Source organism: Tamandua tetradactyla, chromosome 11 (assembly GCF_023851605.1).
Source record: "Tamandua tetradactyla isolate mTamTet1 chromosome 11, mTamTet1.pri, whole genome shotgun sequence".
Classification (NCBI taxonomy): domain Eukaryota; kingdom Metazoa; phylum Chordata; class Mammalia; order Pilosa; family Myrmecophagidae; genus Tamandua; species Tamandua tetradactyla.
Window position 1 is genome coordinate 26,582,944 of NC_135337.1, and position 144,179 is coordinate 26,727,122.

The following is a 144,179-nucleotide window of genomic DNA, read 5'->3' on the forward strand; positions in this document are numbered from 1 at the left end:
GATGCAGTTGTTTTGCAAATGATAATAATGGAGATTAAGAAAACCAGAAATGGCCTGAGGAACAAAACATGATGGCTAGTACATTATAGAAGTGGTAGAACATGAAAGACACATATTTGATAACTTTCTCTCTCTCACACATGCCACATTTTATTTTAGATAATTATACAAGTAACACAATATTACAGTTTCCTTGAAAAGATCATCTTTGGTCCTCCTTCTTTTCCTGGCAATGACTAGAGAAAGAAGGGGATGAGGGGGACATACCTTACATCATTTCCAAGACACAGCTGATCATATGATCCCCATTTTACAAAGGGAAAGGAACTGTTAAACAATTTGCCTACATTGGGAAGACAATTTTTGGCTAGTTCCAATTTGGTTCTTAATTCAGATGAAGAGATAGATCTTTTGGTAAACCAATAAGAATGAAAAGAGGAAAAAAATCCAACTGTATCATATTAAACAGAAATTTGTTTGGCCAAAAAGGTTGCAGATAGGGAGAGAGGGGGAAGATGTTATTTTGTCTTTTCTGATTTTTGTCCATTTAAAAAATATTTTATATTTGGCCAAGTGTCATCTTTTTCCTTCATTATATTTTGTATCACAAATTGAAGTTTTCTAACATTAATAAAAAATAAACAGCCAAAACAATAAAAAAGGAATAGATCCCCAGCACACAAATAATTTATAGATCTTTTTTTAAGAAAAATATTTACAATTTGAGAAATCAATAAAAATTTAGGGTTTTCATTTTCATGAAAGAATATTTTTGAAACAAAACAGTATATAAGATTTTGAGCTAAGAGTCAACAGTTTTATAAGAGACGCATTTGTTATTTTAGTAATTGATTTGTCCTAACATTTTCAAGGACATGTCAAGAATTAGACTTGGCATCAGTAAATCATGTTATGATAATCACAACTGCCAAACTAACTTCATAGTCCATGTTAATTCCAAAGTGGAAAACATTATTATAAGACACATAGTATAGCTCTTACCTCTATTAAATGGGTGGGTTGAAAATCAGTCATAACCAAAGATATCTGAGTTAATATATATTGTACTTAATTCCTTTTACACAACCAAAATTTTTAATACGTGGGATATGGCAAACTTCCTGATGTGTCTATAGTTAAATACATGAGGACACACATGATAAAAGTAGCAATACACAGTGAACTTAACTGTCAGAGAATGCTAAATTGAAATTCATATTAAAAAATAAATATAGACTTCCGGAGAAGATGGCGGCTTAGTAAGACGCGCGGGTCTTAGTTCCTTCTCCAGAAAAGCAACTAAAGAAACAGAAACAATACGAAACAGCTCCCGGAGTCACGACAGAGACCAAAAAGACAGCGTACCCCATTCTGGAACAGCTGACGGGCAGGGAGAATCTGCTGCGGTGAGCTACCCGAGGGGCGCGCGTTTTCCCGGCCGGGGCGGCTGGCGACTGGGGTCCCCTCCACGCACGTGGCTCCCCGGTCTGACTGGGAACGTTGGATAGCGGGGCCCTCCCGTCACGCTTGGCGTTTCGGGCCAGCTGGGCAATTAGGACCGGCACTCCCCCAAGCCAGGGCGGCCGGCGACACCCCCCGCCCTCCACGCGCGGTTTCCCGGGCCGACTGCCGTGCAGACAGACGAGCGCCACGAGCGCCACCTACTGGGCAGGAAAAAAAAAAAACAGAGCCCAGAGATTTCACAGAAAAACCTTTCAACCAGCCGGGTCCCACACCCAGGGAAATCTGATCAAATGCCCAGACACCAGCAGAAAATAATGGATGACGCTCGGAAAATTGAAGATATGGCCCAGTCAAAGGAACAAACCAATAGTTCAAATGAGATACAGGAGCTGAGACAACTAATGCTGAATATACGAACAGAAATGGAAAAATTCTTCAAAAACCAAATCAATAAATTGAGGGAGGACATGAAGAAGACATGGGCTGAACAAAAAGAAGAAATAGAAAATCTGAAAAAACAAATCACAGAACGTATGGGAGTGAAGGACAAAGAAGAAAAAATGGAACAAACAATGGATACCTACAATGGTAGATCTAAAGAGACAGAAGCTACAATTAGTGAACTGGAGGATGGAATATCTGAATTCCAAAAAGAAACAGAAACTATCAAGAAAAGAATGGAAAAACTTGAGCAGGGGATCAGGGAACTGAATGACAATATGAAGCGCACAAATATACGTGTTATGGGTGTCCCAGAAGGAGAAGAGAAGGGAAAAGGAGGAGAAAAACTAATGGAAGAAATTATCACTGAAAATTTCCCAACTCTTATGAAAGACCTAAATTTACAGATCCAAGAAGTGCAGCGCACCCCAAAGAGAATAGACCCAAATAGGCGTTCTCCAAGACACTTACTAGTTAGAATGTCAGAGGTCAAAGAGAAAGAGAGGATCTTGAAAGCAGCAAGAGAAAAACAATCTGTCACATACAAGGGAAACCCAATAAGATTATGTGTAGATTTCTCAGCAGAAACCATGGAAGCTAGAAGACAGTGGGATGATATATTTAAATTACTAAAAGAGAAAAACTGCCAACCAAGACTCCTATATCCAGCAAAATTGTCCTTCAAAAATGAAGGAGAAATTAAAACATTTATAGACAAAAAGTCACTGAGAGAATTTGTGACCAAGAGACCAGCTCTGCAAGAAATACTAAAGGGAGCATTAGAGTCAGATACAAAAAGACAGAAGAGAGAGGTATGGAGTAAAGTGTAGAAAGAAGGAAAATCAGATATGATATATATAATACAAAAGCCAAAATGGTAGAGGAAAATATTATCCAAACAGTAATAATACTAAAAGTTAATGGACTGAATTTCCCAATCAAAAGACATAGAATGGCAGAATGGATTACGACCCAGCAATACCACTGCTAGGTATCTACTCAAGGGACTTAAGGGCAAAGACACAGACGGACATTTGCACACCAGTGTTTATAGCAGCATTATCTACAATTGCAAAGAGATGGAAACAGCCAAAATGTTCATCAACAGACGAGTGGCTAAACAAACTGTGGCATATACCTACGATGGAATATTATGCAGCTTTAAGACAGACTAAACTTATGAAGCATGTAATAACATGGATGGACCTAGAGAACATTATGCTGAGTGAGTCTAGCCCAAAACTAAAGGACAAATACTGTAAGGTCCCACTGATGTGAACCGACATTTGAGAATCAGCTTGGAATATATCATTGGTAACAGAGACCAGCAGGAGTTAGAAACAGGGTAAGATAATGGGCAATTGGAGCTGAAGGGATACAGACTGTGCAACAGGACTAGATACAAAAACTCAAAAATGGACAGCACAATAATACCTAAGTGTAATGTAACTATGTTGGAACACTGAATGAAGCTGCACCTGAAATATGGTTTTTTGTTTGTTTGTTTGTATCTTTTGTTTTTGTTTTTTTCTTTTTCCTTTATATATATATATATATATATATATTAGTAGTATTATTATTTTAATTCTCTTCTCTATATTAACATTCTATATTTTTTTCTGCTGTTTTGCTAGTTCTTTTCCTAAATCGATGCAAATGTACTAAGAAATGATGATCATACATCTATGTGATGATACTAAGAATTACTGAGTGCATTTGTAGAATGGAATGATTTCTAAATGTTGTGTTAATTTCTTTTCTTTTTTTTGATTAATAAAAAAATTAAAAAAAAAATAAATAAATAAATATAATAGGCAATGCAATCTGTGACTGACTGATGGGCATTTCTCAGGAGGTATAAATTTGAACCCCAGATTTTAGGTAGTATTTTAGCAATAACTGATTTCATATGATAAAATAGGCTTCTTGAGATTTTGCTCAAACATAAGCGAAATTTCTAGCAGCTTCACATAAATGAAATTTCTAGCAGCTTCTTACAGCAAGAAGACAATTTTAAAACAGTGCTTCTTGAAATTATAATCATGTTTGTGGATTTCAGACAGAGCTCAAATTCAAAATGCCCCAAGGGGGCGGGCCGCGGTGGCTCAGCGGGCAAAGTGCTTGCCTGCTATGCCGGAGGACCTCGGTTCGATTCCCGGCCCCAGCCCATGTAACGAAAACGGAGAAACAAAATACAATAAAACAAGAAAATGTTTAAAAGATGTTTCCCTTTCTTCCTCTCTTCCTTCCTTCTATCCTTCCTTCCTTCTCTCTGTCTTTCCTTTAAAAAAAAAAAAAAAATGCCCCAAGGTCATGATTATATCTTTTCCTTTAAAATAATTTTAAAGAATAAATGAGAAGCTGAAAGCTGTAACCTATATATTGTCTAGTGGCATAATATATATTTAAAAATATAACACCTTGGGAAAAACATAGTGCTAAGTAAAGCCAATGCAAAGTTTTAAAATATTCTATAAATCAGATTAATAATATCAGCCAAGCATTGATTGTGAGAAGTCAATAGTTGTGAAAAATATACAGTTATTGGCCTTTAATTACCGACTGACAAAGTCTGGGGTTACTAAGGATGTGAAATGCTTATTACAGATTTGTTAGTTATACAGATATATATTAAGGCCTGGCACTGAAATGACAAACTGAACCATAGAAAAGAGATTTTGAAGCAATTACTAATCAGGAAAAATTCTAATACATCAATCAGCATTAAGGTTGCTCTTCATCAGCTAGATTCATGGTCTTGCAAATTATTTACATTTTTAAATGGCTCACCTGGCTTAGCAATGATATTCAAATAATTTCCATAATGTTGCCTGACAAGGACATTTTAGAAAATTGCTAATTTAACTCTGAGACTTTAAAGGAACAAGGAGAAAGAAAAAAAAAAGATGGAGGAAAAAAATCACACTAAGTCAGATAGAGGAAAATATAAAGAAAAAAAAAAGGCCAAATCTAAAGAAATAAAATTTTATTAAGTATCTACAAATACAGATTCAGCCCGTCTATAGAGTATATGTTGCTCGAACAAATTGGAGTTCGGTCCAATACTCATAACCATGCAGTGAGCTGAGGTTGAAAGGGGTTTATTGTAAAGGAGGGAGAGGGAAGAGGAAGGGGGGAGAGGGAAAGAGATAGGGGGAGGGGGAAGTAGAAGGAGGTAGGGGGAAAGGGTAAAAGAACACTTTCTTCAAGAGCCTGAAGAAAATGTTCACCTGCGTTGTGCTGAGTTTTTCCTTTTATACTGTGAAGTTCGCCGACCCTTATTGGTCCAGAATTCTGCATCTGGTGACTGGTCCGATTGCCGTTGGCTCGTATTTTTGCTTTCTTCTTTTTTCTGCCTGTCCTGACCTGTTTGCTCCTTATTGATGGAGCCATTTACACGGGTCCTTCTTTGATGTGGTTTCTTGCCCTGGGTAGCGTTTGGCAAGAGGCAACAGGAGTTGTGGCAAGAAGGAAGGGGGATGAAAGGGTCACAATCAGTAGACCTGCGGCTGATGCTGCAGGGGGAAAGAGGGGGCTGAGGCCTGAATTCTGTGCCCTGTGACCTGTCATATGTGTAGATAGAAAATTGTGTAATTTCTCTCTGATAGTATATTCATGAGTCATTTATGTTACTACAGAAAAAGCATTGATATTCTAAGCCCTTTTTCAACATTTGGTGAAAACGATACTTAGGCCAATGTGTATTTTTTGGCCCTTCTGAATAGCATATATTTAAGTTTCAAAGCAGAACAAAAGTATCAATAGATCATTAACATTACTTAAAAAAACAGACAAACAGAAAACCCAGCAACTTTTCTGTTCTCTATAAGTCTATAAGGTGAAATTGTGTCTGGAGTTATATAGAAAGTTCCGCAGAGCATTCAAATTTTTCCCTGTGGTGGAATTTCATTATATTATGCACCTTACCAGATATTACTTTCTAAATTATTCTCCATGCTGAACTGAACAGGGTACATAAGCAAAGAAAGAAAAGTGCTTTAAAGAGGGATAAAAGTTCTTAAGCAAATGCCCATTCATGTTGAAAGTACCATTTTCCTTTGATGGGCTCTTACAGGAGTACAAAATTTGACTTGATCCTAGCCCTCAATGAACAGTCTTCACAGACAGAGAAATAAATTAAAATACAAGTTTCTACCTATTTTTTATGGGTGCTCTTATCCAATCCCATTGCTTAAAAACTGCTATCTATATGGATATGACCAAGGACTCATTTCTCTACTCTTTCCTGTGCTTCCTATATGTTTTTACAACCTAAGTGGTTGTTTAACAGTTCTTTAAACTGATGTATAATTTGCTATCTTCTACTCTCTAAAATTATGCTCCAAGGGCTACCTCTTTTCATAATACAAATAATGGCTTAACTCTCAGATCAGCAACTCTTTCTTCTCTTTTACATCTTCTCAGTTAATTAGTCCTCAAGCCTGTCTCTGGTATATTTCTCAAATTCTCTCCATTCCCACTGCCTGAGTTATATAAAACATTATCTTTTTATTTTCTTCATAGCATTATCGTTTGCTGCACTGTTTCCCAACTGACTTAGAATCTTTAGAATCTCTTCACTCGATCCATCCTCATCATTCCTATCAGTTACCTTCCTAATACAAATCTGATCATGTAATGTCCTTTTTAAAATATTCACAATTTTCTTTCTAAAGGAATAAAATCCTTAGCCTGACAGATTTATCACCTTTTTCAATTTAATCTGTTACCACTCCTTATTTCCTATGTTCCCTCAATACTGAAATATTCACTTGAGTTCATTGTAATATCTTTCTATAACTCTGTGCTTCTACAAATACCTTTCCCTGTACCTAAGGTGCCCTTTGCCCTTTATCCATTTCTCCTTCTGGCAAATGTCTTCTTACCATTCAATACTCTAATCAACGCCTCTTCCTCTGTGGCATTGTCATTTCCATGTGCTCTCATATCAATTCATATATACATATATAAAATATGTATTTTTAATATATATATATATATATACATACACAACCCATAATCATTATGATATGGTTGTCTTATGCTGTCTTTTCTTTAAAGACTGTGGATCATTTTTAGCAGTTTTTGTGGACTTAACAGATTTAGCAAGTGCAGTGATAGACATGAACAGAGTTTGATAGTGGGGCACTCATTACCAAGTCTAGACTTAGAAATCATGAAAAGCTTCCAGTAACACAATTCAATCTTAGGGGGTAAGGATGAATTATCAGGCTAGGAAAGAGGGCAGTAAGAAGAATGTTCCACTTAGGACAAACACACAAAAAGTGAAGTTTACTTCAGTGGTCTATAAGCATTTGCTAGTGGTAAAATTGGAAATATGTATATATAGGCTAAGGGAAATAGAAAATGGAATTGATCTTGCTCCTTTAATTAAAAAATGTTGCTAAGGACTCAAATGAGCCGAGCTAATTTGCAAGGATGTAATATTTTGTTCAATTGCACTTAGCAATTCAAGCAAAGAATATCGATTTTGATACTTATCTTGGTTGAGATTTGTTGGACAGGTGAGGCATAAGTATTCAGGTACAATAGAAGTGAACATTTCAGTGAAAGAGTAGTTCAGATGATCAGTTCTTCATTCTAGGCTAAACAGAAGGGAGGAATCAAGAAACCTATGCCATGTTTTAAAAGTCATGTAGATTGGGACTGAGAAATTCAAAGCTGTAATTCATGAATCTAATAGGTACTTACTAGATGCCAAAATATAGTTTTAGGTGCAGAAAAAAAAAAAGGATAAAAATCCCCAAGATATTTGTTGAAGTTCAAATTTTCAAAGGTAAAGCAGTTCTGGAAGATACAAAGAGCCAGATGGTGCCACATGAATGGAATATGGAACTGTAGGTTGCCGAGGTTTAGGGACACAAGAGACTAGGGAATGTATTTCCTAAGTCATGAACATGGAAAGGACATCAACCAGGACAGTGTCAACACTTGGGGAGATTAATAAAAAAGCCAGATGTAAAACGTCTTCAATGAACATGATAAAGGACAGAAAATGAGGTTGCTAGATTGTAGAGATGAAAATGGATCAAAAGAGGACATAGTCAGATGCAAAGCTTCAATATAGTAATAATTTTTACTTGAGAGCGGAGGATGGTGAAGAGCCCCAATTGAGAGAAAAGAGCATATTCTAACTTTTGTTCCTGTGGGATACATATAAAATGAGAAGAGCCAGGCTTTAATTAAGACAAAGTGGAAAAGGCATTCAATGAACAGAGGATATAGAAGACTGTTTACTACAGAGTAAAGGAGGAGTGAGGGTTCTAGAGGCCCAGTGAAAATTTCAGGGAAAAAGAGCCGCAATGGGAAGTTGGTTGAGAGAAAGCACAGAAAAGTATGGGAGTGAATGTTCAGAGCAATTTACATTTTGGGCAGTGATCAGAGTGGACTTAGCTGAATCATGTTATAAAGAGTGTAGTGCAGCTGCTGAGTACAGATTCTAGAGACAGACTATTAGAATTCCAGCTTTAACACATGTAGAATGTTAGGCTTTAGAAACTACATAAAACACTTCACACAGGCCTTTCCACTTTGCAATTCTTAAGTATTAGTTCTTATTAATGTAGTAAAGCCAAAGAAGTATTGGTAGTTGGATGGAGCTAATTGGTGGAAGCCTGTTTCATAAGCTGGTGTTCAGAATCCCTGGGAAATCGGAGGTCTGATCTGTAGATGTTGAAGCCAGCATAGAATTAGGTCCCTGGTGGAAATTGTGGGCTGTATGTTGAGAATTCAGAGTGGGCCAAAGTATCACTGCATTGAAGTGAAAAAAGACATATTGGGTGATCAGAGAGAGGCACAGGGGCCAGCAAATGTGCAGGTCATCAGTGGCTTAGTTCTTACAGACAATGGCTCTCAGATTTTCACATTCATTAAAATCATCAAGAAGTCTTGTTAAAAAATAGATTTCTGAGTCTTGCTCCCCCCCGAATCATAGTTTCTAATTCAGCAGATCTAGTATAAAACCCGAGAATTTGTATTTATACTAAGTTCCCAAGTGATGCTGATGGTACCAGTCCATGGACCTCATACTTAGAGAACACTAATTTAGACTGTAATTTACAGCTGCATCCCAGGCATCTGAGGTTGCTAATAAAAGATCTATTTAGTGAATTAAGTGGTAAATGAAATAGTACAGAGAGAAATCCATGTATTCTCTAGACATCAAGGAAGGCTTTACAGAGGATGTGAGATTTAATGTTGAGGCTTGAAGGCTGTATAGACGTTAGTTATAAGAGAAAAGGCTGAGGTAGAAGAGAAACACAAGCAAAAACTTAACTCCAGCCTAGTGAAGCAGAGGCCTATTAATTATTTCATACATACATACCTACATACAAACATTCCTCTTAGGCAAAGGACATATTTGAGAATTTGAGGTACCTGCCCAATTTAAAGACTCAAAAACAAAAAAACATCACTGGAAACCCAAGCCTAGCTTTGTGCTTATTTATGTCATCCCTTGACTCTGAACCTGACTCAGAGCCTGTAGTAGGTGAGGCAATGAGACACAAGAGAAAGAATAAATGTGTCAAAAGTATGCATATTGGTGGAAGTATATGATAAAGTGTTAACACTAAATGTCTACAGGCTAATAAAAATATTTTAAAAATTTTTTTAAGTCTAAGGGCTGAGATGATTATATATATTAGGAGTATTAGTGGTTATAACATGGGCTCTGGCTATGCCATTTACTGTGGTAGTATCGTCTATTGAGCCTCATTTTCCTCTAGTATGGGAACATCTATCTTATACCATTGCATAGAAATTAAATAAACAAACATCTATATAAGTTTAGTATATGCAAATCTTAATAGAAAATATTGTTTAGTTATAGCTTTTACTCACTACAGGACCATAGCTATAAATACACATTTACTGAATATTAGCTGTGCACTTTCCTATTGCCACTGCTCCAATATGTGTTTTCTGAAGCTTTGCTAAACTCCTATCATCTGAAAAAGGAAAACAGATGTTTGCATGCTCATCAAATAGGAGAAAGGTGAAGGACAGTTGGAAGTTCTTTCTATTCAGTGCATTTAGATTTTATGAAAAAAAAATGTAAAATGTTTACATCCAAAGGACAGAAGTTAAAATTGTTTAAGGAATACAAGTTATATAAATGAGAGATCAAGACCAAGAAAGAGAAGACTCAAGAATCTTCTTCTTTTGAAGGACTACAACATGGATGGTTGGCTTCTAGTGTTGGTTGAATATATAAATTGGAGGAGTATCCAATTTATATATTCAACCAATAGTATCCAATTTTGCACTGTGAATCTTACAAATCTAGATTAGGTTTATATGCAGGGGCACCTTAATGAATTAGGGTCATGTCTTCATCACAGCAAATGAAACAGTATAAATTTAGGTTCTTATGCTGAACCTGTTTTTCAATAAATTATCAAATAGCCATTATTTGCTCCTTAGAAAACAGTTTCTTTTTGAAGTAAGGCAGAGTAAAAAAGTTTCACCATGACTCCTGACACCTATGCATGAAAAGTTGATTGTTGCGTGTAGTCTAAGAGGAGAAGGCCACACCTAACCAGGCTGGCTTTCTTTCAGAAGTCTTATTAAATGTTGTATGATTTTGGTGCTTTCTTTTGTCATTTTATAATCTAAAAACCACAAAACAGAATAATTTCCTATCATTTGTCACAACTTATCTAGAAGGAATCACTCTCTTCAACTGTCCAAACTAAACAAAACAGAAGACAACATTCGAATTCATCTGGTAAAAACAAATTGAAAAGTTTTGCATACATGTGCCTGTGTATATTGTTGTGTATAGATTCAGCATTTAGTGAAAACTGTAAAATGGCAAATGGAAATAAAATTTGGACTAATTTTACCATTTATTTTGCATTTATGAGTTGAGTTAGAACAAAATGGTCTAAAGTTTATGCAGTAAATATATTAACTACAGAATGAACAACAGATCTTCAATCTGCCTAGATAGGTCAAACAATAATAATTATAATTACCTACTTCTGTTCAACAACTCATTTAAAGTATGTGTCAAAAATCTGATGGCGTTTTGGAGTTATTAACCTGGATTTGACCTAAATATCCATATGCCATCCCGTTGAATGGTTAATAAAATGGAGAAAAGACTTGAGGAGAGAGAAAATGCTATCAGTAAAAAAGTGGTAGAGTCCTAGGTAAGTACAGCAATACATTGATCAGAAACAAAGCAAATACTAACAAGTATTCTTTGAAATTCTATTTATTATAAAATCCAGTATTCCTACACACTAGTTAATTGATTTCAAATAATTCTCATTAAACTTAAATGAGTTTTGTATACAAAATAAGCTGAGATGGATAGAAAATTGAGAGACACAGAAGTGGCAAATTATGAATTTGCAATGTTTTACTTGGCTTTGTGTGTGTTCATAAAATCAAGATATACTGCATGCATAATTTTACTTGAATTATCCAAAAAAACAAATTATGGTTAATGGGTACTTTCATCCTTTTTGTAAGTCATACTTAAATTTACTATGTAGCTTGAAAATTTTTTAAATGGTTAGGCACTTTTTATAAAGGGGTCTTAGTGCATCTACATTTTTTATTAAAAAATTTAACATTTCAACTAAAAAATTTCTATTATTACTCACAGAAGTGATTCTGTTTTTTCAAACCAAAACAGCAGCCTGAACATAGGATGAACCAATAGCCCCAAGAGGACCGTGAAACACAATCTAAAATGGCCCACAATGCACTCTGAAATTTCACTTTAACTTAAAACTTTGTTTTATATTCCTCTAATGATATATCTGTTTGTTTTAATGGAAGAATAGTTTAAATTGCCATTAAAAATGCCAAAAGCGCAGCATTTTTCACAGCTTATATGCTTACCAAATAGTAGTTACAGAAGCAAGGTGATGGGGTTTAATTATCAGAGGATAATTTAGCCTTATTGAACAGGGTCTTTCTTTTAATGATATTCAACAAAACTCAGAAGTCTTCATTTTTACATTTTAAAAGAATTTAGTATCAACTTTAGTTTGAGGTATTTAGGCGAATAGGTTTAAATAATTCTTCGGTGATTTAAAATTAGAAATAAAAAACATATAAAAATATCAGTTCAAAAGGGTTACTTTAATGAACATGATAGATTTAACAGTCTTGTCACACCAAACATGTCTCCTCTCCTAAATTCATTCTACAAAATGGAGCCAGGAAAGATATCTAAATAATTCTCTACTGATGTCGGGATTGAGTCCAAATGCCTTAGCATGGCCTATAATTTGACCACTTTCTACCGCAACTCATTTCTCTATTTCTTCCTTGGTCAGAAATTATGACCAAGCCATGGTGAACCTGTAGTTTTTCCAAGGTACTCTTATCTTGATTCTGGTCTTTTATTTCTACAAACTATTCGTTTTTTAAGAGATCACCTTCTCCTACCTCCCTCCAGTTCAGCTAAACTCCTAAATATTACTTTCAAGACTTCTTTCTGAAGTCAACTAAAGGTCAACTTTACCATAATAGCATCCACTACTTTCTCCATAAAACGAATCAAACTATGCAATTGCTGGTTTTCTTATCTCATACCAGACTGAAAGTTCCATGATCGGAAGGAACTGTTTTAGTTGTTGTTTTATTAACAGCATCTAACCTGGCACATGGCACGCAATAAATATTTGTTGAACAAAAGAATGAATGGATTCCCAAGAAGTTAAAGATGTTTTAGATGATAAAGTCTAAAAACTATTTATAATATTGATTTATGTTTCCAGTTGGCAGCAATTCTTATTTTTAGGGCTAGTATTTTATTTTAAAGTATACTAGCTGTCTTACACAATATGCAAAACTGAAATCTACATCTGTTCTGGTGCTCTCATAGCTAATTTTATAAACACATATACATATTATTCAATTACTTTAAAAGCACAAAAATGGAAGTCAAGGGAATAAATTTATCACAAATTATTTACACTGGGCTATTTGCTGTAGTGCAGAGAGCTTGGACTTTGATATCAAGAAAGAACCCCATTCATCAAAAAAAAATTTTTTTTGTAATCAAATGACCTTAAAATTGGTTGGTTAGCCAAAAAGATAATTTTTTGTACCACTGTAGACATTCCCAACTCTCTATTTCTACAGCATTTGAACATTTTTAAAGTACTTCAATAAATTAATTTGCTTGAAACTAAAAATAATGCTTTGAGATAGAAAAGATGGCGATTATCAGTTCTATTTTACAAGGAAACAGGCTCATAAAATTAAAGTGCCTTGCCCAAGATACCATGATTTAAATGATGATGGCCAACCTAAAATAATCTCATTTTATGACATCTAATGCTGCATTTTTTCCCCCTGCTTTATGCTGTAATGTCAACTAACCCAGGAGTTCCTTGGTGTCAAAAATCACAAAATAAAAATCTAGGGCTTATGAGGAAAATAGGGTTAGGTACACAATACTCAAAAACTTCATCCATAACACAAAAAGATAACCTAATAAAAAATAGAATTTTACATTAAATGGTTAATATTTATATGTATATATATATATATACACACACACACATTACAATATATTTTAACTTGAAAAATATCTTAAGTTTGCCTGTGGGAAACTGGCATTGGAAGAACTGTAGCTAGTGAGTTATTATGAAGAGTTGGAAGGAGGCCTGTTTGAAATCAGAGGGAAAGTTGTCAACACTTGATATGGATGAGTTTGGATCCTAACCACATACAGAGAACTGAAACAGCTGATGTTTGAGGTGTAAGCGTGTATAATTTTATGTATTCTTAACAGCTGGGTGCACTTTTCTGGTCTCACCTAGTGTCGTTATTCATGATGACATCATACATAAGTAAACATGAAATTCATGTTATGCTCAAATTGTTCCCTAATATACCAAATATGTTGTAACAAACATTTTTCTTTGCAAAATAAATGCTATGAAAGAATTGATGGTACTATGGTTCTATTAGTCTTCATATTCCCAATAAACATATCAAGTGTCCAATAAACTTTAAAAAGTTTAATATTTAGGGGAAAGAAAACTTTCCATAAATGGCATAGCAAAGAAATTTCCAACAAAAAAGCAGGTGAAAAGAAACACTATGAATGGAATACAACTATTAGTTGATAAATAATCCTTACAGTAAACAGATGAGGTAGAGATCTCTATTTCAGAGTTAAAAAAAAATTAAGGCTTTTAAATTTTTAAAGGTCATTGCTACCGGGTAGCAGAATAAGGCTTGAATGGAGCTAATTGTCAATGCTCATGCTTTTTTAGTATAAAACACATTTATAATTTAATATGCCATGTACTCATTTATAATATAAAATTCCAAACTACCTCAGCTCTTTTACTTACATCCTTTAAAGACAGCAATAATTATCATAAAGTATTATAAAATATTCTTGTGAACACATGCACATAACTGTATAAATTGGACTCAGCTTTTAGAATTCCTTAAAGGAGCTGTTCAACCCTCTCCAAGTCAATAGTAAATAAATAATTCTGTGGCAAATTCCTCTCCACTGTAGTGGAGTTGAATAAATGTGATAGATACATGATTCATCTTCCTGAAGACTTCTATTGATTTGAACGACTTGGAATTGTTACAATCTCCAAAGTTAAAAAGCAAAACAAAACAACAAAAAAATGGAGGACTTTAACCTGAACAAAAAAAACCCAGAAACACCTGAATATTATATATAATGCACTTGTCATTAACCAGAAGTAAAAAGGCACACTCTAATTGGTTGATTACAGTTATAAAATCCAAGTTGCAGGAGCAAAAAATGTAACTGCAAATAAGAGAAAGATGAAAGAGAAGTGCAGAAAAGAGAAATTAACAATAAGTGATGGACAGCTAAAGCAGCAACAAGGATTAGACAGCAATGGATGTGGTAAGGAGGAAATGCTCTTAACGGTAAGACATGACAACAGAGAAAACGGCTAACCACAAGAACATTAAAAATTGTGCTAACGGTATGGGGGAATAGCCCCCAGAAGCATATTATTGTACAGATAAATCTGTATTTACAGCACAGCTCTAACTCCAGGAGAGAATATCAGAGTCCTCACTCAATACGGTTTAGGCATTTCAACTATAAGACTGTGTGTGCAATCCAATTGGAGTAGGAAAAAGGATTGGAGAAGCATTTGGTGACCAGGAAGGCTGTCTACTTAATAAAATGACCTAAAGGCATAATTTTATTATTCCACACAATAAAATGAGTCAGGGCTTATGTGAAGTTGCAGTTATTTGAAAAAAATAAGTTCACATGGAAGTGCCCTATCAGGATAAATATGATTAGTACTTAATTAAAAAATCACTTCTATTATTTGCTACTTATTAACTTGTATATTAGTTATTTATGAAGGACATCGTGTCTTCACTTCCTTTAACTGGTGCAGTACATTGGAAGACTGGATTGGAAATCCACGAACCTGTATTCTAATTACAGCTAAATCACCATAAATATTTAAACATCACCTGCCCTCCTAAGCGATACAAAGTACATTGTGACAAGTATTTATAGAACAGATTTCAGAGTCTGGTATGGGTTACTCTTCCCCAATTTTAGGTTTTTCCTTCTAGGGGCTCCAAGACACTGGAAACTGAAAGAAATACCAGTATGATTCTTTAGTCAGTCATTTGTTAAATCCTATCTTCTGTTTTAACTCCTTCTCCTTTGATCCTTCTCCCAATCTTTAGGGGTACTTAGGCAATGCCCATTCTAATGTTTTCATGTTGGAAAGGGTGTCAGTAATATGGGATAGGGAAATGGAACTAGTTGTTCTTGGAGACACTGGCCCCTGTGGGTTTCAGGACTTACCGGCCCAGGAACCCATCTGGAGGTTGTCATTTTCTAGCAATCTTAGACTGTGAAACTTTTCGGAAAACAGCACAAGGTATTCTTTAGGATTGACAGGAATGGCTTCAGTTGGGGTTTGGCAAACTATGGTAATTAGCAGTATCTAACTGAAGCTTGCATAAGAGTAGCCTCCAGAACAGTGTCTTGATTGTCTGCACTCTCTCAGCCACTGATACCTTATTTTGGGTAACTTTTATCTTTAAAACCAGAAATTAGAACTAAATATCTCGAGTCCTTTTCAGTATCTATAAAACCAGAAATCAGAATTAAATATCTAAAGTCCTTCTCAGTTTTACAATTCTTTGTTTTTAAACAATGTATCTCTTAGGGCAATTTAAAATTACTAATAAAACATAGTAATTCTCTCAGGAAAAAAGATCTTTAAGATGATTTTCATAATATTGAAAGGATGTGTTCTGCTACAGTGCTACTCAAACTTTTTTTACAAGGCCACATGCAGACCTTGTAAAAACGTAGATTCAGAAGGTCAGAGGTAGGGCTAGAAATTCTGATTTTCTATTAAGCTCTCAAGTGATACTAACTGCTGCCAATCCTTGCAGTTTGAGTAGCAAGGTTCTATGGTCTGAAGAAATGCAATACTGACAAAAAGCTAGGCTAGCCCATGAATTGTCAGATAACAGTGTTGGCTAAGAAACAAAAACACTGTTAAGGAAAATATGCCAGAAAGGTTCTTGATGAAATATGTTTGGGATTTGCATTAATATGGCAGGTGAGAAGTGTGTGGTGGAAACAAAAAAAGGTTGCAAATTGCTAACTAAAGCTGAGTGATGGGAGTTCATAATTTTACTTCTACTTTTGAATGTTTGAAATCTTTTGTAATATACTTTTTAAAATACCCGGACTCAAAAATCCTACACTACATCAACATCTGACAAGATCAAAGTACAGATGCCAAACACTGTCAATTGAAACTGAAAAAAAAACAAAGGAAGGAAAGAAAAATACCTAGAGTAAGTTACAAAAGGGTGGCTATAACATCAAACTAGAAAGGTTATGTTTATATTTAATGACCTAACATGTAACTTCAGCTTTTAAAATAGCAGCATTGTACACCTTCTATGTCTTTTAACAGAAACTTCAGAGACCTTAACTCATTTCATATTTAATGAGAAGAAATTGTTGATAAAACCTCCTTAAAATTGGTTAAATGTCATGAAGATTGGATATGGTGATTAATGATAAAGCATCCTAATCTTAGAAAATTACAGAATGTGTGCTATGGAGAACAAAACATTGTGCTAACTTGAACACCGTGAGTAAAGTACTTGCAGCACCTTTGTAACTAGGCAGAAAAACAAACGTAGGCTCCAGAATACAAAACAAATTTCCTTTGAAAAGTAACCACTGAATGGTAAAATACCAAGTTCAAGATAATGATTGACTCAGGGAATGGGAATGAGGTAGGAACTGAGATCAAGAGGAGGTACATAAAAGATTTCAGTTCAACCTGTAATGTTTTATTTCTTTTAAAAAGTCATACATAAAAATTACATATAGGGAGGGCCATGGTGGCTCAGCAGGCAGAGTTCCTGCCTGCCATGGCGGAGTCCCAGGTTTGATTTTCGGTGCCTGTCTATGCAAAAAAATTAAAAAAATAAAAAAAGAGAAAAAGGAGAAAAATTTACATATAAAGTATGAAAAATATTTGGTGACAAGAGTTGAGTGGCACATCCCTAAGTGTTTATGTTTTCCTTGTACTTTTCTATATATTTGAACATTTCATTTTGTCCTTAATGTGGGTAATCTGATACTCCTCCCAATTTCAAATTTTATACTTCCATTTAAATCCAAATCTAAATAGGATAATTCAGAGAATAAACATAATTTAGAACAAAGAACTCTAAAATTAAGATTTTTTTGGTAGTTACTGCCTGTATTCTAATAGCATTGCTTAAAATTAAGATTTTCTGCTGACTCTTCCACCAGATTTTCTAGAACAAATACCTATAGAAACCTCTGTATACTCAATTTCACTAAACAATTCTGTACCCTTTCCTTTTGAAGGAAAAAGCGTATTTTTTCAGATTTATGCTCAATTTAAAAATATTAAGGCAGCAACGGAAATTTTGCTTGAAATCCTGAGCTATTAATAAGACTATGCCTTTTCTTCCTAGAAAGGTTGTATTAGAATTACTTCCAAGTTTCATAGCAACTTTTATAACTTTACACATACAATGTCTCATTTTTAAGTAGAGTCTCTAAATATGTCTCTATATTTTATTACTGGGCTATCATATAGTTTTCCATTATCAAACAAAATACAATTAAGGCGAAATCTAAAGTCTCCTTTCATTTCGATTTGGGTTGCATTGTAAAACTGCATTGTGTTTTTTTGCTGTACCAATCTAACATTTAAAATAATTTAAGACCATTAGAAATATTTCTTTGTAGTAACAAGATAAATGTATCAGAACATTTATTGTAACTAATTGTTTACTATAGGCAAATCCGCAGCAGTCTGGAAACTGTGATATTGTAACTGTTTTTTACTTACATAATGGTTTACCAATTGCATACCATCTCTGCAGTATCTTATTTGAGTTTCACAATAGCCTTGCCAGAATAGAGCAGAATCTACTGCCTACATTATACAGATAAGGAAACCAAGGCTTCCAAAAGCAACTTATTCTTCCTGGGAACTACATGGTGATCTAAATGAAACTATATGAACAAATAAAAGCTAATTACTATAATCTGACTCTACTAGACTTCACATTAAAACTGAAGCTAAAATACCTCGTGTAAGTTAATATATTTCTAATACAATGATCTGTTACTATTTCTGACTAAGCAAGAACTTTCTTAGCTGCTTTCAAATGCTTAATAAGTTTCTAGCATTAAATGTAAACTGTATGAATTTCAAAGTAGGTACTTTGAAACACACCTCCAAAATAAATCTTAGTTAATATTAAATGTTTTGAATCTCTCAGTTATTTAAAAAAATCAAGATTATCTTACTACAAATTTGAGATCACAATGTATATTATACAATAAGGCCTTCATTAGTAAAGTTGCTGAGTCTTAAGAACGTGTCACTGTAGCTCACTGTTAAGAGGTTACGACTACGAGATTGAGACATACAGGAATAATGAAGATAATGCTGACTTTTTTAACTGAGCATTTAACAAGTAACCTGCTAAGTGCCCAAGACTGGGTTAAATTCGTTTAATATATTTAATATATTCTAGAATGTTAAAATTCATATTTGTTCACTTGGTACTCTGGAAGGACAGCTGTACAGGAGAGTCCTGTAAAACTGTACAATCTATCCATGTCCCTGTGCAGGAAACTGGTTCCTGGTTATCCCCATCAGTGACATGCTGGAAACTTTTCCCAGCTCAGCAACTAGAGCAACCCCATATCCCACAAACATCTCAAACATCTTTATCCTTCCAACCAATCCTACTCACAAAAAAAAATACTTGGAAAGGGGACAAAAGCTATTAGCATATCGTAACACCATCCAATACTGAGAAAAACTAAGCATACCCTAAACTTGCTCCTTATCCAGAGTAAATTTACTGAAAGTATCTTTCTTTAATAACTACTAATTAAGCATGGTATTGGTTTTTAAGAACTTAGGCAGATTTGATGTTGCTAGAATGCCTCTACATTACAATGCTTTTTTAAGAGAAGGAAATATGTGATATCACCTTTGCTTCCAAATCAACCTATAAACCAAATAAAAATTTTATTTACTCATTCTTCTTGTGTGTAACTGAATTATTGTATGAAGTATAATATCTTTAAATGTATTTCATTCTCTTTCATTTCCTTTTTATACTCTTTTTTTTTTATTTTTTACATGGGCAGGCACCGGGAATCGAACCCAGGTCCTCTGGCATGGAAGGCAAGCATTCTTGCCTGCTGAGCCACCGTGGTCCGCCCTCCTTTTTATACTCTTAATGCACGGAAGTTTTGCATAATTTTAAGGACAAATTGACAGAACAAATCTTAAGGAACATCTTTAATTCCGAAGTTATCTAACACCTAAAACTGTTTGGAAAAAGTGACTAGAAATATTTTAGTAATATAAATAGCACCCTAAGAAGTAACCTTTTGAAAAGTGAAAGAAATAACATTTACAATGGTAAAATGCAAATTATACTTTAAAAAATTTAAATACCAAAATGCCTATCCTTCTACCCACCCAAGGCAAAAGTATATGATATGCTACGTTCTTTCTTTCTCTCCCAATCACATCAAGTACTTTATCTTAAAACTTAAATAGTTCTCTAACATTAGTAGGGAATCTTTAGAAGACACAAAAGATGGAAGATGAAACTGCAGCAAGAGAGCATGGCAAATTCAAAAGATCTATTAGTGCATAAATCTACTGGAAAACAACAACAACAAAAGAGAAAGAATTAACAAGCTACAATAAAAGTTATGTCTGTAAAGCAGATTATAACAGGGTGGGAAATATTTCATGTGTCCTCTTGAAAAAGTTACCATGTTTGAAATTAAAAACAAAAACAAAAATAAAAACAAACCAAAAAAAACCCCAGCTGGTATATTTTCACAGCATCTAGATTTATTTATGGTATAAAGCCATAGAATTGTAATATTATTACTCCTTTCCCACCCTGGCAGAGAATAAACATGAATTCAGAAGCACAGTGGAGTGAAAACAAAGAGGAGGAGAGAGAAAAGGCAGCAGAGAAAGACAGAAAAGGTGAATACAGAGCTACAGAAGTATTTATTGAGCATGCTACAGAGGTAAGCAGAGTACACACAAAATGAAATTAAACAACCATCAAACCTCCCAACTTTGTTAGAAAATTAATTTTTAATTGTGCCGCTTTCAAACTATACTGAATTTTACATTTCTAAAGATGTAAAAACTCAACTAATAGAAAATATACATGACCATTCTGTCTACATAGTTAACAGAATCTATGAATCTTGAAACTAAGTACATCAATTTCAAAAAGTATTGGTCATTTTAACAGAATCAACAATTCAGATTGACAAGAACTGTTCAAATTAATTTGACCTGTAGATTCTGAGCCATGTTTTTATTAAAGTCAGATCTATTCCTAAATACAAAATATTTTGAAGATTTATTAAAACTGAATATTACAATGCAAGGTAAATTAAGACTAAAGGCACATAAACTTTGGTCCCACCTGTTTGTCAGTTTTAGAAAACTGCCACAAATTAACCTTCCTGCAAATTTTTGCAGTACACTTTCTTTATCTTTGAAAAATACATGCACCAGTTCCTGAACTAGCTAGACCAGTCTGCACATGCTCAGAAATCCACAACCATATTCCAAATCTTAATACAAACTAAGGATGGCAAGAGATATTTAAATGCACATAAGTCATGTCAACTTCAAAAACATCTACGAAAAATATTCAGCCACAAACAAGACATTACTTAGTGCTGACAATTATATGATACGTCCCACAAGAGTGTGTACAAAAAGGTTAAGATTCCACAATGCTTTCCACATAGGGCTCAAACTTACAGAAATCACTTTGTCATCTTAAGAAATTAATACTCTGCATCTTGTTAATTTTAACTAATGCCTACATTCATAACTGAATTTAGACCAGAATTGTGAGATACAAAAGGCCAATGTTCTTTTTTTAAAGCAATAAAGCCTACAGTAGTAAAAACTAAAAATGCTGTTTTGTTCTTTCAATATCATGTATCTTATTTATTAAATAGAAGGAAATGTGACAAGCCAATAACTAAAAATAAGTTGTTCCAAGCAGGAGAAACAAAAACTTAACCTTTTTACACACCCCTGCCTAAACATATTTTAATTCCCATGTAACAATGTGCCCTAGACAACCAATTCCTTTTTTCTAGTAAATGCGCAATAGCAACTCTAGTTTTCCTTTTTAAGGCACGTATGTCAACTAAGTTGGAAAAAAAAATTAAACTTAAATTTTAAACAGACAATAAAAATGCTTCCCTATAGAACAGATGAAATAAAGCAGTTAATAACTCTGCCTTTACATACGCCATTTCAGTTTATAACAAAGGAATGGTAACAGCGTGAAAAAAAAGGAAACAACAAAAAAAATCAAACTCTGGTCCCCACTTTTCTGAACAGTCAATAGGTGATGACACCAAACAATGTGATTCACCCCCCATCTTCATCTCCCCTTTTTTAAATTGTTGACTTGGAGAAAGATACTCTCAGATGATGGTTTTCACCAAGGTTGTAATTATGAAGATCGATCAAGGCCTGGATAGCTTCTTCCACCGTTGCCATCTGAAGAAGAGCCATTTTGTGATCTCTTCTGAAACAAAATTATGAAATTAGATACTTAATAAATATTAGGAAGGGCTTAAATACTTGCATTTTGCCCCTTCCAGAATCAAAAGTTTCTATAAACAAAAAGAATAGAAACTTCTTGATGGAAACTTTATTTCTACTGAACCATTAATTTAAAGACAAAGAAGCTTGCTTACTGAAAAAACTTAAATGCTTTCACAGTGCCCCCAGTGTTAGCAAACAGAGTTCGCAGATCCTCTTCTGCTACTGAAGGACTAGGAAAATTGGAGGGAAATAAAAAATAAAGGTTAATAATAAATTTCATATTTTTGTTTATGAAATTTATACCCTTAAATAAACTCCAGTTTAAATACTTACGGGATATTAGATAGGTGAAGTGTTGCAGAAGGAGGAAAAATATTCTGAAAATTTTTGGATCCAGGTTTCTTAAAACGATGCAATGGGGAATTACCAAAATCTTTTGTTAACCCCTGATCATCAAGTCCCTCTCGAGGTAGTTGTACAGTCTGATGTTTAGAGAGAGTAACACGAATAATCTTTCCATACATTTTTTGTCCATTAAGATGATTCATGGCTATAAAAAGAAAGGATCCTTATTTTAAAAACTGTAGTAATAAAGTCCAAAACAAAAAGAAGTCTTATTTTAACATCAACAGTTAAAAAAATCAATAAATTATTTAAAGATCTGAATTTTCATGATTTCAAAATAAATCATGAATTTACAATAGTCACTGGTGGCATGACTCAAATTATATTTTCATTTCTACTATATGAAGCCTTTGGGCAAAAAAGTCAGTTTCTTTCACAGAATGAAAATCAAGATTATCAGTATCTCTTCCTAAACAATCTTGCTGTTTCAGAAGCATTATCTCAATAAATCTTATACTTAGCAGCCCAAGAAACATGGTAGTCATCCTTAACTCTTTTTCTCCCTTGTGTTCCACATCATAAGTTCTAAGACCTGTGATACTTTCCCTAATTATTTTTCCGATTCATGTTCTCTTCATCCTTCTACCTTCTACCACCATTATTTTTTATTTGGATAATTTAATCAGTCTCTTAATTATCTTCTTGTTGGACTTTTTTCTCTGCTTTCCTCCAATCCATTCTCTACACAGCAGGTGAGTGACCTTTTTAAATTACAAATTCTAATCATGCCATCCCTGTTTAAAACGCTTAGGAATAAAGTCTAAACCTATTTGTTAACATGTTGTACACCTTTCCCAGTCATACCTTTATGTATCTCTGCTGGCTCTTTTAACAGATATTTATACTGATGATGTACAATATCAACCACTGTGCTAAGACTGGAAATAAAATACCAAGACAAGACACCATCCCAGCCCTCCCTCATGGAACTTATAATTCTAAGTACTGTACTCCATCCACTTTATGTTGCAGCTATACAAAATGTATTTCCTGAAACTTAGTGCTTAGCTTATTACTTCTAGTCCTATGTACATGCTATGACAATTTCACATCTCTTCACTTTCCCTATTATACTCATCCTTCAATGCCACTTCCCTAGGAAGGCCTTACTTCTTCATCTGATGGAAAGGTTCACAACTTCATTAAATATTCCCCATGTACTTACTACGCTATACCTCTTTTTTTTGTTTGGTTGTTTGGGATTTCATGGTCTGGGAATCGAACCCAGGACTCCCACATGGTAGGCAACATTTCTACCACTGAACTATCCTTGTATCACCCTACCCTATATCTCTCTTAAAACAATCACAATTTATTGTAATTTTCTTTACCTTTCTTCAGATTGTAAGGTACATGAAGGAAGTATTGTCTGTACCTCAGCATGTAAGATAGTACCTGAACACAAAACATTACGTGGCTACTTCTTGATGTAGATGCTGGGTTATTTATGTTTTTAACTTTCAAAGCACATATACTTTCCACCCATCTATTGTTCAGTTTCCCCACCAGTCACAAGTAAAAAGACCATTTTCCTTAAGTTATATACTATGGCTAAATTGAAAGTTTGACTGAATACAATTAAGCTGGAATAAAAGTATTACAGCAAAAAGGTAAAATCAACGTGATAGAGCAGAGAATTCAAAACAGAACCTTAAAGTGTAAAAAACATCCACATTATCATTTAGTTTTAAGTAATGACACTTAGTATTAAGTGTCATTTACTTTTAAGTTTAAAATTCTCATTAAAATAACTTGAGATATTTGGACTTTTAAAAAACTTTCCAAATACATGGATATTTTAAATGTATCTCTTTATCACTTAAACTTGCAATAGTCAGAGGACGTGATTTGTAGGATATTCTTTGAAATGAGTTGAAGCTTGCTTTATGACTTAGTATGTGATCAATCTTTGTAAATATGTGCTTATGAAAGAACAAGCTAGACATGTAACTGCTAGAGCCATAATTCTATAGATGTGTAATTTTGTTAAGGTAATTGTGTTGTATCATCTACATCTTTATTGACTTTCATTTCTTCCATAATACATCCAGAAAGACCAGCAGGAATCCCTTAATATGATAGTGGATTTACCCATTTCTCCTTATATTTCTATCAATTTATGATGTATATATTTATATACATAAAATTGTACCTTTTTGGTGAACTAAGTCTTTTATCAAAACTGTTTTAATACAGGTTCATAAGTTGTTTTTGTCCGATGTATCTTTTCAAATTCCCTTTCAGCCTTTCCAATTCTGTTTTATATTGATTTTGTAAATAGGATACAGGCAGTTTTTAAAAAATCAAATCTTTTAATCAATGAATTTACTTTTTACATTTGTAATTATTTACATATTTTGACTTGTTTCTAACATAATCTTTTATTTATATTTTCTTCCATATCATTTGCTTCACCCCCCCACACCCCCCCACCCCCGTTCTACACTGTTTTCTTCTTAGGGTGGAGAGAGGAGGTCTCTTTAGATCTCTCTTTTGTGAGACTAGCCATGCCTCACTAAAAGTGAAAGCTGTTATATACACATACTTAAAAATTGCTCAAATATCACAAATCAGAAAAAACATGATTTCCACACTTTACAGAACAATTTGATAGGCAAAATTTAGGATAAGGTCTGTTTTCAACAATAACTAAATTAAGTTTACTTTTGAGTTAGCAGGGTATATTAAATAAAAAGAGTTGGGGCATTTTTTTCAAGGAGTTCTTGAAAATATGAAGTGGAGAAACTAGATGATTACTTTACCATAAAGGGACGATTCTTAGACATTTTGTTAGGATTCATGTATTATTTTGAAAGATGAGACTCTATGAATTATATCATTCTTGATATATCTAATTTAAGAAAATACTCTATCAGTTTAGTCATGTTAGAGGATTTATTAAAGAAATATCTCAATGTTTGCAAATTTTAAAATTCTGATTTGAAATGCGTTATCACCGCAAGATTTACACTAATACCAATTACATTTAAATACAACTGTCATTATCTCTTACCAATTTTCCTTGTCTATTTCTCCCATGCTACTTCCTAAGCAAAAACACACCTGACTATATTGTAAACAATGAGTGTTTCAAAATAAAGTCCCATGAAAACGAAAAACAATGAGAACAGAGCCCCAAAACAAGGCACATTTTCTCAATAGCACTCCCTAATTTTGAGTATGTTTTGAATACATATATGTTTTAAAGGCATTGGAGGTGTGAACATTTTTTTATGAGTATTACTTTATAAGGAAGTTAAATCAAATCTATCCTAACCTAGCAGCAATAAAAATTAACAAATTACCACCACAGTCTGAAAGTTACAAATCATACTGTTATTAAGTAAAAGCTCAGTGAAACGTTCTTATAAAAATTGGTAAAAGAGCTACAAGTATAGTAAAAATTAAAATATCACATTTAAAATAGTCTTTACATAAAACAAACCAAAAAAATAGCCGGAAGAATACAGTTAATTAAATTCTACCTCAGGCAAGTGGGATGATACTGCATGTTTTCTTTATACATTGTGGGTAATGCCACTTATCCCTCACATGGTGAAGAGAAAAAAAAGAAATACCTGAGAAAACTTTAAAACATAAAGCACTATAAAATGCTATGTAAAATAAAAATAAAAATAATGGCAATGATTTCCCCAGAGTACAAAAACACACAGATGCAGATGAAGATTCATTAGGCACTTATTACATGATCAGTTTTATATATCTTTTTAAGGAAGGTATCTCCTCCAACTCCAGAAAAAATTTCATACTTGTCTGAATTGCCAAAAAGGCTGTTAAGAAGCACTGAAATTCAAACTTACTTCTGACCCCAAAGCACAAAGTTATTTCAGTACATTAGGTTGTTCATATGTGAGTCTCATTTGGATATAACTACAAAGACAAGCTATTCCTTACTTTAAAAACAGGCAAATTTCAAAATTTAACTATGTAAATTTGCATCATTATCCTTGAATCTCAAGGAACAGAATTATAAACTAGAATAGACTGACGCTTATAGTCAATCACACTGTGAATATGAACTTGTATTCTAGATTAATCTGATTTGGTGTATATAGTCAAGTAAGAAAAGTGCAATTAAAACAATTACTTATCTACATAATATTGTAAGTGTAACCTGACTAAAACAGAATTTAAGATTCCAAAAGAGATTAACAAAGGTGTCTTGGGCACAGGTTTTTACATTTTCTAAGACACTGTTGTCTCTAAAAGAGCTTTTGCATATAACTCATTCCATTAGCAGCTTTAGTCAAATAATTATAAATAACTTCAGAATTAAAATAATAGCAGTAATCAAGATTTCAAGGACTATGTGAATAGTTAGTTAACTTCTGTTACCGAGAGTACACAAGAATGAAAAACACTAAGAAAGACCTTTAATACAATGCTATAATTCTTGTGTGAAATTGTTAACATTACAATTTGGAGCCAAACTTTTTCCCACTAGATTATCACTGAGAAAGTTTCGGAACAAAACAAGAAAATACAACTATGCTCATCACGTACAACTATTCACATTAAAATATGAAAATTGCAATGACATTTTGAGCCCCAGTTATTTTTTAAAAATTATTTCTTACTGGAGTAAAGAAGCTAATTTCTATTCATGGATTTACATTATATATTTGAAATCATAATTGAGGATGTATAGATAACATACAATCTGGTCTTACCAAGTTGTGATTGGTTCCCATCAGCCATCTGTATTAGAGCACTGTCTTTCTTATTGTACAAAATCTTCACACGCTGCACATCTCCATAAACACCTTTTTTGGAGCCACAGAGAGGTAATCCAAAAACGGAATTAATTTTCAGTGCAAGTCAGCTAAAGATTATCTTTCTGACATATCAATGGAACATTCAGACATCAACATGATCATCCACTCAATCTCATCATTCTCACAAATGAATAAAGAAGATCAAGATTTTGAACAGTGAATTTTGAAAAGAATAATTTTTGATAAACCCTCAAAGCTATGTGAATGATATTAAATTAAAGACCATGCAAAATAAATCAGCATGCATTAAAACAAATTTCGTGTCTATGGAGAGTTTTAAATAGCAAAGAAAAATAGCAAAAGATTTACTATTCAACTTTAAGCCAAAGTGCTAGCTACAAATAAGAATTAAGGTGAAACAAAAATCAAATCAATAATAAAAGTATAGTGCTAACAATAACATACCGAAGAGGGTAAACAGACTTTGGGGCGTAACCATCTTTAGAAGGAGAGAAGAGCAAGCAGCGTAAGACAAGAAGAGAGAAGAGTCGAGGAAGAGCGGAGATGAACAGATCATCCATAACGAAGGGTGGTTCCCGCAGAATGGTGAGGTGGTCATGGATCATGGTTCAAGGCGGTTAATTGGGGCAAGTTGGTCCGAGGAACATTTGTTCAAGCACAGAAGCATGAACATAGGGAATGGAGACAGGGAATGAAGACAAGGACAAGGAAAATAAAGGTAAGACAGGGAAGGGAATGGGCATTTGGGAAAAGACAAGGAAAGGGAAGGTGAACACACAGGGAAAAGGATGAAATGGGGAAGGGAAACAGCAATGCAGAAGAAAAAAATAAGGAATTGGGGAACAAAAAAAAAAATAAAATATAGGTCAGTACATAGGAAATGCAGGAATTTGGTCAGAAAATGGTTGGTTTATGTACTGTACAAGAAAAACTGAGTAAAATGTAGTCATCCAAGACAAATATGGGTAAAGTACATCTACATCAAAGAGTAAATTACAGCATTTCATCTCAACATAGGGAAGGAAAGCATGCATAGGAATTGTAAACTTTGAATTTTAACTGCATAAGCATGGCTGGTTATGAAATGCAGGCGAAAGTCTTTAAAATAAAAACAAAGGCACTCTGATCCAAACATTTTAGCATGCAGAACTGTGAATGACAATACTATTAAATGATAAAATAAGCTTAATGTTCATATTAACAGAGGCCAATTAAAAATGAAACAAATATTTAAATTAGACATAATAAACTGATACACTGAGCTTCCCACATTTCATACCAGCGTTCATAGCAATCAAAATAAAATATACTAGACATAAAATGTACAACTAAAGAAAACAACTCAGCAATAGATTTCATTTAACAAGAAGGGGGGGATAAAGTTGAAAAAATATTTTTTAGAAGACAATGACTAATAACTGCAAAGAAAAAATTACTAAGAAAGACTGGAAGAGTGCCTCGTCAAGATCTTTGGAAGAACCTTCAAAGAAAAATGTATTAGAGTAGTTCACATAAAATAAGATTTAAAAAATGCAATGACACATAAGCATGGAATGAACAAGCAAATAATTAGAAAAGGCAAAGAGCAAAATTGTTTTACGGTTAAATCTGCAAATTAGATCACATTTGCCTTTGAGAACAACAACAAAAAGATAAAAAGCTGAACTATGGTACTTCACCATATTTTTCTTAGGAAAAATAGGTAGTTATAGGTTTAAATAAATAAATATATATATAGATAAAGATATAAACAGATATGACTATATAAGGAAATAAAGTATTATCTAAACAAATACATAAGATTTTATTCAGAATTAGAAACATACAGAAAATACTTCAACTAATGAATGTACATAAAAACGAAAGGCAAGTGCAAAATGAAATAAACATGAAAAACTTTCACAATGAAATGGAATTAAATAATAAGCATTAGAAAATTATTTTACTAACCTCTTCATTTAAATTGCTAACCAACAGGACTGTATTGCCACCAGCTGAGACTCCAGGCATACCCACTCGGCCAGCAGCAGCTGCAGCAGCTGCTGCAGCAGCATTTGGAATGGCCAAAGGACTCAGAGCTCCTGGAACAGCTGCAACAGGAAGCCCTAATTTTAAAATAAAGCACATTTTACGAAACACACACAAGTCCTTTACAAAAACTAATTTAAGCATGATGGCTGACCATTCCAAACGGTTCCTGAAAGTTAATTTTCGTAACATTTAGGAGAATGGTTTCTGATGCGTAGCAGAGAAAATAACTGGTTTCAATGAAACTATTAAGTATTTGAACTAAGGTACATACCTGTATTTTGTTAAAAAATTAAATACACAACAATCCATTACCTATGGAGAAGCAAGCAAAGGATAAAGAATATAATACTTGAAAGTCTGAAAAATTTACTTTCATGGTTTATAGTAAGAAGCCAAATCTAAAAAATATGATCTTCAAAATAACAGTAACTCATACTTTTTTCCACAAACTTACACTTGGAGTCATATAAATAATCACAGCTTATGAAACAAGTATTAAGTCCTTCAGCTTCTAGAGAAAAATCATTCTGAATATAATTTATTCAAATGACAAAGAAAATCTTAGCAACATCTGTTTGCCTTAATTCTACTCTCAGATAACTATAATGAATACAAGTTTCTCAAACACAACATATTCCCAGTGGAATGAGAAGACGTCACTAGATCACACAAATTTCCTCTTTCAGTATTTCCTATCCTTTGTCAGAACACTTCCTTCTCATTTCCATTGCTCTACTTTCCAGTATTACTCATAACTATCATCTTTAAGTCACTTTATCTCCAGTCATTTATTAGGAAGAATTCTCTTGTCTCAGCACTTTTCATCTACTTCTCAATTATCAATGAACTCAGATCCTTTCATCTCAAATTCTTCCAAACCAGGTTTTCTATAAATACAGGTACATCAAAAACAAACAAACAAACAAAAAGAATCATGTTTTTTATAGTTCCATGATAAAGGAAAAATAAAATAACCAACCTAAATGATGTTGACTTCATGACATACCTGGGTAGAACTGGCCCTTAGCATGGTTGTCCCATAAGTTCACGTATTATTTCTTCTCTTTCCAGCCTTCTTGTGCATGTCATAAAGATCTGCTGTTACATTTGGTTTCAGAGATCTTATTCTTTTTAATTAACCTTTTGACAGTTTTACTTATAGAAGCTATCATGTTCTTTCCTTAGCAATGTGAGGGATTTTTTAGCATTCCAATTCTTAATTCCTTTAGTTTTTGACTTAAAAATCTTTCCCTCCAATCTTTTTACTTCAGCCTTCATCCATGCTGTTGGAGTACTTTATCAGGGGAATGATGTTTCTCCTTTATGTTCTAGCTCTGGATGAGTTTATTTACAACTTTTTACCCACATCATTTTTTAAGATCCCCCTATTTTTCTTATTTCCCCATTTTTCTTTTTACCTTTTTTGGGGTGGAAAAGTTTCCCACATACACAAAAGCAGAGACACTAAAATAAGGAACCCCTATGCACAAATCACCCAAGTTCAATAGTAACTCATGACCAATTCTGTTTCATTCACTCACCTACTTATCCCACATAAGGATTTCACTTAAAAACAGAAACTTCTCATGTCTAGTATTTACTAATGTACAGTAGTCCTCAGTGCCTTTTTGGATCCACTAGTGCGGATCTTTACAATAAATTTTGTAGAGCATTACTAACTTCTCCATGTTACCTCCCAAGGCTTTCATTACACTCTATAATTTCTATAGTTGTGTCCAATTAACACTCAGTAAACATCTTGATTCAATAATTTCAAATGGGAGATACATTCCTAACTCCTAGGAATGCAGTCACAATAATTCTGCTCTTCCATATAGTCTTTGAAAGTGACACCTCTGTTTTAAGTGTTCTTCAGGACTTTCACACAGCTTTGGCTGAATGCACATGTCATTCAATTAAACTTGAACACAAAAGAATTATTTAAGAATAGTGAAAACTCCAGATTTATTCATTATATTGTCAAATCATTTCCCCTTATCCTGACTTCAATTATACTTTAACTGGTTATCTTTTGGTAGAAAAAGTATCGCAAAATTCTATTATGTTCCTTGATCTTTAATGGCATACAGGTGATGCCTAAAAACTGTAAAATGTGGCACACACACACACACACAAAATTAATACCAAACCTCAAATTCTCTTTTAATAAAAAAGACATCTTTTCTGAAATCTGTCAAATCAATCTGAAATCTGATCAGCTCTTAGCTACTAAAATAAAAAATTATATTGGCTTAATTTCTGATTTCATTTTCAATTTTAACAGGCCAGAGGTGACTGATTCTCTGGTCCCTAAGCCAGAGAAACTTAACTCTGAGATTATTTTAATTACTCATCAAAATTCACCTAAAAATTCTCCTATTACTAGCATTTTCTCTCAACCTTTTGACTCTTACCAACATCTCCAGTTTACTGAAATACTTTGTACTTACTTCTACTTCTGCTTATCCTACTAGAACTGTCTTGAAGTTTGAATGGCATAGTGAAGCAGGTCTCAAACTTTTTGATTTGAAGAGCGCTTTATACTCTTAAAAATTATTGAGGACCCCAAAGAGTGTTTGCTTTCTGAGTTCTATCTGTTGATAGTTATCATAACAGATATTAAAAGCAGGAACTTTTTTTTTTTTTTTTTTTTTTTTTTTTAATGGAAAGACAGAGAGAAGGAAGGAAGGATAGAAGGAAGGAAGGAAGGAAGAAAGGGAAACATTTTTTAAACATTTTCTTGTTTTATTGTATTCTGTTTCTCCGTTTTTGTTACATGGGCTGGGGCCGGGAATCGAACCGAGGTCCTCCGGCATAGCAGGCAAGCACTTTGCCCGCTGAGCCACCGCGGCCCAAAAGCAGGAACTTTTTAAAGCACGGTAACATACAATCATAATCCATTAGTCTTCAGAGTTATATAAATTCTACTAGTGAGAAGAATGACAGTGAAAAGGCAAATCACATTTTAGTATTATCAAGAAAACAGTTTTGATGTTATGGACATTCTGAGGATGTCTCAGGGACTCCCAAGGATCTCTGGACAACATTTTGTGAACATTGTCATATATACTTGGTATGATGCCTTATTCATATGGAGTACTCAATGCATTTATTCACTTCAGAGAAAGAAAATGCTGTAATGTACAATAGGTATATTTTTAAATGAATGCTGATACTGTAGTTGGATTATACACTACAACACTTGGAAAATTTATAGTTTTTAGTCGTTTACTACTCATCTTTTCCTGATGACATCTCCAAAAAGTTACTAATGAAATATGTATATATCACACTATTTAAATTCAAAACATCAATCTAAGTAAGTAGCTTAACACTAACACTTCATTTCTGCAGAACTGTTTCTTCTAAAATATGCCTCTATTAAAACAATATTCAATTTATACAGTTAAGCAATTTAATGAAAGAATATTTACCAAAAAAATTCAAAAGTGAAGGAAAACTTGTTCAAGAATACTTTAAATACCCAATACATAATTGCTTTTGAAATGTATCTTCCCTTGAAATCTGGATTTTACAATGGAAATAACTTAGGGGGCACAATATTATTTGGAATATCAAGGCATATTATGAAAAAATAGGAATTGAGAAAAACATTTTTAAACCTAGGCTAACATTCTTCTTTCAGTGCAGTAAACCCAAGATATTTTTTTATAAAACAAAATGCCAGAGAAATGTCATTTCATTTCTATGCAATATTATGCTTTAGTAAAAAAATGTCCACTATTTTCCTGTGGGAACAATTTGGGCTCAAAATACATGCAATTTATCTCCTTTTAGTAAGTTTACCAGAAAGCTTACCAAAAAGTGGAATGTAAATTGTGAGACTACAATCATTGTTATTAGTCTCCTCACTTTTCCATTTATTATCACCATCTAGGGTACTGTACTACTAAGTCAGGTGATCTATTTTTCTGCCAAATGATCCTTCTTCATTTTAGGCAGCTGGAGCACAGTGCAAAAGTGAAAGACAGTCACTGTCTGCCCTTCACGCCACATCATTTCTCTTCCATTATTTCCTTCCCTGAGCTGATAAAACTGAAAAGCTACTAAAACCATCTTTAGGCAATTCTAAACCACTGACGTAATCTAAGCTTTTATGGACTTTTAAAGTATCTAAGAATAGATTCCACAATTTCCCTCAGTATATTCTTCTCTTGGTAAGTACTTTGCCAATCAAGTAAAATCTCTCTAGGTTTAATCTAAATTATTTCTGCTGTCATAAAAATATAAAAACTTACAAATTAATTCATGATGCACTATTTATACCATCATAATAAATCCTGAACAAGAATTCTGTATTGTATTTTTCTTATAAAAGTTAAATCCTTGGGAGATGACTATCAGGGATAAACTGGGCCCTGACACAGTGGGGTCAACAATGCCATCCTGACCAAAAGGGGGAAAAGAAATGTAACAAAGAAGGTATCAGTGGCTGAGAATTCAAAGAAGGTCGAGGCTGCTCTGGAGGTCATTCTTACACGTTTCAGTTTAGACACTGCTACCTATTATAACTTGCCAACCCCAACCGAAACCATTCCTGCCAATCCTAAAGAATACGTACGGCATTATATGAGATTCTACAAAGATTTCATGCACTATGGTAACATTCCAAAACCTACAACTTCCAGATGGGTCCCGGGACCAGATAAGTCCTAAAATGCAGAGGGGCCAGCCTTTCCAGAACATCAACTAGTTCTATCTCCTTATCCCATATTACTGACAGCCCCTCCCAACATGAAAAAGTTAGACTGGGCATAGCCCAAATACTCCTGAAGAGTGGGAGAAAGATCAAAGGTGATGGTGGAGTTATACAGAGAAGGTCGGGTTTAACAAACGAGTATGAGTGCTGAATCATTATGCTGGTATTTTTTTTTTAGCCTCCAGTATTAGAGCAGCTAGAAGTAAAAAAAAAAAGCACAGGATTATAACTCATACCAAACTCTGAAATCTGTTCTACAACTAACTGTTGCAATGTACACTGAAATTTATTGCTTTGATGTATATCCGTTATTTAAAAAGGAAGAGTATAAGAAAAATAGGATGTAACAAATGAGTATGATTGCTAAATCATTATATTGATATTTCTGTTGGTTTCCACTGTCTTGGAGTAGCTAGAAAAAACAAATGAAAAATCGTGGAGCTGTGACCCATACCAAACTTTAAAATCTGTTCTATAACTACTTCTTAAAAGGTACATAGAAATTTATTGCTATTTTGTATATACATTTCACAATAAGTGAAAAAAAAAGTTAAATATCAGCTGTAACAAATTTAGCATTTTCCCTTTATAAAAATTATATGAAACATGTTATATACATTATATTTATTGGTCCCAGTGGATTATTTTTAGATATATATTTTAATGATTTATATCTGTAGCTAGGGCAGAAGACCTGATCAAAACAACGTGGCTTATGCATACTGAAGTTGGGGGACAAAAATGCCTACTCTACTCCGAGAATTATTATAAGAATAAAATAACGTAAAATTGCCTATAAACTGAGAAAAGGAAGGTGTCACAGGATCCTTTCCATGTGACATGATCCTAATCACCTGGGCTATCCAAATATTTTGAATGATTCAGCAATTTTATAAATATCCCAAGACAGTCCTAATACTGTATTATTCCTAACCCTCCTTCCACTGAAACTGATGGAAACACAATCACCTATGTGATGGAGACCCCAGTCCTAAATCCAGAGGCAAAAAGTGATATAAACTATATACCTCTCTCTCTTCCCCTCAGGTCATATTTTTCTGACATACAAAGGCTACTTTGCCTGTTTTATTACCTTATCACAACTGAAGAATTAAATTGTTCTTTAAAATTAATTTTAAATCATTTATAAATTTTATAAATGATTTTTAAAGTAAATTTTTAATTCTAGAACAATCTAGATTTATGGAAAAATTGCAAAGATATTACAGAGTTCCTATATGCCCTACTCACTCATTTCCCCTATTATTACCATATTACATTAAAATGATATGCTTGTTACAATCAAACTGATGCAGAAACATTAATATTAACAAAAGTCCATACTTTATATTTAGATTTCCTTAGTTTGGACTTCGTGTCCTTTTCCCATCCAGGATCCCATATCACTTCAGTTATTATGTCTCCTTAGGCTCTTGGCAGTGACAGTTCTATGATTTTTAAAGACGTAGTATCTGTTTTTTCTCCTCATTACCCATTTTAAAAACTTCTATCCAAAGTCAATTACATTATTTATTTTTCCTGTTCAAGACACCTGCTGGTTATTAATCTCACATATTACCGAACAGGGAAGTGGTGAGTGGTGAGATTCTAAAGATCTAATTTCTGAAGTATTGGATCCTGGGAGGTGGGGGTAGGGAGTGGGAGGTTGGGCTTGGGTAGGGGAACAGGACCAATTCTACATCTTATTTCCCGATTTGAAAATAAAATTCTACTTTCAACAAGAATGATATTTGCTATTTTTACATGAAATAGTCCATTACTACTCTTCCACCAACCTTCCCTTCAATTTCTATTTTGACCTCTCAAATCCATTCTGTTTTCTATCATTAGCAATTGCATTTTATTCAATCTGTTCTTTAGAGAAACTTTTTAATTAAAAGTTTGCTCTGTCTTAATGATACTTTTCTTATAATCCTCTCAAAAAATCATTTTTCTCTCTCCAAACCCTTTCCCAAAAGGAAAAGATGCATTATTCATCACTTTACCGCCCAATGTTACTCTCAAAATGCTGTCTACCGGTATCAAGTAGACTGACATCTAATATCATTGTCATCCAATCATACTATCTTCTTTCTCATCAAAATAGGCATTGGATCACTAGTATATCTTCTTTCTTTACTTAAAGACATTAAACTGCCTGATATTACTTCCTCTTCTTCTCTAAGGCCCTGTCATCATTCTGCGTGATCTTTCAAATACTCTGGGTCCTACAATTTCTCAAAAACTACTTTGATTTTAATTCTGTTGATCCATTTCAGCAACATCTCTTTGCTACATCTTAGATTTATCTTTTGCTTTTGCAATTTCTGACATTTAAATTTATTTTCCTGACTCCCTCATTCCATCTTCTTCCTCCTATTCCCACAATACCACTGAAACCACTTTGGGCTTTTATGGCGACCAGTGTCCTTTCTATTCTACCTTGGTCTAATTTGCTTTGCAGACCTAGGCCTTTTGGTCCAGCACTATGTTTGCTTGCTATTACCCATTTAATGCTCTGCAATGCCAAATTTGGATAAATCCAGTTATGTTTTCTCTAGGCTTTCATCTAGGTTTGGCAAGTAATACAGAGAAAACATACACAGCAAACTGGATTCCACAAACATTTTGTTATCCAATTTTAGCCAATTTTCTAATCCATTTTCAAAAGAGATCCAAATAACATCAACTAAACTTAAGTCCTGTATCCTACTTTAAACCTCTTTGTTAGCAAGTGTCAAATAAGATTAAAATGAGAGCTCTCAAATTTTTTCAGTAAGTTTTATAAGTTCTCCCTTCTTTGACCCATTGCTACCTTCTCCCTATCTCCATAAAGATATACTATGGTGAAAGGAAACATGGGCTGAATAGCCAATGACTTCAGTTCTGGCTGCAGCTCTGTCCCTAAATTCCTATGTGAGCTTGATAAAAATACCTTCTAGTTCTTACAAGTGTTCTGAAAAGTATCATTATTTCCAAGTCCCAACATTTCCACTGTACTTCTGATTCTATCTACTATAATCAATTGTAGGATTCATGTGAACCTTAAAATCAAATACTAATATATACTGAGTATTTTATTATATGCTAGACCTGGCGCAAAGTGCTGTGCATATATTAACACACTTAATCCTCACACTAGCCTCAGAAAAGAGAGAATATTATTATATCTGCTACAAATGTGAAAGTTAAGGCAGTGAAGCTGAGTCAGATTTTGAACTCAAGAAGGCTAGATTTGGAACTCATGCTCTTAATGATGGCTGCATACTATTCTTACTGTAAACATTTCCCCTTAGGGCCAAGCTTTATTTCTAAACTACCATCCTATTTCTCCTTCTATGGCACATTTCTTAAAAAGAATAAATACTTTATCACACTTACATTCATAATCCCTGGTAATTTAATTTACACCCACTCTCATGAATAATCTGAAATGAACAGTCACTAAATTTTAATCCTACATTTCTGATTCCTTAATCTCTAGCTTCCTTTATTTTACCTAAAATATGAACGCATAAAGTACCATTTTCAACTCTACTACTTTTGCTCACTTACACTTGGGGAATATTAGTTTTAAATACACCTCTGGCTTCTCAATTTACAGCTCCATGGAACTCCTGCCCAAAACTAAGGCTGAATTTCCCACTGTTTAGTGGACTCCTCCACAAGAATTAACCCCACGTTTAATTTTTCATAACTAATCATATCAATGTGATCCCAAGTTCTATTACTTTTACCTTCAATTTTTCCCAAATTTAAAATGCTCCTTTTCATACCAAATACATACCCCTAGTTTAAAGACTACTATAATAGCCTCCCCTATTTGGTATACACGGTCTCCATTTTCACCTTTCAAGTGAACTGCAGGGCCATAGTTGGTTTCCTAAAACTCAATTAGGTTTTCCTTTTCGTCAGGAACCCCTTTGAAAACATGATAAAAGCCCAAGTACCTAACCCTTTGTATCTAACCCAGAGTAATATCTTTTGACCCTTACATGATCCTAGCAACAAATATTTCTTCTAATATTTCTATTACATCTGTGGCCTATGATATCTCCAAAGTACTCCAAAGACTCCTCAAAGAATATAAGAACTCCAGTACAACATTCACTCTTTAGGACATCAGTGTTTTCTAAGATATTGCCCCATACTAGTTTTTTACAGCATCGATGGCTTTCATATTAACCCAAAAGCCCACGTCTCATTCATAACTGAAAGTCTGTCAGTCCTTAAACATGACATACTTAACTACATTTGCTCATACTGTTTTTTAATTAATGCTAATTATTCTTATCCAAATCAAATGGCCTTATGCCCATAAAATCCTCCCAATTCCACTTTTGATGACAAATCACTCATCTCATACTTTAATGCCACACAAACTCTATTATATATTTTAGTTAATAAATATATTATAAAATGCTTTAGTACAATGTAATGGTCTCACATTAGACCTACTCATGTTTGCTGTCTCCACCAGATTATGAGCTTTGTGAAAACAGAAACTTGGCTATTCCTTTGAGTTCTTGAAGTGCTTAGAACGGTATTAAATGACTGCTGAATAAAAATTGAATAACCTGTCAGGTATCAGAAAATAAAACTTAACATACAAAATGGATTCTGTGGCATGGGGGCCCCTTCAGTTTCTCTCCCTTGGCAGCTCCTCTGACAGGATCTGATGGGCTGGCAAGATAGATGAACACGAACATGCCGATACCCCACCTGCCAGAGGTCAGACCAGATAACCGTGAAAATGAAGTCACGGATCTGCACCAGCTTGATCTCTCCCACTCACCCCCACCCTTCTTGGTGCAGTTTTTCCTTTAAAACCACAAGCTGTCAGAAAGAAAGTTGGAGTCATTTTTTGCTAGCAGGTTTTGCTGGCTCCCACCCGCCTGCTCTCCCCTTGCTTTCATTCTGTCTGTTTCTTTCTCTCTAGCAATAAACTATTAAGCTTTAACTTGCTGTCTCATGTGGAATCCTTTAACCAATCTCTGCCTAACATATACCAGGAAGCCACTTGGTGAGGCAGATTTTTTCTAGGGATGTGTAATACTCATGGCTAGTACTAAGGTGGTAACAAAAGAAAACTAAAGAGATGAAAAAAGGGACAACAGATTCAGAGAGAGAGTTACCACTTTCAAAGTAAAATCTAAATAAAGAGGGAAAAGAGCCTATAGATACTAAAAGGAACAGAAATAAACAGCTAGGAAAAACTGTGGGGGAAAAAAATGGAAAAAAAATCTAAATGAAATTTCCTATATGAATCTATCATTTTCTTAATTTATCTTTAGAACAGTTAATGAAAATGTTTTGCATAATTTTTACCTCCTTTAAAACAGATATTTTATACTACAATCACATAAACATATATAGTCTTTTCCTACCAATTACAGGGCAACAGTAATATACTTCTTTAAATGGCTTTTATTTGTTTTAGCCACAACATCAACAACTGGTTAACAGCATTCATCTCTGGATGATAATGAATAGCCCAAGTTTATTAAATAATATGCAAAAGACAGCAATGAATAGGTATTTCTTTTAAAAAATTAAAAAAATAAAGAGAAAAATACCTATCATTATATATGTATTTTCTAAGAAAACAAATGAGTGCTGTTCACTGTTCCAATGTTAATTTACAGTAAGTCTGACTTCTAACTTGTCTCCACTAATCACTACAGGAAAAAAACTATAATCACTCAACATGATAGCAATGTTTCACAAAAGATAAATATATTTTTAATTTGTTTGTTTTTCAGGGGTGTATGGTCTGGGAATCCCAGGTCTCCCACATGGAAGGCAGGCATCTGAACCACTGAACTACCCGTGCACGCCAGATACGTTTTTTTAATAGCACATCTAACAGAATAAGAATCAAAGAGTACACGAGCACAGACTACATATACATGTATTAAGAGAACAGCTGAGGAATGTGACTGACATCCCTTAATTTAGTAAATGACACAGATACTTGAGGTTATTTTTTTCTCAGAATTAGGTAAGATAATCTATTGGTATTTATTGAGAAAATATTAATGCTTTCTGATTCTTTACTGTATAGGGATTAATGCTTTTCTTTGAGAGAAACACCCGTAAATTCTATTCTGAATTTTAATTAGCTCTATTTGGGGTCACTGGGAACAGAGAGATAAACAGATCTCACTTCTAGACTACGTCACCACATCGAACCACTTTGGAGCTACCAGAACCCAGAAATAACCTGTTTCTAAAACTCAAAGCACAAGTTGGAGAAAACTGATGCTGTACACATTCAAAAACCGGTTAAGTAGTTAACTAAAAACAAATAAAAGCTGGGCATCAAATCCTTCAACTTAAAATTAGTAAACAGATGCAAGAATATAATTAATTAATCCTTCACAAACTATATTTCAAGGTAAATAAACAAACCTAGGTGACGGAAGAAAATTCTACTCTATAAAAGGTTTCCAGCTAAAAAATGTAGAAGAAACATGTGAATAGGGGAAAGGGGGCAACACCATTTCCAACCCTTAAAGAAATAAGTTAGGGTCAGCAATCATTAGGATACATTATGAAAGAAAATAACTGAAAGAATCAAATGGTATACTATCTGAGACCATCATCAGTGTTAACAAAAAAAAAATGGGGCAATCAGATGTGCCTCCTCAGGAGGCAGGATATGAAGTACAAAGAAACCCCTACCAAAGTATTCTAAAACAAACAAACAAATGAACCTGAATAATCAAGTCTTTGGAGCCAACTTCCAGTTTACATACAAAATTCAGCAGATAGAGGAACAGGTTAGACAACACTACAGGGAACAATCAGACTTGAATGAAGGCGGTGGGACACTCTTAAAAAAGGTAAACAGAGCTTTCTTACAGGTCAATGGATGGGGTGAGGGCAAGAGCACTGTTACAGGTTAAAAGAGATTTAGGAACCTTAACAAAGAAAGGGCTTCTGGGGCCCTTTGTTAGGATCCTGTTCCAAACAAAACAACCCTTAAAATATCATTTTTGAGACAATTGGGAAAATGTGAATAGTAGTTTGTACTTTCAAGTCATCTGACTGATTAAATATAATTGGAGGCAAAGAAACAGAAAAGCTACCTCTCCACCCAGGATCTGAACTCAAACACATTTAAGTATACCCAGATGAGCAAATGTGCACAGCTCCTCAGGATCCCAGCAAGTGGTATTTATTGTGGTCTGTTCGACAATACCTGGAGTTTCCTGTTCCTTTATCCTTTATTAACAAGTCGAATGCAAATCTGTAAACCTCTCAGAATTGATATTTAAAATCTTGATGCAAACAACTACCTACTACCTTCATTTAGCTATTGTTAGTGTATCTGCCCAGTGTCTAACAGAATGCCTAGGACCTAGAAGCTATTCAATAAAAACTGACTCTTTTCTATAAGATAATACAATTTCAACAGCAAAGAGCTTAAGAATATATGTAATCACAAGTAAAGGTCATAAATCACTTACTATTATCTCACTGTGTCCTTAAAAAATAAATTGTACACCATGAAATAGGCAATACTATCACTTCTGAGCCAAATCAAGGGAATCAAAGCTTTAAAAACTAGGCTCCTACAATGATGGAGATTCTGTCAGGAAAAAGTGTTAACAAACTAAAGCATCCATTACAGTCATAATAAATGGCTATGGCCTGAGCCAGATATATTACAAAATAAGAATAAAGCAGCAGTAATGAAGTTACCAGAGTGAACTTCAAATACCAGCGTTTATGTATTGGTATCTCTCTTCAAAGATGTATAACAAATAGACAAAGCTATAGTTATACAGCCATAGTAAATAAATAATTTCTGAGGACTATTTAATTATAAGGTTTTTTCTTTTATTTTGATAGATGTAAACTAAATCCTAAGAGCTAGTTTGTTAAGAGGGCTATCCATTCATCAATCTTGGGTTCCACGTGAACAGAAACCCTGATATAAAGATAATCTAACCAATACTGAAAATCAAGAAACAATTTCCCAAACTGAATAAAAGGAAACTGCAAAATGCCATCATGTTATTAATCACTTCACCCATTTTACTTACAGAACAACATTTTCCCTTATTTTTTCTTCATCTTGACTCCATCAACTATTAGTGGCATATTTTTGCATTGCATTTGTTACAGGGTTCAAATCCATTGTAGAACAAAGTGAAATAAAATGATTAAGACAAAATGCAAATGAATAGCAAAATAAATTTAACAGAAATTCTTTTGCATTTAAATCTTTTAAGAGGCTATATACTATAGCTCTGAGAAATCCATATGCTATCTCCCATTACATACGTTTTATCTGTTAACATTTCACTGCTTCTATGCAGCACACTAAGCTACAACAATCAGAATGGCCCTGTGGAATATGCATAAGAGCTCTACTCCTTGAAAGACAGCATGGCATCAAGTCTGAAGTGTAAATATTATATTAAGTCAACATTTCTTCATCAGAGCTTTTTGTCTTTTGTCTTGGAAGAGTGGTGTGGGAGGTAAAAGAAAACAAAAAGGATATATACTTTTCATTACATTTATGAAGAAAACTTTAGCTTTTTTCCCCCAACTACATTTATATGGTTTCTTACCTGAGAAAAACAAAACTCATAAAATTGAACAGAATTTCTAAACTTCGAAAAAGGGGGGATTCATTATACTTACTTGAGTTTAACATGTACTCTCCCATTTGGCAAAAATCGAAGAAAAGTGGTAGGGCAACAAAAATCATACCTAAGAGAGATGTTTCCTTGGCAAATGCTGCAGCAATAGCTGGGTCCAATGCAGGTTGTCCATCTCCAGATGGAAGGTCAGGTCTTGTATAATCCCTACTTTTATCATTGTTGTATTTTACATTCAAATTCACAAGTTTGGAAAAATCAATCCTTAGGGTACAGCAAGCATTATATATATTCTGACCATCTAGAGCCTGTAAAAGTAAATAAAATATATCAGCAATGCTTTCAAAAATAAAACTCAACAAAGAAAACCTATACACAAAAGACATTAAGAAAGGGACCAAATTTCATATAGCTATATATATATCACTAAACAGTATCTTCCTTAAATAGAAAGTGCTCTTAAATTTTAAATACATTCAGTTAAGTACTCATGCTAATACTTTTAATTCAACAAAACTAAATAGTTTTATTGAAAAAAAAAAACTAAAAAGGGCTACAAATACAGTGAGTCCTACTACTGAAGTAGTACCACTATAGTAATAGTTTACACAATATTTTAAAGTTAATTATGTAATACTTATATTTTTGGTGGATGGCAGTACTTATACAAATTGGTATATAATCTTTTGATGCCACATGTTACGAGGTTGCCTCAAACTAAATAAGTATCTCTGTGATACATTATAGCAATAAACGTGAAACTGAGCAGAAAATCAGTATGATCCTTAGCTTCAGGTATTCAACCTGAGCAGGAATAACTTGAAAAAATTAGCAAATCTATGCCATTCCAGAAAAGTTCTGGAACAGAAGAGTATTAACTCCAGAGTTGAAAGTCTGGACTCAATTAAGTCATCCTGAGCAAGTTATTTAACCTCTCTGAGTCTCAATTTCTTAACCTGATTATAATGGCTACCATGTTTCCTCACAGAGTTATTTTGAGGATTAAATAGAAGACCACATGTGAAAGTACACCGTAAATTAAAAAAGACTATGCAAATATGACTGTCTAATTATTTTGGTTTATTCTGCTCCTATATAATCATCGTTTCTAGTCCAGTTGGATATAACCCTGGAACAAATAAGAAAACGGGAATTATACTGTTAGTTTTTCATTAAACAAATGCATTTACTATAATAATATAACAGTTCAAAAATGAAGATCATGCTTAGTTCTATAAATTATTATGCAAATCACACACATCTTCTGAAAACACACAAAAAAATCAAACCTAATGTTTACATAGACCAAGAATCGTTATGTGTGTGAAAGTAAATTCGGAACTATATTACTTTAAAAGTAGACTACATATATTTTTTATTACAAACGATGTTTAAAAGAGAATTCCTGTATTACTGTAGTACTACTACTTTAATAGCTATATGGTTGACTAAGAAAAGTAACTAGTTTGACTTAAAAATGGGAGTGTCTTGTTATGGAAAAAATAAACCTCTAAAGCGGCTTGGACATATGAAGGCTGTAATTTGTTCAAATATTCCCACACTCTGGAAATATAAAACCCTTCCCCTTAATACACAAAATTAAATTCAATGTAACTATTTATCAAGCTAAAAACTAACCTAAACAATAATTCTAGAACTTTTAATTCAAGGTCACCCATTTCAATACAGCATTGGTGAACACTCACCAAAAGGAACTACACACACACTGGGGACTGAATTACATTTGGGTTAGGCAAGAAACCTATCAGCACCAAATATTAACTCTATCTGCCAGAATTATACAGCTACTAATTTAATACCCAGCTATAAAAGCAAGCAAAGTACTAAGCAAAGACAGGTGTTCATTTATCCATGCAGCATTCCTATAAGGAAAATGTGAGCCAAGAAATAGAATCTACGTCCCCTCACAATATGAGTACTTACTTGAGTAGCATAATTTACTTTTAGGTGACTACTTCAATAACATTAAAGAGAAAAAGATATCTTGGAATTAAAGATCTGGTTTTGAGTCATAGTACCTAAATTAGTGCTAAAAGTAAAATACTGACTTACTAAGTTAACAACAACATCAGTGAAATTTCTTTGGGGCTGAAGTTTTTTTTTCAAGCCATACTGAGGTTAACTGATACTGCCAAATGCCTAAGGCAAACATGCCAGTTTTCAGAAGGCCCTCTAATAAACCTTTGACTTTTCTCCTTATAACTTAAAACAACAACAAAAACTTTATGTAGGTAGAAAGAAGATACACAAGTATATCTAAGGTGAAAGAGCTAGAAATCAGCAAATAATATTATGTAATTTAAAGTCTGTTAACAGAGGAGATGAAAACAGGAACCTAGGCGTTCTCAAGTCAACTGAAGTTAAGGGAATACAAACAAAGGTACAAAAAAAAATCAGATCAAAATAAAATACACATGCAAGAAAGAATATTTCAACAAATGTCACTTCAAGCTCAGGTATTTGCAAAATCCAAGGAAATTGTAGCACAAAATTCAGTCCTATGCTTAGCAATCAAGAATGCAGTGATATTGCTGGAGTAAAGATTTCTAATAGTTTTTACTGTTTGCAGAAAGACCTCCAAATCTATCTACTCACAGGGAAAGATAAGGGTGTAAGTAAAAACAAGAACTGTGGCTAAACTATGATAATCAAAACTTAGGTCAGTACACAAATAAATGAGCACATTGAAACTATGCATGTGGATTGAAATTACGGAAAGCCACAAGGAAACTCCTGCCCCTTTATCTTGATTATGTTTACCACTTACTTAGGTCTCTTACTTTTTTGAGATTGGTGAGAGAGAAAGATTTAACAAATGCTCAGGGAAACTTTAAACTCCAAATTCCCTAAATATATAACACCAATTTTTAGAAGCTTTGAAAAATTATCAATATCCAGAACATGACAGATATATGATCTCATGTATATGAAACAGTTAAAATATGCAAATTCATAAAGTCAGATATTAGAATACAGATTACCAAGGGTCATGTGGAGAATGGGGAGTTAATGTTTAATGGGTAGGAGTTTCTGTTTGGGGCAATGGAAAAAGTTTTGGTAATGGATGGTGGTGACAGTGGTACAACTTTGTGAATGTAATTAACACCTCTGAATTGTATAATTGAAGGTAAATAGAAATTTTAGAATGTATAGATGTTATTAGAATAAAAATTTTAAAAAAGCAAAACAAAACAACAATCTGTAGTGGTCTGATATACTCAAGAAAAACATGTTCTTGAATTTAAACCAATCCTGTGGTTATGACCCAATGAAAGCAGGACCTTTTGATGACCTTACTTCAGTTAAAATGTGGCCTGCCACAGTCAGGATAGGTCTTAATCCTATAATTAAGAAAGAGAAAAAGCCACAAAAAGCAAGAGACTGGACATCAACCGAACACAGAACAGAAAGGCGAGACCAGGAGACATGTACAATGCGCCCTGTCTGCCATGGTACAGAAAAGCCAAGGATCATAGGCAGCTGGCTCCAGAATGCCAGTCTTTGGGAAGAAAGCATCGTCTTGATGATGCCTTGATGTAGACTTTTTCTTATCCTCAAAACCATAAGCTAATTAATTCCACTGTTAAAGCCAACCCATTTCATGGTATTTGCTTCAGCAGATAGAACTATTAAAAAAAAAAAAAAAATCCAGGATGAAAAAATGGTTTTATGTCAGTAAAATAAGCCAGAACAATTATGTACCACTATAAAAGAATCCCAGACTAGTAAATCAGGTGGGCTTTTCCTAAAACATCCTAATGCCAACGGTTTGATCATAAATCTTCCTGCCGTATGAATGCAGAATTCATTAATTTAAACACTAGCAGACCTCTAAAATTAAGCGGATGCCAAAGAGAATCCTTATCCAAGAAAATGGGAAAGGATGATTTCATTAGGTCTCTTAAAGAATCTGTATAAAGCAATGAGTACTGAGTATGAAGAATGAATGGCATGATCTTACTGCTGCAAATATTTATCTCATGTTTATTTTTATTAACAATTAATGAAAAACAGTCTCCTGGAAGGACTCAATAATGAGAAACAACCCACTTATATGCTAAAATAAAATGACCACATATAAGGGTCTTCAAAAGATACAATGTCACCATCCAATGTCAACTACAGATCTTCCTAATTTTAAAAAAAATGCTCTTGGAAATCTGTTTATAATAAGATAAAAAGAGCCATTTTCTACTCATGTGTTAATAATTTCAGGGCTGCATAAAACAGCTGTTAAACTCCCCTTGTGAAAGATTACACCAGGGTCTCACTATTATGAAGTCTGTGATATTTTTATGGAGTATGTAATTCTTCTCCTCAAAAACGTAAAAGCTTGATTAGTAAGTCAAGGGAAGGCCTATTTTTTGGTCCAAAACAGTGTTTGCCAACAAACAAGATTTTGTAAAAGGTATAAGGTGCATTCTTATCTTATAAAATGTAAAGATCATGGAAAACATTTACTTTTTATTTGAAGATTATGATTACTACCATGGCTTGTGATTATGCTGACTCTGAATATTAACTCTCAATAAACATATTATCTCCTATGGGTAACGAGGTTTTCAACAGATTGGATTTCAATAACCAATGTCAGGACAAATTTAGGAGACTGTTGGATTCCTTCCACTAACCCTCACTAACAAATCTCCACTGCTTATCTGCTTTTCTTCTGAACTGCTACTCTCTTTAAAAGAAAATTCTTAATAATAATAATCATAAAATCCAATTAACAGAACATACTTGTCAAAAATGATACAGGTAGTATGCAGAAAGAGTTTGATTAGCTCTATCAATCAAAGCTGTGTTCACACAGCAGTGGTTCCTTGAGTTTCCTAATAAAATACAGACTACCACGACCCCAACTCTTTAGATTCTGATTTGGTAAATCAGAACTGCCAAATAGGAACATTTTAAAATAAGTAACCTATGTAAGAAGAATGCAGGTGGTCTCTGGAACATGCTTTGAAGAACACTATAAATTTTCCTGGCCTGCTAAATGGATTCCCAATGCTTAGTAAGAGATGTTTTGTCATCTCTCATTCATTTGAAAAACTATCACTAGAAGCAGAGAGGTAGCCATTAGAGATTTGCTTCTCAAACTCGTAATCCTTGCCTATAATTTTATATGATCGCCACCGTTTTAAGCATATAAATTTAACAAGTAAACTACAAAATTTAGAGCCAACTCATTTTATAGTATGCTGAGACATACAATGTTGTTGAAGAGTAGAGATTTACAGCCTATCAGGCATTGGGAAAGTTGTGATAGGAAAAAATTCCCTAATATTTCAAGATAAGCATGCATACTGTTATGAATGTAGTAAAGAACAAAGTAGACTTGGTACTTGCTACTTTCTAACTCATACAACAGAGAAAACAGACATTTTTAACAAACAATTGTTAACAAACAATTTATGACTTGATATATGGTGATATGAATTAAGAAAGGAAAGGATCTAATCTAGTTGAACAGTCATGGAAGACTACTCTGATAAGCAGCAGTTGGACATGAGGCGATAAGGAGGAAACAAAGTATTATTAAATGAAACAAAAAAAATACAACAGCATAATGAAGCTATTTAAGTGAGTCCCATATAGCTTTGGAGGTGTGAAGTTAACAATGGAGAGGCAAGCTGAGGACTGATTTAGAGATTTTGTAAGCCTAAGGACTGTGGACCTTATCCTTAAGAGGAAAAGTCAGTCAACTGAAGGGTATTATTAATAAGAGAAGTAATAGGACTAAGTTGAGATCATTCTCAGTACTGTGTAGATAAACAATCAGGTTAAGTCAGAGCATTACGTTTAGTCAAAAGGCAAATCCAGAGTGAAAGGATAATGTTAAAATCAGTGCTACTCAAACAGTGGTCCTTGGGCCAGCAGCCCAGGTCAATCTGCATGAAGTTAAGGAGTGTGTGCCAGAATTTAAATCAATATCAACATTAAGCATGCTGTAGCCAGAAGTGTGCGGATTTGTATTTTGGCTACATCTCTTTATACCATCACAGATCAACACTTTTAATAGCACTGACTAGGGTTGTAGCAGAAAAATTGGATACAAAAGGACGAATTCAACAGAAGCTCAGGAGCTAGAATCAATTAAAATTTGGCGATTTTAATTGAACTAGAAGGAAGAGGAATAAAGGATGACTCCATGTTTCCTGGCTTGTCAACTACATTCAAGTCAGCAACTTGCACATTACTGGCCTGAGGAACACCTGAGGTTAAGCAAGCTTCTCCCTGAGGGGAAAGAAAAGAGGAGTTGGATTGAACTGCTAGGTTTGAAGGTATCCCATGGTTCTCTAGATTCTTAGCGTGGGTCTCTTAAAAAGGTCTAGGCTAGAGAAGATGATGTGCACACTGCCAGTCACAGAAGTGTAACTGAGCTGTGACAGCTGAAGAAGTTCCCCAGGCAGAAGGGGGACGGATGTCACAAGGAAGAGACAGCCAAAGAGTTAGGATAAATCTAGATGTGAAGAGTCAGAAATCAGGAAAAAAAGAGGATATTAAGAAACAGTGTGTGGTACATAGTGTTAAATATTATCTAGACATTAGGCAAAATAAGGATTGAATGGTGGATCGCTGGTGACACTGGGAAGAGCAATTTGGATAAATGGGTACACCAAATCACACATCAGGTAGAGAAATGAGATATAAGTAAGTGTAAACAGCAAACAAAGCTTATTTAAGAAGTCTAGTTATAAAAGAGAAGGGAGAGAGAGAAAGGGTGACGGAGACAGGTGGAGGTAAGAATAAATTCATGTAACATGGGAGGGGCTTCAGCATGCTTGAAGCACTAATGAGAAGCATCCAACACAAAGAAAATTACAAGAGGGAATTACATTGTGCAATGTACATGGGAGGGAGGCGTGGACAAGACCCAGTGCATACTGGCCTTATATAAAGAAACACTGAGCCTTTTATCAGAAAATAAAGATAAGTGTGTGTATAAGCAGATTCTGTAAGAAAATCTGATGGAGGCTTCATCTGATAGCTTTTATTTTTTCTGTGAAGCACCAGGCATGGTCATAGTGGGAGTGAGGAAGGACATAGTGGAAGGGGAAATCTCTATGATAAAGCCATTGTGAAAAATGAGAGAACACAGTGACTGGACAACTTTGGAGAGAACATTCATGCAGATTAGAGGGCCTACAGACGGCTGGTGATCAAAAATTTAAACCAGTACCAAATGCTAGATTATGTGATGTTATCTATTTATACTCAAGAGCCTAGATACCAAGAAGTCTAGATTACAAGAAAATGGGGCAAGCAAGTTTAGGATACAAACTAAAAAAAGGGAACTTAAGTATTTTTTTGGTTTTTAACTCACAGATATACACTCACAATATGTACACTCATAAATATCTGTAGTTTGACTTCTTAAAGGATGCTTATTATTTGTGCATAGAAAACTGGTTAAATGAAAATTTCAAATACTTGATAAAAATATGAACAGTACTTTTATCATGATGTTAAATGTAATAAGAGATAACTTCAGGCAAAATACACATATGAATTAAAAACAATAGCCCAAATGCAGCATGATTATTAATCATATTCTACTTCACTGGTCCTTTAGATAAACAAATATTCTTCTCTGGATAAGAAGGGAACAACAAGGTATAGAAAGGAAAATACTCAACATCCAGAAAAATATGCACTATATTTAAAAATATTTGGGAGTATCAAAAATGTCAAGAGATCACAGTGGCTAGATTGTACCCTACTGATCAAACCTCAAATTGAACCACACTAACTTGGTAACCCAAAAAACACAGGTTAACTATTACCTATATTTGAAAAGGAAAACTTAGTAAGATCAGGTTATACAACCTGGGAAGCAGTCAATTGCAAGATACTGGAAAGAAAAATTATCTGAAAGGTACACCGAAAAAATATCTACCTTACAAACAGTATGCATTTATGACAAGTAACTTATCTTTTTAAATCTGAGCATCTACTTGTGAAATTGGAAAAATTCCTGTTCTTTTTACAACACAGAGCAGTGGTTAGGAAAAAAATGAATAATAGCACTTGGTAAACTATTCCAATTATGCTATTATTACTGATAGCCTTTTTGCTACCTGAAGCTATTTTTTATGCTCCCTGAATAAGATTCTGAGGATGAAAATGGAATGAAACAATAATTGAAAATAGCCTGTGCTTAATATAAGGAATCTTATTCTGGAGAAAATACTGAAGTATTAGAGGCATAATTAGTCTGAAAGTAAAAGTCAAAGGAAGAGTGAAATGAAGAACAGCAAGTAAGACAAAGGTAAGTAAAGACAGCAGGTTTAATGACTTAATACTAAAGAAATATGCAGTGAGATAACATGGCTCAGAGAAGCTAAAAAGACATAGAACAAAGGTGGATTTAAGTAAGACACAAATAGAAGATTAGGGCATTTGGAAGCAAAAACGTGGTATGCAGTTTCCAATGGTAGCCACAACATGAGAAAATTTTACTTCTTTTAATAGTCTCTTAGCATTCATATATAACAACCACAAAAAAAAAACCTAAATGTGAATAAAATGTAGACTACAAAACTATTCAGAAAACATGTCTTTTAAAACGAGATTTAAAATAAAATGTTCTGAAAATCACATGGGTGTCTTGATAGGTTAATTTATGAAATCTCACTTAAGTGAAAAAATATTTAACAATGAAATAAGTTTCTCCATCTTCCTAAAATTATATACATGGTAATTAGGAGAACACCCTAACTTGCAAGCCCTTTCAAGAAAAATTAATCTTGCTTAAATGTAATTTTTTAAAATAACATAAAGAAGATATAATTTAAATAAACTGAGGGTATATCAGAGCATTTGAACCACATCTGTATTGAGCCACATCAGCCAAACGATCTCCACTGCTAAATTAACTACCGAATCTTTTTCCCACTGGATATTATTTAAAATCTTATACTGGTGTGCATATGTAACACAATCCTGGTATCTCAAGAGTAAAAAATTTCTGTAACTAAACTGAGCAAAAATGCAAAATATAAAACATATTATAGAAGTAACTACAGGTATAATTTTTTTTATTTCTTTTTTATGACAAATTCTAACATTTTCTAATACCTCATGACACCAATTCCTACCACTCATAACAGTAGCTATTGTCTAACAGCCACTGAAAATAGCACTATCTCAAAAGATGCTTTAGACTTACTAGTTTTGCCTGTTGAGCATTTACTGGATCACCATATTGGAGCAAAGCTTGAAACTGGTTATTTTTTGTAAATGTGATTATCTTCAATACAGCACCAAACTTAGAAAATATCTGTTGAAACATTAAAATCAAAACATTATTGATATGTGTTGTTATTTCCCCAATTTGCAGATGAATGTGCAAACTAAAATGAACTTACTTGGTGAAGAACATCAAGTGTTACAGGATAGTACATATTGTCAATTATTATTCTAAGTACTGGACTCTGAGCTGGAGTAACTGCACTCTCACTAACTGTGGTGCCACTAAGAGGAGTATTTGCTGTTTGGACAGCTGTCACAGCTTGAAGAACTGCTTGTGCACGCTGAAAATTAAAAAGAAAAATTTAAGTACTCAAGAGAGAGCCATTATTTTTACTTATACTTTGCCATGCTATACTATTCATTTCTTTTTTTTTTGTATGTTGCATGGTGGGGTGACAGACATTTCATGATTTTTCCATGTGAGTATCCATTATTGCACCACCACTTGCTGAAGTTTTGTTTGTTTTGCTTGCTTGTTTGTTTTGTTGGGAAGTGCATGAACCAGAAATTCAACCTGTGTCTCCGGCATGGCAGGTGAGAATTCTACCATGCACCCTCTATTCATTTCTTTTCCAGAACACAATCAACAAATATTTCCGAGTACCTTCAATGAGGTACCGTCTGTACAAAACTCAAGCATTCTACTAGCATTTACTTCAAAACAATTATGTAGGCTTTGGGATCAACACTGAATAAGCAAAGACAGGTAGCGTAATTTATTCTTAAAAGATGTAGTTTGGCTGATCCACAAAACCAGAAAATGTTTTAAATAGAAACTTTTTAGGAAGAATAGAACGTCAATCTAACACTATTCACTCTATAAAACAGGTGCATGGTATACTCAACAAAGAGATTGTTGATTTACCCAAAATAACTACCATAAAGCTCTGTTATTACTAACACAGTCTTACACGAGAAATACTCAAGGTATAATTTTTTTTCCCATACTATTGTAATATAACTTCTGCTAGCAAAAATTTAGAACAGAAACTAATGTGTACTCTACTAAAAAACATAAAATTTTCAGATACGATTTAAGATATAAAGGGTATTTTCCATGTATGTATTTCCTAGTTTCTAATATACACATAAATCAACTATTATTTTATATATGACTAACAAAACAATGCCAATTAAACCAATACTGTAAGATACATTTTCAAGGCTGAGATTTTCAAATGTGAAAAAATATCATACAACATACAGCAATAAAGTATTTTTAGAAAATCTGTCAATCAAATTATAGGTTAAATGCTCTAGAAAAACTGCCTTTACTATTATTGTGTCTTTCCTGTTATTATTTGACAGATATCTTTCTACTATATTGGGCTCAGAAAAGCTATATGAAGGCAAATAATTATTAATAATAATGACAAATATTTTTACAAGGCTTTGTAGTTTGAAAAAGATATACCAACAGATACATAAGAATATAAACAGAGCACAGTGATGAATGAAAGGAAGGAGAGCACAAAAGCATGAGGACACCCATGAGAACAAACACAAATGGTCATCTTACTGAAACAGTATATAACCAAAGGACCATATAAGTTTTGGGACTCAAACAGACCATCTACTTATCTAATCAAACCTAATTTAAAGGCCAATTAAGTAACATTCTGACATATAAATTTATGTATTAATTGATATAATTCATTAATTCAAATACAACATTTCAAAACAAGGTAAGTACATATAACATGATAGACATCTTTACATTATGGAAAGTATATTAGTAAAGAAAATAAATAGCAATAAAAAGATTTCTAGAGCAATGTTTATCTACTCAAATCTTTGAATATATTTAACCCAAGATACATGAAGTATTTTATGTATCTAACCACAACATTAATTTAATTAATGATTACATTCTTACATATATGTACCTTAAAATATATTTATCTAATATAACAAGAATGTAAACATCACAAATTAGAAAAATTTTTATCTGCTGTTTCAAATAATGGAATATCTTTTTTTTTTTTTGCATGGGTAGGCACTAGGAATCAAACTCAGGTCACTGGCATGGCAGGCAAGAACTCTGCCTGCAGAGCTACCATGGCCCACCCTGGAATATTTTTTTAAAAATAGGAATCTATTGGTGTAATACATTTGTTACTGTTGACAAAACGAAAGAAAAAAAAATAGGAATCACAGATCATGCTGACTCAAGTGGCACAATGGATTTAAAGTGTTCTTATAACCCTGTCACCCATTTTCCTTTCCTTTACCCACCTCTCACAAATATTTTTGGTATCATTCCAGAGATATCATCTATATATACGAGCATACATGTATATTATCAACCCCCCAATTTTTTTCAGTACAATTAGTTATTTTCCACCTTCTTTTTTTAGCATAACACTTATGTTCTCCATATCAATATCATATGACTTCATATATGTTTTAATTAATGGAGCACAGTTAGCCTGCCAACCTAATTTTAATAAGTTAAAATTTAACTTATTTTAAATTTCTTGCTGAACAATCACCTATATAAAGAAGAGGACACAAATCATTAGTATACAGCTCAATTAAGTATCACAAATGAAAGAGTACCCAAGATCAATAACAGTATTATTGCGTTGGTCAAATTGCGTACTCCCACAAACACATTCTTAATCTTAATCCACATCCGCACCGTACGAACCTACTGTAAAAAGGACTTTTTGAAGGTGTTTTACTTAAAATGTGGTGAACTGAACCACAGCAAGGCTTAATTTGGATCACTAAAAATCTTTTAGAGAGATCCCTGAAATCATAAAACCAGAAAGGAGGACATTGTCATGTAAGAGGAGGCAGAAATACTAGGCAAGGAACCTAAGGACTGCTGGCAAAAAGCACCAGAGTGCTTAGTCTTCAGGGAAAATGCAAGCCTGGCCATTATCTTGATTTTGCACTTCTAGACTCAAAACCACCAGTTGGTAATTCTGTTATTTGAGCCAAAGCCACTCTGTGGTATATGCGACAGCAGCTCAGGCAAAGTAAGATAATTACCAACACATTCCAGAAAACCACACTCATGCTCTACTTCCAGTTATATAAATAGCATTCTGTAGTATGGGTTCTATTTTGGTCTGGCTTCTTTCAGTAAGTATTATTTTTTACACACATCCATGCCTTGCAAGTACCAGTAACTTGCTTATTCTTACTGCCAAATAATATTCCACTAAATCAATAGACCACAACATATTCTATTGTGGAACATCTGGATTGCTTCAGTTTTGGGATATTACATATAGCCTGTCATGAACTTTCTTGCATATCTTTTGATGCCCACATATACCCTTCAGGTATGTAATTAGGAGATTTACTAGCTAAAAAAGAATTTCCTTAACTCAGTTTTAATAAATACTGTAAGTTTTTCAAAATGGTTCTACCAATTTAATTCCCACCTTATATGTGAGAGTTCAAGTTTCACTACATCTTCACCAACACTTAGTCTTACCTGTCTTTTTAATCTAATTTAGTTTAAGTGTATGAGAGTATGTCACTGTGATTTTAACTTGCATTAACTGTCCTCAATTCAAACCTAATCCAGTCTCTGTGGATCTGGGAAAAAATGAAGATGTTTAACTATTAGTCATGTGACCTAATAGGGGTGGGAAGGCAGCACAAAGGCAAACAGGCCACAATTTTAATAAATTAAAATTCTTTTTGTGGAATAGTCCACAATAGTCCACAGCAAATGCAAAAGACTTAAATCAAGAGAAAGCAGGATAGGCTAGAAGACCTACAAGTAGTTCTGGGACTGAAGCTCAAGCAAAGAAGACAGTATCCATCTCTTCTGAATAGGGCCTTTATCCCAAGCTCAAAAAGGACATGCTGCATTGAATTAACAATAAGATCAGTGCATTTCAGAAATACACACACAAAACTTGGCTGTACTAGGGAGAAAGAATTCAGGAAGAAAATGTAAGAAAGAAAATCATTAAGAGAGTGGTATAGTTCTACTGCCAACAGGTGATGTTGTCTGAACTACTGAAGTACCAGGATGATTGCACAAAACTACACTGATAATATGGTGACTGAACTGATAGGACTAAACAATTTGCTGAAGGGTAAAAATAAAAGTCATCATTTACACACATTAATTTGCCTCTCTTCCACTATGAAACCCTATTACTTGCCTAAAGAAAGATCATCATTAGTTTAGGATAATTTTATCAAGTAGGAATACAAAAAATGAATGAAACCAAAATGGACTGAAGGCAGAGTAAAAGAGGAAACAGCTCAGATCACATGACAAGGAGGGGCTATAATGATAGCAGCCACTGAAACCCTAAAAACGTTCAGATCAGAAACTGGCAGACTCACAGGGTAAACGGGTGAAAGCCAAGGGATTAATATCAAGTCGGCTTACAGAACAAACAGCTAAAATTCTCTCTCCCTGATCCCCCACCACTCCCTATCACTCACTTTCACCATAAAACAACAAAAACCTCCCTTAAGGAAACAAAGTCTAAAGGTAGTTTTGCTGGCCCAGAATAAATGCCTCCTTTGGCATCTGGGAGATCCCAGGTTACTGTCCACCTCATTATCACTTATCCCTAACAAAAGCATCTAAGTTTAATAAAACCTAATTATCCATTTCGAAATATGAACAAAGAGGAATGAGATCCATAGACATATGAGAGAACACAGAGGAGACAGTGGGGGAAGAGATAAAGGGAGAGAAGGAAGCAGATAAAAAATAAGAGGCAATCCAGAGTATAGCAAGGCATTTAAAAAATACTTTTGTAATAAGTAACCTCAAAAAATTGTGAAGCTATAAAACATGACCAATTGCAATGCAAAAAGGAGAATTAGGGACAATTAAAGGGCTTTCAGAAATTAAAAGTATGGTTGCAAAAAGAAACTTTTTTAAAAAAGAAGGAACTTTGCATTGCTTATTCATTCTGTTTAGAATAACCCATACTGGAACAAGTAGCCTATTTCCAAACCTCTCTGAAGTACAGTAACAAATGTCACTTTGAATGGGGCTTTCACTGGTCATTCATTTATCTAAAGATTTCCCATCTTTATTTACACTTTGTTTTCACGTGAATCTTTTAAATTGAGAATGTGTTCACGAATTACTTTAATAAAAAACTTTGTAAAATAAAAAAAAATAAAAAACTTTTCAAACAAAAAAAAAAAACTAAGAGCAAATGCCATTTTAAACTAGATATAAAAATAATAGATAATGAACAATTTCTTTTGGTATATTTACTCATGAAAAATTCTTACAAGTACTATTTCTGGTTCAAAAGGAACGAAAATTATTACCAAATTAATCATCATCTTCATCATCATCATCTAACTAAAAATTTAGCTCTATTTTTCAGGCCAAAAGTTTCATAAGCTAATTTTTCATAAACTATCAAAATGATAGTTTTGAAACAGAGCTAACATCTGTGAGGAATTATTTTCTGTTAAATTTTCTATAAAACAAAGAACCAGATCCATTTTAGATTTCTTTTATGTATTTAGGTCTGAAACCATTCTTGAACTATTTTTAAAAATATATTAATTGTAAATAACTAATATCCTCTATATCACATTTTAAAGAAACCAATACATTCATTTTCAGATTATGCCCCTCAGGAAAATCATTAGCATCTTCAACAGGAATTTTTCCATAAGAAATTAAGGCCTATCAAAAGTCAAATAACCCAAGGCAATAGCATTGTATCTTAAAGTCTAAGCAGCAGAACTGCACAAACAGTTTACAGTAATAAGTCCCACCCCATAAGTGGTTTCTATATAAAAATTTTAATTTATAATAAAAAAGAATATTCTATTTCCCCAGATATTAAACTGTTATTCTAGAATTCCTTTTGAACAGAACCTTAAAAGCATTTAAAACACACTATTTAACTAAAATTCATCCAGTAATTAATAATTTACAAACATATACTCACTTGGTTTAATGTATTATCTGTCTTTAGTTCTTTGTGATTGGAGTACTGGATATAAATTGGTTGGTTACGGAGATGAGGTGTCACAGCAGAATAGTAATTAACCATAGTAATAGCTGCTTCTTCTGTTGCTAGTTCCAAAAATGCCTGAAATAAAATTAAAAAATAGCAAAAATGTTTATACTATGAATTAAATAAAATAAACTTCAGTATTCGTGTAACCTATTCAACTGATGGAAAAAAAACCAATCTCTAAAATATAACTTTGTTACATTTGGTGTTCTAACAAGCAAAATTAGAAATTCCTCACTGAAGCTTAGGTACAGAATTAAACCTTAACTCAGGAAAAAAAAACTCTCTTCTGCCTCCCACCTCTGATTCCCTTCTATCCCCCAAATACCCCCATATATTCCCCCCAATCAAAGCGAGAGAAAATAAAGTCAGTTTCTGGCATCAGAATTTTACATTTCCTCACCTTAAAAATATAGAGATTTGAAGTTATTCAAGGGACAGTATAATAGACCAAAAAAAATTTTTTTTAATTAAAAATTAAATGTCAGATGAGTGCCATTAACACTCAAGGGAATATTAAATTTTATAAATTCTTCCAAGTGATACCATTTTATATTTTAAAATAAAATTTCAATATAATTTACCAAGGTCCTCCAGCTACAGGTGTATCTATTCAGTGAAGATTCAGGATTAATGACTAATTTATTCTAATGCTATTAAAGATTTTAATGGGCTAAATCTAAAGGAAAATGCTACAACTGCCACCAATGATTTCTGATACTACAAAAAAACAGAGCCACAACAAAATATCATTTGTATGTTCCACAATTTCAGTTTCACACTGCTAGGTTAATGTCACAAGGTGACTTCAAAAGACAAGAATCTGAAAACCACGGCGACTCACGCACTCTGGCACCCTAGCATTAGTTTCTTACACAGCTACCAAGAGAAGTCTGATTAACATTCCTGTTACGTTCTTTCAGAAAACTAATCTACTATATTTTAACAGCACGTTAGTTTGGGATCTAACATTCTATAAGCTCTGAAAGAAGCATACCTGATTTTTTCCTTTCAGCATAAGGATGTTGGTCACCTTACCAAAAGGTAAACCTAAAGCAATAACTTCAGTTTCTGTCACTTCACCAGGTAATTTTCGAATATGAAGTACACGAGAAGGGGCACCATCCATTTTATCTTCTCCTTTAAATTTTTTACTATCATTACCATTGGCTGAAAGAAAAAGAAATTTTTAATTACAGTTGTTATATATGAACAGTAAAAATATAAAAATTTTCCTTATTTGTATGACAACAAAGTTTAAAAAGAACTTAAAACATAACTGATGTACCTGAATCATTTCCAAAAAATTACAAAATGGGTTTCAAAGGAAGAGAAAATCACATCCATCAATTACGAAGGAAACTAAAGTTATAAACTATTTAAGACTGCTGTTAAATAATGTTTCTGAACACTATAAAGAGTAACAAGAGATAAGCAAAAACTTTAAAACTAGTAATTTCTAAATTGCCCAACAGCTAAAGAACATAATTAGCTTGAAAATGCAATTTAATCCCCTTATTTCAAAGTAACAGAAATACAGAAAAAAATTGAAAATTTGGGTTAGCATTTAGTGAGGTTCTTGACAAGTCATTTAAATCTCTCAGGCGGGCCACGGTGGCTCAGCAGGTAAGAGTGCTTGCCTGCCATGCCTGAGGACCTGGGTTCGATTTCCGGTGCCTGCCCATGTTAAAAAAAAAAAAAAAAAATCTCTCTACACCCATTTCTTAATTTGTAAAATGAAGATAACAAGACCTATTATTAACCAAAGTCAACTGCACTTCTATTACGTAGAAAAATTATTAAGTTGATCCTTGAAAACAGTACTTAAACATAAGACCTTCGTTTTAAAAACGAAGATGGGTGAAAAACAAAACAAAGCAAAAATGAGTGAGGTTATAACTTTACCTGAGAAAATTATAAATTGTTCAACAAGGAAAAGAAGGAAAACATTGTACTGAAAATGGGATGAAAGAAGGAAATGCTATAAAAATAATTACGCAGTCAATCCACATTATTTGGTTTATCTACAATGAGCCCCTCCTAATTTGTTAATATAACCACCTAATCAATCTATTCTTTTTTTTTTTTTTTTTTTTTTGCTGTCCACACATATACTATAAAATAGTTGTGAATATGACTGCCTTATTCTCTGTTACGGATCTTTAAACATACATATTTTTAAGTCAACAAATTAGATACCTGCCAGCCTTCATTCCAGACCTTCAATAAAAATTCTTATCAAACACACCAATAGGTGATGCTTTACACAGAATTGTTTGAAGGACTTGTGGTCTATTCATTATGCCATATAAGCGGTTCTTAATATTTTGGGAAAAGGCTCAAATGTCTTTCTCATACTCTAAAATAGAAGACCCTTATACATTCAGAAATAGATGTATACTCCATTTTGCATATAACAACTCCCCAAAACATTGAACCCATAATCTGTAAAATTCTGAGACCATGTGATTTCTATGTATCTTTAAAATTCATTCACTCACTGATTTTTTTAAACATTTACTAAGTATCAAGATGTCTGGCATTATTCTAGGTTCTGGAGGTGCAGCAATGAACAAGACAAATTTAAGATTCCTGATGTTTTCTTAGTCTAGTGGTACAGGTGGACTAAGTAATAAATAAAAAAGATAAATTTCTTATAGTGATAAATGATGCTATGAAGAAAGTAAAACAGTGATTAAAAAGTGACTTAACAGAACTAGGAGAAGATTAAAAAGAACTAGGAGAGGATTAAAAAGTGACCTGAGTTGACTTAACTGAGAACTAGCTGGTATCAACTTTATTGGATGATCAGAGAAGTAATCTCTAGGACATAGTATGTGAACTCATTTGATAATTTGTCAAGTTATACTTAAGTTGTATGTTATTCTAGGAGTTGCACTCAAACTTATATACTTCAATGGCCAGAAAATGCATTTAAAATACCCCTACATTGGCTTTGTACAGAAGAGCACTTAGCTCTGGCTTCTAAGTATACTGTCATGAACATCCTACTGGTTAGCTCTTCATTACTCCAGTGATATGAAAACTACAAGCTCTCTACCCTTCTTCTCATAACTAAGATGTGTAGTACCTGATCTTATTTCAGTTTCTCCTAAATTGGTCTGTCCTTTTCCTTCTGCAAGGACATGAGAAAAAAACGTAATAAAGATACTACCTACCACTGTGCAAACAGGAGGAATAAAGGTTCCCTTTTAAATCATTTTTCGAATGTTCCCCTAAAGGCAAAAGCTTGCCTAAACTTTTAAAGAGAACAGAATAGTCTGTTTTGGATTTGTGCTGGATATTTCCTGGGCAGTGGATGGCAGGTAAAAGTAAGAGAGCAGAGTAAGTTAATCAAAGAATAAAGCAGCTGGTTTCTAGGAGAAATACAGAAAAGATACATACTGCTTTTCCTTTGCATTAATGTTTAACATTCATTGCAAGTTATCTACATGCCAGACACTTGATAATTCTAAGACTGCCATTACCATGATCCATCAGCCCCATTTACCGATAAGAGCTAGTGAGCAGCCCATGGTCAGTTACTACGTGGTAAAGACAGGAAGTCACAGGAAAAGGATTAAAACTCAGGGAGCATGCCTCTATTGCCTATGCCCTTATATCACTATCTATAGGAGGATTCCAAAGACAAATTTCACATTAAACACAATGGCCTAGAGTAGATCTGCCTTTTTTCCTAAAAAAAAAATCAAGTCACCTATCTTTCAACTATCAAAATCTATGCTTTCTTCACACTACCGGATACTCTCTATTAATAGCTTTAAAGAATGTGGCTATCAAATATTCATACCATACTGCTAAATATTAGGAAAATCTTCATATTAACTGATACCATGAGAATGTGAAATTGGGCAATAGGGACTTCCTTAATCATACAACTAAACTTATTTTCACACATTAAAAAAAAAAATCCCAGTCTGGAAATGAGGAAGAGCAAAGGAAAAAGTGTGGCTCTCAGCTTCTGAAAGCCTAGGATATCTATTACCTATCTAGAAGTAAGAAGAACTGGGCTGTCTAGGTTACTGAGTTCAGATTCTTCAGAAGATAAGGTAGAATAATAAGGATTTCTTTCAATTAATTTTCACCTTCAGTTTCCCAAAATTTTTGGTTTAGGTATATAAAACCAACAGCAATTAAAAAGATTTTTAAGAATTTATGCTCAAACTAACAAGGCATAAAATAATGCTTATACTTATGCACTTGAATTGTAGAATCTTTAATCACACCATTTCCCATATATTATTCATCCTTTTTAGCCTTTTGCTTAGGGAGGATGTTCATCTACTCATAATTAAAAAGAATTAAAATTTTTAAACTGTTTCCACTTGAATATTTTCTTCCAAACTCAAAAGATGCTTTCTTCCTCAATTCTGAAGTCAACATCTTCTATGAACAATCTATCACTTTTGTCCTCCTGACTGATCTCTGACCTCCATTGGCTTTTACCTGCAGTGTTCACATAAAAGTGTCTCACCAAGATCACAGGCACCTTGTTGAATCACCAGATCTTTCAGTAACCAAATAAGACTTCTCTTCTTTACCAAATCTCTTCATTCTCAAAGACCCCCCTAACAATTTCCAATTCTAGTTTTTTAACTCCCCTGATTCATTTGTTACCTACCTTGAACCCTCTCCTTATTCATTGCCAAATATTGTACATATACTCATTCAGCAACATTCCAATTCTGTATTTTTAACTGTGTACCAAAATGAAGCCAACATTTCAAAACTTCATACTTCTATCTGTCTGATGAAACCTAGCAACTTGGTATTTTAGACTCAAGCATTTACAAAAGCATTGGTGACTTACTTTATCAAATATGATACTGAGACGTAAAATAACTCTAAGCAGTTTTAGTTAACTTCAGGGTAAAGCACAGTTATTTGGAAGCTCCTGGCTTTAGAAAAAATAAAAATATAAAAAGAATTAAAAGAATCTAAGCTAAGAAAAATAAATGCTAGTCTCTTTGCATTCCTTTATGGGAAAACAGAAATATCAAAGAGTTAACTAAAAAAGCAGGTATATACAAATAGTATCTTCTATAATTCTACTGATTGTTAACTATAATAGCCACCACTCAAAAAAGCATTGCCAGTAAGGCTTATTGTAAAATCTAGTTATAACTCTCCACATTTCTAGGTAGCTTCATACCCTAGGATGAGCTAGATTGAGGGGAAAAATACAGAAGATAACTAGAGAAAGGCTTTCATTACCTCTATATGCAAGAGGACATGTTGCTAAAATCTTCAAAAACATTCAAACTGTTAAATGATGTGTGGGAAAGCATTATAATAACACGAAATGACATCAAATCAAAAATGCCTGTCTGTAAAAAAAAATTAAAATGAAAATTCTAAAGAATTCTGAGCAACATTACCAGAATTTACGGAATGATTTCAGTTCTTTCATATAAAACAAAATATCACACTTTCAGCAATAATGAACAAGCCCTACTATTCCAGAATGATCATCAGTACTGGCAGGAATATGTATACCTAATTTAAGTGCATATTCCATTGTCACAGCTATATAAAAAATTATAAAGGTCATCATACCTTAACAACTGTCAAGCCTCCTCTTCTCTGCCAACTAGCTATAAATTCCTTACAACAAAATCCAATTCCAATGATAGGTGGAACCATTATGATTTTGAAATATTTCATTTTATTTCTCCTCAAGGAACTAATTTATTACAAAACAGTCTTAATGTATCAATTTATCAAATATTTACTGAGATTAAGTATACAAAAGCATCAATTTTTCTCAATTCTAATATTTTTTTTTTCATAAAGCACCTTTCAATAAATGTAGAGAAAGGAACTCTGTGCAGATAAGGAAAAGGCTGTTTAGACAGATGCTATTATACCACAGTAAAATCAGAAGAAACATTTTTAAATAAAGTTATAAGTTGGAACATAGAAATGAAACCATGTTCTGTCTTTGATAATCATTTAAGTGTCTTTTTAGCACTGTCTGTAAATGTTCCTTTTTTGAGGCATCATGATCATAAAAGTATGATGTATTTCAGGCAACATAATCACTGGATTTTAAAGGTTTTCTATGCTAGTTCATAAAGTAACAGTATTCAGATTTGTTTGTTGTCTATTAAAACACTATGTAGACACTCTTCTTTCTTGAAAGGAAACAGAAAAATCTTAAAACTTGGTGTTTTCTCTGTGCATACAGGTAACATAAATTGATTACAAGTAAATTTATCCAAAAACAAGGCTTTATGGCATTTCATTCAATCTCTACAAAAAGACTGGATCCATTCTTCAGTCACAAAGTATGTTAAATACACAATCCCAAAGCAAGATAGTAACATATCTCCTTTATTCTTTCTTTTCACCAAAAAAATTATGTTTCACTTTTTCTTTAGTTAATGGTACCATCATTCATCAACTCCTCCCAAACTCCTCAAGTTCCATATACCTTACAAATTCTTCTAATTTTTTGATATCATCTCCTCCATATCCTATATCCAACACCCTAAAATTCAGGACCTCATTACAGATTGAAAAAGTTTTAACTGTCCTCCCTTTGAATAGTACTAAGCCACAACCCCTAAAGTACAAATGGAACACATATATCTCAAAAACTGTGACGTCAAGCTCCTTCGTATAACAAATCACACTTAAAAACATGTATTTTTCTCTATGCACGTCTTAGGTTTCTCCCAACAACTCTGACATGTTATACATTTTCTTTCTTTTTCAGTCAGATATGTCTCCTGTCCTTTGATCCATGCGCTGTTCAGGACTATGAAGTTTCATTTCTAAATATCTGGTAATTTTCTAGACTTCTTACTGCTTTGATTTCTAATTTAGTTCTACTATGATACCATATAAGCTTTCAATCACTTATTTTTTCTACTATGATGAAGATTCTATAAACACTTAAAAAAGGTACTCTATAAGTTATTGGGTATAGTTTTGTAACATGAATTAAGCCAAGATAACTGGCCACATTGTTCAAATCTTCTATGTATCATTATTATTACTCTTTTGTCTAACAATCCTGTCAATTACTATTAGGACTCTTAACATATCCAATCACAATTGTAGATTTCTGTTTTTCTCTAGTTTCCCCATGTTCATGTACACAGAAATTAAGGAGTATCATTTTCCTATTTTAAAATTTCCTTTTTATTGTTAGTTTTCAATATTTTGGCTTTATGTATGTAGATGTGGTTCTTCCATTATCCTACTTGGGGTTTACTGAGCTTCTTAGAACACAAACTGGTCTTTTCCTATAGTTTTTAGTTTTTGAACATTACTGCGGCTTGGGGGGAGCGGGAATCAATTCTCTCTCCACCTCTGGGGCTCAAATTACACATTTTCTGCTTGACTGTCATTGCTTGGTTGTTGCAGAGATATATTTTGTTCTCTCTGGCAGGCTGAATAATTTCTACTCATCTGTATTTATGTTCAATAACCTGTTATCTCCAAACTGATAACCCATCCACTGAGTTTTTCATTTGAATTCTGTCATTTATAGTCAGAACCTTTCTATATCATCGTCTTTAAAAGGTGCCGTTTTGTTTTGGTAGGCAATTAAATTAATGATGAATCCTTTAGCCTAGACAATGTTAGTTATTTAACTTAGTCTTATGAATGGCGTTTACTATATAAAGTGTGATTCTTTCTCATAAGCCTGGCTTCTCTGCAGTCTACAGTGAATGCTCAAGATGCTTGGCAAGATGTCCATTCAGGGTTTCCAGAAGTTCAATGACAAGTACTGCACAACCTTTGCTATCACCATTTACCTCTTCTTGCAGAGTCCTTCAAGAGTCTCCACCTAAACACATATAACTCAGCTGTTACCAAATTTCTGAATGAAGTGAATCTCCTTCGCCAAATTCTGCTCCCCTGCCATATTCCTAAACCTCTGGACAATCTTCTTTTCTCCAGGAGACGGCTGTAAAAATCCAGCTGCTTAAGCAGTCTTGAATTCCAATCTCAACCTCTTCAAGCTCAGTGAGACCTCGATGCTCTGCTTAGGCTCCACTTCCCTGTGCCAATAGTAGTACACCCCAAGGCAGAAAGTTGAGTGATCATGGGACTTACTTCATATGTTGCCCTTTTCTTTTTATGATTTTGTCCCATTTGCAAATCAATTTCAGATAGTTCTCCCATTGTTTTATAGTATCTATTCTTTGCGTTAGGGAAGGTAAGGAAGGCTGGTAGCAGTTATGCCGCCATGGTCCTACATATTAATTTTAAAGACATTTCCTTATCAATTACCATACGTACTGTTCTAAAAAAGAAAGAAACTGACAAAGCAAAGTTACAAATAGTTGAGCCTATTTGGTATATCACCAAAACCATGGCTTTGCTATTTCGCTCTGTAATCACTATACAGAAAAATCTGTAATAATGTGTTGACATGTTCATTTTCACATATGAAACACATCTTCATGACTGTACTTGATAATACCTCATAATTTTAGTTAACTGAATTACTAAGAGGTATGTGTGCATGTCAAGGTGTGTGTGTATGCCAAGGTGTATGTAAATACAAAAGCAATGTCTACTAGAAGAATATCAAAAAACTTCATAGTCTTTTATAATCCTTTTATTACCCAATATAATTAATCCCCCAAGCAAGTAATTCAGGAAAAGATACAGAAAAAAGAAACTTTTTGATTTTAGGTGAATAATGTGAAAATAGGGTTATAAGGTAAACTCACTAACAATAACAGACAAAAAATTTGACCCTCGAGTCGTAAAGCTAACTTCTAAAAATGAGTCTGTTTACACAGACAGATATTACAAACAACCAAAAACATTATTTCAACATATACAACTGAAGACTTGGAAGATGAAATAGTTCATCTTAAATTTCCACGTAGATAACAGAAAGGAAATCTATTCAAAGAATTAAAATATTGTTATAGCAAAGAAAACAAGTTGAAAGCAAAGAAAATCAACTGTGTAATCAAATGTTTTAGTTTCTATTCAGTTTGTGCTTCAGGTTCGGGGGATAAAAAATACTTAAAATCAAAATATTTTATGATATACACATGCAAAAAGTAAAAATAAAAGAAATGTACAATGGGGATGAGTGGTGCAATGGGAATAAGTGAGGGGGGCTTTTAACATGACAGAGAAAAGGTTATAAACTTTTGTAATTTCTTTTTAAAAAAACAATCAGACTTCAGAGTTTTTTGCCTACAAAAGTCACCCACTTCAGGTGGTACAGATAGAGATTCTAGAAAAATTTCCTCCAAAATGTTTGAAAATATAGCACTTAAAAATAAAGGCAGGATAAAGGAAGAGCGGGCAACGGTGGCTCAGTGGCAGAGTTCTCACCTGCCATGCCAGATATCCAGGTTCAATTCCTGGAGCCTGCCCATGCCAAAAAAGTAAAAAATAAAAATAAAGGCTATTGTTACAATAGACTGAACTTTAGATATAATATTCTGGCCCATAAAATGGCAAATAATGACACATTATTGAGAAAGGAACACTTACCTGTAACTACCATGCTGCTCATATTAGAATTTGGACTACTGAGAACACTGCCTGAGAGTAGTTCGTCAGATCCTCTCTATAAAAACAAAAACAGCACAGCATAAGAAAGCCTCAGTTAAACAATGTTCACCTGAAATCCTGTCACTCATCTGTAACTTTTTCAAACATTCACTGAAAAGCAAATGTCAAGTGTTACATTATTGGGTACAGTTAAAATTTTAATCCAAGAACAGAACCTAAAATAACAAAAATTAACTTCACCTTCCACTCTATCCTGTTTCCTTTTCCACAGGCCAACAGTATTTCCTTTCCTCCCTCCCTTCACGCTGGTCCAAAAGACAATAAAAAGGAAAAATGACTAGGTTACCTAATCAAAGACTTTGAAAAGCTACTTCAATTCTTAACTCCAAGTTTCAGAAAATTAACAGATTAATGCCATAACAATTTGACTTTCTCAGAAACATTCTGTGAATTTCCCATCCCTATAGCCCTTTATTCATCCAGGTAACTCAGAGTTTAATAGAGAGATGACAATGGCATCATCAGCATCATCAACATCATCACCCTTAAAACCAAACAATGAAGTATATATCTCAGTCGCTATGACATTGAAAACAAAGAAATATGTATGGGATGAGAAATTTCTTTCTGTCAATATAAATAGACAGCAGAATTACAATCTAAAACCCTTTTAGAGAATAAGGTTATAAATTCATATGTTCTGCAGAACTACAGTTGTTCAAACAAGTCAGTGTTATTTTAGTTGTTTTAAGTAAAAATTAAGTGAACAGGCTAATATTTAAAACTGCAAACTCAACTGTTTCAACTTTTTTAAATGTGTATTTACATGCAGGGTAGTGATATTTAAAATAGCTAAATCAATACTGATTTATACAACCAATGAGTACACATCAAAAAAAAAAAAGTATAAAGGAGCTATCAGTTTGTCAAAGCATTTCAGAAAGTCCAAAAAAATTCAAATTAGTCACAAGCTTTATATGCTGAGTTCTGTTTAAACTCATAATTAATAAGCCATATTATATTACAACAAAAATGGATATTCACAGGTCATCTCCCTTTAATGTTATAAAAACCTGGCATTCATTAACACCAAATGCTAAAAGAATTTAAAAATGAGGAAAATAAAAACTAAAAGTCATATCAATACCATATTTACATCAAGATTAATTTCTTTTCAAGATACAAAAGATTCAGCATGTCATATTAAATGTTTTTCTAAGAACATGATAAGCAGAATTTGATACTTTCAAAAGTGTAGCCCCTGAACTAGCAGCATCTGCTCTGTTATCTGGAAACCTGTTTGTACTGCATGCTTCCAGGTCTATCCCAGACCCAGTGAATAAGAAACTCTAGTGATGGGGTCTAGCAACCTGAGCTTAAACAAGACCTCCAGGCAATACTGATACATCCTCAAGTTTAAGAACAATCACGATATATTACTGACTCACTGTGCACGATAAAAAATGTTTCTCAATTTTTTTTTTAAGACATGTATGCAAAAACAGTGTAAGGAAAAGGGTGCTAAAGTTCAACACCCACTTATCAGTTATATAATTTTGGTAAACTACTTAACCACTTAGTCCCCATGGGTAAAATAGAAATACTACCTCTACTACAGCCTTCAGAGTTAAATGGAAAATGTTAACTGTGCAAAGAGTTAAATGGAAAATGTTATACTACTAGTGCTCAATATCATATTCCCAAGTGTCAACCAAGCACAGAGTCTACACTTATCTGGTGATTAAATAAATGAAAGAATGCTGTTATTAATAACTGCTACATTTTTTATGGCCTCTGTTCTTGGACCAAATAACTGAAGTCAAGTTACTTCATACATAGAAGGAATAAAATCAGCCCTTCAATAAATAAATAGAACTCCAGACCAGGTATTCTGATTAAACAATCAAACCAGAATAGAAGAGATTCTTAAAATTTTACTCAGCTGAACAAAATTCAAAATTCCTTAAAAGATCTTCTAGGGGGGACTTCCGGAGAAGATGGCGGCTTAGTAAGACGCGCGGATCTTAGTTTCTTCCCCAGGACAGCTACTACGGGAGTAGAAACGATACAGAAAGCGCCCAAAGCCACAACAGAGATAAAAAAGACAGCGTACCCCATCCTGGAACGGCTGGCTGGCTGAGAGAAGCAGTTCAGGTGAGATCACCGAGGCGCGCGGGCCTCACCGAGCGGGGCGGCAAGTGGCCAGAGTCACTCCCTTCCCCCTTCCCGGGCCGGCTGGGAGAATTGGAGAGGCGGTCCCCTGAAACCGCAGCGGCTGGTGCCCACACCACGCGCAGCCCCCCGGACCAACGGAGAGAATTGGATCAGAAATCCCCAGGCCGCGGAGAACGATGACGGGTGGGGGAGGCCCCTTCCAAACCCGTGACTCCCCGGGAACATGCACTCTCCCTGGCGGGATGCTGCCGCTGGCGCCCTCCCTCCACGCTTGTCACCCCGGGCCGACTAGGAAATTCGGACGGGCTCTTTCCCGGGCTGCGGCGGACAGCAACCCTCCCTGCATTCGGACCCCGGGCCGGCTCAAGCCGCTTCGGCTAGCGAACCTCCCGGACGGCGAGTTTTCCAAAGTTAAAGGTCCCACAGCACCTGTTACTGGTGGGACCCGCAGACAAACGTGTGCCACGAGCGCCACCTACTGGGCAGGATAAGAAAAACAGAACCCAGAGATTTCACAGAAAAATCTTCCAAACTTTTGGATCCAATACCCAGGAAAATCTGTCTAAATGTGCAGACGCCAACAGAAGATAACGGATCACGCTCAAATAATTGAAAATACGGCCCAGTCAAAGGAACAAACCAATAGTTCAAATGAGATACAGGAGCTGAGACAACTAATGCTGAATATACGAACAGAAATGGAAAACCTCTTCAAAAACGAAATCGATAAATTGAGGGAGGACATGAAGAAGACATGGGCTGAACATAAAGAAGAAATAGAAAAACTGAAAAAACAAATCACAGAACTTATGGAAGTGAAGGACAAAGTAGAAAAGATAGAAAAAACAATGGATAGCTACAATGATAGATTCAAAGAGAAAGAAGATAGAATTAGTGATTTGGAGGATGGAACATCTGAATTCCAAAAACAAACAGAAACTATCGGGAAAAGAATGGAAAAATTTGAACAGGGTATCAGGGAACTCAAGGACAATATGAAGCGCACAAATATACGTGTTGTGGGTGTCCCAGAAGGAGAAGAGAAGGGAAAAGGAGGAGAAAAATTAATGGAAGAAATTTTCACTGAGAATTTCCCAACTCTTATGAAAGACCTAAAATTACAGATCCAAGAAGTGCAGCACACCCCAAAGAGATTAGACCCAAATAGGCGTTCTCCAAGACACTTACTAGTTAGAATGTCAGAGGTCAAAGAGAAAGAGAGGATCTTGAAAGCAGCAAGAGAAAAACAATCCATCACATACAAGGGAAACCCAATAAGACTATGTGTAGATTTCTCAGCAGAAACCATGGAGGCTAGAAGACAGTGGGATGATATATTTAAATTACTAAAAGAGAAAAACTGCCAACCAAGACTCCTATATCCAGCAAAATTGTCCTTCAAAAATGAGGGAGAAATTAAAACATTCTCAGACAAAAAATCACTGAGAGAATTTGTGACCAAGAGACCAGCTCTGCAAGAAATACTAAAGGGAGCACTAGAGTCAGAACCGAAAAGACAGAAGAGAGAGGTATGGAGAAGAGTGTAGAAAGAAGGAAAGTCAGATATGATATATATAATACAAAAGGCAAAATGGCAGAGGAAAATATTATCCAAACAGTAATAACACTAAATGTTAATGGACTGAATTCCCCAATCAAAAGACATAGATTGGCAGAATGGATTAAAAAACAGGATCCTTCTATATGCTGTCTACAGGAAACACAACTTAGACCCAAAGATAAACACAGGTTGAAAGTGAAAGGTTGGGAAAAGATATTTCATGCAAATAACAACCAGAAAATAGCAGGAGTGGCTAAACTAATATCCAACAAATTAGACTTCAAATGTAAAACAGTTAAAAGAGACAAAGAAGGACACTATATACTAATAAAAGGAACAATTAAACAAGAAGACATAACAATCATAAATATTTATGCACCGAACCAGAATGCCCCAAAATACGTGAGGAATACACTGCAAACACTGAAAAGGAAAATAGACACAAATACCATAATAGTTGGAGACTTCAATTCCCCACTCTCATCAATGGACAGAACATCTAGACAGAGGATCAATAAAGAAGTAGAGAATCTGAATATTACTATAAAGGAGGTAGACTTAACAGACATTTATAGGACATTAAATCCCACAACAGCAGGATACACCTTTTTCTCAAGTGCTCATGGATCATTCTCAAAGAGAGACCATATGCTGGGTCACAAAGAAAGTCTTAACAAATTTAAAAAGATTGAAATCATACACAACACTTTCTCGGATCATAAAGGAATGAAGTTGGAAATCAATAATAGGCGGAATGCCAGAAAATTCACAAATACCTGGAGGCTCAACAACACACTCTTAAACAACGAGTGGGTCAAAGAAGAAATTGCAAGAGAAATTAGTAAATACCTCGAGGCAAATGAAAATGAAAACACAACATATCAAAACTTATGGGATGCAGCAAAGGCAGTGCTAAGAGGGAAATTTATTGCCCTAAATGCCTATATCAGAAAAGAAGAAAAGGCAAAAATGCAGGAATTAACTGTTCAATTGGAAGAACTGGAGAAAGAACAGCAAGCTAACCCCAAAGCAAGCAAAAGGAAAGAAATAACAAAGATCAGAGCAGAAATAAATGAAATTGAAAATATGAAAACAGTAGAGAAAATCAATAAGACCAGAAGTTGGTTCTATGAGAAAATCAATAAGATTGATGGGCCCTTATCAAGATTGACAAAAATAAGAAGAGAGAGGATGCAAATAAATAAGATCAGAAATGGAAGAGGAGACATAACTACTGACCTCACAGAAATAAAGGAGGTAATAACAGGATACTATGAACAAGTTTACGCTAATAAATACAACAATTTAGATGAAATGGACGGATTCCTGGAAAGACATGAACAACCAACTTTGACTCAAGAAGACATAGATGACCTCAACAAACCAATCACAAGTAAAGAAATTGAATTAGTCATTCAAAAGCTTCCTAAAAAGAAAAGTCCAGGACCAGATGGCTTCACATGTGAATTCTATCACACGTTCCAGAAAGAATTAGTACCTACTCTCCTCAAACTCTTCAACATAATCGAAGTGGAGGGAAAACTGCCTAATTCATTCTATAAAGCCAACATCACCCTCATACCAAAACCAGGCAAAGATATTACAAAAAAAGAAAACTACAGACCAATCTCTCTAATGAATATAGATGCAAAAATCCTCAATAAAATTCTAGCAAATCGTATCCAACAACACATTAAAAGAATTATACATCATGACCAAGTAGGATTCATCCCAGGTATGCAAGGATGGTTCAACGTAAGAAAATCAATTAATGTAATACACCATATCAACAAATCAAAGCAGAAAAATCACATGATCATCTCAATTGATGCAGAGAAGGCATTTGACAAGATTCAACATCCTTTCCTGTTGAAAACACTTCAAAAGATAGGAATACAAGGGAACTTCCTTAAAATGATAGAGGGAATATATGAAAAACCCACAGCTAATATCATCCTCAATGGGGAAAAATTGAAAACTTTCCCCCTAAGATCAGGAATAAGACAAGGATGTCCACTATCACCACTACTATTCAACATTGTGTTGGAGGTTCTAGCCAGAGCAATTAGACAAGAAAAAGAAATACAAGGCATCAAAATTGGAAAGGAAGAAGTGAAACTATCACTGTTTGCAGACGATATGATACTATACGTCGAAAACCCAGAAAAATCCACAACAAAACTACTAGAGCTAATAAATGAGTACAGCAAAGTAGCAGGTTACAAGATCAACATTCAAAAAAGCTGAGGGGGAAATCAAGAAACGAATCCCATTTACAATTGCAACTAAAAGAATAAAATGCCTAGGAATAAATTTAACTAAAGAGACAAAAAACCTATATAAAGAAAACTACAAAAAACTGCTAAAAGAAATCACAGAAGACCTAAATAGATGGAAGGGCATACCGTGTTCATGGATTGGAAGACTAAATATAGTTAAGATGTCAATCCTACCTAAATTGATTTACAGATTCAATGCAATACCAATCAAAATCCCAACAACTTATTTTTCAGAAATAGAAAAACCAATAAGCAAATTTATCTGGAAGGGCAGGTTGCCCCGAATTGCTAAAAACATCTTGAGGAAAAAAAACGAAGCTGGAGGTCTCGCGCTGCCCGACTTTAAGGCATATTATGAAGCCACAGTGGTCAAAGCAGCATGGTATTGGCATAAAGATAGATATATTGACCAATGGAATCGAATAGAGTGCTCAGATATAGACCCTCTCATCTATGGACATTTGATCTTTGATAAGGCAGTCAAGCCAACTCACCTGGGACAGAACAGTCTCTTCAATAAATGGTGCCTAGAGAACTGGATATCCATATGCAAAAGAATGAAAGAAGACCCATCTCTCACACCCTATACAAAAGTTAACTCAAAATGGATCAAAGATCTAAACATTAGGTCTAAGACCATAAAACAGTTAGAGGAAAATGTTGGGAGATATCTTATGGATCTTACAACTGGAGGCGGTTTTATGGACCTTAAACCTAAAGCAAGAACACTGAAGAAGGAAATAAATGAATGGGAGCTCCTCAAAATTAAACACTTTTGTGCATCAAAGAACTTCATCAAGAAAGTAGAAAGACAGCCTACACAATGTTAGATAATATTTGGAAATGACATATCAGATAAAGGTCTAGTATCCAGAATATATAAAGAGATTGTTCAACTCAACAACAAAAAGACAGCCAACCCAATTACAAAATGGGAAAAAGACTTGAACAGACACCTATCAGAAGAGGAAGTACAAATGGCCAAAAGGCACATGAAGAGATGCTCAATGTCCCTGGCCATTAGAGAAATGCAAATCAAAACCACAATGAGATATCATCTCACACCCACCAGAATGGCCATTATCAACAAAACAGAAAATGACAAGTGCTGGAGAGGATCCAGAGAAAGAGGCACACTTATCCACTGTTGGTGGGAATGTCAAATGGTGCAACCACTGTGGAAGGCAGTTTGGCGGTTCCTCAAAAAGCTGAATATAGAATTGCCATACGACCCAGCAATACCATTGCTGGGAATATACTCAAAGGACTTAAGAGCAAAGACACAAACGGACATTTGCACACCAATGTTTATAGCAGCGTTATTTACAATTGCAAAGAGATGGAAACAGCCAAAATCTCCATCAACAGAAGAGTGGCTGAACAAACTGTGGTATATACATACGATGGAATACTATGCAGCTTTAAAACAGGATAAACTTATGAAGCATTTAATAACATGGATGGGCCTAGAGAACATTATGCTGAGTGAGTCTAGCCAAAAACTAAAGGACAAATACTGTATGGTCCCACTGATGTGAACAGACATTCGAGAATAAATTTGGAATATGTCCTTGATATCAGAGTCCAGCAGGAGGTAGAAACAGGGTAAGATAATGGCCAATTGGAGTTGAAGGGATACAGATGGTGTAACAGGACTAGATACAAAAACTCAAAAATGGACAGCACAATAATACCTAATTGTAAAGTAATCAGGTTAAAACACTGAATGAAGCTGCATCTGAGCTATAGGTTTCTGTTTTGTTTTGTTTTGTTTTGTTCTGATTTTACTATTATTACTTTTATTTTTTTCTCTATATTAACATTCTATATCTTTTTCGGTTATGTTGCTAGTTCCTCTAAACCAATGCAAATGTACTAAGAAATGATGATCATGCATCTATGTGATGATGTTAAGAATTACTGATTGCATATGTAGAATGGTATGATCTCTAAATGTTGGGTTAATTTCTTTTTTTCCATTAATTAAAAAAAAAAAAAAGAGAACAGGTAATTGGAGCTGAAGGGATACAGACTGTACAACGGGACTGGATTTAAAAACTCAGAAATGGACAGCACAATACTACCCAATTGTAATGCAATTATGTTAAAACACTGAATGAAGCTGCATGTGAGGTATAAGTTTTTTGTTTTTTTTCGTTTTTTTTTCTTTCTATTGTTTTAATTCTTATTCTGTTGTCTTTTTATTTCTTTTTCTAAATCGATGCAAATGTACTAAGAAAGGATGAATATGCAACTATGTGATGTTATTAAGAATTACTGATTGTACATGTAGATTGGAATGATTTCTAATTGTTTTGTTAATTCTTTTTTAAATTAATAATAATAAAAAAAAGATCTTCTAGGCCCTTTCCCCTTAGTCTTCAAAAACAAAGGAATCCCCTAGTTTTTAAAAGTATACTTAATGTTTTTCAAATGTGTAGTATCTGTTTACTGTTTAGATGTTTGCTTGCTTGTGAATCAAAATTCTTCCACCTCAGTGGATCACAAGCAGTTCTGGAATCTTGGGTCTATTTAGATATAAAAGAAAGTCTATAATTTTGATAGGTGGTGTGTGGGACACTCCTTCTTCCTGCAATGCATCTTTATCAATGGAAGTCTGTTTTTTTATGTGTTATCTGTGGGCGTTTCCTCCCCAATAAGTAATTTCATACCTGTTGCTAAAAGAGTAGAATAACAGTCTTCATAACCAAGTCACAGAAATAATGCCAATTATTTGCAATTTTATGATAATTTATAAAAATCACTGAAGAATGTTTTTGATAATTTATTACATTACTTTTTTAAAAAACTATGCTTGTCTTTCCGTTTAGTAAAACTCCTACCATTATTATGCCCCAAAGAAGTACTTCTGTATTACTGGTAACGTTAACGTTTCCACATTGACAGAAAATTTTACTTCAAATATCCTGCCCAAGTTGTTTAACTTGGAATAGATATAAAATCAAATGAATCAATAGTTCAGAAACTGAGGGCTGTCCTACATTAGTGGAACAGTGTCAAAACAAATTAAATTAGTTTTTATTATTAAATTTTATTATTAAATCATTTAAACTCAGGGTAAGAATCTCTACTCAGAATATATATACAAATTTTTATATAGTTTTAAATTTGGCTCATCCAAGGAGATGTCATTTGATCTTATTTCAATTTTTTAAAAAAATAAACTGGTCTAAAATTGGTAACAATGTCCTTTGTTAAATGCGGCCACAGAAACATTCCCCTCTGTGTCAAATCGATGACCACTTTAAGAGAAACCAGCATCCCACAGAATCAGTTAAGACAATGCTAACATAGGAAGAAATAATTTATATGTAATCAGCAAGAGAAAGAATTAACTAACAAAATATAAATACAAAAATAAGTACAAATGAATGGATACTTGACATTTATTCCAGCAATATTCTTGTTTCTTTTTTCTTTCGATTATAGAAAGAAAATCCATAATTTTGTCATAATAGTCTAACCCAACTACCATGTGGCACTTCCAGGTAGAAGAGGTGCTGGAGCTGCCAAGAAGACAGAAACAACAGAAAGGAGAGGTTGACAAGAATTTTTGAGCTCTGGACAAGCAAGGACTTTCTCCTATAGAGAAGATGTCAGACTAGGGAACCATGAGAGAAAGAGATGGGGCAAGGATGTGGACATCAGGGTCCTGGAAAGAACTTGATCCTCCAGAGAAAAAGAAAGGTACAAAAACAAAGATATAATGAAAAGGATCAATAAAACAAAAAATTGATTTTATTTAATAAACAAGACAACAAAACAGATAAATTTCAGTTGAAAATGAAGGGGGTGGGGGTGGGGGTAAGACTGCACAATTATACATCATCAGACAAAGCAGACAAGAACAAAAGCCTAGGGAATACTGAAGCAGTAAGATTAAAGAAACTTGGTTTGGTGATTCCATTGTCCTACATCTGCAGGACTTTTGCTTACAAGAAATAAATAAACTTTACACACCTATATTCTGCATTATGTCTAGGTAGCTTAACCTTTATCCCAAGATACATACGCCTGTAGTATTAAACAATAGCACTGCAGATTTTTACTTAATTGGTTAGCTCTATAAGGGCAAGAAATGAAATTGGATTCCACCAAATAAAGTACGCAAACTAAAACAACTTTCTGATGGATGAGACAAATGTGAAAGAAAAACATTAAAGTTATCAGAAAAAAAGTCAATGAAAATATCTACAATCTCTGGGGTGGGTAAGGACTTCTTAAACTAAGACAGAAAGAGAACCAACCATTAATTCTATTACAGTGGCCACAAAATGTCCATGCAAGAAACCATATACCAACAAAAGCTGAAAACCTCAAAACAGTTACTAGGGATTGCTAAAATATTTCCAAAGGGAAAAATGAAAACAGACAGAGAAAAAATGGGAACATACAAATAATTTCTAACTTGGATGTAAAGGGAACTATGGCCACTCGATACATCAAAATTCTAGACATTAAAAGAATAACTTCTATTCATCCAAAAACATCACAAGGAAGTGGAAATGCAAGCTAAAAACTTGGAAAAGATATTAGCAACACAAAATCAATAGGGAAGGAGTAACCATACTACATAAAACTACAAAATCAGTTAACAAATTCAAATTTTTAATAAGCAAAGGATACAAAAACACATTTTACAGAAAGAGACACCAAAGGGTATTTTGAAGAAAAAAAAGACATAATACCTCAACAAATTAGCTTTTGTTGGTATCAGGGGAATAGAAATAAAGGCCAAACAAGACACTACATACCAGACTGGCAATAATTAAGAAATCCACTATTTAGTCAAGTGCTGATGAAAATTTGGAAGAGCAGATACTCTTGTGCATTACTGGTGAGAACATAAATTGGAGCAATGCCTTGAAAAATAATCTAGCACTATCTTGCAACATTTAACATGCTCTAATTCCCAGAAACATAGGCCTTTAGATACAAACTTTAAAAATCTTGCATATACACACCAGGAAATAAGCACAAAAATGCTCACAGAACTGCTTCTTAAACTAAGACATCAAGAGAAGCAACCATAACCACAATGGCAAAACTTTAAAGAACCCAAATGCCCACCAACCAGGAAAGAGATATATCAGAGCATTTACACAGAAATGAGTATTATACAACCAGAGGAAAAAACAGGGCTACATATTAGAAACGTTATCAAATTAAAACACAAGTCAAAGTAAACACCATGAGTTTACTATTTTTATAAAACTCAAAAACCATGCAAAACTAAAAACGTATTTGTCACAAATGGTGAAACTTTATTTGAAAGAGAAAACAAAGAATTCATTGAAGTGGCCATCTCTGATAGAGTAAGGGGGGGTAAAAAGAAGCATACTTGTATGCAAAATTATTAGTCAATTTTTTTATTTGGATGGCAGATACACGGGGTTCATTTCATATTTCATAATATATTCACAAACACTAATGAATGTAACAAAAGATCTCAGGGAAAAAATAATGTATAAGGAAACGGCAACCAGATATTTTATCATCCAAAATGGGACACTTCTGAAACTGAATGGAGATACTAAAATGGATTACACCTGGAAACAAACAAAAACCATGACAATGATCAACATAAGAAAGAAAGAATAACAATCAGAAGGTTTAAATAAGACATTAAAGGGAGGTGCAACGAGGCTCAGCAGGCAGAATTCTTGTCTGCCATGCCCGAGACCCAGGTAGACCCAGGTTCATTCTCGGTGCCTGCCCATGCAAAAACAGTAATAACAGTAAGACATTAAAGTAAACCAAACATTCATATTTATTAAGTATAGAGACTCTACTATTAACAGATAGAAATACTTAAAGAGCTTAAACTATAATCAAAATGGTAGATTAAGAAACTACCGCTAATTATTTTACAAACAAGGTACACAAAAATAAGAACTTAATGAACTTAAATAGCCAACTTTGTGTTGCCTACAAAATAAATGGTATGTTTTTTTAAAGACTCTGGCAACACTTTTTAATATTTAATATTTACATGACATACTATAATGGACATCACCCCCTTCCCCAAGTAAAGCTATCCCCAGGTGTGGTTATCTTGTTTTCTAATTTTCATTAACCAAGATATGAAACCCAAAGAACTAATCAAAGAAACCTGTCTCATCTTTTAGTAAACTACTCTTCTACTTATGGAATATGGTTAGAAAAAAACTTTTTGCATATTTTAATACAGGGATATGCAAAGAAAGTAAAAATATGGATTATAATGTCTCTGCCCAGAGCAACTCCGTTGACATTTTACAAATTAAAAAATATAAAGTTGGAAATTCAAATTCAAAAAAATAGAAAATATAAAGTGCAAGTTCTCTCCCACTCCCAAATTAATTATTCCTAAACATCACATAATTGCTTTGAAGAAAAAAATTTAAATACCTCTACAGAGCTGCAGAGCATTATACTGGTTTATCGAAGTTAAAAAAAAAATCCCAATTGATGTATATTTCAGTATCTGCAGTTTATTCATTCTATTAACTCATGAAGATCACAAAAGCAGATCGTAATATACACCTCAACACATTCCCAAAAGAAACTGAACCGATCATAATTATTTGGTCGTAACACAATAGAACAATATTTTAATGAAAAGAACAGAGAAAAAAATAGAAACATATTTAATTACTTTAGTTTAGTGAGATGAAATTTGTGTTAGTTAGATTCAGTTGTCAACTTGGCCAGGTGAGCATACCTAATCTTGTTGCTGCGGACATAAGCCAATGGTACGTGAACCTCATCTGTTGACAATTACATCTGCAGTCGGCTAGGAAGCGTGTCTGCTGCAATGAGTGACGTTTGACTTAATTGGCTGGTGCTTAAATGAGATCGCAACATAGCACAGCCTAGCAGCTTGGCATTCCTCCTCTCAGCACTTGCAGCTCAGCCCAGGCCCTTGGAGATGGAGAAAGAAATCACCCCGGGGGGAAAGTCGTTGGAACCCAGGGGCCTGGAGAGAAGACCAGCAGAGACCATCCTGTGCCTTCCACGTAAGAAAGAACCTCAGTGGAAAGTTAGCTGCCTTTCCTCTGAAGAACCAACAAAATAAATCCCCTTTTATTAAAAGCCAATCCATCTCTGGTGTGTTGCATTCTGGCAGCTAGCAAACTAGAACAAAATTACAAAGTAATTCCTATATTTTGACTAAGGTCAAAAAGGGAAACAAAACTTCAAATACAGACTATTATAAAAATTTAGGAAAAAAGACCAGTTACCCTATAGGAAAGATGAGAACAGGTCCCAGTATATGTGCTGGTTTGAAATGATGTATGTACCCTAGAAAAGCCATGTTTTAATCCTAATCCCATTTTGTAAAGGCAGCCGTTTCTTCTAATCCCTATTTAGTACTGTATGTTCGAAACTAATTGGATCATCTCCCTGGAGATGAGACTCAATTAAGAGTGGTTGTTAAATTGGATTAACCCACCCAGTTGGGTGTGCCTTGATTAGTTTATTGGGATTCTATTAAAGAGTAAACATTTTGGAGAAAGTAAGACATTCAGAAAGAGCAGAGAAGAAGCAGAGAACCAGCCAGAGACCTTTGCAGACGAAGAAGGAAAACACTGCCCGGGGAGATTCATGAAACGGGAAGCCAGGAGAGAAAGCTGGCAGATGAGACCGTGTTCGCCACGTGCCGTTCCAGCCGAGAGAGAAGCCTGACTGTGTTCACCATGTGGCTTCTCACCTCAGAGAGAAAAACCCTGAACTTCATCGGCCTTCTTGAACTAAGGTCTTCTTGAACTAAGGTATCTTTTCCCTGGATGGATACCTTTGATTGGACATTTCTATAGACTAGTTTTTACTGGGACATTTTCTCGGCCTTAGAACTGTAAACCAGCAATTTATTAAATTCCCCTTTTTAAAAGCCATTCCGTTTCTGGTATACTGCATTCTGGCAGCTAGTAAACTAGAACAGTGTATGAAATGCAAATTACCCTTAAAGTGAAAAAGATGTTCAGTTTGTGCATATTAAGACAAATCTAAATTAGGACTACACTTAGTCCTAAGTGTAGACTAAGACTACACTTAGATAGTCTTAGTGTAGTCCTAAGACTACACTTAGATCCATCTCACCTATTAAGACTGGCAAAACCCTAAACATCTGATAATATACTCTATAGGCAATACTACCAGAAAACAGGCACCCATATCTTTTCCTGTTGTGACAGAAAAATAATACAATTACTACACCAAAAAGAATTTGGTGGTATTTTATAAAATTACATTTGCATTCACATTATGATCCATCAACTGTACTTCTAGGAACCTATTCTAAAGATGGCAAAAATTTAAGGTTGCATATGCACAAAACTATTCATTATAAGTTTTTTGTAACAACAAAAGACTGGGAAAAAAATCCAAATGTTTTTCAGCCTACAAACATGCAGTAGTATAAAGGAATGAGAAAATTTTCCATCAACATCCATAGCATGATCTCCAGGACATATTAATCATTAAACAAAAAAGGGAAGGTATAAAATACTGTGTATAGTGTGGTATCTTGTATCAAAGGCAGGATTGGGTACTGTAAGGAAAGAAACATATTTTCAATTCTTAAAAAAAGAGTTTAGCCCCAAATAAATGAAAATGGACATCTATATAAAGGGAGAGAAAAAAAAAAAGGGTACAGTAGATACACGTAAAAGGCTAGACTTCTCTGAACATTATACTGGTTTACAATTTCACCTTAGAAAAAGGTAGTGGTCAAAGGTGAAACCAAAATCCCTAAGAAGCAAAATGGAACAAACCAATCAACTTGGCAACCGACCAAACACACAGAGAACTATTTCAAGAAACTTTAAAATTCTGTAACTACATCCTTTGTGAAATACTTTAAGGACAAAAATGACTGCAAAGAAATCTTAAACTGTATTCAATAATTACAGCAGTAATATAACAGTGATATATTAAATTAGTATATATGTAATAGTGTCAGCAAGATTTTTCAGAGTACAAGAGATAAATATAAAATCAGAGAAGCAAAAAGTGTAAACAAATTTGAATAGGAAATAAAAAGTTGATAACATATTTTTGTCTTAAAAAAAAAAACCAAACTGGTAGCTCTGTCCACCGAAAGGGTCTTGCAGCAATAACAACCGTAGCAATTAACACTACATTACTGTGGTCTCTCATACCCACCCAAAGAAACCAGGACTCTAAAGAAATGGCTAATTAAAGGTCTGAAGTCAGAAATGATAATTCAAGCAAGAAAGCATTAAAGGATACAGATGTTATGGGCTTCCACTGGCCCACAATGAAACAATTTAAGCATTTTAAAAAGAGTAATCGAGACAGTGACTGAAAAGAATATTAAAGCCCCTGAGTCCCCAAGGATATCAGCAACAAAAATTCAAACTGGTCACAGTGGAGACAGCTAGAGTACTGACCCTAGGAAAACAAAACATGTAACTTAGTTTTCTTATACAAAAAGTATTTCTGTATGACTGAATAGTTGATGGAAAAAGTTCTTGAAGAATCCCAGTTTGTATGTGCGGGGAAAAAAAAAGGAAAGAATATCGCCATTTTTGCAATACATAGTGAAATATACAATTAACAGCTTCTAAAAACCATTAGGTATGAAATTATGGACTGCAGTTAAGAGCACAATTATAATATTTCACCAACTGAAGTAAAGGAACCACACTAACACAAAATGTTAATAATGGAGGGGCGGATACGCGAATTCTGTATTTTGTGTATGTAAACCTACAACTTCACCAATAAAAAAATTTATATTTAAAAAAGAACTATCACAGCAAAAATAAATAAAACTCCATTAGGTGAAAGGATGATTGAGCACTATGTAATGGATGCATCAGGCTGACAACATCTGAATACACTGATAATTAAAATCCCAAGGGATAACTAGACATAATATTACCCCAGTGTGACTCAATAGGAATTACATAGCATATATCTACAAATATTCTTGACAAAATATTTGAATCTGATCAAGCTTCACCTAGCTACAAGTTACCAGGAAATAAACAGTACACAAGGAACATGTAAAATGGCAACATGGAGATACATCAGCCAAATACAGAATATGGAAAACTGTACAGAAAAGATGGCCCAGTTTTTCTGACAAAGAAGCGGCAAAAGAGGGAAAGTAAATTATTGTAGCTAAAGAACTTAGACAGACATTAACCAAATCAGCATATGGACTGTGCTTGGTTTCCAAGTCAAAAGAAAAAACAAGAGTGAAAGACATTTTTGAGGCAATTGGGAAATTATGAACACTGTTGAAGATTAGATGATACTAATAAATAATTTTTAATTTTATTAAGTATAATAATGGTATCAGTGTTATCTTTAAAAGACTGATTATACCTGTTAAAGATAAACACTACCGTGTTTTAGGAGGAATTGAAATGAGCTGATATTTGCTTTAATACTCTACAATAGGAAGGAAAAAGTATTATACCATTCCTTCCTATTCTGCGTATTCTGAAAGTGTTACACCATTCCTTCCACTTTTGTGTATTCTGAAAGTTTTATAATGAAGCTAATGAAAAAGAGAGCTCTAAATGTCAAAAATTACCAAAGCTATCAACTGATCATTTTTAACCTTGAATATATTAATTTTTAAACAAGAAAATAAATGAGTTCAGGATCCAATTTAATGTGGACAAAAATTTAACAGTAAAATAAATCTAATGTAAGACATAAAAAGAAAGATCAAAATAGAAACCAAGGAATTATGAAACAAAATGAAATAAATACAAAAGCTGGCTCTTTGAAAAGACCAATAAAATAAGTCTCTGGCAAAATCAAGAAATAGGAGAAGACCCAAGTGCTCAACATTGTAATACAAAAGAGAGAATTTTAAAATGCTATACAATTCTGAGAAATTAGATACTTTTAATAAAACAGGTAACTCTCTAAGAAAGTACTGAATAACTGAATGAACCAATAACCTTGAAGATATTGTACTAGTTGTCAAAGGAGTAACTGTTCTCCCAGCCCCTGACCCCCTTTCAAAAGGTACTTACTGTTTAAAATCCTTCTGATATATAGGGGAAATGATGGAAAGTACATTCAGTGTTTATTAGCTTTGGTGGTAGGTAGGATTACTGGTGATTTAAATTATTTTCCTCTTTCTGCATTAGGTTTTCAACATTAAACAAGCCTTTATAATTAGAAAAGTATCACAGGGGAAAAAAATAAAAATTCTTCAAAGAAATGTTATGGTTATCTGCCTTTGAGTTCAACCAAACACTGCCATTTTATTTTACAGAACATGCAAATATAATGTTCTCCCAATTAACTTCTAATTTTAATGTATTACAATAAAATCCCAGAGTCTTCATGGAACTTGTCAAATGATTTTAAAATGCATATAGCAAAGAAATGAAAAGAACAATTTTGAAAAGAAAGTTGATTCACTCTATAAGACTGCAAGAACTATTGTGATGCTGTAATAATTAAGACAACATGGTAATGGTACATGACAGAAATGTCAATGAAACACAACAGATAGCCCAGAAACAGTTTCATGAATACATGGAAACCTAACAGAGTTGACACCATAGTTCACTTGGAAAAATGATAAACTATTCAGTTGAATAGGGTACTCAATTTCCTATCCACAAGGGAAAGTAATTAAACCTTTATCACACCCCACACACAAAAAAAGTAAATTTCAGGTAGATTAAGGCCATAAATGTGAAAAACAACAAAAATTTCAAAAGAAAATCCACAAGACTACATTTAAAGACCTCAAGTTAAAGAAAGATTTAAGACAAAGAGAAACTTTAATTTGAAATTAAAATTTACAACTTCTATTCAACATGAAAAGCCAGATTTATCTGCAGCACAAATAATTGACAAAGCATTAGTATCCAGAAAATACAAAAATACCCATGAAGCAATAAAAAAACATAAACTAAATAAAAAAGAAAATAGACTGTGTGAACAGGCTTTTATCGAGAAAAATCTGCAATAGCCAATTAATTAATGAATTAAATTTAAAACAAGACTCCATGCACATGTACATTAGGTTAACAACTCTTAAAAAGTTCAATCATGCCAATTTCAGAAAGAATATGAACAGGAATTCTTATACACTGCTGATGGAGTATAAGTTAGCACAAGTTAGGAACACAATATGCCAATAGTTAATGAAAACAAACATATTCTATAATCCAGTAGTTCCACTTCTAGAGAAACTCTCATTTCGATAAATAATAGAAATAATCACCAGAATGTTCACAGCAGCAGTTTGAAACAGGAAAAAATGAGAACAACCCGGTAATGGTATATTCATGTAATCATAAGCTATATGGCAATGAAAATGAATGAATTAGAGCTACCCATTAAGGAGTGAAAACACTAGAAAAAAGCAAGTTACAGACTACATGCAAAGCAAAACCATCTTGCTTAAGAGCAATATACATGTAGTAGAAATGTAGACAAATTCGTAAGAATGGTTAATACCAAATTCAGGATAGTGGTAACCTGGAAGGGAGAGAAGGGATTCAACTCTACCAGTATTTGGTATAAATGTATTCTTGTATTATTCTTTTTATCATCAACTCTCATTAGTCTCAGGACCCTTTTTAAATCTTTAGTAATTATTAAGGACCCCGAACAGCTATTTTTTATGGGGTATATCCTATCAGTACTCACCATATTAGAAATTACACCAGAAAAATTATAAAAATTCTTTAATAACTATGTCCATTACCCATTAGTGAGGGTTCTTCAGGGAAACAACCAACAGGAGAGATCTACAAACATAAGATTTTAAAAAGTGTCTCACACAACTGTGGGGATGCACAAGTCCAAATTCCATAGAGCAGGCCAAGAGCTGGCAACTCCAATGAAGGTCTCCAAAGAATTCCCCAGGAATGGCTGGTTGGCTAAAGTGAAGATGAAAGTTCTCACTTCTGACTGCTCAAGTCATAACTTCTTTCTTAAAAGCCTTCAACCAAATGAATTAAACATTTCTCAATGAGGAAGACGCTCCAATTAGTTGATTATAGATGTAGTCAACCACAGATGCAACAAAATGACTGATGACACATGAAATGTCCCTGCAGTAACAGGCCAATGCTTGCTTGATTAGACAACTGGGCACCATTATCTGGACAAGTTGACACATGAAGCCATCACAGTCCAACCCTTGTCAACTTGGTAGCTATACACATTACCTTAAACCATACTTACTCTCCAAATAGAAAGCAGTAACGGACATACTTTTTACCTAACAATACTCAACTGTCTGTGTACAACTGGAAACAATAAATCTCTCCAGAATAGGGTGCTAATTTTTGGGTAACATTCACTCTTAAACCTGTTATGACTTAAAAACTATAACATGAACAATACAACTTATGTCATATGATAAGGGGATAAGAAAGAGAAGGAAATGATATTTGCTTTATATACAAATAAAATCTTCTTTATAACAAAGCAAAGAAAATATTCATACCTTCATGGTCATTATTTCTATAACTGGTAATGTGGTTGTAGTTCATATTTATCACTAACTTCATCTACTACCCATTCCATATTCCCTTTATCCTCAAACAAGCACCTCAGCTAGCCATGGTTCTTTGCCTGATGGAGTAATCCAAACCTTCATTCCTGAAGTTTCTGGGCCATTGGTTGTCCTGTCTGGATTGGGTTGTTGCAGTTTTCCACTGACTTTAATCACACGGTATGGTAGTACTAAGTGACGCTCTAGGGGGTCTCCTGTATTTCAGAAAACCTCTTCTTTACCTCCATTGTGTAGCTGCAGTCCTATTTCCCCATGATAGTCACATCCCTGACATAAATAACTTATTTATGAAAAATAACTATCTTTTGAATTAAAAAAAAAATTAGAAAATGCCACACTTTTACTGTCTCTTTTCAGGCTTCATAAAAAACAACTGAACTCTCATATATACTTGTGTTATTTTGTTGCGATACCACATACCAAGCAACCTGGAAAACTTAGTATATGCTAATCAAAGAAGGAAACTAAAAAAATGGCAATCAATGCTTTAATACTATCGTGAAATAGCTCTGACTTCACAGATAAACTTTCAAGGAATCTGTAAAGTCAAAGCTAGTTAGTATTAGGGCATCACAGTCATCCCTGGACCATGCTTTGAGAAAAGATGTCTTATACTAAGAATTTCATTTTTAAAAAATTATCTTTAAACTTAATATCAAATAAAAGTGTAACTTGATAAAAGTTTTTAATACTTTTCTGTAAACATCTTCTAAATGGTAATTTCCAACATTTTCCATTCTTATTCACTGTCAATAACTTGAATTAAATTTCAGTATTTTATTGCTATAACATTAATTTTAAGTGAAAATTAGTTATCTTTGTAAACATCCTTTAAGAATACTGATTAAGGGTGGGCCACGGTGGCTCAGCAGGCAAGAATGCTTGCCTGCCATATGAGAGGACCCAGGTTCGATTTCCAGTGCCTGCCCATGTAAAAAATAAAAAAAAAATTAAAAAAAAGAATACTGATTAACAGATATTTATTGAGTGCAGACAATGCCTGGTACAAAGAAGATGAAGATAAAGTTAGTATAATAAACATTATTCTGCACACAAAATTCACAAAAAGCAAGTTATATGTGTGACCTATGGAAAAACATCACCTATAAAGAGTATTATCAAACTTTTTTTAAAGGAACAAAAACAAACAAATGAAGTCTCTAGATCCAATACCAATTAATAGGAAATACAATACCAAGAACGTTAAATCAGAACATCAAAACACAACCAGTAAACGCACATTGTAAGCAACTCTACAGAGCAATAACCAGTTTTCTACAACAAATAAATGCAATTAAAAAAAAAGGAGATGGAAGGAGAACTTGTAGATTAAAAGAAATGTAAGAGTATATCAACCCATTGAATGTGGGTTGTATTGTATTGTAAAAATACAATATTTATGAAGCAACTAGGAATTTTAACACAAATGTGATATTTTTATGACATTGCTAGTTTTTTATTCATAGTTATTTACATATATGTACGTTGTGTGTATATAAAAGAGACACTGTCTTTTAAAGATGAGTACTAAAGTATTTACAGATGAAGCAAAATGATATCTGGAATCTGTCTCAAAATAACAGAGGAGGGGTCAGGCAACGGTGGTAGTGGTAGAGTTCTTGCCTGTCATGCTGGAGACCCAGGTTCATATCCCAGTGCATGCTCATGTATAAAAATAATAATAATAATAATAATAATAATAATGATGATACAGGAGGGAAAAGTAGAATGTAGCAAGGTTAGTTTTAGCTGGGGGTTGTTGATGACTGTGGGGACTGAGTGATAGATATGTAATGGTTCATTACATATGTTTACGTTTTTATGGGTTCAAAATTCATCCCAGTGAAGAGTTATTTCAAGAATCAGCTCAAAAGAAGTCATATCACTCATGATAACTTGTGATACTTCATCTTACTGTTAATGTAAAAAATAAATAAATAATACTTGACAAACTTGTCCCCTTGGGCATTATTATGTCTAAAACTGAGTTGAGAAAGCTATTACAGACTAAATAAGATAAAATAATTAACAATTACAGAGACTCATGACTCTAATTCATAGTGCCTCATGCAAAAGGAAAGCTGATTTTGAGGGACCTCAATCGGCATACTCTAAACACAGCTGAAAAATGAACTACTTCTACACATGGAAACATACAGAATTGTGCCTACCAGGTGAAGTACAAATTATATGAGCTCACACTTGCAGCCTTCTATAACCTTTCTGCCATCCTACCCATCCTATCATACCCATAAACAAACCCTTTGCATAAATGCCAAATTATTTAACTCACTGCTCAATGACCATGAATGGTACTATTTCTACAGTGTTGGTCATGTCATTCCCTCAATGTACAGTGTCCACCATTCCCACCTATTTACAAAGCACAGATAACAACACTATTTTCATGACACTTACTCTGACCTCACCAAATAGAACTAATCTCTCTTCGTTTTTATGTTTTTCTGGGGTACATGGTCCGGGAATTGAACCCAGGTTTCCCTCATGAAAGGCGAGCATTCTACCACTAAACCACCCCTGCACCCTTAAAACTAATCTCTCTTTATACAACAACATGGCTCTGACCCATACTCAACTCAATGACCCTTCTATAGTCATTAAATATCAAGTATGCACTATGTAACATACTGGAGAAAAAGCAAATAAAACAAAAGAAATATCAAAATTAATTACCAAAACCTCCAAATTACAAAAAATGCAAAAGTCATTCTAAAGAAATGCAAAAAAAACTCATATTAAAAATTTACAAATTTCATATCTTGTTTTATAGTTTCACTTAACAAACCAAAATGAAAGGAGTCTAAAATCAATGAAAGCTGAGTAACTACAGCAAAGTTTTTATAAAAGGCTACAGAAAGGAGATTTCAACATAGGTCCTAAAGCCATAAAAATTGGAAGCTCTATACGTAGTGCAAATCAGCTAAAATAACCAAATACACAGTATGTGGAAAACACTTTTTATGTATAAACACACTGACAACTATTATGATCCCCATTTTTAAACTGAAGAAATTGAGGCTAAAAATGTTTAAATAGCAAACAAGAAACCAAAAAAAGAAATCATACTTAAAAATTTAAAAATATCTCTATATTCAAAACTGCATAAAGAATGCAAAAAAAGTAATGTAATGTAAGAAAAAGACTGCAATGCCTATGAAAGCAATCTTTCTATACAAAGTTGTAACAAGATAAAGATGAAAATGAAAAATGGGTCAAGTATTCAAAGAGGTGGTTTACAGAAAAATATAAACAACCGAATATTTGAAAGATCTCACTTATTTTAAAATATAAATTACAAGATACTAACTGTAGACCTTAACTGGCTAAATATCTAAATTTTGATAAAAATCCAGGCATAACATGGGTGTGGAATTCCCAGCAAATAAGTGAACTCTTGCTACTGCGGTTCTCATAAACTTTTAAAATGTAAATTTGACTTGAGACAGCATTTTCACTTTTATCTTAAATATTTTCACTGCAAACTGAAATCAAACCAAAATTTTCATAACATAGGAAATAAATTACAGCTTTCAAGTTAATATCCTCTATTGTCATTAGCAAAGAATGAGGTAGACCTACAACTCCTGATATTGTATTATATAATTTTTTAAAAGGAGGACTTCTGCTCTGGCCAAGATGGCATAAGAGGAACCAGATTTCCCTTGTTAAAACTAACACGTACATATACACAACTAACACAATCACACAAACATAAAGAACAATGGTTTTCAAGACACTGATATCAGATTACCATGGACAATGATCCCCCAAAGTCAGAAAACAAATGAAGTATGTCTGTGATGGTCCCAGCTTAACTCCCTTAAGAAAGAGTCCAGGCAATGGCACAGCTCATATAGGGAAACCAGGACGAGCCTGGAAGACTGCTTGAGTTAAAAAGGAACCAAAAGTCCAGGGAGATCAATGCAACTATACTGTATATGGCAAAGTACCAGAAAATAGAGCTGTATAGAGAAAGAACTCCAGAGACCTGCAGAGACACCCTCTTGAGTATTAGCAGAGTACTAAACAGCATGTGCATGTAACTCTGTAGGTAACTATAGAAAAAATCTTTTAAAATTATCACTGGCTGTTTAAATAACAACAAAAAAATGCAGTGTGGAATTTAAAACGTATGAAGTAAAATGTATGGTTAACAATAGTATAAAGTCCCAAAGAGAACAAATAAAATACACCATTAAAATATTCACAAAGCATACATAAAGTTGTATAAATACCCCTTGAAGAAAGACTGCTATATTAAAGAATTGCTACAAACCCTAAAGCAGCCACTATCAAAGTAACAAGGCGAAGAAGTATGCTTATCAACTAACAAGAGATAAAATAAAATAAAAAAATACAAACGACAAAAAGGAAAAAGGGAACAAAGAACACAAGGGACAAACAAAACAAATAGGAAAGGGGGGTGGGTTGAAAACTAACCTTATCAATAACATTAAATGTAAATAACAACCAAAGGGAAGAGTCTGGATAAATAAAAGCAAACTACAACTTCATGCTGCCTACAAGAAACACACTTTAAATATTAAAACACAAATAGCTTAAAAGTAAAATGATGGAAAGATATACCATGCAAATACTATCCAAAAGAAAACTGAGATGGCTTATCACTATAAGAAAAAAGTTAAGTGTTAAAGCAAAGAATAAAGGTGTCAATTCATCAAGAGAATATAGCAATCTTAACATTTATGTAGTAATAACTTCAAAACCCATGGAGCAAAAACTGATTCAACTACACAGAGAAACAGACACATCCACAAGTACAGGCACAGATTTCAACATTCTTTCTCTCAACTGAGAAAATACACAGAAAATGAGGACAGATATGGAAGACTTGAACAAGTGTCAATAAATGTGACCTTACTGATATTTATAGAGCACACCACCTACCAACAGAAGAATATATATTTTTATCAGGTGCACAAAAATCATTTAGCAAAATATATGCATTTAGCCGTAAAACAAGCCTCAAATTTAAAAGGATTTAAGTATTATAAAGTACGTTCTGATCACGATAGAATTAAATTAGAAAATAAAGAAGAGAAAACTAAGTGGAAAACCCCAAATGTTTGGAAATCAAATAACATACTTCTCAATAACCCATGGGTCAAAGAAATAAAAAACAGTATTACATATATATATTGACACCTTTATATTTGAACTGAATGAAAAAAATTAACCACGTGCCAAAATTTGAGATATGTCATGAGAGCAGTAAAGAGAAGGAAATACACAGCACTAAAACCTGTACTAGAAAAGGTACTTAATCATATAAGCTTCAATATTAACTAAGGAGAAAAAGAACTAAATATAAAGCAGAAGAAAGTAGTAACACTGGAAATCAATAAAATTGAAAACAGAAAAATCAATGAAACCAAAAACTGAGTATTTGAGAAGACTAATTAAAAAAAGCAATAAATCTCTAGTCAAACTAGCCAGTAAAGAAAAAAGAAACACAAAATTACCATTGTCAGAAATGTGAAGGGTGACACCATTACAGAGTCTACAGATATCAAAAGGATAAAGAAGTTGGGTAGATTGAAATACTAGTGGTCAATGAACGGCAAGGACAAGGGGTAAGGGATGCATGAGTTTTTTCTTTTTATTTCTTTTTCTGGAATGATGCACATGTTTTAAAAATGGTCATGGCAATGAACATACAACAATGTGATAATATTGTTAGCCACTGATTGTACACCACGTATGGACTATATGTATGTGAAGATTTATCAATAAAAATATCTTTTTAAAAAAGGATGAAGACGGTAATTATCATGAACAACTCAATGTAAACAAATACAGCAATAAAGAGGACAAATTCTACAGAAAACACAAACTACCAAAGCCTTAATACCAGGAACAAGGTAAAGATGCTTGCTCTGACCACTTCTATTCGGTGTTGTACTAGCTGCTAAACATAAGAAAAAGATATAAAAGGCATGCAGTTTGGAAATGAAAATGTAAAACTATCTTTATTCATTCATAAACAGTGTAGAAAATGTGATGAAATCTAGAAAAAAGCTAACAGACCTAACAAGTGAGTTTAGCAAGGGTACAAAATACAAGAGCAGTATGTAAAATTCAATTGTTATTTTTTTTATTAAAGAAGTTGTGAGTTACAGAACAATTGTGCCTAAAATAAAGGACTCCCATATACTACCCTACCACACTTTGCACAGGTATGGGACATTTATTACTACTGATGAAAACACATTTTTATAATTGTACTATAATTATAGCCCATGGTTTAACTTAGGGTTCACTGCATTGTGCAGTTCCATGGATTTTTTTTTCGTATTCAAGTACCACATATACAATATAAAATATCTCCTTTTAACTACTCAAACATATAATTCAGTGTTGCTAGTTATGTTCACTATATTGTGCTACCATCATGCCATTCATTACCAAAACTCTTCCACTGTCTCAAACAGAAACTCTGTACCTTTGATGCTATTCCCTATTTCCTATTCCCTATTCCCTACCTCCACTCCATCCTCTGGAAGCATATATTCTAGATCCTGACTCAGAGTTTGCTTAGTCTAATTATTTCATATCAGCGAAATCATACAATATTCGTCCTTCTGTGTCTGGCTTACTTCACTCAACTTGAGATGTCTCCAAGGTTTGGACATGATGTTGCATGTATCAGAGCTCCATTCCTTTCTATAGCTGAATATTCTATTGTGTGTGTGTGTGTGTGTGTGTGTGTGTGTGTGTGTGTGTGTGTGTGTGTGTGTGTGTGTGTGTGTCTATACAGATACAGACTTTTTGTTTATTCATTAGTTGATGGGCACTTGGGTTGCTTCCACCTTATGACAATTGTGAATAAGGCTACCACGAACACTGATATGCAAATTAGCTGTTTGAGTCCCTCGCTTTTAACTCCTGTAGGTATATACCTAGAATTGTATTTTTTACACTAGCAACTGGAAATTGAAATTTAAAAGACCATTTACAACTGCATCAAAAAATATGAAATATTAAGAGATAAATCTGATAAAGGTATATAAGACCTATACACTGAAAACTAAAACACTGCTGAGAGAAATTAAAGAAGACCTAAGTAAAAGGAGAGTTACACTGTGTTCATGGACTCAACACTGTCAGGCTGTCAATTTTCTTCAAACTGATCTAGTCATCCCAAATCAATCCCAATAAAACCCTAGGCTTTTTTATAGAAGTTGACTCATATGAAAATGTAAAGGACCCAGAAGAGCCAAAACAAATAAAAAAAAAAAAGAAGACCAAGACTGTCTGATTTCAAGACTTAATATTAAGCTAAAATCAATTTAGTGCATTCTTGGCATCAAGACAGATAAACAGAATAGAGAGCAAAAACAGAATCATACATATATAGACAACTGACTTTTGACAAAGGTAAAAAGCCAATTGAACAGAGTAAGGACAGCCTTTTCAACAAATAGTGAAAACCAGATGTCTATATCCATTCTTTCCCTCATACTGACACATACCTCATACCATATTAAAAATATATACTCAAAATGGAACACAGACCCAAATATAAAACCAAAAATGACAAATGCCTATTAGAAAACAGAGGCCTATCTCTATGCCCTTGAATCAAACAAAGATGGATTGGACACAACATCAAATGTATAACCCACAAAAAAAAATTTTGGTAAACTGGACTTCATCAGATTTATAAACTGCTCCTTTTCAAAGTCACTATTAAGACTATGAAAAACCAAGTGGCAAAAAACATTTGCACCTGATTGTAGCAAAATAACCTAAGTACACTGAATGAAGCTGAATGTGAGAAGGATAGAGGGAGGAAGGCTGGGGACACATGAAACCAGAAGGAAAGACAGACGATAAAGACTGAGATGGTATAATCTAGGAATGCCTAGAGTGTACAATGATAGTCACTAAATGTACAAATCAAAAAATGTTTTTGCATGCAGAAAAACAAAAGAATGTCGATATTGCAGGGTGCTGAAGATAGATGGTCATTCATATCTTAAAACTTGTGAGACTAAAGCAAAAAATGTTTATTTGGTAAAAAATTTTATATATATATATATATATATATATATTTATATATATATATTTTTTTGCATAAGCAGGCATCAGGAATCGAACCCAGGTCTCCAGCACAGCAGGTGAGAACTCTGCCTGCTAAGCCACCGTGGTCCACCCTATCTGGTACAAAATTTATATTTTGACTAGTACATTTCCTAATACAACTGATATGGACAGGTTAAATGAACACCATAAGTACATGGAACCTTGGGTATGACATGAGGTTTGTCCAGTGTGATGCCCCAATAAATCACAGTGATTTGAACAGTGAATAAGGAAGTATTTGCAAAGTCCCCTCGGGGGAATAGCAAGAAATGGGGAAAATTCAATTTCCCCATTTGGAGAATTCCTGATATTCTCACAAGTAATGGGGACAATCAAATCAATAGGCTGAGCCATCAATCTTGGAGTCTGTTCACATGAAACTTAACCCCACAAAGGACAGGATAAGTCTACTTAAAATTAGGCCTAAGAGTCACCCCCCAGAACTCTTTTGTTGCTCAGATGCGGCCTGTCTCTCTCTCAACCAACATAGCAAGCAAACTCACTGCCCTCTCCATCTCTACATGGGACATGACTCCCAGGGGTGTAAACCTCCTTGGCAACGTGGGACAGAAATTCTAGAATGAGCTGGAACTCAGCATCAAGGGATTGAGAAAACCTTCTTGACCAAAATGGGGAAGAGAGAATTAAGACAAAATAAAGTGTTGGTGGCTGAGATATTTCAGAGTCAAGAGGTTATACTGGAGGTTATTCTTATGCATTACATAGATATCCTCTTTTTAGTTTAAGGTGTATTACAGAGGTTGGAGAGAAGTGCCTGAAAATGCAGAGCTGTGTTACAGCAGCCATGTTTCTTGAAAATGGCTACATAATGATACAGCTTTCGCAATAAGACTCTGTGATTGTGAAAACCTTGTGTCTGTTTCTCTATTTATCTATGGTATGGACAGATGAGTAAACAGATTAAAAATAAATAATAGGGGGAAATATTAAAATAAATTGAGTAGACTGAAATACTGGTGATCAATGAAAGGGAGTTGTAAGGGGTATAGGGAAAAAATAGAGGGAAAAAAGGTTAAAATATATTGGGTAGATGGAAATACTAGTGGTCAATGAGAGGGAAGGGTGGGGGTGTGATATGTGTATGAGTTTTTTTCATTTTTCTTTTTTTTTTTCTGGAGTGATGCAAATGTTCTAAAAAATGATCATGGTGATGAATATACAACTGTGTGATGATACTGTGAGTCACTGATTATATACAAAGAATGGAATGTTCATATGTTAAGAATGTTCATGTTTGTATGTTGTTATTTTTTCTCAATAAAAAAAGAAAAAAAAAAAAAAAACAATTGCAATCCAAAAGGTCTGTAGACAGAATAAAGACCTACCTCTCAAAATTCAACAATAAAGAAGTAACCCATTTTAAAAAGTGGGCAAAATATTTAAACACACTTCACTGAAGATGATATATAATTGGAAAAAGCACATGAAAAGATATTCATCATTCATTAAAGAAATGAAAATTAAAACAATGAAATACCATTTCATATCCACTAAAATATTTTTAATCAAACAGACAGACAATAACAGGTGTTTGAGAAGATGTGCAGCCAATAGGAAATCTCTGCTGGTGGCAACGTAAAATGGTACAACCACTTTGGAAAACAACATGTAGGTTCTTTGTTAAATATGTCTACCATATGATTCAGACACTACAATTATAGGTATTTCCCCAAGAGAAATGAAAGTATACATCCATACAAACGTGTACAAGAATGTTAAAAGCTTTACTTGTAATAGGTGAAAATGGAAACATCCAAAATGTGCATTAAAAGTTGAATGGATAAGCAAATTACTGTATAGTCATACAATGTATTACTACTAAACAATAAAAAGGAATGGCATATTGATACATACAACATGCACAAATCTCAAAATAATTACGTAGAGTAAAATGGGTCAGACCAAAAGAATATTGTTTTATTCCACTTATTTAGTATTCTAAAAAAAAAATGAAAATTAATCTAGAGTGACCAAAAAATGGGGGAAGAAAGGCAGAAGGGACCAAGGAGCATGAGGATGCTTTGGAGGGCGACAGATGTTCATTACCTTGATTGCAGTGATGGTTTCACAGGCATATACATATGTTAAAATATTGTATAATTTAAATATGTACAGTTTATTTTGTGTCTGAATAAAGTTGTTTTTTTTAAAAAAAGCAAAATGCGGGCCAAAACATATAGTTTTGTGTAATTAAACAAGGACACTCACATGTATGTATGTATGCTAATATATAAATTAATAACTTGAGAAAAACAAGCACAAAATTTTTCTAATTATCTTCACCCAAGAAATAAGACTGGGAGTCAGCGGGAAATGCCTTTCACTTTGAATTTCCTTATGATGTAGAAAAGAAAACTTAATTACTTTGTACATGTCTGATAAAAAGGAAAAATTTCTTAACCACTAACCTAGAAAATTATATAAAACTTTATTTAAACTTTTATATTATAGAATGATAAAATTATTAGGAATTGTTTTTATATTATATTCTAATGTTTTCCTCTCAAATGTCTAACACAGAAAGCTGGCATGACCAATAAATCATCATATTCTGAGTCTCTTCACTTCTTTCTTGTCTATAAGCACCTTCTCTCCTCATCCACTACTATTTGGGCAACTCAAATTTGTATGATTTACTCTTTTATGTAATTCACTTCCAGAATGTAATGAGTTGAACAGTGTCTCCCTTAACTTCACATCCACCCAGAATCTCAAAATGTGAATTTACTTGAACACAAGGTTTTTGCATATATAATTAAGATGTGGCCATACTGGATTGGGTGAGAAGAGGATAAAGCCTTGTGCTTTATCTTGGACTTCTGGTCTCCAGGACTACTAGAAAAGAAGTTTCTGTTGTTTTCAGCCATTCAATTTCTGGTACTCTGTTAGAGCAGCCCTAGGAAACTAATAGACTGAATTTATCTGTTTGGATGGTACCTGTTATATCTACCTCTTGACTTCTTCAACTATTTCTAACTTAAAAGAATACAAACATCTTAAATTAGAAAACTATCATTGCCAAATAATATTACTTATGGACACCCCCCCCCAAAAAAAAGCACTCATTATTTCTCCCCCAATCTATATGGTATAAATTCTAGAAATAAACTGAAATATTAAAGCATGGACAAGTATCTAGCTCACTGTAGGGCAGAGGACAGAAATGAGCAAGAAAACACAGTAACAAGATAATTTCTAACACTGATATGATCGGAGAAATTTGAATCAGTTACTAGGGTAGACAGCCACTAGATTGGGTAATAAGGGCAGACATAAAATGTCATTCATATCTTAGCTTAAATGTCAAGAAGCAACCAACCATAAAAAGATACAGAAGGAGAAATTTCTGGAGAGAAAAAATAAAAGACACCAAATACGATACGTTCCAAGAACACACAAGCATGTACCTGGAACAGAGTGAGGAAAAGGACGGTTAAAAGATGAAGTCAGATCATAAGAGGCCTTGCAGACAAAAGTTCGACTTTACTTTGAGTGTACTGGGCAGTTACTGAAGGGCTTTATTATGCAGGAAGGGTAACAAGACATAATTTACTCTAAAAGATCACTCCAGGGCGGGCCACAGTGGCTCAGCACGCAGAATTCTCGCCTGCCATTGCAGAGACCTGGGTTCAATTCCCAGTGCATGCCCATGCAAAAAAAAAAAAAAAAGATCACCCCAGCAACTTTGTGGAGAATGGGTTATATAAAGAGGCAAACTGAAATTGAAGAGTCCAGGGACTCTAAGACTAGTAGCCTGAGAAATGACAGCATGAGCTTGAATTAAGGTAGTTAATGGAGGATACAACGTGAAGCAGAGAGCGTGAGGATATATGATAGAGGTAAACTCAAATGTCTTGCTGTTAAGCAGGAGATGAGAGGGGAAAAAAAAGACTCTAAAATGAACTCAATTTTGACTGGAACATTTAGGTCATTTTTTTGAACTAGGGAAGTATAGGGTAGAAAAAGATTTAGGGGAATGAAAGAAAGAATTCAGTTTTGGCCATGTAAACTTTAAGAAAATTATTAGATATCTAAGTGATACATTAAGTAAGACATTGGATAATAAGCCTGGAGATAGTGGAGGGCTACAGGTGCATATTTTGATGTCTAGACAACCTAAGAGAATGTATGCAGAGAACTGAACCCATGCCCTAGGGCATTCAAACATTAGACGTCAAGCTTAGACGTCAAGCAGAAAAGATGCCAACAAAGGACACTAATAAGTGGTCTGTGCAAGGAATGCAGTGTAAACAAATTCATCTAAGACAGCAGGAACAATAAATTCACATGCCACTTGGTCACATCCTTCAAACACATCCACTGAAATTTTTTTAAATTTAATTTAATTCAATCTTAGCACCCTACTCCAACAAGTTAAAAATCACAAGAACTTTTAACTATGTTATACCTTATAAAAAAGTCCTTACTCAAGGACTAACTCAACCACATGTTCCAGTCTCTCTCTCTGGTAAAAGTCTGCTCAGATTTTATGCGTTTTCTCAGTTATGCTCAAAATTCATTTAAAAATATTTTCAAACTAGTCTCATATAAATTGATTTTACTCATTTTTACACATCAACCCTTTCAACATTGCCCACAAATATGTACAATTTTGAGGTTATCCCTAAAAGTACTATCTTCAGAGACTAACTGCTACATTTTTGAAATGGCCCTCACTTTCAATGTACAAACCACAGAAGAAATGTCAGTATCACAACTCATAGTAATATTAAAACATCTAAATAAGTACACTATTCAAATCCACCCCTGAAGGACAGAATGGCCATTTCCAAGAATACTCTAAATAATACCACCATTATAAACGCAATTTTAGGAGTTCAAAAAAATATTTTGAATAATCAGACTCACTGGAGTAAGCATGTATCTCTCAAGGATACCCATATTTATGTGTGTGCGGGGGGAGGTGGGAAGAATCTCACGGCATTCAACAACTATTTATTACGAGGCTTGGAATATGTTGTGCCTGGCTTGGGAAAAAGATAAAAGGAACCTACCCAAATGAGCATCCAAATGAGCAAACAGAAAAAATATAATACATCATGATATTAAAAGGTACAAGGATCCAAGGAATTGAATTGTTTAAGTTTTAAAGGATGAGTAGGAATTTGCATGGTCACAAAGTAAGGAAGGATTCCAAACCATCTCTATCATAAGACATAACTTCCTTTAATAGAAAAACAAACCAGCTCTTTAATTTTTGACTCAAATTTGAAGTTGTCCACAAGTTTCTTTTCTTTTTAAGAATGAGAATAACAATTTCCAATGTGTCTTATTACTGGCAAAAAAAAGTTATTAAGATATAGTTGAAAGAGTAAAAAAATTCTTAGATTAATAAAATTATATGATCTAGATCAAATCATTTATCTGTCCATTCAAAACCACAGTTCCCCATCAGAAAACTGGGGTAAAATTTTGTATTCACAAGAAACCATGTCTGAAAAGTTTTTTCCTTAAACACCATTCACATATGTTTAAAAGGTTATTCTCAGACTTCCAGTTCTAGAAAAAGTTATGGTTGTCTATTTAGATTATGAATTACTTATATAATCAAAATTTACAAATTAAACATTTTATACCAGTTTTGTTAATTAATGTGTTCAAAAGCTAAATGAAAACTTCCATTAATGAAAACAGTAAATTCAACAATCCCAGTTTTCATATTAGTTTCAAACATAATCTTATCCTACCTTCACACCAACTCCAACCTCAGTGACAATTCTGTAAAGAAAAATAAACAGTATCAAACTCTTATTGTTCTTTGGAAAGATTATCAATGTCTGTCTCTGAAACTTTTTAGGGTACTTCAACATTTATAAATCTTCCAGGTACTCAGAATACAGATAGAAAAGAAATATACAGATGGTCAATGACATTTCTCCGTACTATTATCAACTTGATTTTCCAGAAATGACTTCCTAAAAGTGACACAAAATTCAGTAAACTTATGCTATTTCTGAACACTTTAAATAGCGAAAAGACCCAAACCCAAAACACTATAAGGTCATTTCTACAAGGCTAGTACATTTAGATTAAAAAGCTAAACTGTTCCGTAAATTCTGATAAAGACTTGGCATCAGAAAACATGAATTCCAGTGGATGTTTTGTCATCAATTTCCGTGCTGACCTAGGGAAATAAGGAACGTCTCATGATCTATGTTTTATCTATAAACTAATCTCTAGATAACATCAAGGATAACTTATATTCTGAGTTTATTAACTTTTAAATTATCTTCATTTAATATCCTAAAAAACATCAAACTCTAGACAAGCAAAATAAACTATTTTACTTCTGAATCTTCAAATACTGTTACTGATTCTAATAAACGTACTTTTTAAATAATACTGTCTTAATAAGCCTCAAAGAGGCTGCAAATAGAAAAGAATGCCCTTTTCTAACAATAAGCTGAATTAAGTCGTTTCAAAGGTGGAGTGTTAGTACCACAGAGGTACTGGTCCACACCATTTCCCCCAAGTTCTTGCCTCACGTCACTCAGCATTCTATTTCCACACTTGGGTTCTCAAAGATGCAGCAAGGTTCTGTATTTTGTATTCTTTTTTGAGAAACTGGTCAAAGTAGGCTAAAAAAAAAAAAAAGGCCTGTGTTGACTATCTACTCTTGTTTCTGCCGTGGCTGCTGGTTTGCCCATGTGACTGATGTCGACCACAAACACTTCGTTTTTTAGATGATTTAATTTCTGGGCCCTTTTACCAAGCCTTGAATGTCCTTCTGCCCCACAAAAAGGGATTTTTTTCTGCCTCCCGCCCCCACGACCAGACTCAAGTGAAAACAAAGGAGTATGACATCTGCCCTCCCCCTTCCTCCCGCCGCCGCACGCCTTTCCCGCCCCCCCTCCCCCTTCCACAGCGGCTCCCACTTGGCTTTCTCCCGAGCTCCCGCCACCGGCATCTCACCCAGTCAGGGCGGCCCGGCGAGGTTTGGGATGGCTGAGGCCCACAAAAGGTGTTTCTCTCTCCTTCCCATAGGAACCCCCCACATACAGGCCTCTCTCTGGCCACCATACTCCCTTCCCCCAGGCGCCGCTCCCCCAGGGTTCGAGTCCCAGGTTACAGACTGAAATGGCTCCGAGAGGGGGTGGGGGGCAGGGACAGGCGAGACGTTCTGGGGTTCCCACCCCACCCCCGCTGCCGCTCTCTCTCCCGGGCCGTCTCCACGGCATCCCCCCCAAGCTCCCCTGCCTATAATGCCCGCTTTCCTCTCATTTTTTCTACCAGAGCCCGCCGGGGAAAGCAAAGGGAGGGGTGTGTGCGATGGGGCGGGGGTTGGGTAACGGCAGCCCAGCCTAGGGAGGGGCCGCCGGTGGGTTTATGCCGGACCCCTGACCGGGCCCCAAAAGGATCCAACTCCACTCTCATTCACACCTCTCGGCGGCCCGATTACATACCCGTCCATTGCCGAACCGGACAAAGCTTCGCTCACAAGAACCGAGCCACGCAGCCAGCCAGACACACAAGCGGCGAGAAAATGGCGGCCAGGGCCCGACGGAAATTGCCGAAGTTGCCAGGGCTCACGGGGCAGCGCGCGGCAGCGGCGGCGGCGGAAAGAGCCGAGCGCGTCGGCGCCCGGCTGCAGGCTACGAGCGGCGGTACGCGGGGACGGGGGTAGTGGGCGCTTCTGCGGCGGTCTGCTGCCACCGCCGCCTCCTCCACGCCGTCGCGCGCCTGGGTCCCTCCGCCCTCCGTCCTTTGAGATCTGGCCTGCGGCTGTGGAGCATGGCGGCCTGGGTGCCTTTTGTATGTTCCTCTACGAAGCCCCTGTTCTGCCTGGGCGGTTGGGACAACTCCCAGTCCGCCTCACCTATTGTCCTAAACCTCAGGAGAGTGGCCTCCGAACTGCAGAACTGTACCCCAGCAACCGCCACTTTTCCCGCCAATTGAATGTCCCAACTTGGCTACTCAATTTAAACGTGCGAAAGAAAAAAAAATCGTTATAGTTTCCCTTCTGTGCCATCTTTTATTTTCAGACCAAGACCACTGCTTATTAAAACCGATACTTTATAGAGCAGGTAGATCTCATCATATGGAAACAGGCTTTTTCTTCTAAACACTTGTATTCCATGCTAAATTAAGGGAAATTATTCTCACCCATTTGATGATTAGTGTGTACCTGTAGGAAATATTCACAATAACCTGGGTGGAAAAAAGACGCAGATTGAGCGACTCGTTAACGAGTTTTTACTGATCATGCTAACCATAATCAGGGTATAACATTTGAGAGCATTAACGCGAAGGTAGGGATAGAAATAGAGTGCTGAAATATTAAAATGGGCTCCATAATTTTGGCTCCCTTTTATGTATGTCTCACGTCTCAAATTTTAATTTCAGTGCCATGAAATTAAATTTTAAGTAACATGTTTTTATCAGAGACTTAACAGTTTGAAAAGGCACCCTTTTGGAGAAATTGCTCAGGTGTTGTAACTTCTTTGCCACCCCTCCTCCCTCTCCTCACTTTCACCGCCAAGCCAACACAAACACAAGGAAAGGTATTCCTTACCTCCCACCAGTTACTCTCGATTTTCACCTGAACTTTCCTGTATCTCCTTAAGGCTGAAGCCTCTTACCCTTTACTAATGGAATTTCACTGTACTAAATGGTAATTTCTGTGTACTTCTTAAAATTATATCATTTTTAAGCTAAATGAAACCTTAAAAAGAAATCTGCCCAAATACTTTGTTATAGAATTCTTCAAAGTACCCAGATGTTTAAAAAATCTTGATTTGCTTCACAAATTGACAGTCCTTTAAAAAAAAAGTAATCTAATTTCCTATAATGTCATCCCTTTATCCTAACCACTGACTTGATACACAAAGGACCTCTTATCAGTGCCATTAATAATTGCTTTTCACATATTTGTGGTTTTGTCCATGTATTTTTGCTCAACAATTAAGTACGTAAGCTCCCAAAGGGCAGGAACTTGAACATAATTCTCAGTATCCCCCTCAATGAATATTGATTGATTGGGTCTCACTTTATCCTGGCAAAGATAAACTGTTTGATAAGAGAAAGTCTATCTTTAAATGGCAGAAGAGATTTTAATAGTCACAAAATTACATTTTTCTTTCTTTTTTTTCTTTTTTTTTTTGAGGACGTTCTCCTCACATGTTATCAACCTACATAGATTTTCCCAGCTATTTTTTTCTCTTAAGTACAAAACTAAAAATATGAAATAGTCAATATGCTTGCTTATTTAAACCCATTGCTTTCTAGAAAAGATCTAAGGTTGTTTACTAATCAAGACGCATAAAATACTAGATAAAATAAGTGGAATAAAGAGGAATAAACCAAAATGACAAAACATGATATGACCTCAGGGAATGAGGCTAATGCAACATGTATGCCACAGAAGTATGTTGATAAAAGCCTGGGTTCAAATTTGAGATCTTTGATTTACTAGCTGTGTGACATTGGGCATATTCATTAACCTCTCCAAGAAAAAGTTTGTAAAATGGGATTTAAAATAGAACCTGAATCCCAGATAGTTGTGAGCTCTAAATGCCAAATATTCTAATAAACTTGCTATCATCAACCTTATTAGTTTTGTATTACTATTATTAATCACATGAGGAGTCAGCTACAAATTTCACTTGTAGACTTTAATAGCCAACAATACCCACATAAATAAATCTATATGGAGATTTTCATGAAGGTTAAACAAGTCACTAAAGTAATTAGATTGGCTAGAATCTGGTAGAATAAATCTGGGCAAATGTCACAGATAAGTTTCTAAAGCCCCTTCCAAAACTACATTTATATGATTTTATGAGTTAACCATGGAGGAGATTATTAATCTCAAAACTAGCAGATGGCTAATCTTCATAATATATGACTAGATTATATTAGTGTTTATGGATTCCTAAAAAAGCAAGGCAATAAAAAGTGATGTGTTGGTGTAGTAGTGTTTTCATACTCAAATCTTTTTTCAGTATAATGATTTCTTCTTTCCCTTTTGATTGGTAAATTCTTTGACCTTTTGCAGAGATTTATGCATATGTTAACAATAATTAAATCTGAATTTCAGTGTATGATAAACCAGAATGAGGTCTAATATTGATACAATAAAAATAGGAAAAAGGATCTTGCTTGTAATGTTCTGATTTTATTCCTAGCCCCACCTCTCATATCTTAATAGTCCTAAAGACATCATTTAACTTTTTCATACTGCTGTTTCTTATAAGAAGAGGGAATAATAATAGGATCAATTAGATAATATTGTATCTTCTATGTATTTTTTGAGTAAGTGAAATATTCTGAAATACCCAGAAAAGGCAAATATGTAGAGACAGAAAGTAGATTGGCAGTTGCCTAAGGCTGGTAGTGGGACTGGGGAGTGACCGTAAATGGGCACAATGTTTCTTTTTAGAACAAAGGGACTTTCTAAAATTAGATTATGGTGAAGTATTACAACCTTGTAAATATTCTAAAATTAACTGAATTATGTACTTAACACAGGTAAATTTTACAGTATGTAAATAATATTTCAATTTAGCTGTTAAAAACAAAATAACATATGCTTACTGCTACTGCCTCCCAAGTTACTGAGTTCTGTGTTCCACCAGGAAGCCCTCTTAACAGTTTATTGCATATCCTTCCAGAGATGTTCTAATGCATATTGTGATTATATATTGTGTTAGTTTGCTAATGCTGCCAGAATGCAAAATATCAGAAATGTATTGGCTATTCTAAAGGGGAGTTATTGAGTTACAAGTTTACAGTTCTAAGGACTTAAAAATGTCCAAACTAAGGCAACCAGATAACAATATCTTGACTCCAAAGAAAGACCAATGTCTGTCACATGGTGTTTTAGTTTGCTAGTAGCCTTGGAATGCAATATACTAGAAACAATGGCTTTTAAAAGGGGGAATTTATTAAGTTGCAAGTTTACAGTTCTAAGGCCATGAAAATATCCAAATTAAAGCAAGGCTATAAAAATGTCCAAATCAAGGCACCATCAAGAGGTTACCTTTACTCAAGAAAGATCGATGAAGTTCAGTTCAGAATTTCTCTCTCAACCGAGAAGGCACATGGCAAACATGGAAAGTTCTGCTACCTTTCTCTCCAGGCTTCTTGTTTCATGAAGCTCCCCTGGGGGTGTTTTCCTTCTTCATCTCCAAAGGTCTCTGGCTCTGGGGCTTGGTGGTTCTCATGGCTCTGAAGCTTTTTCCAATCTGTTTCCTCTTTTAATGGATTCCAGTAAAACTAATCAAGACCCATCTGGAATGGGTGGAGTCATGTCTCCCTCTAATCAAAGTTTAATATACACAATTGGGCACGTCACAAGGCTGTGAAGATAATCTAATCAAGTTCCCAACCTACAGTACTGAGTAGGGATTTAAAGAAATGGCTGCCTGAAGAAGATGGATCAGGATTAAAACGTGGCTTTTCTAGGGTACATAATCCTTTCAGACTGGCACATTCCACCCTCTGGACCCTAAAAAAGACATGTTTTTTCCAAATGCAAACTACATTCATTCCATAACAACATCAGAAAACCTTACACAATTTAAGTAACAATACAAATGCAATAGGAAATCAGAAACAGTACAAAATCTCATCAAAGTCAGCTACAGGCATGGTCTTTCTAAGGCAAAATTCTACTCTGGCTCTGGACCTGTAAAAACTCAGAGCAAATTATTTGCTGCCAACATACAAAGGATGGACAGCCATAGCATACACATTTCCATTTCCATAGGGAGAAATTGGAAGGAGTACAGGGGTCACCAGACCTAAGCAGTCTCGAAAACCTATAGGGCAAATCTCACTAGATTTAAAGTCTGAGAGTCATTTATCTTCCAGGCTTTAGAAAGCGGCAGTCCCACCCTTTCCAAGGGCCTATGCAGTGGCCCACCTCTCTCTGAATGCAACCTTGGGGGATGTTGGAAGACCACCTTTTTCTTGGCTCTACCCTCTCCAAGCATTGGGGTGACACTGGGGCTTCTTGCTATCTCTGGGGCACACGGTCAACCCCTCCATGTGGTGGCAGCCAGGCTCTCCCCAATCCCCAAGGAATATGCTCCACCTTCTCCAAGATCTGAGGCAGCATGACTCTTCCACTGAAATGAGGTAGAAGGCCCATGCTCTGCCTTTGGGGCAAACTCACCCTCTCCAAGTACTTTTGTGGGTCTGTTCTCCTGGCCCGAGGCTTCTTGACTTCAGACCCCAGTTTCCATGGTTCTGCCTCTGAAGACATTTTACCCTCACTTTGTCCCTTTCCTGAGCCCGCCAAATCAAGATTGGCAGCGGTGCTATTTATACAAGTCCCGCAGCACTCTCGTTGGCTTTCTATGTAGTAAGCAAGGATCATGCCCATCAGACAGGAGTTTCTACAAATCCTTCCTAGATAACTCCATCTCCAAGCCTGGCTTTTTCTGAAATGGCTGACTGGTTCCACATTTGGTTAAATTCTTATGTGGGGCACTTACCCTAGTTCAAGTGATGTAAACCTTTTGTGACTGAGACTGCTGATCTGAATGTGAGGATAATAATACCTATCCCATAGATATTGTAAGGATGAAATGAGATCATGTAGGTAAATCATGGAAACAGTTCTTGGCACAGGTTAGCATTTATTGTGATTTTTGTGATTAGTGTTTATAGCTCTCCATTTCTATAAACCACCAAGTCCTTATATTTTAATACTTTCTTTAAAGAAGTTACAGGTTTACAGAAAAATATGCAGAAAATACACAGTTCACATATACCCCTGCCACACACAGTTTTCCTTTTTACTGACACTTTGCTTTAGTGTGATACATTAGTTACAATTGATGAAAGACTATTATTATCATTGTACTATTAGTTAAACTCCATAGTTTCCATAAAAATTTACAGTTTGCGTTGTATAGTCTTATTGTGCTTTGTTTTAATATTGATTCCAGTAACATAAATACAAAATGAAATTTTCCTTTTTAACTGTGTGGTAGTTTGAAGCTGTTATGTACCCCCAGAAAAGGCCACATTCTTTTCATTCATTCCTGTGGGTGCAGACTTATTTTGTAAGTGGGATCTTTTGAAGAGGTTATTTGAATTAAGATGTGACTCATCCCAGCCAAGATGGGCCTTAATCCCCTTACTGGAGTCCTTTATAAGAGGATAAAACATATACAGAAAAGAAGAGCACCAGAGAGGCTAAGGGAGCCAATGAAGCCACAACTTGAAAGCAAGAAACCTGGGAGAGATGGACCAGCAGACATTTCCATGGGCCTTCCCAGGTGACAGAGGAGTCCCAGACGTTGACAGCCTGTCTTCAGAGTCCAGGTGTCATCCTGTTAATGCTTGAGTTGGATGATTTCATGGCTTAGGAACTGTAAATTGTAAGTTAAATCTCCATTGTAAAAGCCAATACATTTCAGGTATGTTATATTTTGACAGCTTTAGCAAATGAAACAAACCATGTTCAAATACATAATTCAGTTGTATTTATTACATTCACAATGTTGTGCTACCATAAACACCATATATTACTAAAACATTTTCAACATCCCAAGCAGAAGTTCTGTGCAAAAATCTATTTGAATATCTGCTTTCAATTCTTTGGAGTATATACATAGAAGTGGGATTGCTGTCTGTTTATTCTATACTTAACTTTTTGAGAAGCACTAAACTGTTTTCCACAGAAGTTGCACCATTTATGTTCCCACCAACAATGAGCTAGTATTCCTATTTCTCCACATCCCTCTAACAGTTATTCTTTTTCTTCTATTAGTAGCTACTCTAAGTGGTGAGAAATCTTATCTCATTATGGTTTTCATTTGTATTTCCCTAATGGCTAAAGGTGTTGAAAATTTTATGTGCTTTTAGGACATTTGTATATCTTCTCTAAAGAAATGTCTATGTAACCCATTTTTAAAATGGGTTGTTTGTCTTTTTGCTGTGGAGTTGTAGGATTTCTTTGTATATATTCTGGATGGTAAATCCTTATTAGATATGAGGTTTCTAAATATTTTCTCCCACTCTTTACATCATCTTTTTACTTTCATGATGAAGTCCTTTGATGCACAAATGAAATCCCATTTTTCTCTTTTTTCTTTTGTGGCCTATGCTTTGGATGCAAAACTTAAGAAACCATTGACTAGCCCAAGGTCCTGAAGATGCTTCTCTGTTTTTTTCTAGTAGTTATACAGTTTTGGTTCTTCTATGAGTGTCTTTGATCCATTTTGAGATAATTTTTATATATGGCATGAGGTAGGGGTCTACCTTCATTCTTTTGCATGTGGACATCATTTATCCAGCACCATTGGTTGATTGAGTAGACTCGGTAACTGTTCTAGTTTGCTAGCTGCCAGAATGCAATAGAATGGCTTTTAAAATTTATTAAGTTGCAAGTTTGCAGTTCTAAGGCCATGAAAATGTCCAAATTAAAGCAAAGCTATAAAAATGTCCAAATCAAGGCACGATTAAGGGGTTACCTTTACTCAAGAAAGACTGATGAAGATTAGGGTTTCTCTCAACTGGGAAGGCACATGGCAAACATGAAACTTCTGCTAGCTTTCTCTCAAAAAGGTTTCTTATTTCATGAAGCGCCCCTGGGGGTGCTTTCCTTCTGCATCTCCAAAGGTCTCTGGCTGTGTGGGCTTCAGTGGTTCTCGTGACTCTGAAGCTTTTTCCAAAATGTCTCCTCTTTTAAAAGTTTCCAGTAACTTAATCAGCCCCCATCTGGAATGGGTAGAGTCATATCTTCTTCTAATCAAAGGTAAATACCCACAATTGGGCATGTCACAATGCCGTGGATATAATCTAATCAAGCTCCCAACCTACGGTGCTGAGTAGGGATTAAAAAAGACATCTGCTTCCACAAACTGGATCAGGATTAAAACATGGCTTATCTAGGATACACAATCTTTTAAAACCAGCACACTTGGGAAGGCATGTGACTAGTATCTGCTGGTCCTTATTCCTGGTTCTGTGGCTTCCAGCTTCTGATTCCAGTGGCTTCCTCTCTAACCATCTGTGGGTCCATACTTAGTTGCTCCCAGGCAAAATTCTGGGTTTCATCTCTCTTAGTTTAGCATCTCCTGAGGCCGGTGATTTCTTTTCTTCAGACTCTGGTTATTTCTGTGAGTTCTTGCTTAGCATCTGGGCTATTTCTGTCTTCATCTCCAATCACCTCTACCAGCCCTCCGGGCATCTCCAAATGTCTGTGTTTGACTTTCTTCAATATGCTTCCCCTTTTAAAAGACTCCAGTAAATTAATCAAGACCCAGCTTGAATGGGTGGAGTCACATCTCCATCTAATCAAAAGGTCCTACCCACATTTGGATGTGTTACATTCCATGGAAGAAATCTAATCAAAAGGTCACACCCATAATTGGGCACATCACATTTCCGTGGAAATAATCCAGTTAAAAGGTTCCACCCTGAACAATAGGTCTGCTCTGCCACAAGTGTGGGTTAAGATTGAAACAACATGGCTTTTCTGGGATGCATGACAATTTCAAGCCAGCACACATATGTAAGTAGGACCTTTTGAAGATGTTATTATTAATGTGTGGCCAAATTGAATCAGTGTGGGTCCTAATCTGTGTGATCGGCCTTACAAAGAGAGGAAAAGCAAACTCAGTCAGAAGCAGCAAGTCAGAAGAAGCCAGAGAGGAAGGCCAATCGCCATATGGTAGAGGACTGCCAGCACCAGAATGCTGCTGACTCAGGGAGAGAGCATGGCCTTGCTGACGTCTTAAGTTTAGAGTTCTGGTATTCAAAACCATGAGATAATAAATGCTTGCTGCTTAAGCTTACCTACTGTGTGGTGTTTGTCATTGCAGCCCTGGCAAGCTAAGACAGTAGTAACTATTAAATACCCTGTTGTGCAACTTATTTTTTTACTTAAATAATGTAACCTACAGATCTTTTCCTATCAGCACATTTACAACTGCCTCATTCTTTATGTGAATGCATAGTATTCCACTGAATAAATAAATTATGATTGATTTAACTAGATTGTTTTGGTGGACATTCAAGTTACTATCAGTATTTCTATTTACAAAGAATACCTTGTTTTTAAATCATTTCCACAGGTGTAAATATATCTACTAGATAAATATCTACAAATAAAATTACAAGGTAATGTGCATTTAATTTTTAAACATGCTATCAAATTGCCCTTCTTTGAGTCTTTGAGGAAAAATATTTACAATTCCTATCATAAACAAAGAGCTAATTTCTTTAATATAATTGGAGTTCCTACAGATAAAATTCAAGACCAACAAACACATAGAAAATTGAATAAAGGATATGAATAGACTATGAAGATAGATTATAGAAAAGTAAAAACAAATATGCTCTGCCTTATTTATAATAAGAAAAATTCAAGTTAAAACCATCCTAAGATATTCATTTTTACTTGTCTACATTGCCTCCTAGGCACAAAACTTCCCCAGAGTGTTGAGAAAAAGGATCCCTTTCAAAACTATCAATAGAGTAGGAGAATAGAAAACAAAGGTACTTGTAAATACACCAAACGTCAAAAATATGTCCTATGCATTTTTTTCTTCAAAATCTTCTACAAAATGTATTTCCCAATAATGAAGGAACATGTCAGGAGTGAAAATACAGAATCCAGGAATTCAGATATCCAACACAGAAGGAAATTAACAGAATCTTGGGAAAAGAAGTCTCAGGCCAACAAGTATATAGCAGGCCTAGAGTTCCAATAGAGCTTGAGACAAAAGGGCTCTAAGAAAGAGGTCTGATAGATTAAAATGAATATATTGGGCATTGTTTTATAGTTCAGTTATATGTTTTTCTACAATGAAAAACATGTAGAAAATTTTAAAAACATTAACTCTGGGGTAAATAAAGGTAAGAAAATATCATAGCACAGTCTGTCACAGTTGTAAAAGTAGTTACATTTTCATTATTATGTAAGCATGAGTATCAGTGAAATCAATATTGTAAAACTATTTTAGAGGCAAATAAAAGTATGATGTATGTATATATGTGTGTGGCAGAAACTATACATTCTCATTTCCAAAGTAAGAAGTCAATAGATAATGTCTACACTTGATAGGCAAAGAAATAGCAGTACACCATTTGGAAGCATGGAGATAAATGCCAAGAGAATGAGGGAGAACATTTGAAAGTGGTTGTTCGGGGAGGGTTACTTGAGGATGGGAAAGGGTAAGACAGAATGGTTTTGTTTACTTCATGATGTCTTCCAGAACTATTTACTTTTTTTTTTATTAACAAACATCAAAGTTTATTTCAGAGAACCATAGGAAAGGGATTACCCTTCAGAGACTTCAGTCTGCCAAGTCCACAAGGTACAGCCAGCTTTATGAACACCATGCCATTTGCTCATTGTTGCTCCTGAGAAAACAAAAGCCTTAAACTGAACAATAGGCCTTCTCTTTTATCATCTCATCTTTATGTATTCTTTTTAAATATTTTTATTGACAGATCTTCATATACATGCAGTCCATACATGGTGTACAATCAATGGCTCAAAATATTATCACATAACTTTGTATATATCACCATGAACATTTTTAGAACATTTGCATCACTCCAGTAAAGAAAATAAAGGAAAAACTCACACGTCCCTCACTCCTTACCCCTCCCTCTCATTGACCATTAGTATTTCAATCTACCTAATTTATTTTACTCCTTATCCCCCCTATTATTTATTTATTTTTTACCCATATTTTTAAACTCATATGTCCATATCCTGGATAAAAGGAGCATTAGACACAAGGTTTTCACGATCATACAGTCACATTGTAAAAGTTCTATCGTTACACAATTGCCTTCAAGAATCAAGACTACTGGAACATAGCTCAACAGTTTCAGGTACTTCTCTCCAGCCACTTCAATATACCATAAACTAAAAAGGGACATCTATATGATGCATAAGAATAACCTCCAGGATAACCTCCTGACTTTGTTTGAAATCTCTCAGCCAGTGAAAGTTTTTTTTGTCTCATTTTTCTCTTCTCCCTTTTGGTCAAAAAGGCTTTCTTAATCCCATGATACTGGGTCCTGGCTCATTCTGGAAGTTCTGCCCCATGTTGCCAGGGAGATTTACACCCCTGGGAGTCATGTCCCATATTGGGGTGGGGAGAGGGCAATGCATTTACCTGACAAATTGGCTTACAGAGAGCAGCTACATCTGGGCAATATAAGAGGTTCTCTGGGGTTGACTCTTACACATAATTATAAGTAGGCTTAGCCTATCCTTTGCAGAAATAAGCTTCATAGGGGCGAACCCTAAGATTGAAGGTCAGCCTATTGATTTGATTGTTCCCACTGCTTGCGAGACTATCAGAAATTCTCCAAATGGGGAAGTTGAATATTTCCTCCTTTCTCCCCTGTCCCTCAAGGGGACTTTGCAAATACTTCTTTATTCACTGCCCAAATTACTCTGAGATATATCAGGGCATCCCACTAACCTGGACAAACCAACAAGTCTTCATGCCTTATTCAAGATTCCTCATACTTATGGTGTTCAATTTAAACTGACTATACAAGTTAAATTAGGTAATGTGCTACCCGAAGTATAATTTTTGCACCAAGTAAACATCTTTCCCTTTGGTGTCACACAGAAGTTGAAGCTTTAAAATATGGACTATATCATCCTTTACCCTGCATTCTGATCTACCCCAGTCCTATCCAGATCAGCTTTATTCATAACTATTTACTTTTTAACCTAAGTGCATGTATTACTTTGATAAAATATAAATTATGCATTTAAAAAAAGATGAAGAATGGATTAGATTATAGCCTGCAAAGGGTTGTTTTAGCACAAATTTTACTTCTTTCATATTCAGCAATAGTGATGGCTTATCTACATGTCACTGAAAAAAGCTCAGCATGACTAGCCATCCTTCCTATGCCGTGGACTTCATAAAGCTTGCTCTTGGAAGAGAGCACAATAGTTTAAGTGAATCAGCAGTTTTTAGAATGATCATGCACAAAGAACTAAGCTAGGATAGAGAATGAGAAAAGTAAAGGAAAAGCGAACAGAAACGTAGAAGATGAAAAATGCTAAAACGAAGAAAATAGAAATCATTTTTATTTATATTATAAACTATATAATATTGTAAAATCCACATCACAATTTATGTGGACGTACGCAAAATGTCACATAAGTAAAAACTGAGGACTAGTGATTAGCAAGTAGAAATACTGAAGTATGTATCTGAAGTATGTATGTACTTGCAAATGTGAATATTGAAGTATATATGTACTTCATAAAACATACAGGTTTTAAACTCATACCTGGATTAAGTAACTCTCCCAAATGAAATTCTCCTTTGATAATTTCCCCTCAAAAGTGAACAAATAACATATAGAAACCGCTAGACTTTTCTAAATCTTTTAATAATAGTAAAATCTTCAAAATCAATAAAATCTTCAAAATTGTTTGAATGTGTTTGCTTCTTAACATTGACAATGGAAAGTTGAGAAATGAAAGCTGAAATTTGGCCACACATGGGTTTGTGTGCCGGTTTGAAAGAATTTATGTACCTTAGAAAAGCCATGTTTTAACCCTAATCATCTTGTAAGAACAATGGTTTCTTCTAATCCCTATTCAGTACTGTAGGTTGGAAACTTGATTGGGTTATTTGTATAGAGATGTGACTCAATCATTTGTGGGTATTAAACTCAATTAGATGAAGACATGTCTCTACCCTTTCTATGTGGGTCTTGATTGGTTTATTAGAATCCTATAAAAGAGGAGATAGTTCTCCTTTTCCAGAAAGAGGAGAGAGCTGCAGAACCACGACGGACTAATGAGAGAACCACAGAGTCCGCCAACCAGCGACCTTTGGAGATGAAGAAGGAGAAGGCCATGAGGGACCATGAAATAAGAAGCCTGGAGAGAAAGCTAGAGAATGTCGCCACGTTCACCATGAGCCTTCCCAGTTGAGAGAGAAATGCTAAACTCATTGGCCTTTCTTGAGTAAAGGTAGCCTCTTGATGGTGCCTTGGTTTGGACATGTTTATAGACTTGCTTTAATTTGTAGATTTTTCATGGCCTTAGGACATAAACTTGTAACTTATTAAACTCCCCCTTTTAGGAGCCATCCTCTTTCTGGTATATTGCATTCTGGCAGCTAGCAAACTAGAACAGCTTACAATAGATATATCACTGTCACCTCAGTCTATGATCCCCTCTCACCCCCTACACCATTTTCTTTATAGAAATAAAGTATCCATTTAAAAGGGGCAAAGGGATTTGATTTTGTACTTATTTAATATTTATAATGAATAATATTTGCCAAATTTGCAAATTATACATGTTATATTAGAGAAGATAGAATCAGCATTCAAAGTGATATTGAAAGGGCTATAACAGGAATATAAACACAAAATCTCTTATTTAGATTAAAAAAATTCAGCTACATAAATAGTCTACATATAAAGGGACACGTATAAATGTAAAGAAATCACAAGGCATTGACTCACAGCAATTATAACCTTAGGCTTTGTTAATAAAACAAAATATTTAATTAAGGATGTAATAATTCCATGTGTTCAGCTCACATTTTCCCACAGATTATGTTGAATTAGAAGAAGTATTTAAAAAGACAAAAATGGCTGTACCAGGATGATGGTGCAGGGCATTGTTGCTAGCCTCTGACATTCATTTTCTTCTCCCCTTGTGAAGCAGTCTTGCAATTTGGTTGAATTTGACCCCTATTCCCAGCTCTAGAGGTAATTCAATGCAGGTAATCATCCTCCTTCCACAGTGATAGCTTCAGATAATCCAGATTTAAAGCCAATCAAAGCATGGTACTCCCTTGACTTCAGGGATTGGTTCCGGGATGGTTGAATCAGCATAATATTTAAATTTGATAATGATAGAAGCCATCATCTCCCTCTTGATAGATACAAACCAAGCACATAGCTCTGATCATAGCTGGCAACGACACTAAAATCACAAAAGTAACCTACCTTAACATAAAATCTAAAGAAAGACATTCTTGTCTCCTAACAATCTAGTCTTAACACTAGCCAGGGAGATCCTTTTAAAATATAACTATATCATGCTACTCCTCTGCTCAGAAGCATGAAATGGGACCTGTTTTGTTCTGATGAGAAGCCAAGTCCTTAGAAAGGCTTACAGGCCCTACATGATCTGGTCCCTAGCTTCTCTGTGATCTCTTCTCTCACCAGGCCCCTCTGCACTTATTCCATGTCAGTGCTCTGCTGTTCGTAGAACATTTTCAGGCACTGTCTCATCTTAGGACCTTCCTTAGGCTGTTTCTCTGTGCTTTCCTGAAATATACCTTGAACCCCAGACTGCTCCTGCACCTTTAAATTTATTCAAATCTCCCCCTTCTCTAGGAGAGATGCTGTGATCAAATTATGGAATATTGCCACTTATCCACCACTCTGAAAATCTCAATCCACCTCTTCCTACTCTACTCTTTTTTTCAAAGCTGTTATCACATTCTAACATACTGTATAATTTGCTTGTTTTTTTCTTACATTAACATTTACTGCCTGTCACCTCTCCTAGAATGTAAATTCTAGAAGAACAGCTTGTTTTGCCCCTGATGTACCTTAATTGCCTAGAACAATGCCTGACATATGCTAGACTCTCCTAAGCATTTGTTGATGTGTAAGAAACTGAGCTGCACAGTATCACCCACCTTCTGAAGACTGACTCTGAACTTGCGAAAGAGGTGAGCCAAGATAATTCCTTTACTGCTTTATATACTTGGAGTAGGAATTTCTTTTTTAGGCAATTGAAAGCAAACTAACTACTAAAATAGTGAAGGGTGAGGGATCCATATTAGAGAAAGAATATTTGAAGGAGATGGAGATATTTAACCTGGGGAAAACCAATGAGAGTCATATTGGTTATCTTCAAATAAATAAAGGGCTGCCATGTAAAAGAGGAATTAAGTAAAGTATTGTCCCACAAAAAAAGAATAGACAAAGTTATAGCAAGGCAAATTTCAGCTCAGTATAAAAATGAACCTTCTCGGGTAGTTCAGTGGTTAGAATGCCCGCCTTCCATGCGGGAGACCCAGGTTCAATTCCTGGGCCATGTACCACCCCCAGGAAAAAAACTGAACCTTCTAACAATAATAACTGCCTCAGAGTGGAATGAGCTGCCTCAAGCTTTAGTCAGCTATCTTTTATTATGAATGTTTAAGCCGAGGCTGAATGCATCTATTAGAGGACAGAAGAGATCATTGTACTGGGCAGGGATTAGACTTGGTGATTTTCAATTCTTTTTCTACTCTAGAATCTGGTGTGATGTATTTTGATGTGAGCACTTATAGGATATTTGCTTGACCTCATGGGTAAAATACTATTTCTCTGTGAACTACCTCTTCCCTCATTCCCTCTTCACATAGATGAGCTTTCAGGAGCCCTATTTGTACAGTGGGAGCCCAGTCCCTTTTATCATAGCTAATTGGACCATAAGTAGGCAGCTTATTAAAATGTGCTAACCAAAATTTTCAATCCAGAAAATAAGAGATAAGAGAAAAGACTGTCAGTGTAAAAAATAGTTAAGTTCAGGTGCCAACTTGGCCAGGTTTAAGGGGTCCAGTCATTTGGTCAAGCAAGCACTGGCCTAATTGTTACTGTGAGGATAGTTCATGGATTTAAATCATGGGTGAGTTGATTGCATCTGTGTCTGATTTTATCTACCACCAACTGAGGAAATTGTCTTCAGCAATGAGAGGTTTCAATCAATCAGTTGAAGGGCTTAAAAAGAGAAGTGGTAATTTCAGTAGTCAGAAGGGAGAATTCCCATCCCTACTTCAGCTGGCCTGATTTCCTGGGAAATTCATCAAAAACCTTCATCTGAGTTCCCAGCTTGTGGCCTACCCTAGGGAATTTGGATTTATCCATCTCTATAATAGTCAATTCCTATTAAAACAATCTCACAAATTTACATTATATATATATAATTACTATATATATATATATATATATATATAATTTCCCTTGTTGGTTCTGTTCCCCCAGAGTACCCTAATATAGTCAGTCTCCTTGTGTGATCAGAAAGTAACATTTAAACTCTGGGGAATGGACAACCATATTCTACCATATGGACTAAAGAGTGGAGATAACTGGTCAACAGAAATTTACAAAGAATGAAGCTGATACAAAGAGAAAACAAAACTAACTGACAAAGAAAATACCACCTGGGAATCCATAATGGCTTTTCGATTCCTAGTTCAGTCCTTTCTAGGGCACGATGGTACTGTTACCTTTCAGTTTAAACAGATACTGCTTTGTGCTTATAATAAATCCTCTCTTTCTATTTTTTTTTCCTTAAGCCAGTTGTATCAATCAGGGTTCTCCAGAAAAATAGAGCCAACAAAACATATATACACATTTATATATTTACATAAAGAAATACAGTATAAGAAATTGGCTTATTTGATTATGGAGGCTGGCAGATCTGAATTCCATACAGCAGGCTGCAGACTGTAAATTTTGGTAAAGGTGATGTTGAAGTCTGAAGGCAGAAATTCTTCTGACTTCTGGAACCCTTAATTCTTGCTATTAAGACCTCCAACTGATTGGATGAGATACACCCACATAATAGAGGATAATTTCCTCTACTTAAAGGCAACTGATTGTAGATGCTAATCCCATCTATGGAATACCTCTACATAAGTAACAACTAGGTCAGTATTTGACCAAACAACAGGGCACAATACCCTAGCTAAATTGACATGTAAATTAACTGTCACACCAGTCAAGCTATTTTTGTTACTTGCTATTAAAGTTATAATCACTGAAAATTTTATTTTGCTTTTAACTTCTGTTTATCGTATTTACAGGATCTACCATTCAAATGAAAAGGGTAATAAGATTCTCTCAACACATTAATTGGAGCTGTGTATATTGTAAATTAATTGAAAAAATTAAGTCTTATGAAATTACTTGGAATGCATTCCTTGCAAGAATATCAGACTAATGCTTAATAGAAATTTCTAAAATAAATTTTTTTTAAAGTTTTCACAGGATGTTTAATGGGAAAATATGAACCCTGAGCATCAATCTAAATCTGCCATAACAGCAGACTGATTTTTTTATAACACTTCTAATAAACTTCAAATATACTTCAATCAACTAAACATAAAGTTTTTAGTTTTATTAATCCTCTGATGAAATATCTGCACAGTTATGGATCAAGTCACTGTAGAATCTTTACTCCTTTTGTTATCTAATCTCCACCTCACTGCTAGACACTTCATTTCTTTTTGCAGGCACCAACCTTTGCAGTGCCCCTGACTTTCTTCATTCTGTTCTTGTGTTCCTTGTGCTGTTTTCTTGAGGTCTTTTTCTTCTCATACAGGCCATGTCTTGCAGGTCTGTGTTTGGGTTCACCATTTTGGCATTATCCAGGGAATCATAAATCATGCCAAAGCCAGTCATCTTGCCACCACCAAAATGGGTTCTGAATCCAAATACAAAGATGACATCCGGGGTACTGTTGTATATTTTGGCTAGTTTTTCCCAAATCTCTGTCTTAGGTACCGTTGCCCTTCCAGGGTGAAGGACATCGATGACCATTTGTTTCCACTGAAGTGGTTGGTTGGACATGAACTTCCTAGTCCAGATGGTTACCATGTCATTCATAATGGCAGGTGAGCCTCAGGCAGCCAGGGAGGAAAAGAGACTAAAAGAAATTTTGATACAGTTCTAAAATATTTTCAGGTCTTCATGAATATACTATATATTTCTATTTGGATATCTTAAAGCTTTTCTTGTGTCCTAGTCACTTTGGGGGAAATTAATAATTTCTGTTCCTGGCCTGTTCCTAGCTCTTTCATTCTTTCAGGTTTAGATGGTACTGATATTTTGAATGTAATAAAATAGGTGTTATGGATCAATGAGAGACTAAATATTTTTAAAAACCAGGAGTGGGGCATAGACTGGGGAAGAAGGGCTTTTTTACTGACATCATTTGCTAATTACAAGAAACAGTAATTACTAAGTTTATCCCAAGTGTTCAGGTTGGGCAAGATTGTAAGTATACATAAGGAAACAAACACAACCACTTGGCCAAGTCTCTACCATATAAACTGGCCTCACAGAGGTCAGATTTGGCCCTCAAGGAGATGATTTCACCTCTGCCACTCTCCCTTCCCTTAGTGCACAGGAACACAGGCAGTGGTATCTAATAAATGGTTAACTAAAGCCTCTATGGTGGGGAGAGAGAGAGGAAGCCTTGATTCATACTGTTTGCTGATTTGCATGGCATAAATATTCCCACCATGGCTGATTTCAATCCACAAACATAACTAAATGTGGAATTGGGAAGAGATATGCCTAACTGGCTCTTGTAAATCGGTGTAAGCTGGCTCCAGTACACCTCTACTGCAAGCCACTATACCTACAACACGCAAACAAGTCTGCTACAAGCTGAGCTTTCTGACTTGAATGCTCACCTCCCATGTCTCTACAAGGCTTGCTCTTTTACTTCATTCTTGCTCAGAAGTGACGGTCTCAGACAGGCTTTCCTTGACAGTTCTATTTAGAATTGCAATTCCCTATTCCATCACTAACTGTGCATTTCCATACTTTATTTTATTTCCTAAGAATTATCTGCTTAACCTTTATTATATATTTATATTTTTAGTTAGCCATTGTTTGTCTCACCTCCCAAAATTCAAGATATCTAAGAAAAGTGACTTTGGATTTTTTGTTCTTTGCTGCTCACCCAATACCTAGAGCAGAGCAATGCCTACACAAAATAAAAAATAATATTGGAAAAATTCATCAGTAGAATTTGTCAAATCAAGTGGTAATCATCTCTGTATCTTCAGTGGTTACTATAGTGCCTGGCCCAGAACTGGCACTCAGTAGCAATGTTTGAATATATGAAATAAGTGATTAGCTATATGAAACAAATGAGCTAAGGAGGCATGAGAAGAAAGTTCACTTAGGGATATTATTATTTCTAGTGATATGCCTGCATGGCAGGGGGCAAATTTTTTTTCTTATCTTATTTTATAGCTTGGAAGACTGAAATACAGAAAACAAATAGAATTTTCCTTAAAGATATAACATGTGTTGAATTTATATAAGACTAATATATGAAAATGAAAGTTTGAATTTACACCAGTCTGATACAATGGAAAGAGCACTGGATTGGTAGTTTAGGAGACTTGGCTCTCTTGCAGCTGTCTAAACTGGGTGGGACACATCATTTTGCTTCCTTTCACTAAAAGAAATTACATGAAATGGTATTACAAGGAGGTGTGCAAATTTACTTCCAACTCAAAGTCTAGGATTGAACTACCTTATTTAAGAATGTTTTCAAATCATTTTATATTATCTGAAGTATCCAGTTCAAACAAAATTAAGTTTCCATTCCAAAGGTTTCCTTTCATGTTGTTGTTAGTGAGACAAGTGAAACAAGTTATTAAACTAATCCAAGTTAAAAAACACGACTATATATATATATATATGAAAAACCTGACCAAATGGAATAGGAGATATATGTATATATATTCATTTATTTATTAAACAAATAATATTCACATATTTGTTTATTCAATAAATAATTTACTCATTGACATTTATTTAACACCCTATTTAATAGTGTAACCTGTACCCTTAGCACACTTGATCCTCTTCACCCTACTTTTATTTTTTTATAATGCTTTTTAAAACAGTAAAAAAAAAAAAAAATCATTATTGTTTTGGTTTCTAATGCTGCCAGAATGCAATATACCAGAAACGGATTGTTTTTTTCAAAGGGGATTTATTCAGTTACAAATTTACAGTCCTAAGGCCATGAAAATGTTCAAATTAAGGCAACTAGAAAAAGATGGCTTGATTCTGAGGAAAGGTTGATGGTGTCCAGGGTTTCTCCATCATGTGGGAAGACACATGGCGACATCTGCCTTTTCTCCCTGTTTCTGGTTGCAGATGGCTCTCTCAGCTTCTGTTTCCAGTGGCTTTCTCTCTAAGTGTCTATGGGTGCTCACTTAGTTTCTCCCAGGCAGACTCTGGGTTTCATCTCTTAACCTCTCTAAACATCTCTGACTGGTTTCATCTCTCTGCTCTTTGTGTCATCTCTGAGTTCTCTGTGTGTTTTCTGTCTTTCATTCTCTGTATGGAGGACTCCAGTAAAAGAAATATGGTAGTTGAGTTCAGGTGTCAACTTGGCCAGGTGATGGTGTCTAGTTCTGTTGCTGTGGACTTGAATCATTAGCATGTGAAATTCATCTATGGCTGATTACATCTGCAGTTGGCTAAAGAGAGCGACTTCCACAATGAGTGGTTTAATTTAATTAGCTGGAGGCTTAAAAGAGAGAGGTCAGAAGAGAGCTCAACACAGCACAGCTCAAGGAGCTTAGCATACCTCATCTCAGCACTCCCAGCTCAGCCCAGACATTTGGAGATGCATAAAGTAATTGCCCAAGAAAGCTGTTGGAAGGCAGAAGCCAGGAGAGAAGGCCAGTAGTCATTGCTGTGTGCTTCCCAGGTGACAGCGAAACTCAGATGAAAGCTAGCTGCCTTTCCTCTGAAGAATTTTAAATTTGTAACTAAATAAATCCCCTTATTAAAAGCTGATCTATCGCTACTGTGTTGCATTCTGGCAGCTTTAGCAAACTAAAACAAGGATTAAAACCCACCTTGAATTGGGCGGGTCACATCTCCACAGACACAACCTAATTAAAAGAGCCCACCCACAATTGGCTGGGTCACATCTCCTTGGAAACAACCTAATCAAAAAGCCCCACCCAACAATAGGTCTGCCCACACAAAATTTGATTAAAAGAACTTCGCTTTTCTGGGGTACATAACAGCTTCAAACCAGCACAATTATTTATTATGTTTATTGTCTTTCTTCCTTCTCTTGCTACCCCCTTTCTCTGGCCACCACTCAATGCAAACTCCACAAGGGAAAGAGATTACTTTGTTGGCTAATGCATCCCAAGTACTTACAACAGTGCCTGGCATACAGCAGGCGCTCAATAAATATTTATTAAATGAATTTCATACCTTCTATATTTTAGACACGTTCTAGAGACTAAGAATATAGCAAAGTACAAAGGAAAGACTATACTCTCAAGGAATTATAATCCAGAAGGGAAAACAGAAAATAAATAGATGATAACCACTATATAGGACAAATAACAATGCAGGGTAGAAAGAGGGTCATAAAGTCAGGATTGGGTGATAGTTTTCAACAGAGAGATTAGGGCAGGCCTTTCTGATAAGCAGAAACTTAGAGAAGGATAAGAAAAATAGTATGAGATTGTATGTTTAACAATCAAGACTGGTAAATATATGGAAATTTATCAACTGTGTGGGTGTTTAGAATTTTTGAGCACTAAATTGCCTAGCAAACTTTTTTTTTTTTGAAAATCTACTGTTTCAGGCTCTGAACAGTATTGGGATTATAAAGATGGAAAAAAACAAAACATAAAAACTGTACTCAACCTCAAGTAACTCAGCTTCTGGTAGAGGAAAGAAAATCAGTGATTACAATTAGTACAGCAGTAAACAAGAGAAGCTTATTTTACATTTTTGAAATGTGAGATGGGGAGGGTGGGGTTCCATGATCAGTTATTTATAAGTGCCTGGGAATTGAACTGCTTAAAGGACAAACTAGGTTGCCAGTACATGAAGCAGGGAAGGACATTCACAGACAGAAGCAGCGTTTGCAAAGACAGGAAGTCAGCAGAGAGAATAAAGTGTTTGGATCCTACAGGTAGGGACACGTAGTGTTAAGCATTTTGGTGTAAGAAATGGGGAGAGAAGAAGGTAGAGGCAGAGAGTGGATCCTAAAATGTCTCTATCTGCTGTGCTAATGAAATTTAACGCTATTCTAAAGAAAATGGAAGAAGACGTTATTGGAAGACATTAAGCTGCAGAAGGACATATTACCAATGAGGCATTTAAGTGGAGGTCAGAGTAGTTATTTGGGATTTCAACCTTTCTGAGGGTACAAGACCATTTCAGAAACTTTTTTTTTATTCACCCATTTGAATATCTTGATGTCTCAGAAGAAGATGAAAAAAAAGACAGCTCAATGAATTTATAATTTCTTTTAATATCGACAAATATGAAAGATACAGCGCAAAGCAGCCAATTATAGCATAAGTTTAAGATACAGTTCAAAACATTTTTGAAATATATATTTGGGCTTAATTTTACTCATTTGAGGAATATGCAGATCTTCCAGATCTCCTTCCTTATACCACTGAAAGGAAGGAAGGAAGGCAGGAAGGAAGGCAGGAAGGAAGGCAGGAAGGAAGGAAGGAAGGAAGGAAGGAAGGAAAGAGTTTAAAACCTTACTTTTTAAAAGATCCACAAATTTCAGATTTTATGACTAGCAATAGTTTCTGAGGTTGAGCTAGACTTGACTGAAGTTTATCTTTATCAAAAGGATTCTTTAATTTTATAAGTAGACGTATAAGCTGAATGCTTACAATAATATAGACTATATACTGTTTCTAAGCACCTTCAATACCTTCAGTACTTCAGAAGTATCTAATTTAGATACAAACAATTGATATGCTAATTATGATTAATTAGTGAATAATTCTTATCTGTTCATTGACTCAGACCCTAATGATTTCTGTTAGTCAACATATTGCTAGCTATAAGAGTTTGAGTTGCTTAGGATTTGATAGCTGAATGAGTAAGGCAAAATTGAGAAATGTTTTCTGCCCTTCTTCATCTTGATTGCCTTTGCTAAATGAACTTGGATATTTTTCTCTTCTTGGCATAGTGTCTATTTCAACTTTTTTGGTACTTCTTCCTTTAGAACTCACCACCATCCTGATAATATCCAACTACAGAAGTCTAACAAATAATTTTTGAAGTCATATTACTGAAACCAGTATAATTTCCATCTCTCCAGTTGCCAGTGTATTTCAAAATCAAAAGAATATTAAACCTTGCCCAACAAGTTTTCCTACCTTGACAACATGGAAGCTTTTCATTGAAATATCAAATACTGATCTTTTTTTTTTAAAAAAAGTGATGCCCTATTTTCTTTTTTGGACGTCGTAAGCACAAACTTGGCCTGATTACTGGTTAATCTACCGTTAGGCAGTATAGTGGTCACAATGAAAACTTTTTCTGGACAATTTTCTAGACAAGCCAGAGGAGGCTTGAGAGCCAGCACTTGAATTTGGAAATAGGTTCTTAGGGTTTTTTGGTATGTTTGTTGTAAGGTTGGTTTTACTTATAGCTCAATCAGAAGTTTATAGAGGTAACTGAATACGTTTCTGTTAGCCAGGCTTTCAAAGAATTTTCATGTGCTATCACAGTACTCTGATGTTTGAAAATGTCATGCCCTTGTTATTTGAAAATGACAGTATTGAGCTGCGCTTTGAGTTGTTTATTCGGAGGCTGTGAAAGGTCAGAGATCCAGTCACTCCTTACAGCTCCTCTCATAAAGTTAGCAGGCATCCAGGAGAGGAATGTCTTAGAACAGAGTTTATCAATTGAACGCATCCTGTATGTAAGGCATATGCTAAACAGTCAGGAGATACAGAGAGGTTTCAATTGAATCCTGTCCTTGAGAAGTCATAGCGGGGGCTTTCCTGCTGTTGAAGGTAAACTTGACTTGAATTTTCAGTTTCACAACATGTGAAAATCTATACCTGAAGGCTTAAAGTCTCATGATCTACCCTGCCTCCAGTTCCTGGTCTGTGAAACATGTGTATCTTTGCCTTCTGCTAACCTGTATGTGAAATTTGATCCCTTGACTAGTTTACACAATAAATCAATTTCCACTCATTGTTCATGAAGTTGTCCCTGAATATTTGGGACAACCTATTTTCCTTCTCTCTCCTTGTTCTGTACTCCTTTCCCTCTCTGTTGGAACAAAACAAAATTTTCTTCTCCCTCTCATGCATATTGTTTTAGTGGGCATCATTCATTTGTTGTTTGAACATACCCTTGGGGGTCTCACCCTCAACTCTAAGAAATAATTCCTCCAATTAATACTGTACATTGTTCACCCCAAGAGGTACACTGGTAAATATAATTTTTCTCTACTTCATTGTAGGATTATTGGAAAAAAATTAAAATGTTGGTTTTGATCATCTAAAGAAAGCTCTTAATTACCAAACCAAAAAATTCTAAATACCTTTTGTCTTAGTTTTTCACAGTTGCTATGATAAATAGCACCAATGGGTTGCTGAAACAACAATTTATTGGTTTTGAACAATAAACCAATTGATTAGTTTTATGGTTTTGAAGGCTATAAGTCCAAAATTAAAATATTTCCTTTGGGTGGGCCATGGTGGCTCAGCAGGTAAGAATGCTTGCCTGCCATGCCCGAGGACCCAGGTTCGATTCCCGGTGCCTGCCCATGTTAAAAAAAAAACAAAACAAAACATCTCCTGAGTCGAGTAGTATGCTGGTGTTGGCAATCCTCTGTCCCATGGCTATTTTATTCCCCTTTCTGGCTTCTGGTTTTTACTGACTGACTGTGTCTGAATTTCCTGCCTATAGGGCCTCCAGTAATATAGATTAAGACCCATCCTAATTCAATTTGGCTGCACCTTAATCAATAATAGCATCTTCAAAACTCCATATTCACAAATGGGTTCAACCCCACAGGAATGTGGACTAAAGTTCAAACATGTCTTTTTTAGGGACATGGTTTAATCCCCAATATCCATGTCCCAAGTCAGCCCAACAAATCTCCAATAAGAGCGTCCTTTCCTCTTTTCTGAGCAGTTGAGTGCTTCTAGTGAAAAATCTCCTAGTCTTATAGACTGCTGCCCACATAAAGTCATATTTTCAAACCCCAGCTAATTTAACTAATTCCATCTACAACTCTATTTCCAAATAAAGTCATATTCTGAGGTCCTGGGGTCAAGGACTTCAACATATCTTTTGAGGGGACACAATTCAACTCAAAACAACACCTAAAATAAAATCGTCATTATTCCTGCATTGCTTTCTTCTTTGCATTCACCTCTTAAGATGTGACATCATTGGTTGCCTACCTAACAGCCACCTTCCTCCCAATTCTGGCCCTTCTTTCTAGAAGATAGGTCACCTATTTTGTTCTAGCATCTATTCTTTCTCCATATGACACAGGGACAAATCCTGATTATTCTAAGCTATTTGTGATAGTCTGTTCCCCTTGCCAATGACTGATTGAAGGTAAACTTGTCATGTAGTTCTGGTCAAGGAGACTCGAGGGATCTGGTATGCTTCTAGGAAGGATTTCCTTGCCTAACGATGAGCTAACTTGAAGATTGGACTAGCATACTAAGAAGGCTGACTGAAAGATGGAAAGAACATTTTTTAAGACATCAGTCAATCACAGCATTAAATCAATCCTGTGGCTTCCCACCTTTGAGATGTCTTGCATGACCTCAGAAATAATTCTCATTGTTTGCACCATTTTTGCATTTTGTATTAGGTTTTATGTATGTGAAGCTGAAAACATTCAAACTTATTATCCAGCTAATTAACTAATTTAGGAAGCTGGGAGTCTTCTTTGAGTTCCTCCATAGCCAATCCAACATCAAGTCCTACTTGACTTCTGCTAAGGCAGTAGTTCTAAAACTTTAGTGTACATAAAAATCTCTTGAGGCTCTTTCCAGTTCTTCAGCTTTCTGCCTAGATATTCTGATTTCGGAGTATATATGTTTAACAAGTATCTCCAGTGATTCTGATTCAGATGGCTTCCAAACTGTAAGAAATGACCCTTAATGTTCATTGCTTGACTCTAACTCCTGATTTCCCTTCCTGTACCCTCTGTCTACATTCAGGCCCGACCAGGCATTATCTCCTAAACTCAATTACTGTGGTAACTTTTTCACTCTTCTCCTGACCTTTATTTTTATTCTTTTCACTTCTATACTCCACAACATCTATGTAAAAACAGATATTTTATGGCAAGTACATTCTTCAAATCTTTTAATGGAACCCTTTTGCCATGGGTACAGTCTAGGCTTAATATGGAAGGAAAACCCTCCATGGTGCTTAGTCACATTTCTAGACATTCCAAGTCTACCATTTTATGCATCAGACAACTAAGATACCAGTAGTTCTTGCATCAACCATGCCATTTCTTGATTTAATGCCTCCATTATGAACCTCCAAACTTCCCCAAACAATACCACACCAGACATGCATGTTGCCAAATTATTCTGCTTACCTTATAGGGGTCAGTTAATATGTTACTTCTCCCCAGTGTATTTCCCTTTGTGCTACACTAGTACCCTGTGGCTTCCCATCACCCCTTTTGATCTATCATTTTCTAATTATTGCTTTAAGTTTGTGTACCCCTGCTCTACCAGCACACATATCTTGTCAGTTCTTAAGGCTAGGTGCCATATTCAATTCATCTTGATTCACCATCTCTTTTATTGTACAGCAATCACTGACATATATTTAATTAAGTTCCACATAACACCTGATTCTTTCCCTGGACATCTTGTTTTTTAGGATAAAAATATTCAGTTTAGGTCCATTTGGCAAGTGGATTATTATTTCTTGTTCGTGTATGTGTTTGCTTGTTTTTTTTTTTTTTTTTTTTGTAACAGCATATCTACAGGAATATGTTCACCACACAATGGCTAAATAAAATGTGAATGTCATAATTTTCAAGTTGCAACCTTACTAGAAATAAAACCCTTAATTTTTATTTTCAAATGTTTCATACATGCAAAAGAGTACATAAAGGTTTTTAAGGAGTTTAAAGAATATTAGTGAAATTAATGCCAGCTGGCTTAAGAACTAAAGACCCAGATCGTGAGTAAGTTGTTGGTAACAATAAGGTTCACTATAATCTGGATATCTGGCCTAGCTATAGTATGGACAAAATCCTTGATCTACAGCAGAAATCACGGCCATAGACAGTAAGCTACTCTAATTTTTTGCTTCTAAAATCACCATGTTCTAGCTATTGCTTTCAGGAAAGAGCTAATGGAAATCAAATTGTCTGCTGATTCAGCAGCAAGGCATAGAGGGGGTGATGAGGAAGTTCATTAGTAAATGGTAAAATCAAATCAACTACAGGTAAGAATCTGGTCTAAACTCATCAGTGTAATCTGTCCTTAGAAATTATACAGTAAATAGGGCCTGATATGCCTTCCTACAATAAAAGCAAACAAAGTGTAGAAAACTTTACAAAATATAAAAAACAATTATTTCGTACTTGGACAACAAGCAGGAAGGAATATAACAACTGAAAGAAGGGGAAAAATTAGGTCACTGTCTGATCTTTCCAGCTTTGTGTTCTGGAATTTGGTGAAGATAGGGTTAAGTCAAGCAGAGTATGAGAGTCTCAATGAGGTGAAGAGGCATATATCAGTTTTAACAGAGACTAAGACATCTGAATTTGCAGATCAGAGAACTGAAGAGGAGAGAGTTAGGCAGAGAGAGAGAGTCTCAGAAATCTTCTTGTGGTACCCTTGAGTCTGCTGAGCTGCATATGAATAGGGAGAAACTCTATATGTTAAATGGGCATTAAATGAGAATTGTAAGCTGAGCAATTCACAGAGCATACACAGTGGAAGACATTTTAGTTCTAATGAACCCAGAGAGTTCTTAATGAGTACCCTAGGTATTCAACAGAAACTTCAGAAGTGTCACACATTAATGGTAGTGAAGCAGACTAGGACAGGGACCTGAGAGGGGAGATAAAAATACTGTGAAGGAGCCCTTGAGCATGGATGGTAAATCAAGGTCATGGACAATCTTCCTGGGGCTATCCACTTAGGCAAAATACCCAGGGGCAACTGACTGGCTCAAATGCACTATCTACCACCAGACACTGCCTTGGAGAGAAGGAAGGGTGGAAGGAAGAACCCTGAAAAAGGAAAGGAGAAGGGAAGTAGGTAAAGCTAAGCAATAAAAGCAGAGTGCCCTAATTTGGGAGGCCTCTTGTCTCTATCATCTTGTAAAACTGCCTGCATGCTCCCTCTTTGCATGTGTACTCAACACATCTTCTACCTAGTTTCTCTATCTGTGATTTGCCCTTGAATTATTTCTTGTGGCATAGCCAAAAACCTAGAATCCAAATCTGGCAAGATACATTGACGAGCTAGCCAAGAGATGCTTCTCTCTGACTGTCTGGTCTGGTAAGTCATGGCTAATGACCAGGAGGCTTGGACACAAGCTTTCACTTTTTCTTTTCACTTGACTCATTCTCTCATGCAACTCTGTGTTTCTCCTTCTTTCTCTCCTTTTTTCTCTCTTTCTCCTTTCCTCTTTCTCCTTAGCTTTCTGAGACTTCCCCACACATTGACTTCTTGTAGCTAGGAATCTATAGGTTCTGATCTGGCTCCCCCAGGACATAAATTAGGTCCACTCTAAGCCTCTGGTTCCCTCCTCAGAGATGGCAGGAGTTTATCTCCACACTGTGTAGAAGTCAGGAGGCTCAGAGTGACAGGTGATACCATCCTTGGGACCTGACTGGGGGCTTCTCCCATGTTGAGCAGGAGTACAATGGGAGTCAAATCAAGTCACCTTATTTCTCTCTCTCTCTCTCTCTCCTCAGCTCTCCAAATTCTGCCATGCTCTCTTTTCCTCCCCCCTGAGGACCCAGACCTATCCTTCTGCTGGATCTTTTCTTCTTTTCACCTCTTCAACAGAGGTCCTCTCTTCTGCCTCCATGAAAATCTCCTTCTTTCTCCACTGTCTGGCTTTCAATGCCTTCTGAGACATTCTGTCTTTTGTAACTCAGGATTCTGGCTAATGGTTCTTGCACCAAACAAGGTGTTGTCTTTGGCATTCTAGGGAGTGTCCTCTGGTCTATGCTGATGGAAATTGTGCATTTTCCAATGGAAGTGTTTCCCCTCAGGACTTGATCATTTAGTCTCTGTTGAGACTGACTGTGTCTGAATATAAATCTTCCCTTCCAGAGCATGATGGCTTTTTAGCTCTCAGAAAAAGGAAACCTGAAGACAAAGGTATTGAGACAAAAGTATTCCTAGAAGCATAGGTCCAGACAACTCTCAGGAAAGTATAGGGCTTGAGTCCTGTATTTTTTTTAAAGCTGCTGGAATGCAATATGCCAGAAATGGAATCGCTTTTAAAAAAAGAATTTATTAAGTTGCAAGTTTACAATTCTAAGCCTATAAAAATGTCCAAACTAAGGCATCTGGGGAAAGATACCTTGACTCAAGAAAGGGCTGGTTATATTTGGGGTCTCTTGTTCTGTTGGGAAGGCATATGGTGACATCTGCTAGCTTTCTCACCCAGCTTCTTCAAGTGGCTTCCCTGGGGGCATTTTCTTTCTGCAACTCCAAAAGTCTCTGGCTGTGTGGCTCTCAAGCTTTTTCCAAAGAAGTTCCCCCTTAGAGGACTCCAGTAAGTGAATCCACCTTGAATGGGTGGAGACACATCTTCATGGAAACCACCTAATCAAAAGGTCCCACCCATAACGGGGTGGGTCACATCTCCATAGAAACAACTTAATCAAAAAGATCCCACCTTGAATGATGGTTAAAGAACACAGCTTTTCTGGGGTACACAATAGTTTCAAACTGGCACATTCCACCCTCTGGATCCCCAAAAGATATGCTCTTTCCATATACAAAATGCATTCATTCCATTACAATATCAGAAAGCTTTAAACAATTTCAGTAACAAAACAAATGTAATACAAAGTCAGAAACAGTACAAAATCTCATCAAAGTCAGCTTCAGGCATAGTCTGTCCTAAGACAAATTCTCCTCTGGCTCTGGACCTGTAAAATTCAGAACAAGTTATCTGCTGCCTATATACAAAGGAGGGACAGTCATAGGATATATGTTTCCATTTCCATAGGGAGGAATTGGTAGGAACACAGGCGTCACCAGACCCAAACAGTTCTGAAAACCTGTAGGGCAAACTCCATTAGATTTCAAAATCTGAAAGTTATTTATCCTTAGAGCTTTAGAAAACAGCAGTCCCACCCTTTGCAAAGGCAGCAGCCCTGTCTCCAAATGCTGGTGTAAGCATTGCAAGCTTGGGGGATATATATTTTTTTTACTTTTACTTTTGTTTGAACTTGAACTTTTAATTTTGTTTATTGTACTTTTCAGTTTTAGAAGTCCCACTTGATTCTTTTTTCAATTTTTCAGTGGGACTTTTTGAGGTATGCAGTCCCCTGTTGAAATTCTTGTTATTTTATTTATCATAGGAAAAATAGTAGTTTTATAGTCTGGGCCTGAAAACCCAAAGTTCTTGTGTCAAGGTCCTTCTGTAGTCCCCTTTTTCTGCTGGTTCTTTCCCACAGAATCTTGTTTCCTTGTATGTCTAGTTCTCTTTAACAGTATTATGGTCACTGCATTTGAAAATTATTTGTTGGAAAATTTTGAGAGGCAAGATAATTGAATCTTCCTCCAGTGTGAAGTTTTGTTTATATATACTAACAGACTGAGGGTTTTTCTAGACTGGGGCCACTTATGGCAAGTTCAAGACTTGAGGTCCCCAGCATTACCCAGATGAAGCAGACTTTTGAAAGAAAGGTTTTTTTTGAAAGAAGTTTCTAACCTTCTCCTATATAATTTGACACATCTACAAGCCCCAGTATGTTTTAAAGGTCTATAAAAAACCTAAAAAAAGCTTGGGGGATATTAAGGAGACCACCTTTACCTTGGCTCCATCCTCTCCAAGCATGGGGGCAGCATCTGGTTCTGCTATCTCTGGGGTTCACACTCAACCCCCTCAGAACAATGGAGTGGCAGCAAGACTCTCTCCAATCCACAAAGAATGTGCTCCAGCCTCTATGAGACCTGAGGCACCACAACTCTTCCTGATCATCCAGGTGGAAGGCCCTCCTCCTGTCTTTGGGGCAAACTCACCTTTTCCAAGTGCATGGGTGTGTCCACTCTCCTGGCCTGAGTTTTATTGGCTTCATACATTAGCTTCCATCATTCTGCCTTTGAAGTTAGTTTTCATTCACTGTGTCCCTTTTAGTTCAGACTATCAGTAGTTCAATTTATACAGAGTCCACAACACTCTTGTTGGTTTTCTAATGCAGTATACTGGGATCATACTGATAAGACATTAGGACTTTCCACATATCTTTTCTGGATAACTCCATATCGAATTGTCACTTATCCTGTAATGGCTGATTGCTTCCATGTTTGGTTAAATCTACATGTGAGCACTATTCTCTGGGGTCTCACTTTCAGGGAGCCCAAAATTTTCCAGACCATCAGTTTCTGTTTTCTCAGTTCTCAGCTTCTCTCTTTCCTGTCATAGTTTACTATAAGCTCAAAGAGAAGCCAGGCTGAATTTTCCAAATTTTGTTTGGAAATCTCTTCAGCTAAGTACCCCAGCTTGTCACTTTTAAATTCTAACTTCATCCAACAGCAGTACTCAATTTGGCCAAACTATCTGCCATTTTAAAACAAGGGCCTCCTTCCTTACGGTTTGCAATGACATATTCCTCATTTCTATCTAAAGCCTCATCAGAGGCACCTTTAGGGTCCAGATTTCTACCAACAGTCTCTTCAAAGCATTCTAAACCTTCTCTATTAAGTTCCTCACAACTCTTCCAAAATCTCCCCCTATCCTTAAAAAAGCTGTTCCAGCATGTTTGGAATATGCAAATTGCAGCACCTCACTTCTCTGGTACCAAAATCTGTATTGGCTTGTTAAGACTGTTGGAATGCAATATACCAGAAATGGAATGGCTTTTAAAAGGGATTTATTATGTTTAAAGTTTACAGTTCTAAGCTATAAAAATGTCCAACCTAAGGCATCCAGGGAAGATGCCTTGACTCAAGAAAGAGTCAGTGATGTTTGGGGTTTCTCTGTCAATGGGGAAGGCACATGGTGACGTCTGTTAACTTTCTCTCCCATCTTCTTCAAATGGCTTCCCCTGAGGCATTTTTTCTTTATATGTCCAAAAGTCTCTCACCGTATGGGTTCTCAAGGTTTTTACAAAATGGTTCCCTCTTAGAGGACTCCAGTAAGTGATCCCACCCTGAATTGGTGGAGACAAATCTCCATGGAAACCACCTAATCAAAATGTCCCATCCACAGTTGGGTGAATCACATCTCCATGGAAATAATTTAATTTAAAAAATCCCACCGATAGTGTTGAATGAAGGTTAAAGAACATAGCTTTTCTGGGGTACGCAACAGTTTCCAACTGGTACAAGTCCCCAACTCTTTGAATGCATTGTCCTGGAATGCTTCTGGGTAAGGGTCAGGTTAAGGTCCTTGACCAATGTTCTAGTTTGCTAGCTACCAGAATGCGATATCCCAGAAACAGAATGGCTTTTAAAAGGGGGAATTTATTAAGTTGCAAGTCCATAGTTCTAAGGACTGAAAATGTCCCAACTAAAGGAAGGTTGTAGAAATGCCCTATCTAAGGCAGCCAGGGAAAGATACCTTGGTTCAAGAAGGTTGATGACATTTAGGATTTCTCTCTCTCAACTGGAAAGGCATATGGTGAACATGGTGGCATCTGCTAGATTTCTCTTCTGGCTTCCTGTTTCATGAAGCTCCCCTGGGAACATTTTCCTTCTTCATCTCCAAAGGTCTCTGTTGGCATGGGCTCTGTCACTCCTTTGAAAACAGTTCCCTCTTAGAGGGCTCCAATAAGCAACCCCACCTTGAATAGGTGATGACACACCTCCATGGAAATCATCCAATCAAAAGTTGCCACCCCAAATTGGGTGGGTCATATCTCCATGGATAATTTAAAACTCCCACCCAGCAGTATAGAATGAGGATTAAAGGATATGGCTTTTCTGGGGTCCACAAATTCAAACCAGCACAACCTGTCCATGTAAACTCCTCTATTTTCTTTTCCAGAGAAAATGGGAAATGTCAACAGTCAATATAAGCTAAAAAAAAAAAAAAAGTGAAAAAGCATAGCCCTCCAATGGACTCTCAATTACAGTATCACCCTCCAATCTGTAAAAGACAGGGAAAGTAGTCTGAAATTCCCTATACCCAAATATTTATAGCTATCTATCAAGACAAGGACCTGAGAGGGATTTATCACTTGTGTTATGCCCATGTCTCAATTTCCATTAGCAAAGATCTTGTTGATCCATTATAAAGCTTGTTTTCCAGAAAGCAAGATGAAATTTACCACCAATTACATTAAGCTTAGGTAGATCACAAAGGAGATAAAGGAAGACCCAGCCCTGTTCCAGGGGAGGATACTAGAAGCCCTAAAAAAGTATACTAACATAAGCCTGAATTCCTGATAATTCAGATTTTGCTGGGCACCTTTTTCATCAACCAGTCTTCCCCTGATATTTGGAGAAAGCTACAAAAGTTCTCCTTGGGCCCACAAACTCCCACTAATAATCTGTTATGTTTTTAACAATCAGGCAAGGACAAGGAGGAGGAGAAGACAAAGAGGTAAGGAAAAGACCAAGGAAGAGGCTCAGCTTATTGCAGTTGCTGTTTACAGTTCCCTGTTCTGGTGAGGCCACCTGAATTGTGGTTCCGGGCTTCAAGGGCATTTCTTCAACTGTGGGTCAGAAGGACACTGGCTGGGAGAGTGCCAGAAACTTCAAAACAACCCCCAACCTCAGGACCCACTGGAGTCATGCCCCAAGTGCCACCAACCTAAGCATGGGGCTGAAAGATTACAATGTCTCCTGAAGCAGAGGGATGGGACAGCCCCTTGAGCCCTGCTCATGGTGCATGGAAATGACTGAAGGTGCCCAAGCCTACTTATGGCTCTGCTGACTTCACATAGAGGAACCTCAGGTGACACTCAATGTGGCAGGTAAGATTATTAATTTCTTAATTAACACTAGAGACATTTTGTCTTGAACTACCATTCTGAGCCTACCTCCACTTGGACTTGCCTAGTATTCTAGTTTGCTAGCTGTCAGTATGCAATATACCAGAAACAGAATGACTTTTTAAAAGGGGAATTTAGTAAGTTGCTAGTTTACAGTTCCAAGGTCAAGAAAATGTCCCAATTACAACAAGTCTATAGAGATGTCCAATCAAAGGCATCCAGGGAAAGATACCTTGGTTCAAGAAGGCCGATGAAGTTCAGGGTTTCTCTCTCAAGCGGAAGGGCAAATGGGGAACACCGTCAGAGTTACTCTCTCATCTGGAAAGGCACATGGTAAACACGGTCAGGTTCCTCTCTCATCTGGAAGGGCACATGCTGAACATGGTGTCATCTGCTAGCTTCTTTTCCTGGCTTCCTGTTTCATGAAGCTCCCTGGGAGGCATTTTCCTTTTACATTGCCAAAGGTCACTGGCTGGTGGACTCTGCTTCTCATGACTATGTCGTTCTGCTCTGCTCTCTCTGAATATCTTTCTCCAAAATGTTTCCTCTTTTATGGGACTTCAGAAACTAATACAGATCCACCCAAATGGGTTGAGACATACCTCTACCTAATCCAGTTTAACAACCACTCTTGATTAAATCACATCTCCAGGGAGATGATCTAATTACAGTTTCAAATATACAGTACTGAATAAGGATTAGAAGAAATGGCTGCCTTTAAAAAATGGGATTAAGATTAAAACATGGCTTTTCTGGGGTACATACATCATTTCAAACCAGCACACCTAGTTATGGGAGTTGATGGTGAAGCCTAAACCAAACTTTCACTATGCTTCTCCTTTGTAAGCTTGGAGACATTCTAGTGTTCCATCAATTTCTCATTGACCCTGAATGCCTCACCCCCCTCTTAGGGAGGGATAGTCTTCATTCCCTGGGGGTCACTTTAAGACCAGTAACCCCAGTTATTATGTTTACCCTCTTGTTTGCCCTGAGGTCCCTACCTGATTGAGGCCACTTGACATCCCAAAGGAGGTCTTCAAGCAAATAAACCTCTCTGTATGAGATGAAGGTATCCCAGGGCAAGCCTGCTGAATAACCCTTGTCTGCATTCAGATTCTTAGCTTTTTATCTTAAAAATACATTTTTGTATCCCTCTTCACCCTGACTCTCAATACCTATTTTCTTTTAAATAGCAGGGGCTTAAGGATAGTATTTCCACCCTGTTCATTTAATGCTGCCCCAAGAGTTTCAGAATAGTTCTCATAACTTTAAAAATGCCTTAGCAGCAGATTTCATTGACGTCCAACTGCCTCAAAGTACAGTTTGCAATATGTTCATTTTGTAAATGAACATATTGCTAATATGAAAGTGAATTTTGTTTGTTGTGGTCATTGCTGACTGAATGGATGTGGAAAGTTATAGAAAGTTTGTGAAAGTGAATTTTGTTTGTAGTCATTGCTGACCACAACCCCTGGATGTATATAGAAAAGTGTGAAAAGTTTGAGAAAGTGAATTTTGTAGTAATTACTGAGCCCTAGATGGATCTGGAAAAGTTGTAGAAAGTTTGAGAAAGTAGGTTTTGTGTGTAGTCGCTGCTGTCTATAAGCCCTAGAGAGAGATTAAAAAAAAGTTGTAGAGAGTTTATGAAAAATAAATTCTCTCATAATCATTGCTGCTCTCTTACCCATCTGAGTACTCTGTCTAAATGTTTATCATGACCTTATGATCCTTTTTAAAAAAAATACAAATCTTCCAAAATTCCTAAAGACTTAATGTCTTAGTTTGCAAGCTTTCAGAATGCGATATACCAGAACTGGAATGGCTTTTAAAGATGGGGGACTTAATATGTTACAAGTTTAAAGTTCTAAGGCAGTGAAACTATCCAAATTAAGGCATAAACAAGAGGTTACCTTCACTAAGGTAGGCCAATTGGCCTGTGTATTAGTTAGGGTTCTCTAGAGAAACAGAATCAACAGGGAACACTTGCAAATACAAAATTTATAAAAGTGTCTCACGTGACCATTGAAACACAGAGTCCAAAATCCACAGGATAGGCTGTGAAGCCAACGACTCCAATGGAGGGTCTGGATGAACTCCACAGGAGAGGCCCACCAGTCGAAGCAGGAATGGAACCTGTCTCCTCTGAATCCTCCTTAAAAGGCTTCCAGTGATTAGATTAAGCATCACTCATTATAGAAGACACTCCCCTTTGGCTGATTATAAATGGAATCAGCTGTGGATGCAGCTGACGTGATCATGATCTAATCCTATGAAATGTCCTCATTGCAACAGACAGACCAGCACTTGTCCAATCACATTAACATGTACTACAACTTGGCCAAGTTGACACATGTCCCTAACCATGACAGCCTGGGACACCTATGTCAGCTGGAAGTCATGAGGCTGGCATCTACTGGTCCCTTCCTCCTGAGCTCCATTGCTTTCAGTCTCTGTCTGTGTGGAAGTTACTCACTTTGCTTCTCTGGGGCTGGCTTTCATCTCTTTGCTTGGCTTGGCTCTCTCCACGTTCTGGTTTGCTTATCATCTCATGGTGATGTCTTGGGTTCCAAGCATTTCCAAATATTTATGTCTCTGTTTTCTACATGTCTACATCTGTGTCAGCTCTACTGTGAAGTTTCTGTAAGCTCTGAGGTTTCTGTTCTTTCTCTAATTTCTGTTGTTTCTGACTTTCTCCAGAATGTTTCCTCTTTTAAAGGATCCTAGTAAACTAATCAAGACCCGCCTGGAATGGGTGGGATCACATCTCTATCTAATCAAAAGTTAATACCCACAATTTGGCATGTCACATCTCCATAGAGATAATCTAATCAAAAGATTCCAACCTACATTACTGAATCAGGATTAAAGGAAATGGCTGCCTCCACAAGATTGAATCAGAATTAAACATGGCTTTTCTGGGGTACATAATATTTTCAAACTGGCACACTTAACAATGTTCTCACTGCCAACGTTATATCCTAATAGTGATCTGTATGATGTCAAACAAACAAATTTATTTGTCGGTTACACTACTTTACTCTAAAGCTTCAACAACAAAAAAGACTTAAAAAATCAAGGCAATAATAAAATTATGTTCTGCCTGTTAATTAACATAACCCAAGTAAATGTTTAAAGGCAAAACATGGCAAAACTGCTGCTATAGTTTATCACATATTTCTTATTTCTAAAAGTAGCTTCATTGACCAAAAAACAGAGGAAAATATGCAAAGCCCTGCTGCTGGAGCTTTAGTTCAAAAAGAAAAATTAATTGCCCTCAGCCACAGCCTGATCAATCAAGCCCCTCCTAAGCCTCATTCCTGCACCCCTTAACATGCCACATGTACTCTATTATTCCCCAGTTGAGCAGCAATGAGCTGCCCAGCTAGGATTCACTCTTGGACCCTTTACCTCAATCTCTCTTGGCTAATACCTACCCTAGATCCACTCACTGCTATCCTCTTCTTGCTACTGATCATACCTTGCTTTTTTTTTTTTTACAACCAACAAACACAAACATTCTTAACATATGATCATTCTGGTCTACATATATAATCAGTAATTCACAATATCACCACATAGTTGCATATTCATCATGATCATCTCTTAGAACATTTGCATCAATTCAGAAAAAGAAATAAAAAGACAACAGAAAAAAAATCATACATACCTTACCTCTGACCCCTCCATTAATCACTAGCATTTCAATCTAAATTTATTTTAACATTTGTTCCCCTTATTATTTATTTTTATTCCATATGTTTTACTCATCTGTTGATAAGGTAGATAAAAGGAGCATCAGATACAAGGTTTTCACAATCACACAGTCACATTGTGAAAGCTATATCATTATACAATCATCTTCAAGAAGCATGGCTACTGGAACACAGCTCTAAATTTTCAGGCAGTTCCCTTCAGCCTCTCCATTACAACTTGACTAACAAGGTGATATCTATTTAATGTGTAAGAATAACCTCCAGGATAATCTCTCAACACTGTTTGGAATCTCTCAGCCATTGACACTTTATTTTGTCTCATTTCTCTCTTCTCGCTTTTGGTCAAGAAGGTTTTCTCAATACCTTGAAGCTAGTCCCAGATCATTCTAGGATTCCTGTCCCACATTGTCAGGGGGAGGGCGGTGAGTTTGCTTGTTATATTGGCTGGAGAGAGAGGCCACATCTGAGTAACAAAAGAGGTTCTCTTAGGGGTGACTTTTAGGCCTAATTTTAAGTAGGCTTGACCTATCCTTTGTGGGGTTAGTTTTCATATGAAAAATCCCCAAGATTGGGGACTCAGCCTATGCTTTGTTTGTCCCCACTGTTCGTGAGAATATCAAGAATTCTTCACTTGGGGAAGTTGAATTTTCCCCATTTCTCACCATTCCTCCAAGGGGACTTTGCAAATACTTTTTACTCTGTTCAATCACTCTGGGATTTATTGAGGCATCACTCTGGACAAACCCATAAAATCTTATGCCCTACTCAAGTTTCCATGTACTTATGATGTTCAATTAAGCGTCCACATAAGTTATATTAGGAACTGCATTAGTCAAAATATAAATTTTGTATCAAATAAACATTTTTTTTGCTTTAGTCTCACACATAAGTTAAAATTTTAAAAATATTAATTACCATCTATTTACAACACCCTGCAGTAATGACATTCCTTTGTTCTTCCTTGTGTTAGTTAGGTTCAGATGTCAACTTGGCCAGGTGAGCATACCTAGTCTTGTTGCTGCAGACATAAGCCAATGGTACCTGAACCTCATCTGTTGCTAATTACATCTGCAGTCGGCTAGGAGGCGTGTCTGCTGCAATGAGTGACGTTTGACTTAATTGGCTGGTGCTTAAATGAGAGATTGCAATGTAGCACTGCTAAGCAGCTCGGCATTCCTCATCTCAGCACTAGCAGCTCAGCCCAGGCCTTTGGAGATGCAGAAAGAAGTTACCCTGGGGAAAGTTGTTGGAACCCAGGGGCCTGGAGAGAAGACCAGCAGAGACCATCTTGTGCCTTCCATGTAAGAAAGAACCTCAGTGGAAAATTAGCTGCCTTTCCTCTGAAGAACCAACAAAATAAATCCCCTTTTATTAAAAGACAATCCATCTCTGGTGTGTTGCATTCTGGCAGCTAGCAAACTAGAACATTCCTCATGCAAAAACATTTTTAAATTTATACATTTAGTCACCATCGTTATACACTCTAGGCATTCCTAGATTATACCATCTCAACCTTTATTGTCTATCTTTCTTTCTGATTTCATTTTTGCCCCCAGTCCTCCTCCCTCTATCATTCGCACATTCATCTTTATTCAGTGTTCTAACATAATTGTATTATAGTTAGGTAGTATTGTGCTATCCATTTCTGAGTTTTTACAATCAGTCCTGTTGCTGATTCTGTATCCCTTCAGCTCCAATTACCCAATATCTTCCCCTATTTATATCTCCTGATGGTCTCTGTTACCAATGACATTCTCCAAGTTTATTCACTAATGTCAGTTCATATCTGTTCATACAGTATTTGTCCTTTTGTTTCTGGCTAATCTCATTCAGCATAATGTCTTTAAGGTCCATCCATGCTGTTACATGCTTCATAACTTTATTCTGTCTTACATCTGCATAATATTCCATCATATGTATATGCCATGTTTAGCTACTCGTCTGTTGATGGACATTTGGGCTGTTTCCATCTCTTCACAATTGTAAATAATGCTGCTATAAACATTGGTGTGCAAATGTCAGTTTGTGTCCTTGCCCTCATGTCCTCTGAGGAGATACCTAGCAATAACATTGCTGGATCATATGGCAATTCTATACTTAGCTTCCTAAGGACCTGCCAAACTGCCTTCCACAGTGGTTGTAACATTTGACATTCCCATCAACAGTAGATAAGTGTGCCTCTTTCTCCACATCCTCTCCAGCACTTGTTGTTTTCTGTTTCATTGATAATGACCATTCTTGTGGGTGTGAGATGATATCTCATTGTGGTTTTATTTGCATTTCCTTAATAGCCAGGGAAGTTGAGCATCTTTTCATGTGCCTTTTGGCCATTTGTATTGCCTCTTCTGAGAAGTGTCTGTTCAAGTCTTTTGCCCATTTTGTAATTGGGTTGTCTGTCTTTTTGTTGTTGAGTTGAACAAGTCTCTTTATATATTCTGGATACTTGACCCTTATCTGATATATTATTTCCAAATATTGTCTCCCGTTGTGTAAGGCGTTTTTTTACTTTCTTGACGAAGTTCTTTGATGCACAAAAGTCCTTAATTTTGAGGATTCCCATTTCTTTCTTTTTTTTTCAATGCTCATGCTTTGGGTGTAAGGTATAGGAAACCACCTCCTATTATAAGATTTATAAGATATTTCCCCACATTTTCTTCAAAAGTTTTATGGTCTTAGATCTAATGTTTAGCTCTTTGATCCATTTTGAGTTAATTTTTGTATAGGGTATGAGATATGAATCCTCTTTCATTCTTTTGCATACAGATATCCAGTTCTCTATGCACCATTTATTGAAGAGACTGTTCTGTCCCAGGCGAGTTGGTTTGACTGCCTTATCAAAGATCAATTGTCCATAGATGAGAGGGTCTATATCTGAACACTCTATTCAATTCCACTGGTCAGTATATCTGTCTTTATGCCAGTACCATGCTGTTTTGACCACCGTAGCTTCATGATATACCTTAACGTCAGAGAGTGTGAGACCTCCGACTTCATTTTTCTTTCTCAGGATACTTTTAGCTATTTGGGGTATCCTGCCCTTCCAGATAAATTTAGTTTATTGGTTTTTCTATTTATGAAAATACACTGTATCAAAATATTTTGGGGGTTTTAATTGGTATTGCATTGAACCTGTAAATCTATTTAGGTAGAATTGACATCTTAACTATATTTAGTCTTCCAATCCATGAGCATGGTATGCCCTTTCATTAATTGAGGTCTTCTGTGATTTCTTTTAAGAATTTCTTGTAGTTTTTTTGTATAGGTCTTTTGTCTCTTAAGTTAAATTTATTTCTAAATATTTTATTCTTTTGGCTGCAATTGTAAATCAAATTTTTATTTTGATTTTCCCCTCAGATTGTTCATTACTAGTGTATAGAAACACTACAGATTTTTGAGTGTTGATCTTGTAACCTGCCACTTTGCTGTACTCATTTATTAACTCTAATAGTTTTGCTGTGGATTTTTCAGGGTTTTTGACATATAGTATCATATCATCTGCAAACAGTGAGAGTTTCACTTCTTCCTTTCCAATTTTGATGCCTTGTATTTTCTTGTCTAATTGCTCTGGCTAGAACTTCCAACACAATGTTGCATAACAGTGGTGATAGTGGACATCTTTGTCTTGTTCTTGATCTTAGGGGGAAAGTTTTCAGTTTTTGCCCATTGAAGATGATGTTAGCTGTGGGTTTTTCATATATTCCCTTTATCATTTTGAGGAAGTTCCCTTTATTCCTATCCTTTGCAGTGTTTTCAACAGGAAAGGATGTTGAATTTTGTCAAATACCTTTTCTGCATAATTCAAGATGATCATGTGGTTTTTCTACTTTGATTTGTTGATATGGTGTATTACATTAATTGATTTTCCTATGTTGAACCATCCTTGCATACCTGGGATGAATCCTACTTGGGCATGGTGTATAATTTTTTTAATGTGCTGCTGGAGTTGATTTGCTAGAATTTTGTTGAGGATTTTTGCATCTATATTCATTAGAGAGATTGGTCTGCAGTTTTCTTTTTTGTAGTATCTTTGTCTGGCTTTGGTAGGAGGGAGATGTTGGCTTCACAGAATGAGTTAGGTAGCTTTCCCTCCTCTTCAATTTTTTTTGAAGAGTTTGAGCAGGATTGGTACTATTCTTTCTGGAATGTTTGGTAGAATTCATGTATGAAGCCATCTTGTCCTGGACTTTTCTTTTTGGGGAGCTTCTTAATGACTGATTCAATTTCTTTACTTGTGATTGGTTTGTTGAGGTCGTCTATTTCTTCTCAAGTCAATGTTGGTTGTTCATGCCTTTCTAGAAAGTTGTCCCTTTCATCTACATTGTCGAGTTTATTAGTACAAAGTTGTTCATAGTATCCTCTCATTACTTCCTTTATTTCTGCAGGGTCAGTGGTTATGTCTCCTCTTCCATGTCTGATTTTATTTATTTGCATCCTCTCTCTTCTTCTTTTTGTCAACCTCACTAAGGGCCCATCAGTCTTATTGATTTTTTCATAGAACCAATTTCTGGTTTTGTTGATTTCTCAATTATTTTCATGTTCTCAATTTCATTTATTTCTGCTCTAATAGTCATCATTTCTTTCCTTTTGTTGCTTTGGGGTTAGTTTGTTGTTGTTTTTCTAGTTCTTCCAAGTGGACAGTTAAATCCTCGATTTTTGCCCTTTCTTCTTTTTTGATATAGGCATTTGGGGCAATAAATTTCCCTCTTAGCACAGCTTCTGCTGCATCCCATGAATTTTGATACATTGTGTTTTCATTTTCATTTGCCTC

At 35.2% G+C, this 144,179-nt stretch overlaps 1 protein-coding gene and 1 pseudogene across 4 annotated transcripts; both read right to left on the reverse strand.

The window, feature by feature from the left end:
- Positions 1-20,557: 20,557 nt before the first annotated feature.
- On the reverse strand, positions 20,558-102,597 carry PTBP2 (polypyrimidine tract binding protein 2). 4 transcript variants are annotated; one of them, XM_077120177.1, is made up of 14 exons: positions 102,472-102,597; positions 100,756-100,786; positions 67,333-67,408; positions 58,835-59,007; positions 57,769-57,912; positions 51,982-52,146; positions 51,783-51,893; positions 42,702-42,897; positions 29,177-29,316; positions 27,671-27,704; positions 27,161-27,253; positions 22,398-22,614; positions 22,217-22,294; positions 20,558-22,041 (listed from the first exon to the last, which is right to left on the reverse strand). In XM_077120177.1, exons 1-14 carry the CDS (start codon positions 102,477-102,479, stop codon positions 21,912-21,914), a joined length of 1,596 nt encoding a protein of 531 aa, XP_076976292.1. In that variant the 5' UTR covers positions 102,480-102,597; the 3' UTR covers positions 20,558-21,911. The 4 variants fall into 4 exon arrangements, with proteins under 4 accessions (XP_076976292.1, XP_076976291.1, XP_076976289.1 ...); XM_077120176.1 differs by having other exon boundaries at positions 20,558-22,044; XM_077120174.1 differs by having other exon boundaries at positions 29,177-29,331.
- Positions 102,598-119,246: 16,649 nt separating this feature from the next.
- On the reverse strand, positions 119,247-119,635 carry LOC143649433 (small ribosomal subunit protein eS24 pseudogene; annotated as a pseudogene).
- Between the last annotated feature and the right edge of the window lie 24,544 nt (positions 119,636-144,179).

Excerpts from the sequence above, each read along its gene's own strand:
- PTBP2 (XM_077120173.1), bottom strand. Across the intron at positions 27,254-27,670 it reads AAGTCTGTTTACCCTCTTCG|GTGTTTATGGAGATGTGCAG; the intron begins GTATGTTATTGT and ends GCTCCAAAAAAG. Across the intron at positions 22,295-22,397 it reads CTTCACCTATCTAATATCCC|TCCTTCAGTAGCAGAAGAGG; the intron begins GTAAGTATTTAA and ends CAATTTTCCTAG.